This window comes from Phocoena sinus, chromosome 20 (assembly GCF_008692025.1).
Source record: "Phocoena sinus isolate mPhoSin1 chromosome 20, mPhoSin1.pri, whole genome shotgun sequence".
Lineage (NCBI taxonomy): Eukaryota > Metazoa > Chordata > Mammalia > Artiodactyla > Phocoenidae > Phocoena > Phocoena sinus.
The window spans coordinates 38,344,026-38,484,568 of NC_045782.1; the positions used below are offsets into that span (position 1 = coordinate 38,344,026).

The 140,543-nt window shown below is 49.0% G+C and overlaps 3 protein-coding genes, 1 long non-coding RNA gene and 2 pseudogenes across 8 annotated transcripts; 1 reads left to right on the forward strand and 5 right to left on the reverse strand.

Moving 5' to 3' along the window:
• Nucleotides 1–6,075: 6,075 nt before the first annotated feature.
• LOC116746184 lies at nt 6,076–7,807 on the reverse strand (annotated as a pseudogene).
• A 3,388-nt stretch (nt 7,808–11,195) lies between these two features.
• TOP2A (DNA topoisomerase II alpha) lies at nt 11,196–37,297 on the reverse strand. 2 transcript variants are annotated; one of them, XM_032617108.1, is made up of 36 exons: nt 37,144–37,297; nt 36,121–36,276; nt 35,814–35,904; nt 35,336–35,399; nt 33,708–33,853; nt 33,418–33,515; nt 32,950–33,162; nt 32,430–32,603; nt 32,139–32,240; nt 31,887–32,024; nt 30,375–30,513; nt 29,198–29,355; nt 28,772–28,897; nt 28,018–28,128; nt 27,768–27,873; nt 27,567–27,676; nt 27,221–27,313; nt 26,700–26,814; nt 26,488–26,609; nt 25,126–25,274; nt 23,135–23,366; nt 22,812–22,946; nt 22,487–22,687; nt 22,113–22,308; nt 19,882–19,973; nt 19,614–19,778; nt 19,406–19,489; nt 18,339–18,521; nt 17,929–18,019; nt 14,661–14,813; nt 14,322–14,445; nt 14,158–14,201; nt 13,597–13,737; nt 12,959–13,158; nt 12,176–12,307; nt 11,200–11,757 (listed from the first exon to the last, which is right to left on the reverse strand). In XM_032617108.1, the coding sequence occupies exons 1-35, from the start codon at nt 37,162–37,164 to the stop codon at nt 12,179–12,181; spliced, it is 4,602 nt and encodes a 1,533-aa protein (XP_032472999.1). In that variant the 5' UTR covers nt 37,165–37,297; the 3' UTR covers nt 11,200–11,757; nt 12,176–12,178. The 2 variants fall into 2 exon arrangements, with proteins under 2 accessions (XP_032472998.1, XP_032472999.1); XM_032617107.1 differs by having other exon boundaries at nt 11,196–12,307.
• Nucleotides 37,298–42,212: 4,915 nt separating this feature from the next.
• On the reverse strand, nt 42,213–56,920 carry LOC116745696. 3 transcript variants are annotated; one of them, XR_004347525.1, is made up of 8 exons: nt 56,669–56,920; nt 53,498–53,789; nt 52,303–53,354; nt 52,125–52,203; nt 50,566–50,632; nt 48,168–48,262; nt 42,822–43,150; nt 42,213–42,243 (listed from the first exon to the last, which is right to left on the reverse strand). It is a non-coding gene; the product is annotated as an uncharacterized LOC116745696 (long non-coding RNA). The 3 variants fall into 3 exon arrangements; XR_004347524.1 differs by lacking the exon at nt 50,566–50,632 and adding an exon at nt 55,155–55,317; XR_004347523.1 differs by lacking the exon at nt 50,566–50,632.
• IGFBP4 (insulin like growth factor binding protein 4) lies at nt 54,002–67,916 on the forward strand. Its single transcript, XM_032616659.1, has 4 exons — nt 54,002–54,589; nt 61,800–61,957; nt 62,723–62,857; nt 65,080–67,916. The coding sequence occupies exons 1-4, from the start codon at nt 54,241–54,243 to the stop codon at nt 65,212–65,214; spliced, it is 777 nt and encodes a 258-aa protein (XP_032472550.1). The 5' UTR covers nt 54,002–54,240; the 3' UTR covers nt 65,215–67,916.
• Nucleotides 67,917–76,306: 8,390 nt separating this feature from the next.
• On the reverse strand, nt 76,307–97,923 carry TNS4 (tensin 4). 2 transcript variants are annotated; one of them, XM_032617961.1, is made up of 13 exons: nt 97,842–97,923; nt 93,505–94,033; nt 87,050–87,452; nt 85,482–85,903; nt 83,881–83,967; nt 83,429–83,554; nt 82,248–82,340; nt 82,078–82,155; nt 80,659–80,730; nt 79,621–79,789; nt 78,752–78,820; nt 78,516–78,542; nt 76,307–78,048 (listed from the first exon to the last, which is right to left on the reverse strand). In XM_032617961.1, the coding sequence occupies exons 2-13, from the start codon at nt 93,941–93,943 to the stop codon at nt 77,925–77,927; spliced, it is 2,109 nt and encodes a 702-aa protein (XP_032473852.1). In that variant the 5' UTR covers nt 93,944–94,033; nt 97,842–97,923; the 3' UTR covers nt 76,307–77,924. The 2 variants fall into 2 exon arrangements, with proteins under 2 accessions (XP_032473852.1, XP_032473853.1); XM_032617962.1 differs by lacking the exons at nt 82,078–82,155; nt 82,248–82,340 and having other exon boundaries at nt 80,659–80,668; nt 83,466–83,554.
• Nucleotides 97,924–106,671: 8,748 nt separating this feature from the next.
• On the reverse strand, nt 106,672–107,499 carry LOC116746276 (annotated as a pseudogene).
• Between the last annotated feature and the right edge of the window lie 33,044 nt (nt 107,500–140,543).

Genomic DNA, 140,543 nt, shown 5'->3' on the forward strand with positions numbered 1-140,543 from the left:
CCCTCTGTTTCCAGCCTCCCATATCTCCCGAGAACCCCCCAACTCCCCCCACCCCTCACAGGTCCCACAGGCCCCTGATGCCCCCAGACTCTCACCCGTACGTAACCACTCGCCCTGTAGCTGACGCTGGGATGTTAAAGCCGAGTAAAGGACCTTGGGAGATGGCTGGGACCTGTTCCTCCTGGTCCCTCTTTCATTTTCCCTTTCGGATTTTGCTGGGATGGATGACAAGACAGGATGGCTGAGAGGGGCTAGCTCTCCCCTTCTCTTAAAGGGACAGGGTGACCCTGTTGGCTGGCTCCACCCCTGAGAACAGACCCAGGGCCACACCCCTTGCTGGGCTCTGCCAACCTCCCTTTCCATCCCCTCACCCGCCCCCACCCCACGGCTGTGTCCCCAACTGGAAATGAGGGAAGGGGTTAACCAGAGCTGCCTCTCTCTCTTTTTAAAATAAATTTATTTATTTTTGGCTGCGTTGGGTCTTTGTTGCTGTGCGCGGGCTTTCTTTAGTTGCAGCGAGCTGGGGCTACTCTTTGTTGTGGCATGCAGGCTTCTCATTGCGGTGGCTTCTCTTGTTGCCAAGCATGGGCTCTAGGCGCGCGGGCTTCAGGAGTTGTGGCTCACGGACTCTAGAGCACAGACTCAGTAGTTGTGGCTCATGGGTTTAGTTGTTCTGTGGCACGTGGGATCTTCCTGGACCAGGGCTCGAACCTGTGTCCCCTGCATTGGCAGGCGGATTCTTAACCACTGTGCCACCAGGGAAGCCCCAGAGCTCCCTCTATTGCCAATCACCAATAAATTCCCCCAAACTGGAAGGTCTAGGTCCACTATCAAGTGACTGTCCCGTCTTCAGGGCTGGAGCGAGGTTTGCTCCGGTGTTGGAGGCACTGGTATTTTTTAAAATTAATTAATTAATTAATTTATGGCTGTGTTGGGTCTTCATTTCTGTGCGAGGGCTTTCTCTAGTTGTGGCGAGCGGGGACCACTCTTCATCACGGTGTGCGGGCCTGTCACTATCGCGGCCTCTCTTGTTGCGGAGCACAGGCTCCAGACGCGCAGGTTCAGTAGTTGTGGCTCACGGGCCCAGTTGCTCCGCGGCATGTGGTATCCTCCCAGACCAGGGCCCGAACCCGTGTGCCCTGCACTGGCAGGCAGATTCTCAACCACTGCGCCACCAGGGAAGCCCGGAGGCACTGGTATTTTAAGAGGCAGCAGACACCTGGTAACTCTCCTTCTAGCTCTGTCACTGCTAACCTTGGACCAGTCGCTCAGCTCTTCTGGGCCAGAGTCTCCTGGCTTGTCAGCTGGGGAGCCTGGGCCGGCTGACCTCCAAGTTCCCTTCCGGCTCTGCGTCTTAATGCTAAGGTCCCAGCCATGTTACAGAGAACAAAACAGCCCAAGCCTGGAAGAAATTCCCTTTTGGAAAAACCTTGAAGTATCAAGAGTATCTGGCTTTGGGACTTAAATAAGAACTTTTGCTTCCTTCCTGCTTTTCTGTAATTTCCAGATTTACTGTAATGAGTGTGTCATTTCATAATGCAAAAAGTAAATAGAAAGCAAGGCTTCTTTTCCCCCATAAGGCTCTGGACTGAGCCACCTACTGCTCTAGGTGGCAGGAGAAGCTGTCCCACAGGGGAGGAGAGTTAGGATGACCAATGGTGACCTGAGCGGCCAGGGAGGGGACACTCCCAGGTTGAGCACTTGTTTGTTCTCTCTGCCTTTTCAGGAGTCTGCCCAACCCACACCGTTCCACTCGTCCACCTGTGCAGCTGCTCCGGGCCAGGCCCTGCGCCCCACTTATCGCGCAAGTCAGCTCGCTTAGCCCTCCTGGTGAGCCAGCAGCAGGGCAGCTGAGACTCAGAGCGCTAAGCCACGCGGTACACTCACGCGGCAAGAGCAGCTCCGGGCCACACGCCCAGCCTCACTGGTTCGGAGACCGTGTTCTTAAGCACATCGTGGAACTGTCCCCTTTCCAGCCTGGCTGCGCTTCCCAGGTGGTGTCCCAGGGCCTAACAGTCCCCAGGGCTTTGTGTGGGGCTGGTGGGGGCCGTGCCAGGACTCCTCTTCCGTGACACTTTCTCTCCTCTTCAGCTATGGGGGCCGATGGGGACCCCTGGCACGATTTCAAGAAGGGGTGGGAAAGGTATCCTTCACCCACGCTGGCTCAGGGGCCTGGCCCAGCCTGGAAAAACCCTAGGTTAATGCTTGGGAGTGCTGGGGTTCCCTTGGGACTGGGCCTGGGTGGGGAGACACTGGCCTGGACCAAGTCCAAAGGAAAGAACATGCTGGGGCCCATTCCAAAAACAGGATGTGATGTGAGGGCACTGCTGACCTCCCCATTCCCAGCCTCCACCTGCTTCTGGCTAAAGCTGCTCCCTGCCCCCTGCTCCCCGGCCACGGGGGCTCAGGGACATACCTCATCTCCCCTGGAATGGTCCCTGCCCTGGACGCATGGCCACTGCCGGGTCAGGCCACCAGCCCAGCCTGGAAAAATCCTCATCAGACCAGACCCATCTGCCTGTGGAGAGTGGAAAGTGGCAGAGGAGGTGGGCTGGGCTGGGGGGGTGGGGGACATGGAGCCCACGGTCACCCTGTGCTGTCCCCAGTCCCTGATACCACAGGGCCAGACACAGGACACTCTACAATCTCCGGGGCCCATCCTTCTTCCCAGATAGCGCCGTCCAGCGTGGGAGGAGGTGTCGCTGTTGTTGCCCAGAGCTGGCGGCACGTGGCCCTGTTCTTGGCCAAACGTGAGGTCTGGGGCTGGGCTCAGAGCCTGTCCTGCCCTGGTCCACGTTCAGTCTCTGTCCCAGACACCTCACCCTGACCCGTCAGGCTGTGGAGCCACTTCCCATGCATGTCCATCACACACGAACACACACATGCAGGCACACGCATGTTGGCACCTGGTAAATTAATACTCGTGACATCATCAACACACGGCTGTATTTCCTCTCCCGTGTCCCTCTAACATTTAAAAAAGTCTTTACATAAATACTGCCTTTTAGTGAGCCCTTTCCTTGCTGCCCTAACTGGAATTTAACCCCTGACCTCTATCCCCTTTCTTAGCTTTATTTCCTTTGCACTGACCACTTCATGACATACTTTATATTTTTCTTATTTATCCTGTGTAGCATCCATCTCCTCCGTTAGCGTGTAAGCTCCATGACGGCAGGGATTTTTGGTGCTTTATACACTGTCTTGCCCCCAACACCTAGAACAGTTCCTGGCACTTAGTAGAAGATCAGTTAATATGTGTGGGGCAACAGAATGAATGAAATGGGGTGAGAGGATTGCGGAAGGTGCAGAGCTCCTCTGCCCCAAGAAGATGAGGACGCTGCTGGTCCGTTGGACACTCTGGTCTCTTCCAGGGCTTTGATCACTTAAATGGCCAAGGGTCTTTGGAAATCTTGCTGTGCATCGGGCCAGTAAAAGTAATTGCAGATCTGAAGGCAGCTTGGAGTTGGCTTGTTTTTACTGATTCCTTTTTGTTTTTCAGAGCAACTTGACTGCCTGCTCTCGAGATGTCATTATCAGGAGATAACAAGTGTCCTCAGAAGATGCTTTAATGGAAATCGTCATCTCCTCTTTAGTCATTCCAAGAGCATCCACTTTGATGTGGTTGAGAAATATCGTGAAGGTGATTCTGTGTTCAACTCTAGCCACAGCTCAGCGGCTTGGCAAACTGTCTCCTCATTTTCCACAGGTAAATTGTCACTAATGAGAGTGCCTATCAGTAGGTCAGGTGGAGGCTGCATGGAGGCTTTTTTTTTTTTTTTTTTTTTTTTTTCCTTTCGGTATGCGGTCCTCTCACTGTTGTGGCCTCTCCCGTTGCGGAGCACAGGCTCGGGACGCGCAGGCTCAGTGGCCATGGCCCACGGGCCCAGCCGCTCCGCGGCATGTGGGATCCTCCCGGACCGGGGCACGAACCCGTGTCCCCTGCATCGGCAGGCGGACCCCCAACCACCGCGCCACCAGGGAAGCCCTGCATGGAGGCTTTTTGGTGGTACCCGAAGCGAACTTGTGCCCACCAATTTTTAGCATTTTAATTCCTTACAACTGAAGGGGTCGGCAAAACTCAACAATTCTCCTCATTCATTCTTTTTAAATTAAATACTCTTGACATTGTTGCAACACATATTCTACTTGGAGGAGACATGTTTTTGCATAAAACTGTTCTACAGTGTTGTCATTTATTGCCGCGTGACCATGCGTGCACACGTTACTCTTAAGTATAAGGCAGTGTAGTGACACCAATGTTCCCTAGGTGTGAGTGTGTCTACTATCACTAGTTCATTCATAAACAGGGCGGGGAATAAGAAATACACACTGCAAGAATCGACTTACCGCAAGGGAGTTCAGTGCCTTCCATGGCATGTAATAGGCCAGTGAGGAGCTGCTCTCTGTTAGTTTTAACTTCCAGCAGACACAGCACATTCAAGATTGATCTCTTCTCGCTGTGACGCACATGACTGTGTTCTATTACTGTCTTTAGGGCCAGACTGGAAAAGTCAGTCTTTCTAATGAAAGAAGATCAAGTGAATGATTCCTAAGTAAAGAAAGGAGGATCTTCATGTGATCTTTTTTTTTTTTTGCTTTTATTTAAAAAAAGTTTTAATTGATGTATAGTTGATTTACAATATTGTGTAAGTTTCCGGTGTACAGCAAAGTGATTCAGATATATATATATATATATTTCTTTCTAAAACTTCTCTTCCATTATGGGTTATTACAAGATATTGAATATAGTTCCTTGTGCTTACAGTAAATCCTTGTTGTTTATCTAGTTTATATATGGTAGTGTGTACCTGTTAATCCTATACTCCTAATTTATCCCTCCCCGCTCCCCTTTGGTAACCCTCCCCTTTGTTTTCTATGTCTGTGAGTCTGTTTCTGTTTTGCAAATAAGTTCATTTGTACTATTTTTTAGATTATACGTATAAGTGATATCATAATATTTGTCTTTCTCTTTCTGACTTACTTCACTTAGTATGATAATCTCTAGGTCCATCCATGTTGCTGCAAATGGCATTATTTCATTCTTTTTTATGGCTGAGTAGTATTCCATTGTGTATATATACCACATCTTCTTTACCCATTCATCTGTCGAAGGACACTTAGGTTGTTTCCATGTCTTGGCTATTGTAAATAGTCCTGCAATGAACATTGTGGTGCTTGGATCTTTTCTGGATATATGCCCAGGAGTGAGATTGCTGGATCATATGGTAACTCTATTTTTAGTTTTTTAAGGAACCTCCATACTGTTTTCCACAGTGGCTGCACCAATTTACATTCCCACCAACAGTGTAGGAGGATTTCCTTTTCGCCACACCCTCTCCAGCATTTATTATTTGTAGACTTTTATTTTTTAAGGTTCTTTTCCTATGGAGGTCATTACAGAGCACAGCAGGTTATTATTAGTTATCTATTTTATATAGTAGTGTGTATATGTCAGTCCCAATCTCCCAGTTTATCCCTCCCCCACCTCCTCCTTATCCCCTGGTAACCATAAGTTTGTTTTCTACATCTGAGACTCTACTTCTGTTTTGTAAAGTTCATTTGTTCCCTTTTTTTAGATTCCACATATAAGTGATATCATATGATATCTGTCTTTCTGTGTCTGACTCTACTCAGTATGACAATCTCTAGGTCCATCCATGTTGCTGCAAATGGCATTATTTTGTTCTTTTTTATGGCTGAGTAATATTCCATTGTATATATGTGCCACATCTTCTTTATCCATTCTTCTGTTGATGGACATTTAGGTTGTTTCCATGACCTGGCTATTGTAAATAGCACTGCTATGAACATTGGGGTGCATGTATATTTTTGAATTATGGTTTTCTCAGGGTATATGCCCAGGAGTGGGATTGCTGGATCATATGGTAGTTCTAGTTTTAGTTTTTTAAGGAACGTCCATAATGTTCTCCATAGTGGCTGCACCAATTTATATTCCCACCAACAGTGTAGGAGGGCTCCCTTTTCTCCACGCTCTCTCCAGCATTTATTATTTGTAGACTTTTCTTTTTTTTTTAAGCAGTTGTTAACATTTAATGAATCTTCTACCAGGTGGCTTCAAGCTACTAGGACACATGCCCCACCCACACCCTTAATCTTCTCAACTCTTCTGCTGAAGAATTTGACCTTTACGATGCAGGCTGCTTTGGGAGCTTTCCCTTCCTCAGAACTTTGTATTGATAGTAGCCTGATGGCACCACATCAATGACAGGAGCAGCTCGTCTTGTTCTTGACAACATTTACCTGTGTCTGCTCACCGACCAAGGTTCCACAATTTATCACGGTTGAGAGCTGGGCAGAAGCTCTGGTTCCTCTTTAAGTGGTAATGCCAGATAACAACTTTCCCAAAGTATCCTGGGTGATATTTGTGGAAGTTAATCCTGTGGTGATGCATGCCACCAGCATTACCGTGGCCTCCCGGGTGCTTCCGGTGTTTGCTGTTGCAGCTGTGGCTGTATCTCATGTGGCCCTAAGTTTCCAGGTCTCCCTCAGTCTGGATGGCTGTAGACTTTTTGATGATGGCTATTATGACCGGTGTGATACCTCATTGTAGTTTTTTTTTTTTTGTGGTACACAGGCCTCTCACTGTTGTGGCCTCTCCTGTTGCGGAGCACAGGCTCCGGACGTGCAGGCTCAGCGGCCATGGCTCACGGGCCCAGCCGCTCCGCGCCATGTGGGATCTTCCCAGACCGGGGCACGAACCCGTGTCCCCTGCATGGGCAGGCGGACTCTCACCACTGTGCCACCAGGGAAGCCCTTTTGTTTTCTTAAAAATAAATTTTATTTATTTATTTTTGGCTGTGTTGGGTCTTCGTTGCTGTGTGTGGGCTTTCTCTAGTTGCGGCGAGCGGGTCTACTCTTCGTTGCGGTGCGCGGGCTTCTTATTGTGGTGGCTCCTCTTGTTACGGAGCATGGCCTCTAGGAGAGTGGGCTTCAGTAGTTGTGGCACGCAGGCTCACTAGTTGTGGCTCATGGGCTCTAGAGTGCAGGCTCAGTAGTTGTGGTGCACGGGCTTAGTTGCTCTGCGGCATGTGGGATCTTCCCTCACCGGACCAGGAACTGAACCTGTGTCCCCTGCATTGACAGGTGGATTCTTAACCACTGTGCCACCAGGGAAGTCCCTCGTAGTTTTGATCTGGATTTCTTTACAGGTCCATGTGATCTTCTCTGCAGCATTCAGAACCAAGGCTGCCGCATGCACTATCCTAGGTCATCCTGGGTTCTTTAGGTACCAAAATGGACTTTGGAGAAAAACAGAACCAACAGGAGGTATATATATATATACATATATATATATATATATATAAATTTATTATAGGAATTAGCTCACAGTTATGGAGGCTGGGAAGTCCCACGATCTGCCATCCGCAAACTGGAGAATTGGGAAAGCTGGGGGTGTAATTCAGTTTGAGTCTGAAGGCCTGAGACCCAGGAGCACTGACGTCCAAGGGCAGAAGATAGACACCTCAGCTTAGAGCGAATTCACCCTCCCTCCACCTTTTTGTTCTATTCAGGTCCTCAGTGGATTGGATGATCCCACCCGCATTGGTGGGAATCATCTTAACTCAGTCTACTGAGTTACATGCTAATCTTTGTCAGAGACACCCTCACAGACACACTCAGAAGTAATATTTTAGCGGCTATCTGGGCATGCCTTAACCCAGTCAAGCTGACACATACAATTAACCATCACAGGGTTTTTCAATACAGCCTGCTCAGATTTGCAAGGAGGCAGCCCATGAGTGAAAAACACCTGAGGGCAACTCCTGGAGTGGTACCAGTTCAGCATCACGTTAGAACTGGAACCCATATATTACTTTTATAACCAGAAAAAAAATTAAAAGTTATTTTCATTTTGAAAGAACACATGTAACATCACTATTTTTGTAAGCTATAGGAAGATACGAAGAAGAAAACAAAAATCACCCAAATCTCATTATCCAAAGAAAAGCAACTGGCATTTTGCTGCAACTTGCAATAAGGCCTTTCAATGCATATTGCATTCTCGAACTTTAGTGTCCATCAGGATTAGCTGGAGTGCTTGTTAATACAAGTGCTTTTAAGTCAGTAGTTCTGGGGTGGGCCCGATAATAAGAGTTTCTAACCACCTCTCCGGTCTTGCTGCCACAGTCAGTCCAGAGGCCACACGCAGAGAAGCACTGGTCCAGAGTTTACACCTCTGCTGTTCCAAGCAGGGTCTCCAGCCAGTAGTATTGACATCACTTGGGAACTTGTTAGTAGTACAATTTCAGGCCCCACCCCAGACCTACTGAATCAGAATCTGCGGTTGAACAAGATCCCTAAGGGCTTTGAAACACAGGTTTGAGAAGCACTGGTTTATATTTGAGCCTCATACTGTCTGAAAGATAGCTTTTCCTCCCTACTTTATTGTGATCTAATTTACACACAGTAAAATGCACCATTTTATAATTGAGTTTTGACAAATTATATAAGAGTTTGGTATCTTTTCCGCCCTCTTCCTAACAGAATGAGAACTTTCCTGTGCTACCAAATATTTTGGGAAAACATTACTTTTAACTGATTCTATAATACATGGTAAGTAAGGATGTGCCAGCTTAATTAATTCTTCTATTGTGGGACATCTGTGCTGTTCCTGGTTTTTCACCAGTGTAAACAATGCTTCAATGAACTCTTTTGGACACAAACGTTTCATTTTTCAGACAATAATTTTCCAAAAGTGTTATTACTGAGGCAGGCAAGAACAAACATCCATTACTGTAGGAGAAAAAGTTAATTAAAAATTTTTCTATGTGGGAATTCCCTGGTGGTCCAGTGGTTAGGACTCTGCGCTCTTGCTGCCGAGGGCCTGGGTTCAATCCCTGGTCGGAGAACTAAGATCCCGTAAGCCGCGAGGCACAGCTAAAAAACAAACGCAGATTTGCTATGTGTTTGGGTTTCAGGAAAAATGGCCAGAAATCATTTTTAAAAATTCCACTGCAGGAGGAAGAGAGGGATGCAATGTAGCCTAAACAAAAAGGCTTAGAAAACTTATTGTATCACTTATCAATTAATTTTTGAATCCCTTATTTATTTTCTCAATAGCCATTCTTTTGTAATTTATAGTTGATGTAATAGGTATTTATCTAAGCAATGTTGCATATGTGTAAGGAATAACTACATTCTATAAAGGGTGTAAATGTGTATAACCACGAAGTTTATTAGCACTAAAATTTTTAACTCCTAGAATGTCAGTGGCTTAAGGAATGAAGAGTCAAGGACGGAATGCACTTATCTCAGTTAGCAAGTGCACTACTGACCAGGAGAGAACTTCTAGTTTCCAGAGGGAAACATTTCTGATTTTTTCCTTTCCGAAGAAGGTTTATATGCTTTTGTCCCACCATTTATTTTGTAAACAAATGCATACATACCAGACAGGGATTTCACCTTTGACTTGTAACCTGCTTTCTTCACTCAGCAATGTCCTAAATACCTTTTTATGTCAATAAATAATATGCCTGATCATTCTTAATGAGCACCTGGTATTCCTCATTGTACCATAATTTGTTTAAACTAATTGTTTTGCCAGATGTCTCTTGTTGGACATTTAGTTTACTTTCAATTTTATTATTACAGAAACTTTTTTTTTTTGCGGTACGCGAGCCTCTCACTGTTGTTGCCTCTCCCGTTGCAGAGCACAGGCTCCGGACGCGCAGGCTCAGCGGCCATGGCTCACGGGCCCAGCCTCTCCACAGCATGTGGGATCCTCCCGGACCGGGGCACGAACCCGCGTCCCCTGCATCGGCACGGGGACTCTTAACCACTGTGCCACCACGGAAGCCCTATTACAGAAACTTTAATAGGCATATTTGTATGTGGCTTTTTTTTGCAATAATTACAGATTTACATGTAGTTGTGAGAAATGATACAGAGATCCCTTGTACACTTTGCCTACTTTCCCCCAATGGTAACCAGGATACTGATATCTTTTGTTACTTGAACTTGCATTTGTGTGTATTTACATAGCTTTTTGCACATGTCCAATTCTCCTGAACTAAATTTCTTAAAGTGAGAATTGCCGGGACAAAGAGTTTGACCTTTTCGTCCAGGTTCTAGTGAAAGGGCTCATTTTCCATATCTTTGTCAACACCACCCTTGGGGATATGTTTAGGCTATCCCTCTGTAACTCGACTACTTTTCTTCTAGTACTTCTTTAGTTTTGTTTTTGATATTCAGTCTGTTTGAGGGACTTCCCTGGCAGAGTGAGTAAGACTCCAATGCTCCCAATGCAGGGGGCATGGGTTCTATCCCTGGTTGGGGAAATAAGATCTCACGTGCCACATGGTGTCACCAAAAAAAAAAAAAAGTCTATTTGAACTTAACTTTCTGGTAAGATGGGAGGAAGGGGTTAGATTTTTCTAAATTTTTTTTCCCCTAAATGATTAGCCAGTTGCCCCAATATAACTTATTGATATCATCAAGCAGTTGACTAGTTTATCAAAGTATTGTTAAAGTAGGGAATCATTAAAAAAAATAAGCTTATATTTAAAGTTATTTATTGATGTAGGACCAATGCCTTTTGAGTGTGGAAGAGGTGAATTTAGCACCCACGTTTAAGAATCTCAGGAATGGGGCTTCCCTGGTGGCGCAGTGGTTAAAAATCCGCCTGCCAATGCAGGGGACACGGGTTCAAGCCCTGGCCCAGGAAGATCCCACATGCCGCAGAGCAACTAAGCCCGTGTGCCACAACAACTGAGCCTGCGCTCTAGAGCCCGCGAGCTACAACTACTGAAGCCCAGGCACCTAGAGCCTGTGCTCTGCAACAAGAGAAGCCACGACAATGAGAAGCCTGCGCACCGCAACAAAGAGTAGCCCCCACTCACCACAACTAGAGAAAGCCCGTGCGCAGCAATGAAGACCCAATGCAGCCATAAATAAACAAACAAACAAACAAATAAATAAATAAAATGATATGGAGCAAGTTAACAATAGTTTAAAAAAAAAAAAAAAAAAAAAAAAAAAAGAATCTCAGGAATAAGCCTGGTTGGCCCCAGTTAGGTCATGGTGCCTCTCTCTCAGAACTACCACTATGGCCAGGAGCAGGCACATCAGAAAATGATCAGAATAGTTCTCAAAACCATTTTACGGTGAATAGTGAAGTAGGATATAGTTTAGACTAAGGAAAAGAGTGTGGTGCAGGGGGAAAAAATGGGCAACAATTATGGGTTGCAATATCTACAACATTTTATTGAAGCACAAAATTGTTGGAATTAAGCTAAATAGAAAAAACATAGTAAATATTTACGAAAAACATTGATAACACCACTCAACTCACACACATATAACGAATGCAGGAAGGTCTTAAAAAGTTTACAAGTTGAAAATTATGGAGATTTCCTCAAACTGGATGTAACAGCTCGCTGCTGAGTATGGCATCAATATAATATATAAGATCTTTGAGGGAATGCCGTCCCCGACTCTTCTGCAATCTAGTGCCTCCTAGAAATTTGTTCCCTGGGAGATTCAGACTCACAGGCAGCCAGAGGGGACAAGTCAAGAGTTGAGATAATCTCAACTTAGGGTCTAATTTTCTTCATCCAGTTGACTGTGTTGAGGTTATATAGACACAGCCATGGTGTTTTTCTTCAGCTTCTTCAAAAAGATATGAAGAATATGAACAATTTTTCACTGCTTAAAAATTCAGCACATAAAAGGCTGAGCGAGAAGTATTTGGTACTGGAACTACATAAAGTTCTATCTGACGGAAAATTATCTGTGAAACTAAGATAAAACAGAGAAATTCATCATGCTGTATCTCATATTTACAGGAAGTAGGCAGAGTAGAAACTTTTATGTCAAAGTGCTCCAATTTTAGCTTAATGAGTGGTCAAGCTACATTATGCTGAAGTGACCACACAACTGCCTCCAGAGCCCAGAAGAACCTAAAATCAGACTTAAAAGGCAAAAGAAAACAGACTCAATACATATACAAAGCAGAGAAAAAAACAATCCCATGAGATGGTCACTACTTAGACAGTGTTATATAAAGATAAGGGACACTTGGGCTCTACTTCACTTTGATGGTTCTGAATTAAAACTACCTTCCCCAAACTAAGTTCAGAGGGGAAGAAACTGAGATTCACAAATTTAAAACCAGTCTTGAGCTCAATAAGACAATTACTTAAAATAATCACCTCACATTTTAAAACAGATCATCTTCATCTGATTCTTCGAGGTACTTTATAGGTTTCTTTGTCCGTCCTGATTTTGCCCGAGAAGCCACAGCTGAGTCCAAGTCCAGATGGAAGTCATCGCTGTCCTCCTTGGGTTTCTAAAAGAGAAAAGCCCAAGTAGTTTGTACAATGTCAACCTGACAGCAGAATTTTGATGCAAAAAATATATCAACAGACTACAACTCAAGGAGTTTTCCACCTTCTAATGAGTAGTGAGAAATTGGGACTTCCCTGGTGGCACAGGGAATCCGCCTGCCAATGCAGGGGACACAGGTTCGAGCCCTGGTCCGGGAAGATCCCACATGCCTCAGAGCAACAAAGCCTGTGCACCGCAACTACTGAGCCTACGCTCTAGAGCCCGCGTGCCACAATTACTGAAGCCTGTGTGCCTAGAGCCCGTGCTCCAAAAGAGAACCACAGTGAGAAGCCCGCGTACTACAACGAAGAGTAGACCCTGCTCGCAGCAACTAGAGAAAGCCCACGTGCAGCAATGAAGACCCAACGCAGCCAAAAATAAATAAATAAATTAAAAAAAATAGAAAGAAGGAAAGAAATAGACCGAAGGCAACTCTCTCATTGACTAATTAGTGGCATATTTAACTTTTTTATAACTAAACTACATAGAGTAAAAGGCCAACGGACTATGGGATTTAAATTTATTTCCTTAAAAATGTGCCAAATTATTAGGAGCAAAGCTTGGTTATGTGCTTCAAAATACCTACAGCAAAAGGACTGACTAGGATAAATACCTTGCTTGTGACTGCTTTAGAAATCATTTTCTCAAAATTAGAGTCAGAATCATCAGAAGTGGACGGCTTCCTTTTGCGGTGACTCTTGGTTTTGGGGGGATTAGGCTTTTTAGAGACATCAGAATCCAAGTCTGGATCCTTTTTGGTTCCTTTTGGTGCAGCCCTTTTTTTGGCCCCTGTAGTAGAGGTGGAAGACTGACCTGCAAGTGAACACAGGAATTTGTCAGGGGCACTCTTAGCTGAATTGTTCCCACAGTGAACCTTCTTTAGCAACCTGTTGACTGCTTATATTCAACATAGGAAAAGACAACCTAACAGAGATGAAATGCATTAGAGAATCAAAGTATTCTTAAGCATATGATTTTTTTGTAGGTATATGCTTCATGTTAAACATTTGCAACTGTTTCTAACTCCCATCCCTGTCATAGAAATGAGCTAACACCTGGCATTTTGAGAAACATGCTATTTTTAAACCTTTTGACTAGCAGTTTTGATTATGAAGATCTAAAGATTTGTTTTCATTTGGTAAAGGCTTGATTTCAATATCTATAGTAAATTTGGGGAATAAAAATTGAAGCTGACTTGTGGCAGCCAGTAGTTAATCCCAATATTAACCCATCTCAAAGACTGAGGCTCACTTTTTGCTGCCGTCTTCTTCACTGTCACATTCTTTTTAGGAACAGGGCTTATGGTTTTAGTTACAGCTGGGAAATCAGTAGCAGGAGAGCTTGGAGGAGGTGGTACATTATCCTTGGCATCATCAGCGTTAAGGTCCGTTACTTCAAATGGAAAGGAAAATAATACATATGAGCAATACATGAAAATCTGTTTACTGCTTTTGTCCCTGCTCTGAATTTCTATTTAAACACAAAGTCTGTGACTTTCCTGGAATATTTCAAACACACTTTTATAACTCTGTTCTAATTACTGAGTTCTTCATGAGCAAACAGTTAAGTTTTTGTATCTCTAGCACCTAGCATAGTACCTGGCAAGCAAATGATTACTTTTAGTACATTTAGTTTAAATGTAGAACCTATTTATGTGCAAAACTAAACCTAATGAACAATATCAATGTAATGCTAACAAGAACCCACATTTATTTTCAAAGACAGGACTTGGATAATGTAGGCCAGGTTAGAAGCCGGGTGGACCTGAGTGCTCCAGTAAAGCAGACATCTCAGTATTTTTACTTAACATACCTGATGTGGCACTTTTCTGTGGCTTCAGTTCTTTGTTAGTATGTCTAGAATAATAATAATAAAAAAATCCTGATGACCAATTCTAAATGTGTCAAACAACAAAGAATATATCATCAGCTATTAAAAACAATCATGATAAAATCCCTCTTAGAGAGGATGCTTACTTTGGGGAGGTTGTGGTCCCAGGTGGACTAGCATCTGATGGGACACAATCTTCATCTTGAGTGTTTTCATCAAAATCTGAGAAATCTTCATCTGAATCCAAATCCATTGTGAATTTGGTTTTTGCTGTTAAAAATATACATATACAAAGAATCAGGATAATAGGAGAAATATTTAATCCACAGATTAATATAACATTTCCTGAAGATATAAGCTTCAGTTTAATCTTCTAAAAGATGTTTTAGTTTCTCAAAAATGTAATTACTGCTCTAAGATATAACAATTTCTGGGATTATGTGCCTTGAAATAGATTGCCCATTCAAATCTTCACTCTTCCTTACTTGCTGCTCTCCGTGGCTCTTTTTCTCGGGGAGGGACATCAAAATTACTTTCGTTACTGCCTATATCTGATTCCGAATCAGACCAGGGGTTTCTCTTTTTGGCTTTCTTGACTGGTTTAAATGGCAATGTAGTTTGTTTCTTTGTCTTGGTACCTGGAAGGGAGATAGGAATTAACCATGTTTACATATTCTTTGACTCACTTTTCTCCATCTATCATCCATCCATCCTTCAAATATTTATTGAACTCTGTGCTAGTACTGGGAATAGAATGGTGAACAGTAAAGGACATAGTCCCCCTTTCTGTGGTGCTTATAGTTTGGTTATCTAATCCCACATGGTATATATGTTTACATAGGGCATGTAGTATGTATGCATATGTATATAAATAAGAGGGTTTTCCAAGAAAGAGATGCTTAAGTTAACTAGCTGAAGGGAGCTGGATGACAAAACATTCCAGTTTAGGAAATAACATGTACAAAGCCCTGTGAGAAAACATAGTGCACTTAGGAAACTGAAAGAAATCCATTATGGCTGGAGAACAGAAGTCAGAGGGAGAGTGGCTGGTCTTTTTTAAAAAATCTTTGGCTGCACCCCGCGGCATGTGGGACCTTAGTTCCCTGACCGACCGGGGATCGAACCTGCGCCGCCGCCTGCATTGGAAGGCGGAGTCTAACTACTGGACCACCGGGGAAGTCCCAAGAGAGTGGCTGGTCTTGTTAAGGATTTTGTTTTAAACAGGGAACAAATATGACCAGATTTGCATTTTAGAGTTCTCTCAGACTGTAGTGTGGAGATGGGAAAGGCACAAGAACAGATGCAAGATCAACAGAAGGTTACTGCTGAAGTCAAGGCGAGGGGAACGGCTCGAAGGGAACAGAATGGCTGGGCCCGAACCTCGAGGAGCATTTAATGGCTGAGTTAAGGAGGTTTAAAGTCACTAAGTCTTGTTAATTCTTTTCCTCAAATGTCTCTCATACCAATCCTTTGCTATTTATTTCCCTCATCTAGGCCCAAAGATAAGGACAGACTCCTTATTGATCTGACTTAGTCCTTTCTTCATATTCTTCCTTCAAACACCTACCTATTTCATATCTCCTAGTTGAATCTAATCTTATCCACCCTCCTCCAACAACCTGGTTTTCTAACTCTCCATAATCTGGTTTAACTATTTTCTACTATTTTCCACTCTGTTAAGGGGCCTTCTCATTGTCCCATGCATATTATATGTCCATTTGCCCTCTCCCAGTCTAGGATACCTAAATCTTACCCAATCTTTAAGACTCTAAACCAAGTTTTACCTCTTTCACAAAGCCTCTGCAATCTACATGTACCCACACTGATCTCACCTTTCTCTATCCCTACAATGGCTAGTATGTACTGCTTTACCTTTCTTTCCTGATAAACCTCTTGAGGGTAAGTGCCATGCTTCCCCACTTCTTGTGTCCTCACAAGATTTGAGATAGTGATGGGAAACGTGAATGTTCAAAATACTTATCTGATTCACTGCTTTTATATGCTAATCGATTGCTAGGTAGGTTTAAAGTTAAATATGTGCTGTATTATAAGGCCAATATATAATTTTCCACAACACAGCACACACAACATACTTTTATTACTTCTTTTTAATACTAAGATGTTTCCATTTGTTTTATTCATCTTTGTATTCCCCACAGAACTGAACGTTATCTATCAAAAGTAGATACTCAAGGATAGACATATACATCAATCAATGGAATAGTTAAGAATCCATAAATAAACCTTAATATTTATGGTCAATAGATTTTTGGCAATGGTGAAGACAATTCAACAGGGAAGAAGGTTTTTCAATATATGGGGCTGGGTCAACTGGATATCCACATGCAAAAGAATGAAGTTGACCCCTTCCTTATTCCATATACAACTTAATTCAAAATTACCTAAATGTAAGAGCTAAAACTAAAAACTCTTAGAAGAAAATAAGGGGTAAATCTTTTCTTTTCTTCTTTTTCGCCATGCCGCACAGCTTGTGGGATCTTAGTTCCCCAACTAGGGACTGAACTCGGGCCCATAGCAATGAAAGCATGGAGTCCTAACCACTAGACTGCCAGGGAATACCCTAGGGGTAAATCTTAATGACCTTGGATTTGGCAAAAGATTAGATATGACACCAAAAACATGAGCAACAAAAGAAAAAAAAAAGATAAATTAGACTTCATCAAAATTAAAAACTTGTGCTTCAAAGGACACCATCAAGAAAATGAAAAGATAATCCACAGGCTGGCAGAAAATATTTGAGAATCATATATCTGATAAAGGTCTGGCATCTGGAATATAAAGAACTCTTACAACTAACTCAACAATAAAAAGATAAATAACCCAATTAAAAAATGGGCAAAGGATCTGAATAGACATTTCGCCAAAGAAATATAAAAGCCCCAAAGTGGAAACAATTCAAATATCTAGCAGCTGGTGAACAAATAAATATAATGTGGTATATTCATACAATGAAAAACTATTTGGCAACAAAATAGAATGAAGTATTGATACATGTTACTACATGAATGATCCTTGAAAACATGCTAAGTGAAGAAGCCAGCCACAGAAGAACGTATTATATGATTCCATTCATATGAAATGTCCAGAATAGGCAATCTAGACACAGAAAGTAAATTGGTGGTTGCCTAGAGGGAGGGGGAGTTGGGAGAAAATGGGGGGGTGACCAGTAATTGGGTACAGTGTTTCTTTCCAGGACAAGAAACTGTTCTAAAACTGAGTATACTAAAACCACTGAATGGTACACTTTAAATGAGTGAATTTGGTATGTGAATATCTCAATGAAGAAGTCAGAAAAAAGTAGATATTCAGTAAAGGCATAATCAAATGGTTAACAGAATTTTTACTTCTATTTAATTTACTGAGTGAGTGTTAAGTATATCCCAGGCATAGTGTTGAACTCTAGGGATAAAACAACATGACTAAGATATGGTGACTGTCCTCAAGAAGCTTTACATATGAATATATTACATATATTAAAACCTCATAACTGGCTAGAAAGTGAAATCTAATAAACTGAACACTTTCTTTAGATCCCAACAAAGTATTTCATTACAAAATGATCTCTTCTAAAATAAATCAAATCCCAAGGACAATGTTAGGGAAGTTCAAGTATACTTCAGATATAGCCCTTCTTCATGTACCTCAATAAGAACTTTTGAACATCTATATGGAACGTACTAGGTAACAAACATAATTTAGTCTCAACTAATTTTCCTTAAAATGTTTTAATACCTGGTTCTCTTTTCTGTTTCTTTTCTAATCTCTGTTTTAGGCCTTCTATTTCCATTCCATCCTCTCGAGGGCTTCCTTCAGTATTTTCATTCTAAAAGATAGCAAGACAAAAATGGTTAAGTTCTGCCCGTTTATTATTTGGAATAATATAAGGTCAAATATACAAATATATATCTGTCAAAGAGTGATTTTTTTTCCTTTGTATTTTGGCTAAGAGCTCTGAATAAAGAAGGGTATGGGTATGACTTTTTCAAGATACTTAAACATTAAAAAAATCAGGCTCATAAGAAAGGAAAGTTATGATTAGTTGATAAATTCCTGAGTATGGTATTAGAAGTTTTATGATTAGTTCAATTTTAAGTGGGAAAATATTTAAAGTGTTTTATGTATAATGCTTTCAAGAGTATTACCTTAATTTTTCTTTTAATTTTCTTTTCTGCCTCTGCTTTCATCTCTATGGTCACTTGGGGGATGACTCTTTTTCCACATGGAGAAGGCAAAACTTCTGCCCTTTGTGTTTTTTTCCCCTTTGCTTTCCCACCTTTCCCAGGAAGTCCTATTTGTTCATCTTGTTTCTCCTTTGCTTCAACAGCCTACAAAAGGTTGATATAAGAAAGCAAGTTTAGGGAAGAGATATGGGAACATATGTATAACTGATTCACTTTGTTATAAAGCAGAAACTAACACATCATTGCAAACCAATTATACTCCAATAAAGATGTAAGAAAAAAAAAAAGAAAGCAAGTTTATAAGCTAACAAAGACATTACAGCATCGATGCCACTTTATAGGGACAGAATAAAAGGCAACGGTTAAACTGATTTCAATTTGTTACATCTTAACATAAATTTGTGATAAGCTGTTCTATCAAGTATACCACCAACATTAAGGCACACTTTGTAAACTCAATTAAGAAATAAGAAAGGATGTGATTCCAGTAATGTACATTTATCCAATCAACCGATTACAAGCTGGACATCCAAACTGAAGTACAATAATATAAATCTACATGTTAGGCCTTTTATCTTAATTTATGAAATACTTTTTCTTATGTTAAGATAATACTGGAGAACAAACCACATTAGCAATTTTGGTAACAGAGGATCTCCTGGAACTACTGATTAGCTAGCCCCGAAGGAAACTGTTTTTGTCCTTTCAGGTTTACTTGAGGGACTGGGCTGGTTTTCTTCCGCGTTTGAATTCTCTGTATCTTCTCAGTCCCAATAGGTGAAAAATCAACTCCTGCCCTTTCCCCTCTTTGTCCAAAAACTTTTAGGTAATATGTTTCTTGGCACCATTTACTTTATTCTAACTAGTTTCTAACAATCTGTTATTTTATGTGTTATCTTGGAATGTATCTCCATGCCTCCTATATTCTTTCTATTGCCAATTGTGAAATTTCTTGACAAAGAGGTATATTGCTAGAATACATTATTTCATTAATAAAAATTCTAACACAGGCATTATAAACTACATACCTCCAGCTCTTCAATAAAAGCAGCCAAGTCTTCTTTCCACAAATCTGATGGACTCTTTCTCTTTAATGTTTCTAGCTCTTGCTCCTTCATAAGACAGTCAGAAAATTAAGTTAATTTATGTGCATAAACAGCATTTTCCCAAAGCACACAATTTACTTTCACCATTGGAATACAACCAAGCAACATGTACTATCCATCAACAACTCACTTTTTCATTTCTTAGTTTGCACAGTTCATCTTTCTTTTCCTTGGTTAGATACCAAAGAGGCATATCAAGAAGGTAGTTGAAGGTTGGTCCAGAATCTGTTACGGAGTCACTCTTTTCAGTTTCCTTTTCATTGTCACTCTCTTCATTTTCTTCTTCATCTGGAACCTAAAGGAGAAATTAAAATGTAGCTTTAGTAGGAAATGCGAAACATAGACATTAGACTATACGTAGTCTTTAATAATACAGAAAATGCTAACCAAGAAATTACCTTTTGCTGGGCTTCTTTCCAAGCCTTCACAGGATCCGAATCATAACCTCTTTGAATCAGAACTTTAATTAATTCTTTCTTAGGCTTGTTTTCTGTTTAAACAAATGTGAACAGAGATAGTAGTTTTGAGCAATATTTTAGGAAAGGGATAAGGTTTTACCATATTAAGTGAAAAGATTAAAACTGGAGATTAAACTGTCTTCTTCCATAAATTTGTACATCCTGGTGGATAGTCAAGTCTGCTCCTAAACCACTGACAAATGTAAATTACCACAAGGGGGCAGTCAAATCATATATGAGGTAGTGACTTAACCATAACTTGAATAACAAGACAATCAAAACCTTTATTTCTTTTTTTTTTTTTTTTTTGCGGTATGCGGGCCTCTCGCTGCTGTGGCCTCCCCCGCTGCGGAGCACAGGCTCCGGACATGCAGGCTCAGCGGCCATGGCTCACGGGCCCAGCCGCTCCGCGGCACGTGGGACCCTCCCGGACCGGGGCACGAACCCGTAACCCCTGCATCGGCAGGCGGACTCCAAACCTCCGCGCCACCAGGGAATCCCAAAACCTTTATTTCTGATAAATATTGACCTCAATTATATTCCCTGGTCTTCTATTTATTTATTTTTAAAATTTATTTATTTATTATTTATTTTTGGCTGTGTTGGGTCTTCACTGCTGCTCATGGGCTTTCTCTAGTTGTGGCGAGCCAGGGCTATTCTTCGTTGCGGTGCGCAGGCTTCTCATTGCGGTGGCTTCTCTTGTTGCGGAGCACAGGCTCTAGGCACGCGGGCTTCAGTAGTTGTGGCACGCAGGCTCAGTAGTTGTGGCTTGCGAGCTCTAGAGCGCAGGCTCAGTAGTTGTGGCACACGGGCTTAGTTGCTCCGTGGCATGTGGGATCTTCCCGGACCAGGGCTTGAAACCATGTCCCCTGCATTGGCAGGAGGAGCCTCTCCCGTTGCGGAGCACAGGCTCTGGACGCGCAGGCTCAGCGGCCATGGCTCACGGGCCCAGCCGCTCGGTGGCATGTGGGATCTACCAGGACCGGGGCACGAACCCGTGTCCCCTGCATCGGCAGGCGGACTGTCAACCACTGCGCCACCAGGGAAGCCCGGCAGGAGGATTCTTAACCACTGTGCAACCAGGGGAGTCTCCTCCCTGGTCTTTTAATTTCAACACCTGAGTGGGCAAGTTTTTAGTGCCACCCATTCAGACATTGATTTCTCTTGATTATAGTCCCCTATTATGCATTTGTTCCCTTTTTTCTATAGCACCCCTCTCCCAAAGTTTACTGCAGTCAATTTGTTAGACTTTGAGGGACACTGAGAGTTACTAGCTATAATAGAGTGAGGTTTTGAGTACAACCTTTCATCAATTAACTTGATATAGGTCACACTTTTAGGCCCTCTATATTTACTCCTCAAGAAGACTGGATAGTCACTAGTATTTCCTAAATTCCAGTCAACTAAATACTCTTTACTTTTTATTTTTCCTTGAGTCATATCCAATATTACTTATTTTAGCTTTGTCTTAAGCAATATCATCTGTGAAATTAGGGGACTGATATGCCATCATTATTGTATTTTAAAATATCCATGAAAATGAACATGTAACTACTAAGTTAAACATTTTCATGTACCATCAGAAAATGATCCTGTGATCACTGGTAACTTGTGTTGTCATGTTTTGGGACTTGCTACTACAACCCATAGTTACCTGGCTTTTCTAGTTTACTCTGGCCAGAGCTGAGCCATTTCTTTCAACCCTCCAGCTTTAGTCAAAACTGTTTTCTTCCTGGTTACTTAAACTCTGATTTAGTTGCTTCTAGAATGTCTTAAAAAAATTCCCTTAGACATAACTTTCAGTCTTGAGTATACCATTTACTTATAATATAAGCCATTTAAAATCCTCCTTCCTTTTTTTGTTTTTCTATCAGACTTATCTCTGCTCTTTATCAATCAGTTTACACTGGGACCTCTTCTAGCTCTCTGTTCTCTTCCTGTCTAAATGTTAACTAAATCTTGATTTCTCACGATGCTCAATCTAGGAAAAGCTATCTCTTTTAAACTATAAATGCTAATTTAGGTATTTGAAAGAAATACTTGTACGTGTAACCAGTGGAAATAAACGGATTTTGCCCGCCCTCTCCATCATCCCTCTCACCAAAAATGTTTAAAGGAAGTGAGGTACGATAGTAATTTTAGTACAGGAAGTTATTGTTCCAAAAACATACCAATGATTATTTTGCCATCTATTTTCTCTAAGATAAAGCGAGCCTGATTATTCAGTTTAGCAGATTCAGCGCCAAGCATTCCTAGAAGCCATTCTTTTCTTAATCCATAATATTTAAGCCTGAGTTCAAAGAAGTCTCTTAGAATATCCAACACTGTGTCGTATTTCTTTAAACAGCCTACGTGGTCAAAAAGCACCTAGAAAAGAAAAACAAGATTGGAGTCAACAACAGATAAATTGGCTAAACTTTAATCGTTTTAGAGAAATGACTTTATCCTTTGAAACTGTAAAAGTAGCCTAAGATATCCTTTAAAAATTGATATTAATCTTTAATATAAATGGAAACATACATATTTCTCATGAAACAAGACATACCATAGAGTTGCATGTGAGACTAGTTTGGAGTTTGAAGACTTTGTGTAGTCCAACTCTCTCTGCCTCTGCCAGTTTTTCTTCAGTCATCTTCACAACAAACTTCACAGTGGTGTCTGTGTGGTATTCCCTGTAATCTGTTATCAGAGGGGGTGTCTTCTCAGTGCCATTCAACATGGGTTCTAGAACCTGTTCTTTATATGTCTAAAGAAAGAAAGAATCCTTTTGTAAGTTTCTCAAACATAGGCTCCTGAATATTCAACAAACATCAGTATAAAAGGTGTTTCCCCTATCACAAAAATCAAAAGAGAAACCCATAATTACTTACCTGGGTCCATGTTCTGATGGGAAGCTCTGAGATTTCAATGGTTGTAGAATTAAGAATAGACATTTCACCACTAATCACATATTGATTTGGAGCCAGCTCTTCAATAGTACCCTTGAAGTTCTTGTAACTTGGAAGCTAAATTAGTATTTTAAAAAAGAATATTTTCTAAATGTGATACTAAAACAAATTCCAACAGCATTAAACAATAAATCTAACATTAAGCATGAAATAAATTTTCTATTTGTGTCTTCTTTAACCATATCAACTGCTGAATGGAAACCAGAGGAAAACTAATAAGGTTCCTAGTACCACAGAATAGTTACCATTGGCAAAGGTTCTTCTCCATCCATCAAACGTCTGATGTTATTCACAACTTCACGAACATCAAAGTTGGGAATTTTGCAGGACCACCCAGTACCAATTCCTTCAGCGCCATTTATCAGCACCGTGGGTATAATAGGAATGTACCATTCAGGCTCAACGCGCTGGTTGTCATCATATAAAAACTTTAACGTGTGATCATCTTTTGGTGGAAATAACAACCGAGCCAAAGGGCTAAAGAAAACAAAGAATGTTATTTTAGAAAAATATTGGCTTTGACAGAACTTTCACGGAAAGAACATATGTTATCTCAGATATATACATGAAAATTACTTTGGCTTTACTTGCTGACTAATATTCATTTACCAATATTATTTAGTGAGTACTTTCTACATGCCAGGCACTGCAGATATAAAGCCTCAGTCTTTAAGGAGCTCAGTATAGGGAGATATTCTAGTACAGGCATTTTGTCAGGCGGTACGGTAAATGCTAAATAGAAAAATAAAGTAGCTAAGATTGATTGAGGGGATGCTAAGGAATGGTAAGCACTTTCTGATAGGATAACATTTGAGCAGAGAAGAAACTGAGAGAAAGAGTACTGCAAGCAGAGGGACCAGTAAGTCAGAGGCCCTGAAGGCATGTTTGACTATAGGCAAAGAGGCCAGGTGTGTTTGAAGCAGAGATAGTAGGAGATGGAATCAAAAGACATGGGGAGTGGGAGCACATATCATATAGGGTCTGGTTTGCTAAAATAGGGCTTTAGTTTTTCTCTGAATGAAGAAGTTGGAAGGTTCTGAACCACAGTAACCTATTTTAAAAAATCAATTGGCTGTCAAAAGAAAGAAGAATGGTAGACTATAATAGTCTGTATGAATATAATGAATGGGGTGGCTTAGTATTTTTCCAATGTGGGGCCCACAGGGATGCAAGTGTGGAGAAAAGGAGTCAAAGGTAACTCCAAATTTTGAGCCTGAGAATTAGAAGGATGGCTTTCCATTTACTGAGAAAGGGACTAAGGATATGGTTTTGAATTTAACGTTTGAGATACTTATTAGACATCCAGGTGGTAAATGTTGAGAGGGGACATGAAATTTAGAGGGTAGGGCTGGAGCTATGAGACTGGATGTACGAGGTACCATCCATGGATGGGAAGGCAGTATAGTTAGTGGAAAGAGGTCTGATGAAGGAGCCCTAGGGCAGGCCAGTATTTGGAGGTTGGGAAGATGAGAATGACCCAGTGAAGACTAATAGGGAGGAGAACCAACAGTCTGGTGTCTTGGAGAACAAATAATGAAAGAAGACTTTCAAGGATGGAGTGATTACCGTACCCTATGCTGTTGAAAAGTTGAATAAGATGACAGGTGAAAACTGACCACTCATAATGTACTTTCCACAGACTTGTAAAGGAAGTAAAATTTCAACTTGTGGTATTTAAGAAGAATCAAGTTCTTCTTTACTCCGGCTCAAACTCTACAGGGTTTCCCAACCTTGGCACTACTGCCATCTTTGTTCTTTGCCGTGGGGGTGCCGCCCTGTGCATTACAGAGTGTTTAGCAATATCCCTGGCCTCTGCTCACTAGATGCCAGTGGCATAGCTCCCTAGTCATGACAATCAAAAATGTCTCCAGACATTGCCACATGTCCCCTGAAGGGTAAAATCTACCCTGGTTGAGAACCACAGCTCTATATGGAGAAAGAGAATAAAATAAAAGAAATGGGAGTAAAACCATTTATAGTTTGGCAAGGAAACAATACTTCTAAGGGATACAAAGGCTAAGCTATCAAACTGAAATAGAATTTTGACTTTCTACTCATTGCAAACAGTAGCATAGTTAAACTTTAAAGAGCTAGTTTTAAGCAATTAATAATCCAAGCATCTGCATCAAAAATCTATTTTCCGATTAACTGGATTTTTCTATTTTTGGTCAACTAAATCTCACAATACTTCAAAATTGGAAATGGCAATTCACAAAAAAATCGGAAGCATACCCACCTGAGCATTGTGAAGATGTATCGAGGACTAGCAGAATCCTTGCCACCATGCAGCCTGGTACCAAACTGACCAATGGGCTGCAAGAGGTTCAGATTATTGCTACCCACAAAGTTCTGAGCCAAATTGATAATGGTCATCATTAGTGACATCTGTGGGTGGGGGGAAAAGATTCATTAATCTAATCTGTAGTCTCTCGATAATAACGTGTTTGTTATCATGAGTGTGTTTCACTATAATCCTGTAAGGTTTTATGAAGTGTAGATATTTATTGGCTTTTCCCAGATAAATACATGGCAGGAGTAGTACCCTAAACCTAAGAATTCTGGCTCCAAGTTCAGGGATCTTGCCTTCCAGTAATTTCTATCAAGTCCTACTCAACCTTGAAGGTATAGCTCCTCTATTCACCCTCAGCAGAATGAAATACTTCCTCCTTTGTGTGAAACACTTTGCTCATTTCTATTCTAGCATGTATCACTATTCTATACGGGTGTGTGTGTGTGTGTGTGTGTGTGTGTGTGTGTGTGTGTGTGTGTGTGATATAATCCTCTGGTTAAACTGTGATTATACCTTAAAGGTAGAGAACATGTATGATTTATCTTTGTATACTTGGTACATGCTAAGCATTCAACAAATGTTTATTATGTGAACACGTATTGAGTACCTGCTATATTTTGACTGAAGCAACAAGCAAGACAATCATTACCTTTAAAGTTCTAGAAACTTATAGGCAATCTAATTCTTTAAAACTGTTTTACATAATAAATGCAAAAAAGCAATTTCAATTACAAAATAAAAAATGAACAGGTGTATGTTTGTATTGATATAAAGTCAAACAATTTAGACATATATGAAAAATTGGAAAGTTGCCCTTTCCAATTCCCAGAGATAACCAAAGTTAACGATTTGGAGTATATCCTTCAAGTATTATTCTGCCTCTTTTTTCTCTTCCCTCATCTGACAATAGAACATGGACATTCTTCAATGTTAGTACATATAGATTTACTTAAGTTATATCACTGATTCCATTCATAGATGTGTCATAATTTATAATAATTTTCCAATTGATGGACACTTTCCATGTCTAAATTTTGGCATAACAAAGTTATAGCAAACATCACTAAATCTCTTTGAACACAGATCCTTGCATATCTTTTGATCTATTATAGTATCCTTACAGGAACATTATTTTTATAAACAGATTTGTTAGGTCAAAAAATAAGCAATTTTATAGTTTGATATATTTCACCACATTGTTCTCTACTATGGATGTATAGCTTATACTTTCATCAACTGTTTGGAGAACGACTTTGCAGGTATTTCTGCTATAATGCTTTCTGGAAACATTATAGATTATGTATTTACCTCACCATGATGATAAGAGGACATCTCAGCTACTGACCCAGCTAACTGGGCAACCTTCACCTCTCGCTTGTCATTCCGTTTGAAACATGTAAACAAAACCTTTCTCTGACCTGGCTTCAAACCTTTAAAATGAAAGAAGTGCAAATATTAATATCCTCAAATGAACCATTTCGGGGCATTGATTCCCATCTTATGATAAAAATAGAACTCACCATCCACCATAGATGGGATAGACCTCTCATTATCAGAATTTGAGAACAGGATAAGTTCCTTATTTATGAAGTCATTATATGTCAGATATGTGGTAGTTTGCCCGTATAAGTAATCCTGAGGAACCAAGGAGAGTATTACATGATCTAGTTTAAAATAAAAAATATCACTGGTCTTAACAATGCTTAATACAAAAATAAAACAAAGACACATGTTAGCATTATCACTTCTATGATAATTGCTAACTCCCTCAGAAGCGAAGAATTATGAAGGATTTTATATGTTTTAAAGACAAAATGAATTTAATTGCTGCACAATCAGGAAACAAGTGCATTGACTGTAGTTTCTTTCAGGTCCAATACATTTATGCAGCAGTCTAAATAAGAGTAAGGATATTTATAAATAGTTATCCATTAACTTTTTAACTGAGGTACTTATTATTCAGTAACTTTAATTTGCTATAATGTCAACTCTAAAGGTAATAAATAGTACATTTTGTGAGATACATTTAACATTTTTTTACCTCAGGAAGGCCAAGTAACTTTCGTTGCCTTCTATCTTCCATGAAATGAGTTAACCATTCCTTTCGATCATCTATCTGTTTTTTGCTAAAGGCCTACAAATTAGAAGATGAAAAAGATGTCACTGGCACGAATAGGTTCCAAAATATTTCTTCTATAAAAAGTTAACAAATAAACAACAAAAACTCAGTTTCTAAAATATCTGGCTCCTTTCTTTGGGATATGCTTACTAAAAACAATCTATTTTATAAAACATTTTACTATATGAAAATTTAAATGTTTCAATTGAATAGTTGAAGCACTGATTTCTAAAACTAGAAGGTATGTATGAAATACACTCAAACTCACCAGGCTGATTGCAGCATCATCTTCAGGACCTGAATATTTGAATGGGATACGATGTCTTTTCATATCTGCAAAGTACTCTTTAGCTTCTTTTGATGTGCTGGTGCCCAAACCTACAAAACCAAGAACACCAAGTTACTCCATATAATATTGTACAATGGTATATAACAAAATGAGAAGTTCTATGTGAGTTTCATTTCAAACCTTTGTAATACTTGACTTTCCATTTTTTATGATTTGGCGTAGAACTCTTCCATTCTTCAAACTCAGGAAGGCTATAGAATGCCACTTCTTGCTTGTTTTTAGACACCTGAGGTAAAAAACACATTGCTGTGGCTTTCCACACTTCTGGGTCCCCTGCATACCATCATACATCACTGGGGTTATATGTGTATCCAGGGTTGAGGAGAAGGGCCTTAAAATATCCATTATGGTATCTTAGAAATTAGTATACCTTTACAATGGGAGTGATAAATTCCTCCAGAAAACGATGGTGCAGAAGAGAGGGCCAGTTATGATGGATAAAATTAATCAGCAAGCCTTTGATATGGGAACCGTCTTGGTCCTAGAAATATTTGGAAAGCCAAAACACAAAAGAATTGTTTAGAAACTAAAAAGATTATGATTGACTTACTGGTAATTTCTCAAAATATTTTCTATGGGGATTAAAAAAAAGGCTATTCAAATTCAGACTCACTTAACTTATATATGTAATATACATAAAATACAAACATAATATATCTTATTAGATGTGGATTAAAAATAATGAACAAAGCTCCAGTTAAGTAATTTCCTTTCATGGCAGAAAAGCAATGCAACAATAAGATGTGTTTAATTTAGGTTAACAATCTAAAATATTTGCTATCGGGCTTCCCTGGTGGTACAGTGGTTAAGAATCCGCCTGCCAATGCAGGGGACACGGGTTCGAACCCTGGTCCTGGAAGATCCCACATGCCGCGGAGCAATTAAGCCCGTGCACCACAACTACTGAGCCCGTGTGCCACAACTACTGAAGCCCGCATGCCTAGAGCCCGTGCTCCGCAACAAGAGAAGCCAACGCAATGAGAAGCCTGTGCACTGCAACGAAGAGTAGCCCCTGCTTGCTGCAACTAGAGAAAGCCAGCGCACAGCAATGAAGACCCAACACAGCCAAAAATAAATAAATAAATAAAATTTAAAAAATTAAAATATTTGATAACAAATCTGACCTGATCTGTCATAATCATTATCTTCCCATAACGCAGAGTCTTCAATGAATCTTCATCTTCATAGTTTTTCTTGTACTGAAGACCCACAATCTTGATTATATTGTTAATTTCAGCATTTTCCATTATCTGAAATGGATGTATAGCCAAAAAAGTACTATTTTGTTTATAAACTTTAAAAGAACAAAGAATTACAACAGTATATGTTGCTTGGGTTTTCTTGAACTCCAGTATTTTGAGTTACTAGCCTATATGTCCGTAAGCAGAAAGATCTGTTAAGATATGCTACAGTGTACCCAATTTCCTAAAATAACAAAAAAATATCCAAGATGTATTTCAAAATGCCCAATAAAGGAATGAAATACAAGCATGAAGTCCTGCATTATAAAATTAGATTTAGATTCTGAAGATAGTTTTTGTATATTCTACCTGTTTATGAGAAGCTTCTCGAACATTAAGCATTTTTCCTCTAAGAGGGAAAACCCCGTACTTGTCTCTCCCAACCACACCAAGGCCTGAAACAGCCAAAGTTTTAGCTGAGTCTCCCTCTGTCAGGATAAGTGTACACTCAGTGGAGTTTCGACCTCCTAAAATAAACAAATTAATATTAGCACATTTAGTTCAACCTCAAATATACTAACTCAGACATGTGATAAAACACAAATAATTTACAATTCATAACAAGTTGGCTGAGGAGTCAAATGGAGCTAAGTAATTAGATACATAGTTTAGCTTAAGTTTGTAAGTTAATAAAGTCTTAAGTTTCTTAGACTAATTTCTCATGACAATTATACTGTTGCTAAACATTCATATAATCATATTACATTTAATATATTTGTTGGTGATGAGGTTTAAGACATGCTACCCCAAAATATGGCACCTTGGCAGACTGAATATCTCAAGCTGAGGGAATTTTGAGAAAATGGTAGAAGCAGAAAGATCTCCTGACCTCCCCGTTAAACTTCGTCCCTGAAGCATGTCGTAAGACCCTCACGAGGAGATGCCCTCTTTATACCTGGTGGAAAGGAATATTCTAATCCAAGATTGAGGGTCACCAAGAAGAATCTGAATGAAAAGGCCTTGCTAAGTTTCCCCAAGTTTACTATACTTAGCTCATAATCATTATCCTATCATATCTTTCCACAACTTTCCATTCTTCATCAAAGCTAGCATAAAACCACTTAGGTTTAACCATTTCTTTGGGTCTGCATTTCCTTACAATTTTCTGGTGTCACAAAAAATCATATTAAATAAATTCACATGCTTTTTTCCTGTTAATCTGTCTTTGTCAGTTTAATTTTCAGAGATAGCCAGGGACCTAAGAAGGTTGAGAAGACTTTTTTCTCCTCTACATTAGGTAATAGATTACTGTATAAACATTCTTGTTTTATACCCCAAAATAATCATCTCAACACTACTTTTAACAGCTAAAAATTGAAACGACCCAAGTGTTCAATAACAGGGAACTGGTTGATTTTTAACAAAGTACAAATATTCCATTGAGTATTAAGTGTCAAGGGAAAAATACCCACAGTATGCTGTTAATGAATAAAACAAATAACTGAACTACGATATTTAAAGTTTGGAAACATTATTAAATGTGTACCTGCATCGTTGGCATCATCAAGTTTGGGAATTCCTTTGATTCTGTTATGTTTTACAGCTGAACACTTCTTGTTTAACTGGACTTGGGCCTTAAATTTCACCCAGTTTAGTATGCTTTCTACAATACCACAGCCAATTGCCTGAAAATGAGAGGATTCATGTTAGGGAAGAAGAGTTCTGTCAGAAATCTGGAGTACAAATGAGCTCACACAAAAATAAAAAGAATTCAAAGATGAAAAGAGGTAGAAAAGTAATGTCTGGTTAGAGGGTGGCACATCTTCCTGCCTCAGGTTACCACTACTGAGGGAGCTGCTTCCTTTGGGTTCATTCATTCAATAAATATTTACTGACTACATACTTATATTGTGCCAGGCACTGAGCTGCATGTGGAGATCTATTGGTTAAAACAAATTAGACATGGTCCTTGTCCTCAAGTTTAGTTTACTACGAGGAAGACAGAAATAAAATGAGAAATTACAAGTATGACAGGTGATACAGATAAGTGAAAAGCATGTTACATATAGTAATGCATGTCCAGTGTTATATGGGAACAAACTTAGGGAAAGAAGTAGAAAGTAAAAGCTTTCCTGAGGAAATGACATTTAAGACCTAAAGTAGTTGGGGACTTCCCTTTGGTCCACTGGGTAAGACTCTGTGCTCCCAATGCAGGGGCCTTGGGTTCGATCCCTGGTCAGGGAACTAGATCCTGCATATATGCTGCATCTAGAGTCTGCATGCCGCACCTAAGAAGTCCGCATGCTGCAACTAAAGATTCCGCATGCTGCAACTAAAGATCCCGCATACTGCAATGAAGATCCCACGTGCCACAACTAAGACCCGGCACAGCATGCATGCATGCATAAATAAATATTAAAAAAAAAAAAAAAAGACTTAAAATAGCCAAGTGTAAAGCATTTCAGGCAGAGTAATCCTCTGCCTGAAATGTGAAAAAGCTCTAAGGAGGGGAAGAGTACTCTGCTTTTGAGTAATTTAAAGCCAGTAGAAGTGAAGCTTAGATAATGTAGGAAAAGTGGTACTGAGATGAGGTTGGAAATGGCAGGGTCTTGCAGGCCAAATTAAGGAATTTGGATTTAGATTTATGCAACCTAGTGGTTAGTTGGGTCCTTTGACTAAAACAGGAAATAGTTTTGTTTTCTGGGGGTGGGGGAGTTCCTTGTATGGCAATCAGTTAGTACGGAGATAACTAATTCAGTTTTGGATGTGTCCACTGAGAGCAACTTTAGGCATTCAATGCTTGGTAAGCAGTTAGATGGGTTAAATTCAGAAGTGATCTAAACTGGTGACATGTAATGGGTAAATATAGATGGTGTATAGATGGTAATTAAGGGCTTGGTAAGACCTGGTAAGAGGTAAGAGTTGTTTTTTTATTTCCTTTTCAGAGTGAGAAGACGTGGGGAGGAAGCTTTATTTCTGCTGAGAAATAAAGGGGTGAGAAGGGCAATGGAAAATAAAGGAAGGTGCTTCTATTTTTTATTTTCCTCTAAGTACTCACAGCTTTGATGAATTTTTCACTCAACTGGCACGTTGATCCAAAGCTCTTGACTTGTAAAGTCATGTTCTCTTTTGTCTGGGAGTCGAAGGTTGGGTTTTCAATTAAGGCATTCACAAAAATCCACATGTGATTTTTTACCTGCAGTAAAAGTTGATAATAAATCACTAAAACCTTACTCATGCCTTGCTTTATTTATAGCCTTTCTCTTATTTCTTGACTTTAGAAAAAGAACACTGTGTTAAAGTATCATACCTGATGTGCTTTTACTGCAACACCACCCTTGTTCTTTTTCTTCACCACATCAACAAGTTTAGTCACAATCTGATCAGCTACATAATCAACATGTCTGCCACCCTAATGAGGAAAAATACCAAACTGTAAATTCATTACCCGCAAAATTATAATAATAAAACATAAAAAAAAAATCTAATTTAGCTTCCTTTATGCCAAGGTAGCCAAATATTCAAGTTCATTTTATAAATTTAAACAATAATTCTTATATGTAAAGGTAAATCATGATTAATAATTCAAAAATAAAATTACCTTGGAAGTAGCAATGCTGTTGACAAAGCTGATTTGCTGAAAGCCTTTTTCACTCATTGTTAAACACACTTCCCACCTGGGGTTTACTTGTTCATGGATAATTTTCAGTGGATTGCCAGTTTCATCTACCTTATCCTTCAGATACATATCTACATAGCTACGGAATCCTTTTATCTAAACAGGAATTAAAAATAATAGTATGAAAAATTTATTTAAAGTAAATTAAAAAGTAGATTGTAAAGATTTTTCAAAACTAATGAAATGGTGTTCACTGATGGGCATAAGAGGATGGTCATTAAAAGACACAAAAGGATTTATTTAGGAGATTCTTTGAGAAAGACTTTAGTGACCTTAAAATGAGCTAACTGATTTAAAAAAATGTAGCATAATGTTTTCTTTACAGGAACATATTTGAGAAGTGGTTAAGAAAAATATATGGGATGGAAAAAAAAAAAATCAGCATTGCCTTTGACAATGATCACAATAGTCCCTCATTGCCCACACCCAGGAAAGTACTTACTGGAAGCTTATTTCCATTGAGAAAGACCTTGACATCTTTAGTGGATCCAGCAATATCATATGCTCTTCTAACCATCAGTGCAACAATATCTTTGTCCAGGCTTTGCATTTTAAACTTAGACAAATCAGGGTGGAAGGTAATACATGTATAATCTTCTCCACTAAAGGGCTTGAGTTCCATCTCACCAGCTCTCCCCATGTTATCCCTCCATGTCTATGGAAATAAAGAATAGAGGAGAGAGAAGAAATTCAAGTAATCTCACAAACTAGAACTAAATAACACAAATTTACAAGTCCTAAAAAACCCTCCCAAACAAACAAAAACCAAAAAACCCCCCAACCCCCCCAATATATGTTTATGAATAATTTCCCATGATGTAATAGCTTATAATTATGTTAAACCATTAATACCAATATAAATTGCTATAGTACAATTTATAATCAAGGCACAAGATACCTATTTACTTGCCTGTTTGAACATTTTCTTGTATTCTCTACTGGCTGTTTCCACAGTAAATTTGGTACTGAATATGTTACACAATTTGGCTCCATAGCCATTTCGACCACCTGGGCAAATAAATGTAAAATACTATTTAATTGTTCTTATCTCATTAACAGCTTTATTTCTTAATCACTGGCAATGTTATTCAATTACAGAGATTTATTTCCATGCTTTTAACCTTTATGCCACAGACAGTCATTTAAAAGATGTTTTTTTTTCAGCAACAAATATGTTTTTTATTTTCCTCAATACTCTACCCGTTACTTTCTTTTCTTCATCATCATAGTTACTAGAAGTTAGGAGCTGTCCAAAGATGAGAGCTGGGACATACATCTTCTCAACTTTGTGTTCAACAACAGGAATACCTTTTCCATTATTCCATATACTAATTAAATTATTCTCCCTAAGAAAAGAAGAGTGAAAAAATTTTTTATAAAACAGATATTAAAGTAGTGCTTAATATTTTTTAATATTTAAATATTATTATCTCTAAAATACATGAGTTCACAAGTCTCAATTTCTTTATGATGCTTTTTCATATATACCTTTTGAGCGTCGGCATGCTTAGTTCCTAACACTCCTGAAATAGGAGCCCAGAGAAAAAAAAAAAATCAGTCCTTTTCCAACACCTGAGCAGACACTGATAATATTGAAAAAATAGGAAATTTTAAAATGTTAGGATAAACAAAGGGAAATGATTTATGCCCAATGGAAAGAAAAGGACAAAATTTGGAAACAATATTATTATATCACTTTTAAGGGGATCATCTGTACTGTCCCAGCACCCTTAGCTTTCCCACCCAACAAAGTACATTGCAAAACAAATATGAAAGGACATTATTAATTGTAAACTTCCCTGCTCGCTAATAAAATGCTAAAAATTTATTTGGACTTACTTATCTCTTAGTTATTTTAATTCTCAGAAGATAATATATTTTAGTTATAACCGGAAACAAACTATGGTTCTTATTACAAATAGTACTGAGTATTATCTACAAAAAAGACTAACTAAATCTAGCTTAACATTTTTAAAAGACTATGATATCGAGTCCTTAGGAGCATTTGAGTACATCATTAACACGTTTCCCAAAAAGAGTCTAAAGTATAGTTTATGTTATAACTCATCAGGCTAATAACAAGGGGAAGCAACACCCTGAGTACCCACAAAGGGGGACATTTATAAGCAGAAATGTTAGATCAAATTATTCTCTATCACCACCTGCTGGTTTACTATTTGAATAGCATCATGAGAAAAAGTTACGCCTATAGACTCCAGAATACTTAGAGCAGTTAGTGGAGATGCTTACTAAAATATTTAGGGATGAAGTGTCATAATGTCTGTAATTTATTTTGAAATGATTCAGAAAAAATATAGATGGAGCAAATATGGCAAAGTGTTGATAACTGTTGGATCTAGATTGTAGGTATCATAGATTGTTCATTTTAGCCTTCTACCTTTCTGCACTTTTGCAAACTCCCATTTAAAAAAAAGCCAGGGGGCTTCCCTGGTGGCGCGGTGGTTGAGAATCTGCCTGCTAATGCAGGGGACACGGGTTCGAGCCCTGGTCTGGGAAGATCCCACATGCCGTGGAGCAACTAGGCCCGTGAGCCACAACTACTGAGCCTGCGTGTCTGGAGCCTGTGCTCCGCAACAAGAGAGGCCGTGACAGTGAGAGGCCCGTGCACCGCGATGAAGAGTGGCCCCCGCTTGCCACAACTAGAGAAAGCCCTCGCACAGAAACGAAGACCGAGCACAGCAAAAATTAATTAATTAATAAACTCCTAAAAAAAAATAAAAAAAAGCCAACTTTACCATAAATCAAAGTAAATGCAACTAACAGTAACAATGAGCTATAAAAAACAAAAGACTAAGCAAGAGACTTACGGGTCAACCGTGACTCTAATACAAGACATTTTTGGGTCCCTTTGTTTGTTGTCTGCAGCATTGACTGAAAGAAGATAAAATACACATTGGTAAAAAGTTAAAGTATTTTAAAAAACATCCTTTAACTCTAAGACATAAAAAGAAAAAAATCGCAAGCAGTACAGGAATAACATTAATGAGGTTCATTTAGCAATTTTTATTCATGGGCCTGTTTCTAGGAAAGAAGTCAACTTCCTAGATTCCAGGAGACTGCCTCACCTTTGCCAACTGTTGTTTGAAAAGATAGGATTTCTGGCTACAGAAGGTTTGCTAGGAATGATACTTCTTAGAAAGGATCTGACCAGTGGACCTTTGTATTAAAGAATATACTCACCTGCACATAGCTGATTCACTTTGTTATACAGCAGAAACTAACACAACATTGTTAAGCAATTATATTCTAATAAAGATGTTTAAAAAAAAAAAAGAGTACACTCACCTAGAATCTCATCAAAGATTTTGTACAAACCAGGAACAAAAGTGACTTCCCTACAGTTAATGCCAATATCTTCATCGTAAACCCACATTTGCTGGAAATAAGGCAAAGAAATATGGTTACTTTGACCATATATTTATTCTATGTTACCATCATGATTACTGTAAAGTCTTCTGGATTAGCAGGATAATATACATGATAGATTAGGTCAGTTCCAGTGACACTCCAAGTAAATGAAGTACAGAAAATTAACCTGGAAAAGTACACATTTTAACTACTTGGTAACTGCATTTAATTAGCTTGGTTTTACCTGGGTCACTGATTCCACAGAGCCAATGTAGGTGTCTGGGCGGAGCAGAATATGTTCCAGTTGTGTTTTCTTTTGATAGATTCTTTCAATAGACAGTCTTTTCTTAGCATCTTCATTCTTCTTTGTTTTGTTGACTTGCATATTGTCACTTACAGGCTGACAAATTTTTAAAAATTGAAGAGAAGGTATTTTGAGTCACGGGTGTATCAGAAACCATAAGCAAAACACCTATCACAGTGATCTGCTTACACACACTATAACAAATCACAGCCTTTTAGTAGTTATCAGTGGAGCTGACATCGTTTTGTACAAACATGGCAGTTTAAGTTACTGCAGCCAGGTTCCCAGGCGTCCGTTTAAATTGACATATTATTTTGCCAAGAGTGTCCGACATGGAAATATTTTTACGTGTTACACGCCATCAATAGCATACACCCCCTTCTTTCACCGACTCCACACATATTTACGGAGTGCCTACTAGGTCCCAGGCAAATAATAGATTCTCATTCAGCAGCAGCAGCAGTTTGCGAGGCTATGGGTCCCATCCTTTGGGCACGTTAACGTTTTGAACACTGGAGGGATGTATTTTGAGCACCCCGGGGCTGCCGGCAGCACGGTGGGAACCCTGTGCCTGGCTCGGCCCCTTCCAAGGTCAGGGGCGTTCAATCCCATTTTCAGCCCCAGGTAGAAGAGGAGAGCATCTGTCTGTGCCGCTTAAAGCCCCACGCGGACCATGATCCCACCGATCTACTCCAGGACTAAGTGAATTCCTAGGCACAGTAAAAACACAACTGCACACCCTAGAAGCCAGGTTAGCCGATAATACTTCACTATTAGCACGAGAAAGGGGTTTCAGCCTCTTCGCGATCACGCCGAGCCCAGGGGACCCGGATCGACGCGGAACACCGGCTCCCAGTCAGCCTCTGCCGGACCACTGCCCAGGCGCCTCCCTCTCTCACAGGCAGCCGAAGGGATGCCGGACCGCGTTGAGGCCCCGCGACGCGACCCTTCCGCGAGTCGTACCTGCAGTGGCGACATCTCCATGGTGACGGTCGTGAAGGACGGCTCGAGAACCCTGCAAGCGACTAAGCCGGAGCAAATTGAGACAATCACGGAGCAAACCTCTTCTCCACAGACGTTCGTCGGTTAAGAGAGCGCTTCCACTCCGGTTTGAGCGTTCCGCTAGCCCGCCCAAACCAGGTAAGCCAATCCCTGAGGCGCTCTCACTGGCACCGATCAGAAAAGCCAATCAGAGCTGTCCTTTCATATTCACCAATGAATGACTGAGCTGGCCGGGGGCCCGTTCGAATGAACCAATTAGGCAAGGGAAGCGGGACTAGAGGACATTCAAAAGGCACCACTCGGAATCGTAGCCGAGAGACGGACAGGGAAGCTAGCCAATGACAGGGGCTGGCTTGTTCTCCGTGTGTAACTCTGAGGAGATCCGCTGTGGAAGTGGGAGGGGTTTTTCTGAGGTCCGAGCTGGGGTAAAAAGAGAGAAGTGGAGGGTATGTATACCTCAGGAGCTGCTAACGTCTTTCAGACCACTGAAATCCAAAAACCGTCCTCCATCCTGAGGGTTGTTTTTTTTTTTTAGCGAGAAGAACGGGAGTCCTAGCTCCGTTTCCTGAGGAAACAGCGCCGGCTTTCTGGACAGACACCCCGTGATTTGGTTCAGTTCAGCGAACAGGCTCTGGCGTCTGCCTCAAACTCCGTCCCCCCCACCCCCCAACTTTATTTATTTATTTAATAAATTTATTTATTTGTTTGCGTTGGGTCTTCATTGCTACGCATGGGCTTTCTCTAGTTGCAGCGAGCGGGGGCTACTCTTCGTTGCAGTGCGCACGCTCGGTGTTCTCTTGCTGCAGAGCACGGGCTCTAGCCGCGCGGGCTTCAGTAGTTGTGGCACCCGGGCTCAGTAGTTGTGGCTTGCGGTCTCTAGAGCGCAGGCTCAGTAGTTGTGGTACATGGGCTTAGTTGCTCCGCGGCATGTGGGATCGTCCCGGACCCGGGCTCGAACCCATGTCCCCTGCATTGGCAGGCAGATTCTTAACCACTGCGCCACTAGGGAAGTCCCCCAAATTTATTTTTAAAGAAACAAAAGCTGTATAGTTGGTGGGTTTTCGTATAATAGAAGGGCATAGAGAGGCCACACAGAAGAGAGAGCAGCATTCCAGGCCCCGGGGAAGAGCGGCGTGGGGCTGCAACTGGTCAGTCAAAGGGAATAATTTATAGTCACCACCTCAGGAGTTGAGGATGGTTTAGGAGCCATTCTAAGACCATAACTTTTCCCTCAGACGGCCAGCAGGATGCCCTCGTACTTGTTACTTTTGCTCTCCTCTGATTTAAATTCCCTGAGCCCTGCAGTCCAGATTTGACGAGGAAATGCCAAAGACCGAAGTGTTTACTCTGACGTCTAAATGTTTGAATGGGTTTCTTCTGTCCTCCTCAATCCACAAGGTTAAAATGACAAAAAAAAAAAAAAAAAAAAAAAAAAGTCGTTGCCCTTACAAGATGCTAGAAAAAATAACTGCACAATTAGAGTGACTACGAACCCATCAGGACCACCTCCTTCCAATCATTATTCCCCTAGTTTCAATCCCAACTCAGCAATTTGCCAGTTGTGTGGTCTTGATGGAGGCAGGCTTCTCGGTGTTTTCTTTTCCTCCTCTCAAAAAAGAGAAGAAAAATAACTGTTACCGCAGAGTGGTGAGAGGATTACAGGACATAAACATAAGGTGTTTAGAATAGTAAACTAACAGTATCAGAATCAGGAAGCAGGGATTTTCCTTAGGTTGGCATGACAATTTGTGGATTTAATCCTTCTTCTTTTTCCTTCGAAAAGAAATCAGGTCAACCAATTGTTAAATCACCGCAGAGTAGCCAATGCCCACTCTGCTGGCAAAGCCCCAGGGAGGGCCAGTGAGGAGGGGGTGTGTTGTGACAGGAAGTCAGGGATGGAAGTGGCCCACAGACTAGGGTAATTGGAAAAGCCAAAGGAATGGAGCTTTGGCATTGCTCTGGTCCCTGTCCTATTGGTCTCCTGGCCTCCAGTAGTTTCTGAGTGTTTTCAGCTCCACCCTGCTCAACACCTGCTCTGTACTGATACAGAAAGGCAGCCTCAGGCTTCCCTGGTGGTGCAGTGGTTGAGAGTTCGCCTGCCAATGCAGGGGACTCGGGTTCGTGCCCCGGTCCAGGAAGATCCCACATGCCGCAGAGGGGCTGGGCCCGTGAGCCATGGCCGCTGAGCCTGCACGTCCGGAGCCTGTGCTCCGCAACGGGAGAGGCCACAGCAGTGAGAGGCCCGCGTACCGTTAAAAAAAAAAAAAAAGAAAGAAAAAAGAAAGGCAGTCTCAATGCACAGGACCACCAGGGTCTCAGAGCAGTTGTAGGGAAGCCCATCCACATCCAGTAGCTTCTGCCCATCTGGAAGGCTGAGCAGGTCCTAGGCTCTGGGGCCAGCCTGTCATTCTCTGCAGCTTCCCCAAGACACAGGGTGACCCTGACAGAGACCAGCCATGCCTTCTACCGCTTGGAACACAGAGGCCCCAGGTAGTAAGGGTAGGTGGGCATCCTTCCCCAAGGATGGCAATCCAGCCTCTGCCTCTTGGCCTCCACCTTGTAGCTCATCCCAGGCTGCAATTCCCTGCAAGACCCATCTGGGGATGAGGCGATGGGAATTTAATAAGCAGCTCCAGCCCTATTTTCTGGTACCCAGCTTTAAATATCCCTGCAGTTTAGCCTGATCCTGACTGTGTGGGTCTTTGTTCCAAAGGCCCTGAAGCAGAACTGGGGAGTCAAAAGGAATTTGGAGTCACACATGCCTGAGTCAGAAATCTCCCTGAGCCTCAATTTCCCCATGTCATTATCCTTTATCAAAGGTACAGAGGGCTAAATGAGATATGGAAGCACCTAAGACAACCTTCCAGTCCTCCAGCCCCGGATGGTCTTGTGGTGGGGTGGGGCAGTGGGGGTGGGCTTCTCTTCGGGACACAAGCTATTTCTCTTTCAGCCCCTCCTCCTTTCCAGAGCCTATCACAGAGGGTCCTGCAGGACTTGAGGTAGGAGAGGGGGAAGAAGGGAGTCTGGGACAGGTGGCCTGGGAGGCATCGTCCACAAAGAGAGAGTTCTAGGTGCCTGCTAGCCTCTAGTCCTGGGAGGCAAGAAGGGATTGGGGGTCAGTTCCAAGGAGAGAGGGGGCTGCCATCACCCTCATCCTCCCCCGACCCCTCCTTCCCCCAATTCCGCAGGGGCCCAAACTAGATACTCTGGACCTTGCCCCCATGTTTACACCCACCTGTAGGGGCAAAGTTGAGTAACTGAGTCAGATTCCTGATTTGCTGGGTGTATGACCTTGGGCGAGTCACTCAGGCTCACTGTACCTCCACTTCTTCATCTAAAATGGGGATAATGAGAGTACCTCCCCACAGGGTGGGTAACACATGCAAAGCCCTTAGTGCATTGCTTGGCAAATTAGTAAGTGCTCAAAACATGTTAGCAGTTATTACCTCTACTCCTTTTCAAGACCTTCCTCCCAAATCCTGGTCCATTTTAACAAATCCATTCTTCCAAAACCAATTCAAGATTTCCCTCTTCCAAGGAGTCTCCAGAGAATCTTCTCAGGCCATCTTTTTTTACTGAGGCTCCCTCAAGACCTTTGGAGTACATTTGCATATGCGGATGAGTTCCTTTCATCAGTATTTCTTCTGGGTGTTGTGCGTTTCCTGTCTCTCCACTCAGTGGGGGAGGGGTCTCCATCCTCCCACTGGGAACTCCCCTTGGAAGGGCAGTGTTTCTTTCCTCTAGAATGAAGTTGATCTAGGTGTACTGATATGGAAATACCACTAAGATATATTGTTAAGTTTTAAAAAGTGAGGTAAAGAATAGTGTGTAGGGCATAATCCCATTTGGGTAAATGTTTATGTATGCATTGAAAAACATCTGGAAGGAATCGTAAACATATGGAGGCAAAGGAAAACTTTTCATGTTTTCCCTTCTATCCTATGTGAAAAATTTTAAATTCTAGACATATTATTTTTATAATGTGACAAGTTAGCTTAAATAAGCAAAATTTAAAAGATTTCCCTCAGTAATCATGGGTCTGGGTAATTCTCTGTTTCATTACCTTTTGCCACGTGGCTTTCTAAGTGTTTGTTTTCCTCCATGCCCTACAGCCTTCTCACTGCTGTCCCTTTCCCCCACCTCAGTGAAGACATGGCATACCTGCCTATACAAGTTTATGTGAGAATGTGAGCTTCGTAGATAGAGAGGTTTTCAATATACGGGGGGAACTTGCAGTTGATTGAACCCAGTGGTGAAGACTTCAGAAAAACTCAATCTTTGGACCAAATTGAGGGACAGTGTGTAGTGGTGGGAAGTCCTAGCTCAGCTGTGTCGTCACTAGTTGCATGACCTTGGGCACATCTCCTCTCTCTAGGTCTCAGTTTCCCCACCTGTAAACTGAAGCCTATACCTTCCTCAGTCTTAGAGAGGTGATGGTGAGAATGGGGAGGTTGGTTAGAGGAGGTGAGGCCCAGGTTCTCCAACCCAGAGAAGCTCCATTTTCATCTTCTATGTCCTGTGTAAGATTCTATGCAAGATTTCATTTGAAAATGATGATCCACTACTTACATTAAAAAAACAAACGAACAAAAATGAACAAACAAAAACCCTGGGCAAATGATTTTTAAGGGGGGGAGCCCTTCTTGTTTTAACACTGTGTGATTGCAAATATAACTTTTTGTGCATTGAGTTGGTCTAAATCAGGGTATGTCTGCATCTTTGTCTTCCCCTCCCCCGCCAGTGCCCAGCCTGGAGCTGCACCAGAGCTCAAGCCCACTGGAGTTTACATTTCTATGAATTGTGCTATAAATTATTTATCAGATTCAAGCCTAGTATTATTTAAACACTTACGTTTTACTCGTTTAACAGAGTGATTTTTCAAAAAGCCTAATCAGGGCTTCTCTGGTGGCGCAGTGGTTGAGAGTCCGCCTGCCGATGCAGGGGACACGGGTTCGCACATGCCGCAGAGCGGCTGGGCCCGTAAGCCATGGCTGCTGAGCCTGTGTGTCCGGAGCCTGTGCTCCACAACGGGAGAGGCCACAGCAGTGAGAGGCTTGCGTACTGCCAAAAAAAAAAAAAAAAAAGCCTAATCAAGTGGGGAAATGTAATATAGCCCCTGTCTGGAGTAGCCTCTGCTTGGAATGATGTCTGTGATGGTTAATTTTCTGTGTCAACTTGGCTAGGCTAGGGTATCCGGTGTTTGGTCAAACTCTAGTCTAGATATTGCTGTGAAGGTATTTTGTAGATGTAATTAGCATCATCTACAATCAGTTGACCTTAAGTAAAAGGATTAACCCTTTATAATTCCAGTGGGCCTCATCTGATCAGTTGAAGGCCTTAAGAGCAGAAAACAGGTTTCCCAGAAAGAATTCTGCCTCAAGACTGTAACACAGAAATCCTGCAAGAGTCTCCAGCCTGCCGGTCGGCCCTACAGATTGCAGACTTGTCAACTCCCATAATCGGAGCCAGTTCCTTAGAATAAATCGGATATATGTAAATTTCTGAGTGCCGGTTATGTACTAGATACCATAATAAGCACCTTACATAATTCCCCCACCCCGATCTTTACAAAAACCTTTTAAACTGAGAAAACTGAGGCTTGGAGGGTGATTTCCTCAAGATTGTGAATTTCTACTTACCTTTCAAGACTTAGATCCAAAGTCTCCTCCCCTGAAGCTCTTCCTAACCACTCTGGCTCCTCTGTTTTCTTGGCATCCGGGGCATTTCTCTCTATTATGCAGCACTGACCGTGGTGTGTTTACCTGCAGGGCTCCGTGTTCAGACCACAAGCACTTCTGAAGGCAGGGACTGCCTGCGTCTTTGGAATCCTCAGCACCTTGTACGATGCCCATTATTCCCCAGGAGGCTCTCCGCTAACGGTACTATCAGTACTCTCATTGTCCACATGGGGGCAGCATACCAGCAGCAAAACCTCTGTTTCAGGAGCGCAGGACTCTGGAGGGCTGGCCTGGCAAAGTCAAACACTAAAGTGAAGGGAAATGCCTCTGCTTGCGCCCCCAACTGGAAGCTAGGGCCCACTGTACCAACAGTTTGCTCCATCCTCCGCGGAGTCAGCGGAAAGCTCAGTATCTATTACTGATGTTGGCTGGGCTGCCGTTGGGGGCACTGGGACTGTCCTGGAGCATCTGGGCCTGGACTCTCTCCCCAGTGAGGGAGCTGCAGGAAAGAAAACCCAGAAGAGGCAGAAGGGGTCAGCTGCAAGTGTCCCAGGAGAGACTTTTCCTGAGTAAGTCTGCATCCCCATGAGGTGAAAAGGCGAGGAATTCTCCACTAGGGCGAATGAATCCTACTCCTAACTGGAAAGTGGATAAAGAGTCAGCAGGCCCAGCAATCTCATTCACAAGCCCTCCTCCTCCTACGGTTCTCTCAGCTACTCTGTTCTTCCCAGATTACTTTTTTTCTTGGTCTCGCCACTCAGCTTGCAGGATCTTAGTTCCCTGACTAGGGATCGAACCTGGGCACCTCTAAGGATGGGGTGAGGTGGGGGTGTGCTTAGGTGTGGTGCTCCTCTATCCATGTGCCTCACGTGCGCTCAGCAGAGAGGTGGGACTCAGGTTAGGTCTGTCCTCTGGAAGCAGAGCCAGGGCAGTCCCACGGGGTCTCTGTAGACACCCTCCTACCTCCTTTTCTTGGGGCTACCTGAATACAGAAGGTGTGTGTTGGGGGGTAGTGATGGGGGTACTGGCAGTAGGGAGGAGGGTGTCCACTGATGCCACTCAGAAAGAGGTGGAGCAGATGAAGGAATGAGGGGAACGGCAGGGTATTGCAAAGGACAAATTTTGAGCAAACAAATGAGAGAAGAGAGGATGAAGGGAGCATCTGGAATCATTTATTCTGAGGGGAAAAAATACTTTCACAGGCTTCACTGACATATGAGAAGTGAGATGTCTAAGATCACACAATTCCCAGACTATTGATGTTCTACTACATACACTGCCTCCTCAAAGCCAATTAATCTCTAACAGCGGATGGTGAGATCTGAAAGGCAGATTTGAGAACACTGCTTCAGGGAGGAAGAGGAAATAAGAGAGAAAGAGGGGACAGCAGCCATGAAGGAGGGGTCCTCTGTCCTGTCCTCTCAGGGAGATCCAACTGAGCATAGATGACATTTCCAGATGGACCTGGGGCTCCAGGAGGCCCCTCCAAGCCTATGGGACAAACCTAGGGCATCCATAGAGCCTCCCTCTGCTCTTTGGCCCTGTACTGGGAAGGGGGGTAGGACACAGGATGAGATGAGCTCTTCAGACCTGGGGTAAGATCCCCAAAGGGAGAGAGATAGGTGGGAGAGAGGGGAGGTAGGGTAGAGGGTCAGTGAACCAACAGTAGATATTCCTGAGCATCTATTACATGCCAGTCTAAGACTACACAGGGATGCGTCGGACACAGTGTCTTACATGTGAGCAGCATTTGTTATGGGAAAGGTTGTAGGGAAGGATGGAGGTGAGGTGCTAAAGAAAAGGACGGAGGGAGAAAGTAAAGAAACAGGGGGAAGAGGAGGAGAGAAAGGCCCAGTTGCCGATGTCCAGTAACTCACATTCTACTCATGGCAATAGGACAACTAGAAAAATGATGGCTAAAACTCAGCAATAAGTGAGCAGTCCCCAGAAAGAAGTTAAAAAGGGTGTTGAGGGAGTTGCAGGCGGGCTCAGGATAGAGGAGACTGGGAGCCAAGGTGAGTGGACCTGGCTGACTTGTCTGGCCTGGAGGAAACTCTTGCCCAGAGGGTCCCCCACCAGTCCCTGACCTCCATGGGAGCCCATGTGGGCTTGGCAGCCTTGGACAGCCAGGGCTACCCTGCGGTTCCTGGGAGCCCGCCAGTCCCAGTCCCTAGGTATCCAGGGTGGTCCTGGGAGTCTTCATGGCCAGGGTATCCCTGATGTCCTGGGGGTTCTGGAAACTACTGGCAGCCAGGGGGACCAGGAGGCCTAATTCCATCCTATATGTGGAAGGAGAGGCAGGAAGGCTGGAGGTGAACCACAGAAGGGGAGGGTATATATATTTGGGGTGAGGGACTTTTGTAGGGGAAGGCAATGGGGCTAAGCCAGGAGCCCCGATGGGAGTAGAAAGTTATCAGAGGTTTAGAAATTTTGGTCCCAACCCTGACCTTGGAGGAGAGAAGTACCGGAGATTGAGTTCAATCACCAATGATTTAATCAATCATGCCCATGTAATGAAGCCTCCATAAAAACCCAGAAGGATGGGATTTGGAGAGCTCCTGCATCAGCGAACACTCAGAGAGCTAAGAGAGTGGCTGGGTAGGAGAAGCTCCACCCACCTTTCCCCATACCTTGCCCTATGTCTGTCTTCCATATGGCTGTTCCTGAGTTATATCCTTTTATAATAAACCAGTAATCTAGTAAGTAAAATGTTTCTCTGAGTTTTGTGAGGTGCCCCAGCAAATTAATCGAACCCAAGGCGGGGCGTCATTGGAACTTCTTATATAAAGCTGGTCAGTCAGAAGCCCAGGTGACAACCTGAGCTTGTGATTGGCATCTGAAGGTAAGGGGGGGTGGTATTGTTGGACTGAGCCCTTAACCTGTGGGATCTGATGCCATCTCCAGGTAGACAGTGAGAATTGAGTTAAATTGTAGGACACCAAGCTAGTGTTGTAGAATGTCTTGATGGTGTTGGAAAACCCACACATCAGACTAGGTGTTAGAATTGCAGGGGGCATCAGGGTGGGACCCTGAAAGGGAGGAGTAGGCTGGGGTGTGGTGCTGTGTACCTCTACCCGCATCCATCTGTCTCTCTGGCCATCTCACCTCTTTGGGCTCCAGGCCCTTCCCTCCCTCTCCTAATGCATACTTGCTTGTTTGTTTGCTGGTGGGGGGAGCCTGAGTAGAGGCTGAATGTCAGTGTGATTTGACAAAACATCGAGCTACTAATTTGTAACCTGTGTTCTGGGATATATGTCCTTTCACTTATATGGATAGCCTCATTTGATACTCCTGATAGCCCTACAGAGTGAAGTAGGGACTGGCATCCTCATTTTACAGATGAGGAAACTGAGGACCATCATAGTGAAGAGACAAGCCCACAGTGCACGGTTAATCAGGGCACAGCTGGGATTCGAACCCCTAGCTCTGACTGCGAGAGCTCTCTGACCTATAGCTTGTGCACCCCAACCTGAGGGCAAAGCTCGTCTCCATTATGGGCTGTCTGGTTTTCCCCTGGCTTTGGGACCAGCTTCTGCTGCTCTTTAGATCATCGTGACTGGGTAGGGGTGAGGAATAGACTGCACAGGTATTGAGGATTACTGGCTCCAAATATCAAGCCTCTGGGAACAGTGAGGGCTGAGGGGTGAGAGTGGGAGGAATACAGGCTTTAGGAGAGAAGAGGATGGGAGTTATGTGAAAGAGGGGATGTGGCGGGGGTGCCAGGTGGAGCTCTATCATCCCCCAAAAGGATTTAAATCACGTTTAGTTCCATGAGACCTTAATCCAGTCTTTTGACTACCTGGAGCCCCATCTATAAAATGGGTTTATAGGGTTACCATGGTGATCAATCACCATCATGGCTAATATGTATCTGTGCCGGGCACTGCGCTGACTGCTTTACATAGATAGTCTCTGTAGGTTCTCGCACAGCTCTCTATCAGGCTGGGCTGGTGTTATTCCTCTTTTACAACAGAGAGCGTTTAAGGATAAAAGAGGGAGGATGTCATTTGGCTGAAGTCACAGGGCTAGGAAACGGCAAATCCAGAATTCAGTGCCGGCGCTTTGGTTTCAGGCTCTTCACCTCACTAGCCTGGCTGGTCATGGCTAATAACTAACACTCATTGGACACTTAATAAGGGGCAGGCATCATTGTAAGCATTTTACGCGGATTCATTCATGTAATCACTAGAGCCGCCCTATATAACACGACGGGTGATTAATATGAAAGATGAGGGCACCCAGGCACAGAGAGATGTGCTAACTTATTCTAAATCTACTGCCAGAAATCCAGTCCAGGCGGGATGACTTGAGAGCTAGGGCTCTTTAAAAAAATAAACAAAAAAGGTTTTTCTCAAAAACATTAAAGTGTAACATACAGGAAAGTGCAGAAACAAGAAACGTTTAGCTCAGTGAACATTTACACAGTTAATACACCATGTAACTAAATAACGAACATTACCTGTACCCCATAAGACCCCTTCCAGTGATTATTCCCACCCTTCTCCCCAAAAGTAACCTGATTTCTAAAACCACAGATTAGCTTTGCCTGCTTTTGAATAAGAGAATCATACAGTATTAATCTGTTTAATGTGTGATTCATCTATGTTGTTGGATGTAGCGATAGTTTATTCAATTATAGATTTACCTATTTTACTATTGATTCCAATGTTTGGCTGAATAATGCCGCTATGAATACTCTTATACGTGTGTTTTGGAATACACACAAATAAACACACACAGACTTTTATATTGGGTGTATTCTCGGGGTGGGATTGTTGGTTGCTTCCAAGTGGTTGTACAAGTTTGTTTTCTTGCCAGCATTGTACGAGAATCCCCTTACTCCACATTCTGGTACTGTCAATATTTAAAATCGTTACCAAGTCTGGTGGAGGATATGTAGTAGTATTCCATTATGTTTTTCCGTATGTATTTATTTATTTTATTTTTTTTTTGCGGTACGCGGGCCTCTTGCTATTGTAGCCTCTCCCGTTGCGGAGCACAGGCTCCGGACGCGCAGGCTCAGCGGCCATGGCTCACAGGCCTAGCCGCTTCACGCCATGTGGGATCTTCCCGGACAGGGTCACGAACCCGCGTCCCCTGCATCGGCAGGCGGACTCCCAACCACTGCGCTACCAGGGAAGCCCTCCATATGTATTTATTAAATGAGGTATAACCAGAAGGAAGCAGTCTGTACAGCGTCTTGTAACAACCTTACGAGGCTGGTATGGTTATCACCCCTATTTTGCAGATGAGGGAATGGAGGTCATAGTTACTCCTTTCCCCCTTCCTTTCTTGCAGTCTACTCACTTGTCCTGGGGGGTGTGTGTCTTCCTCACGTTTCCCCGGTGGTGTTGGGATGTTGGTTACCAAGCTTGGGAAGCTCCTCTGACCAGGATGTTCTCCTGGGTGGGGAGAAGAGGAAGGCTGGGGTGAAGTGGGCAGGGGTGGGGAGGAAAGAAAGGGTGAGACACCAAGCCTGATGTGAGGGACCAGAGCTCTTGGCTCTGGACGTGGGGTGATGGGGCCAGAAGAGAGGTCTGGGACTAAGCAGAAGGTGCGACTGGGGCTATTTGTGAACTCCTAGTGCTGGTGGGGAGAGGGCGACGCATGCAGCTGGGGAATAGGGCCCCTGTGTGTGTGAGTGTTGGGATCTCTCTGGAACCCAGGCCCTGTCTCTTGGGTTTTACTGAATCTGAGGACTCCTCTGTGGGGTCTCTAATCCTAGAGCTCTTTTGGGGGCGATTCTGTGGGGTCAGCAGTCCCTTGGTAGAGTCTCTTTGGGATTTTCTAAGGGGTAGGTAGCACTCTTTCTCCAGGGCCAGGGGAGTAAGAGGCAGGGCTTGGAGTCTTCCAGGGAGTGTGCGGAAAGGACTCGGGGTCTGCTCTGATTCTGAGCTTCTGAGCTATCAGGCCAAGAGGCACCTGGCAAGCAGACACCTTGCTCTTAACAGGTGTCAGGGGAAGCAGGGAGGATGATTTTCCCATCCTAACATCTGTCTCTCTTGGCCCGGAGTTGCCTCTGTGTCTCTACTTTTGCAAGTGTCTTCTGAATAGATTCGCCCAGGTAGCATCTGCTTTTTCTCCCCCACCCACTGCCCCCATCTCCACCTTCCCTGAGTCTTGAACCCATGGCTTGCTGGCGATGCTCTGGCAGCAGGGGTAGCATGGCACAGGTGGCTAAGTCTGCAGCAGGCAGTAACTGTATCTCGCTTAAGTCTTGGCTGGATTACTTACTCGCTGTGTGCCTTTGGGTGAGCCTTATCACCTCTCTGGGTGGTGACAGAGCTCTCAAAGAGCCCAGCATCATTCACTTGGCTCATCTGTGGTGCAGGCTTTGAGCAATGAGACAGAGATTTTGCCAGTGCCAGTAAGCCTGGAAACAGTGCAAATTCTGGAGGGTTGGAAGCCATGCCAACACTGGGCCTAGGACCATGTAAAAGAACTCCAGAGGTTCTAGATTCCTAGACTGCTCCAGCTGGAAAGGACTTCACAATTCAGTGAGTTCCCCTCCCCCCATTTTACAGATGGTAAAACTGAAGCCGAGGAAGGGCAAGTGGCCACGAAGCTTGCAAGCAGCAGAGCAGGATGGACTGGAGATATGAAACTGGATCCCGGCCAGCCCAACGGCAGATGGGCTCTCCTTTCCCCACTCTCTCCCCTGCCTGGGTGTTCACTTCTGGAGCTGCATGACCTGTGGGAAGGACTCAGGCTCTGTCCTCTGGACCAGACCTCCCTCTGTGCTGTGGAGTCTTTGTGGAGATCCTTGCTCTCCTGATCTGGTCTCGCCAAGTGTGGGGCACTGGTGGGCAAGGAGGCAGCCATACTGAGGTACCATTGCTCAGCCCACACCTGGGGCGACTACGAAGGATGTTGTATCGGGGGCTTGGACATCAGCCAACATGGAGGGAAGCTGAGCTCCCTATTTGGTGTGGGCACAGTGGACAGTCCAGGGCAGCCAGACAGGGGCTGGGAAGCCAAAGTTATGGGGAGGCCTGGGGCCCCGTCCCACGTCAGTGTCCCCTCTGCTCTGATCAGCTTGCACACTGCACCACAGTCTTTTGCTCTTGGCATTTGTTTACAATGCTTCCGACCAGCTGTTTTGGAAGGCAGTAAAGCCTAAGGGTTAATCATACAGACCCTGGAGCCAGGCTGCCTGGGTTCACATCCCTGATCTTCCACTTACTTGTTGTGTGACCTTGAGTGAGTTACATACCTCTCTGTGCCTCACTTTCCCTATCTGAAAAAGGGGATAATGATAGTGACTAACTACATGAGGTTGTTGTGAAGGGGACATAGTGAAGCACTTAGAACGTGTCCAGTGTAAGGTCCACGCTCATTAAATGTTAATCTTCGTTATTATGTACATTTTGCCTACTCCATCCTATGAGATGCTCCCTGGGGCAAGCCCATCAGATCGGGGGTTTCCCTGAGGACAGGACTGTGTCTTTCCCTTGGGAATAGAGCTCTTTTTCTTATTGATTATCTAAGAAGCCCAGCTGGAGCCCAGTAGACATTCGATACTGACCTAACAAGGGAGCTAGTGAGACTCTTTCTAAGCAACAAGCCAGTGAGGGTGTGGGGTGGAAGAGGCTGAAGGGAGCAAGGCTTTTCACCCCTCCATTAGGAGCGTCTTCCTGGCCCCCCTGGGTGTCCAGGAGGTGAGGGACAGACAGGGATGCTGAGGGGAAGGAAGAGTTTCTTTTACCCGTAGAGCCCTGGGCTGGGGAAGACCACGGAGAAGGAGAACCAGGTTTCTGCCTCTGGGGGGCTCCCTGTCGTCAAATAGACAGCAGTCAGGTGGAGAAAACCAATACGCAGCATCTGCTTCTCATTCCTCGGGTTCCAAAGCCCTTTCTCTTCCATTATCTCACTTTTTCTTGGAATCGTCCTGTGGGGCAAGCCCAATTATTCTCTCTCTCTCTCTCTTTTAACAGAGGATGAAAATGACCCTTCAAGACATTAAGTGTGTGTCCAAAACTCTTTTTTAAAAAAATTGAAGTAGTTAATTTACAATGTTATGTTAGTTTCTAGTGTAACAAAGCTCTTAAGTGGCTGTGCTGCTACTTGAACCCAGGTCCAGGGACTCCAAATCCCATGCCCTTTATATACAGCCTCTCGCAGGCACCAGCAGGCCAGAGGAGGAGGAGATACTAAACCCAGTCCACTGGGAACTTCTGGTCTGGTGGGGGACACACAGATCCTGCCACCGAGGGATCTCCAGCCACGTGGAGAAGTTAGTTTCCACCAGGGAGGGACAGGAGGGAGGAAACATTTGGTGCCTACTGTTTGCTGGGTACTGCACGGGCCACTGTTTCTTTCTCTCTCTTCCCTCCCAACCCGTTTTTCTTTCTTACCATTTTCCAGGTAAGGACAGGAATAAAGACGCAGACGTAGAGAATGGACTTGAGGACACAGGGAGGGGGAAGGGTAAGCTGGGACGAAGTGAGACAGTGACATGGACTTATATATACTACCAAATGTAAGATAGATAGCTAGTGGGAAGCAGCCGTGTAGCACGGGGAGATCAGCTCGGTGCTTTGTGACCACCTAGAGAGGTGGGATAGGGAGGGTGGGAGGGAGATGCCACAGGGAGGAGATATGGGGATATATGTATACGTATAGCTAGCTGATTCACTTTGTTATAAAGCAGAAACTAACACACCATTGTAAAGCAATTATACTCCAATAAAGATGTTAAAAAAAAAAAAAAGAAAAAAAAAGTGAAGCTCAGTGAAGCTCAGACAGTAACTTGTTTCAGGTTCCCCGGTGACCTTGGTGGCAAAACTGGGATAGAATCCAGGTTAGCCCGATACTACCTGTGTTTGTTCCTCTAGCATTGAAGACCGTTGTTGGCTCAAGGGTGACCTCCTCCATGAAGTCTTTCCACGCTCTGGATGTCGAACTGACCATTTGTGCCTCTGGCCCACCCTGCCCCCTATAAACACCCCCAGGGCACCTGCACTTATTTTATTCATATGTCTGTCTCCCCTCACTAGGCAGTAAGCTCCCTGAGGGCGGACAGCGGTCTCGGCTGTGTCTGGATCCCCTGGATGTAGCACAAAGCCTGCACACAACAGGTGCTCAGTAAAGGTGGGTTGCATGAATGGTGGGGAGGCCTCCTCGTGTTCATTTTCCTGCCTCCCAGGAATTACCCTAGATGGTGATGGGGGTGAGCCCGAGGATGGATTGGATTGGGGGGGCTGCTGGGGTAGGAGTGTGGGCATCTGTCTCACCTGGAAATCTGTCCAGATTGCCTACACTCACCTGCATTCATGCTTCTTCGCCAGTCCTGCCCTCCTTCCTCCATGTCCCAGTACCTTTATGCCTCCCAGGTCTGCGGTCTCTAGAAGACAAGTCTGGCATTGGGATCAGAACTATTCTTCCTGGTCCCATTTTATTCTCACAAGAGCTTCAAAAGCTAGGCTAGGTGGAGATGACCTACCTCCATTGCAGTTAGGGACATTCGAGCTCCAAGGGGTGGTGTCCAAGTTCACACAATAAGTTTGTGGCAGAACTGGGTCCATTGATGGTGAAGGACGGGGAGGGGGCTGGGGGCAGTTTTCTGAATCAGAGACAGGCCAGGCTTCCCCCAGGGACTTGAGGATCCTGGTTCTCTTTACCCTTCTCCAAGGCAGATGGGGCAGAAGAGACCCCAGTAGTCCATGAGACGGCGCGGAGAGAATCCCAGAATCTTGTCTTCGGCCATAACTCCCCAGCCCTCCTGCAGTCTTTATGGTTGCCAGTAGGTGCCGTCAGTTTGCAACTTTTGGTTCTGCCCCTGCAGGTCCAGCTTCTAGCCCCTCTTCCTCCTCTCACCTGGACAGTCTGTACTTGCAGAAAGTAGGAGAGGGCCCAATCCCTGTGAGATTGAAAAAACCCCTGCCCTGGGAGAGGAAGCATGAAGAGGGTCTCTGATCTGCACTTCAGCTTGGCCGCCCTGCAGCTTTCTAGGCCAAGCCAAACAAATCCACAGTAGGTCACCAGGTATGCCTGGACAGGCGCCGTTACCCTGAAATCAGCTCCAGGATAGCAGAAAGTTTTGTGGGGGAGGATGGGTAAACCCTGGGGGGACCTGGGAGACCACCTAGGAGAGGAGTCCCTTCTCCACATGCTACTCTAGAACCCCTCCTAATCCCAGCAAGACTGAGGCAAAGGGTAGGGGATACAGGCACCAACAGGATCTCACAGAGGGCCTAGCCACCCCTGACACTAGCCCAATAGCACTGCCGGGTGCATTAGAAAAAGGCATCCCTTTCTCAAAACGCTTGAGTGCCATCTGCTGGAAAGCAGTCACAACAGCTATACAAGTCTACGATGACTACCGGAGAAATGGTGCCCCCTGGAGTTGTGCAATGCTCAATGTGCACTTGAAAGTGGCAATCTCCTCAGCTGATGTCCCTCTGGGAGTGGGTCTGGGCAGTAGAAGCAAACATCCAGGAAGGAGCAAGCGTCTCGGCACCTCCCTCTCCCGGTGCGAGTTCTGTTGATGCCATCCTGTGTAAGGCAGAGGGGACAGGGGCCCAAATGAACCCTGGGGAGATTGGGGGCAGGGGCAGGTTGGAAGGGGCAAGTGGGGAGAGAGCCTATCAACCTCTTAGGGCCATTAGGCCCTTCTGGGACCCCTTTCCCCTCCTCACCAGACTTGGTCTCCAGCGGCTGGGACTGGAAGCACTGGAGTGGGGTGGGAAGGACTCTGGCCAGGGAGACTGAATCCCCGGAGCTGGGAGTCCGGGCTAGGAGGTCGCCGCGCTCTCAGTGCGGGGGGACTGCGGGGCCATCTCAGTGGAGTCCGGGGAGAATCCTCCCAGGTCGGGGGAGGGGGCCACGGAGCCGCCCCTTCGCTTTCGCTCGCCCTTCGCTGCCCTCCCGGGCTCCGGTTCAGAAGCGCTCTCGGCGCCTGCCGTGGCTTGCAAACTGCGCCGCCTTCTCCTGCGGCAGAAAAGCACTTTCAGATGTAGTAGCGGCGGCGGCGGCAGCAGCGACGTCTTAGGACAGCGCCCCCTCCCCCTAACCGCCGCCTCTCCTCCTCCTCTCTCCCTGGGCCCCCCTCCCCTCCCCCCTGCCCCCTCCCCCCTGCCCCCCCCCCCCGGGAAGGCGCTGGGGGTGTGGCCAGGGGCCGGTATAAAGTCCGGGGGAGCCGGTCCCGGGCAGCAGCTCAGCCCCCTGCCCCCCTACAGCCAGCCGCCTGGGCCGGGCCGAGGATGCGGCGCAGCGCCAGGCTCGCTCCCCTCCGGCCCGCTTGCTAACTTCCTCGGCTTCGTCCTTGTCCGCCAGCGGAGCCGCCCCGTGTCCCCGCGCCCTCCGGGTCGGGTCCTCCAGGCGCGCCGGGAGCTGCCTCTGTGTCCCCCGCTGTCCGCCCGTGCCCCGTCCTCGCCCGGTCATGCTGCCCCTGTGCCTCGTGGCCGCGCTGCTGCTGGCCGCCGGGCCCGGGCCGAGCCTGGGCGACGAAGCCATCCACTGCCCGCCCTGCTCCGAGGAGAAGCTGGCGCGCTGCCGCCCCCCCGTGGGCTGCGAGGAGCTGGTGCGAGAGCCGGGCTGCGGCTGTTGCGCCACTTGCGCCCTGGGCAAGGGGATGCCCTGCGGGGTGTACACCCCCCGCTGCGGCTCCGGCCTGCGCTGCTACCCGCCACGGGGCGTGGAGAAGCCCCTGCACACGCTGGTGCACGGGCAAGGCGTGTGTATGGAACTGGCAGAGATCGAGGCTATCCAGGAAAGCCTGCAGCCCTCTGGTAAGGTGCCCCAGCCCTTGCACGCCCTCCCTGGGGTCCTCCCCTCCCAGAAGCCCCTTCCCCATTCGGGTTGGCCTGAAAGGCTCTTGAAAATCCCCTGTGAGCTGAGCAGAAGGCAGGTATGTGGCAGGGCCCGACTGGCACGGGACAGGGTCAGCCAAGGAAACTGCTATCAAGTCCCTAGCAGCCTGTTGCCACCATCAAAGAGGACTCTGTCCCATCTCTCCATCTCAAGGGTGCCTATTTGGGAAGAGAGCTCTCAATGGTAGTCCTGGCTGCTGGGGCAAGAGTGGAAAATTAAGTGACCTGGCCCAGCCCACAGCCTGCAAGTGAGCAGTCTAGGGCCATATACCTGGAGGATGGGGTTGGTGGCAGTGGAGGCTTTCTGTTCCTGATCCAGGGACCTCCCCTCACCCTGGACACAAGTGGAGGCCCCAGGGGTCTGCGAAGCCAGGGCTCGAGCTTTTGACATTGAGGTGGGGTGGAGTGGGACATGTAAATTAGAGTGGCTTTGGTGGTGAGGGACATCAGAGTGGCCCTTCCTCAAAGCCCCAGGCCGGCTCACCTAGCTTTTCGAGAGGTATTGGGAAGACAGGGGTCTCTCTGCCAGGCCTGGGCACCTCCTCCTGCCCTGGTACACAGGCACCCTGCTCCTTTCTCCTGGCAGGTGCCATTTGAGGTGGCAGAAGAGAAGCAAGTCTTGGCTCCCAGCCCAGAGCTGCAGAAACCTAGCGGGACAGGCAGTAGAGAGCGGAGGGATGGGCGGGGGGCGGCGGGGAGAGAGAAAGGGAGAGAGAGGTTTAGAAGGTCTCTGGCCCTAAACCCATTCTTACACTTTCTCTATTTCTCAGGGAGACTTTCAGTTTCTCCCTTATAGTCTTTCTGTCTCTCTCCTTCTTTCTCTTTATTCTTTTGTTCTTTCCTGCTGCATCTCTCAGCTTCTAGTTTCACAAACAGCATTCTCAGCTTCTCCTTGCCTCAGGATCTCCTGCCCGTTATCAGTTTCTTTCTCTTTATTCTATTGCTTTTCCTGTTTTTGTTGCCCTGCTTTGCTCACTTTCATCTCAGTCTCTTTCCGTTGCTCATTCTCTTGACTCTGTCACCGTTTCTCTTTCTGTCTTTGTTCCTGTCTTTCTCTGTTGCTTTCAGAATCTCTCTGTCTGCCTTTCTCTACCTCTGCCTCTGTTTCTTGTTCCCTCTCCGACTCTGTTTTGCTCTCCCTGTGCCTCTGTCTGTTTCTGTCTCTTTTCCTGGTGCTTGAAGCTTCCATTGTTGCAGTCCGGATGCTGGGACTCCGGCCCCAAGCTTCCTGCCCTGGGTCCCAGACCGCTCCACTTCCTCAATGCTCTGCAGCTTGTTAGTCAGAGGAGAGCAGGATGCAGGGAAAACAGGAAGGAGGTGGACCCCAGGGGTCTGGGCCTCGGGCCTCTCTGCCCTTCCTGCCCCTGGGCAGCGAGAGATAGGTCAGCAGAAAACATTCTAGGAGAAATGCCAGCCTGACACCCAGCACATCTGGGAAGCCGGGGTAGGGGGTTTCTGAGGGTGTAAGTCACTGATCCTGGGGCAGAGATGCCAGTGCTAGTGGGAGAGGAGGGGTACTGGTACAGGACCAGACTGGGAGTGAGGGCTGAGCCCTTGGGCTCCCCGGGTATAACGGGTTCCGTTTGCTTCGTATCTCCACCCTCCACCGGCCAGCGGGTATCTGGCACCAGATTGGGATGGCTGGTGAGCTCTTCCTCTCTCACCAACTTGAACGTGGGACAGAAGAGCCCTCAGTGGGTCTTGGGAACCCCTTCTTCCCTGGCTGGGTAGGAACACCCCGTCCTGAAGTGGAAGGAACTGTTCCCCTAGGAGCTGGGGAGGCATGGTGTGAACAGTTTGTGCGTGTCCTGTGAACATCGTGTACACCAGCCTCGAAAGGCAGCTTTAGGCCCCTTTTGGATTACAGGGCCCAAGGTCTCCTTGCCTTGGCCTCCACCCTTGCAGTGCAGGCAGATATGGGGAGAGGGGAAGGGGAGGTCTGGGGGGCCCTGGGGAAACTAGGTACCTACTCAGCAAGCTGTGTCCATGCCCTCTTACCTCCCAGTCATCTCAGAAGTACCCCTGCCACGGCCCGGGCCACACTGCACCGCGTGAAAGGCGCCTCCTAGAGTTGTGCAGTAGCCCTGCAGGGTGTCTGGTGAGACCAGGCGGCCAGGGCTCGGCCCCTCTCCCGGCTGTCCTCCTGAGCCTTCCACTGTCGATAGGCTACTGTCCCTCCTGCGTCCCAAAGCTTGGGCCTTCTTTTTTTTTTTTGCTGTACGCGGGCCTCTCACCGCCACAGCCTCTCCTGTTGTGGAGCACAGGCTCTGGACGCGCAGGCTCAGCGGCCGTGGCTCACGGGCCAAGCCGCTCCGCGGCATGTGGGATCCTCCCGGACCGGGGCACGAACCCGTGTTCCCTGCATCGGCAGGTGGACTCTCAACCAATGCGCCACAAGGGAAGCCCAAGGACCTTCTTGCCTGGGGAATAGTTGGGCAGAGAGGTCAATCACGCTCTTCTTCATGCCTTTTCCTCTTGGGGCTGAGCTTCAGCAGGAGACTGGGGAGAGCAGTTACTCAGCGTGCCCCCTCCCTTGGCCTGCTATGGTCCAGAGGCCCACTCTTTGCTCCTGGGGCAGGTCTCCCCCATCCCTCTCCTGGCTAACACCCTCCCCTGTGCCCTCTGCCGTGACCCCCTGTCCCAGCTTTCCAAGCCAGAAAAGGTTGTGGATTAACACAGCTCAGGCCGCCAGAGGTGGGGGCGGGGTGGGACTCGTGTGTCAGAAGTCCACAATCCTGATTCAGTGTACTGACCCTCGACTTGTGGAATCTGGGGGAGTGGACAGTGGGAAGATTAGCGTTTGGACTGGGGAGATCCTAAACTGTGCTCTGGGTCCCTCTGGGACAGGGTTAGGGAACATGCAGCCTGGGTTAATTTTTAGTCAACACAGCAAATATTGTCCCCCCTACTTCAGTACTGGGAATCCAGTCATGTCATGGGAACAGGGCCTTCCCAGAAATTCTGTGCCTTGGGGGAGGCGGGGGAAGGGGGAGCATGGCTGCTTAACATTTTTTCTTTAGTTTTGGCAAAGCCCGAATTATTGGTGCCTCGGGTATCAGGAGTCTTTCCATTTAAAGACATAGGAGCTGCAGAGATAAGTTCTTCTCCTTTCCTCTAGCCAGACTGCTGCTTTTCCTCATCTCTAAAAAGGGGGGACAGTGGGACCTATCTTGCAGGGCTGGGGCATCTGGCGTGGAGGAAGAGTTCAATACTGGAGCAGTGATGATGATGGTGATGAAGAGGAAGCCGAATGGATTTAAGTTGAAGCTTAACTTCTCCCCTGATGCTGGGGCTTTGGGGGACAGTAGGGCAAGTGAGCAAAGCTGGGGGGACATGCAGAGGAGTGGAGGGGGTAGGGTGGAAGGGCCAGCTGTCCCTCTCTGACTCTTTAGTCTGAGGCCAGCAGCATGGCACAAGGGTGAGGGGGACACCCCTTGAGCCAGACCTCAAAGAGAAGCCTGGTACCCAGCATGGGTGGTCTTGGCTTCTCCAGCCAGAGTGCAGGGGAAGGAGGAAAAGGCCTTTGTTGTAGGGCAGGTGGGTGACCCTCCAGATCGTGTCTGGTTGGCTGGGCCCACCTACCTCACAGCCTCACCCTGGGCGTCTTGAGGGGAGTGGGGGCTGGAGTTGAAGGGAAATCATGCGGATGAAATCAGGCAGCAAGGAAGAGAAAATATTCTAGCTTTGACCATGAACTTTGCAGCCGTTGGTGGCAAAGCTGTGAAACGTCTTCTTTCTCTGGGTCCCTGCCCTTCCTCTGTGGCTGGAGCAAAGACCAAGGTTTCCCCTGTGGCTGGATGTCGTTGGCCTAGCTCCAGCGGGGCAAGGGGAGGTGACCTGGCCTACCTTGGAAGCCCCGCCTCCCAAACAAGCCTTTCAGATGTCGGGAGGTCCGACCTTTGGTGGGGGGCGGGCAGGTTTGACTCGGCTCCCGCGCAGAGGGGAACCCACCAGGATTGCGATTTTTCCAGAGGGCGCCACCTGGGTGAGCAGCACGGGAAGGATGGACCCCCTGCATGAGCAGGGAAGTAGCAAGAATTTAACCAGTTTTAGAGATGGGGAGGTGAACGTTTTTTTTAGAGACTCAGGGCTATGACCCTCACCCTCCCAAGCCTAGTGCCTAGGGTGGATCCTGGGGTGGGGTCTCAGCCTGCCAGTTAAACAAGACTGGGCAAAAAGAAGTTACAGATTAAGTGGAAAGTCAACAGCCGGGGTACAGTCACTGTGCTGTGGCCAGGGCAGGGTCAGGGCGCCTGGGTGCATGTGGGTGTGCACGCGTGGACCAGTGTGTGTCTGGACACGTGATTGTTTGTGTATGGTTGTGATCCTTGAGTCCCAGCCTGTCTGTGTCTGAGCTGGCAGATGGGGACATAGTCTGCGTACCCCTGCCCCTGAGAGAGGCAGTACGGAGCCACTCTCCCTGCCTGCCGTGTTCTACTCTAAGCTGAGACACAAGCTGGTGGGGAAACCAAGGTGGGGGAGGCCGGGCAGGCTGCCTGCTGATAATGTCCCATGTGACGGGAGCCCTCCTGATACAAGAACATGAGCTATGTTTCCAAGCTCGCCCTATGCCCTACGCGTCCCCGGGGTTCAGTGAGTGGACCCGGTTGTCTTCCTTCATGGCACTTCCTAAATTAAGGGATGATCATTCCAAATATCCTTTAATAATCCCCCGTGTAGCACAGGGAGATCAGCTCGGTGCTTTGTGTCCACCTAGAGGGGTGGGATAGGGAGGGTGAGAGGGAGAGGCAAGAGGGAGGAGATATGGGGATATATGTTTATGTATAGCTGATTCACTTTGTTATAGAGCAGAAACTAACACACCATTGTAAAGCAGTTATACTCCAATAAAGATGTTAAAAAAAAAAAATCCCTCCCCCGAGTGTTTTTGTGAACTTGACTCATAGAAACACAATGTTGGAAAGTAGTCGAATTTCTACGGCATATCTCTCCGGGTCCTTGAGACCTCTGCCACCCTGACGTGCCACACCTCCAGGGCAGAACTCTATCTCCTGAGGCAGCCCCGTGCATTAGAAAACTCTTCCTAGGGAACCTAAGAACATCTGGCCACTTACCAAGAGGGACAAGTGTCACTGTGCACAGCCGTGCTTTCCTTTATGATCATGAAAAGAAAGCAAACTCGAAGGAAGAACAACAAAACCTTTCCGGTTGAAGGGGGCCCTCAAGGTAGTGTCGTGGGTTTTGTCAAATGAGCCCCTGGGATCCTTAGAGCCTTTCCAGGTAGAATGGTGGCCCCTTTGTTCTAAGCTCACTCCGCTTCTGTGGTTCCAAGACAAATCTATCAATTCTTTTAGGTCTTCTATTTCCTTTCTCTCCAATCCCCAGCTCCAGCCTACACACCTGCAGTGCTGTGACCCCATCCACTAGTCTTGTGGCTTTGGGCAAGGCGGATGCGGTGATGGCGGGGGGTGGTCACTGGCCAGCCTGGGCCTTCTTAGCCAGAAGCTTCCTTGGGAAGGTCTTCAGGGAAGAGCTTGGATCTCAGGTCTTCTCTCTGGTTCCTGCCTGGGGGCTTGGGATCTATCTTCCTATGGCCCCCTTTGCACAATCCTGGTCTTCTGAAATTGATCTGCCCCTTCTTTTGCTGCCCACACCAGCCGGGAAATCTTGCTGTAGTGGCTTCTCCTTGGTTGACCTTCGGGAACTTGATCTTTTGGGACAGAAGTCCCCTCCAGACTGTCCTTCTTGGGATGTTAAATAGGCAGAAGGAGGGATTATATCTATCTGCTTCATTTATTCCTTCCCTCTGTTGCTTTTTTCTAAGCCAGCCCTGCATCAGTGACAAAACCTCTTCCCATCCTCGGTGACTGAATTTTATACATAACCTTTGGTGTGGAATCTTGACAAAGACTTTCTGGGGGTCTAGATTCCTCCTTGCCTGGTTTCCCTTTATCCACGTGCTTCCCCCTGGACCCCCAGAACTAGGAGAATAAAAAGAGAACTAACCCCCCAACTAACCTTGGCTCTGCAGAAAAATACCATTTAACCCAGAGGCAGCTCTGGGACTGCTGCCATGCATGGAGGAACCTGCTAACTCCTCAGGAAAAAAAAATCCTGATGCAAACCAGATGTAACCTTCTGTCCTGCTGCCAACATCTGGAATGCTGGCAGGGGCTCTGCACTCAGGCCGGCAGCAAGTTGCCAAACCCAAGCATTTCAGAGGTGGCTCTGATCTGCAGAGGGACCTTGCGATCTCTTTGTCCAGCTCAGCCCTGTGTTCTGGTTTTGGCCGCCCGGCGGGAGGAGCAGCGGTTACAATTCTGGGACTTCTGGATGGGGTCTTTCTGGAGTTCGGATAGAGCCTTTAGGAGAGCCCAGGGAAAGCGTGGCGGTTCAGCCTCACCACCCCCATCTCCGCGTCCCCAGTCCCCTGGCTCTGGGCAACAGATACGCACTTTGGATGGGGTCTGAAATGTAAGGATGGGAGACTTTGGGGTGGGGGTGGGGGCTGAAGGGATGTGTGAGGGTGTTCTCTTGGTCCTGGAGCCACACAGCGTCTCAGACACACGCACACACACACACACACACACGTGCAGGCATACACACCGACTCCCACTTCTCCTGTGCAGCCAATGGAGAGAGTTTTTGGGCCAGATTTCTCATCACTCATGGAAACTTTGATTCTGGCCGTTTGGAAGAGGGTCAGCAGAGCCGACAGCCCTGGGGATCCCCTGGCTGGCTCAGCGAGATGCTGAAAAGAGTAGGAAAGGAGAGAGGAAGAAAGAGCAGACCGAGAGGGGGATGGTAGGAAGAGCTGAATGCAAGGGGGATGAGATTCGGTGTGGGGCCCCCTGCCTGCCTGAGACCTCCCTGCAGGGCCCAGGGGACCCTCCTGCTGTCTGGGCAGCTGCAGCTGGTGACTCATCTGAGGGCTGGACTGGGTGGAGTGAGGGACGAATCAAGGACTTCAAGAGGAATATTCTCCTGGGGAGTGTGGAAGAAACCGGGGTGCTGCTTTCATTTCTTCGCACCCCCCCCAGAGCCCCTGCTCTTCCCCAGCGCCAGGCTGGAGAATCCCTAAGAAGGAGAAAGCAGGTGGGAGGCTGGGTTGCTGTGCCGCCTTGTCCTTTCCCATCGCTGACCTTTCCCCATCTTGGCCTGATTGCAGACAAGGACGAGGGTGATCACCCCAATAACAGCTTCAGCCCCTGCAGCGCCCATGACCGCAGGTGCCTGCAGAAGCACTTCGCCAAAATTCGAGACCGGAGCACCAGTGGGGGCAAGATGAAGGTCATCGGGGTCCCTCGGGAGGAAGCCCGGCCTGTGGTGAGGATCTCTGACCAAATGCGCACGTCATAGGCACACACACCACCACCATCACCAGATCTGGACAGTGTCCATTCAGCAAACATTCTTTAGATGTCTGCTGTGTGCAAGGTGCACCTAGTATGCATCATCAGGACCCAGAAAGTCCTCACTCGTCTTCTTGAAATTCCTTTCCTGCTCACCAGTTCTAGACACTGGGATAGCTGAAGCTATTGTTAAACACTGAGACACTTCCGTACTGGTTGGTGAACAGCAGTGGCCCCAAGCCTCCTGATGTTTCTCGGCCCTTCCCAGGGATTCCCCACCCCAGAGCTTCTCAGGAGTTAAAGGGTTCATGCTGGCCATAGCAGGGAGCCTTGGGACCCTGCTCCAGGGTCTGGCTAATGTCCTTTCTGATGGGTGTTTCTGACGGATCCATGCCTGGGTCTTACAAGTTGTTAATTATATGATTTCATCCGTCACTCCTGTTTAGAAATCATCCCCTTCCTGTCCTTCACCATAGATTTCCTTTCCCCACAAGTTCCCTTCACATCATAGCCCTCCTTTTTAGAAGCCCTTTGGCTCAAGGTCCTCTCTTCAATGTCCCTCTGTTCCGCCCGCCAGCGTCCCCTGAGCCCGAGCTCCTCCTTTTACCTCGTTGGGCCCTGCTCAGCTTCCAGGCCTTAACCCTCCTTTCAGAGCCCTCAGTCCTGATTTGACCCCCAGCCCCGGTCCTCCTGCCTCTCTCCCTTCTGCTGAGCAGTTTCATCCTCCCCCCTCCTCCAGCCCCAGGGCTCCTGCCAGAGTGAGCTGCACCGGGCCCTGGAGCGGCTGGCCGCCTCGCAGAGCCGCACCCACGAGGACCTCTACATCATCCCCATTCCCAACTGCGACCGCAACGGCAACTTCCACCCCAAGCAGGTGGGTCTCCATCTCCGCCGACTTGGCCCGGCCTCAGCTCCAGGATGTCCAGGATGGAGGTCTCAGGAAGGGGGGAGCTCCTCAACCCAAACCTAACCCCTTGGACCCTCCCCAAACCCTCCCCCAGCCTCTGGACCCCAGCTCATTTTGCAGACGAGGAGACTGAGGCCCAGGGAGGGGTAGAGGCCGGCCCAGAGTCACGGAGCGAGTTAAAGGTAGACCAGTTACCCTGCCTCCCCGTCCAGGCTTATTTCTATGACCTCTGTAGTCACCATCTGTGATGCAGACCTGGCACTCCTGCCAACCTCTGCCTCCAACCCTCTCTCACTCTCCTTCCTCCATTCCTGTGAGTTCTCCTTTGTCCCTGGATGTCTGAGGTTTCCACGTGTGGCCTGTGGGATCTTAGTTCCCTGGCCAGGGATCGAGCCCAGGCCCTCGCAGTGAAAACGTGAAGTCCTAACCACCGGACTGCCAGGGAACTCCTGATGGCTGAGGTTTCATCTGGGAATGGAGGGGCTAGGTCTTGCAGAGTTGAGGAGGAAACTCAGCCTGCCCCTTCCCCCAAGCTGAGCCGCCAAACCACCTGGGGTTCAGCCAGGCTGGAGGTGAAGCCAGACCTGACAGCTGGAGACGGGAACTTTGGGTGCAGCAGAGGAAGGACGAGGCAGGAGACAAGACAGGAATGCAGAAACCTCTGTACCTCCTTACGCCCTTAGAACATGGGCTCTTCTGACAAGCCCCCAGGACGCTGGGATGGTCAACGAGGTTGGCCTGCTCCAGCCCCATCTCTGGCCTGTCTCAGTCGGGCTCACTCGGAAGGGTGGCATATCTGGGCAGGACACTGGGTGGGGTGCCTCGTGCTGGGTGTGGCCTGGATCTCCTCCAGCCCTTGTGGGTGTAGGCACACACGTCCTCCCACTCGGTGCTCTACAGATGAATCCACAAGGTGGACCACCACTCAGCCAGAAGGGGCCTAGCTAGGAGGAGAAAGGCTGCCCCCGAGTCTGCACACCCCAGGATGGCATGAGGAGGTTATGAAGAGGTGTGCGATGGAGGAGGGCCACAAAGGTCTCCCCGCCAAACCAACGCCAAACCTCCCTCCAGCCTTTATCCCAATACCAATTTTATCCTTGTCCCAATTTTTCTTTTTCCTTTTTTTTGACCACGCCGTGTGGCTTGTGGGATCTCAGTTCCCCAACCTGGGCCCTCCGGCAGTGAAAGCAGAGTCCTAACCACTGGACCTCCAGGGAATTCCCCCTTGTTCCAATTTTTAAAAACTGTCCCCCCGCCCCCGTTAAAAAAATCAATAGACTTTATTTTTTAGAGCAGTTTTAAGTTTACAGAAAAACCGAGCAGGAAGTACGGAGTTCCCATCTACTTTCCCACCCCCAGCCTCTCCTATTAACATGAGTGTGGTACATTTGTTACAGCTGGGGAACTAAAATTGATCATTAGTTATTAACTAAAGTCCATAGCTTACGTTAGGGTTCACTCTTTGTATTATACACGTTTATGTGTTTCCTTCCCCCCGGTTTTTATCCCACTGAAAATTCTGACACTTGACCCTTTATCTTCAGGCCAATTCTGACCCTTGAGACAACCTTCACTCCAACTCTAACCCTGACTCTGAAATACACCTTTACCCCCTACTTTTCCTCTTCCCCCGTCTAACCCCGACCCAAACTTAGCCCAGCTGCTTTCATTGTTCTGACCTTGACCTCTGTCTCTATCCCAATTCCATTTCTGACCTGGGCTCTAAGCCTCACCCCACTCAAGTCTGAGTCATAATTCCCAGTTCAACTGCAACCCTCACGCTGATCCTACGCTAACTTCAATGTGGTCTTAACCATAATCCTATTCTTAGAGTCCCGACACAATCAGAACCCAAACTAAAACACGATCAGAACACAAATTAAAGACTTCTCCAACCTGAACCCTAGCCTTTCAAATCCAGCTGCACCTTTCAGCTCCATGGATCCAGTCTCCCCTCCAGGTAGAGGCTACAGAACTTCCTCAGGACCCTGGCTTTGGGAACTTCTGCACCAAAACTGTCTGGACCTTTCCTTCTTGGCCAACTTTACTCCAGTGAGCTCAGAGGACCCATGTTCAAGAAAGCCTGTGCCCTCAAGAGTCCATCTTGGAGCCACTGTCTGACTTGGGGGCTGGGCTGGGACCGGGGCCAGCTGCCTGAGATCTGACCTCTCGCACCCTTGTCTTGGCAGTGCCACCCGGCCCTGGATGGGCAGCGCGGCAAGTGCTGGTGTGTGGACCGGAAGACGGGAGTGAAGCTTCCGGGGGGCCTGGAGCCGAAGGGGGAGCTGGACTGCCATCAGTTGGCTGACAGCTTCCGCGAGTGAGGCCTGTCAGCGGGCGGGGGGCTCACTGCCCCCTGCTGCCCCCTCCCCTGGAGGCTGCAGAGCTGACCTGGAGCCTGGGTCTGAGTCCTGGCCCTGCTTCTGGCCCAGAAGTTTCCCTTGGGGTGTGTTTGTGTGTGTGCGTGTGTGCTTATGAGCATGGGTGTGCCCTTGGGGTGAGCCGAAGCCTAGGGGTGTCCTTTGGGCTTAGATAGCCTGAGAGAGCCCTGGTATGTTTCCAAATTGATCCTGGATTCATTCAGCCCTTCAGCCATCTATAAACACTTCTTGACCACATACTACATGTCAGCTCTAGTGTTCAGCCCTGCGGGCTCTTATTTTGACTCCCTCTGATTTAGACGTGTGAGGCCACCTCCTGTAAGGTGAGCACAGGTCTGTAGGAGAAGGAAAGTCCCAGTCCCATAATGAGGGGAGGAAAATAGACATGTACCTTGACGGTTGTCCCTCCCCTCAAACTAGTCAGAGGGTGGAGGCCATAGGGAAAGTGTGGGGTAGCAGATGACTCAGTGGTTAGGAGACCGACTGAGACCCAATTCCAAAGCTAAAGGCTGCCAGGCTCCCCTTTACTTCCTCCCCAGGTCCCTCCAGGGGGAAGGACCTGCAGGGACAAGCCCACCTTAGCTTTGTTGCCTGGCAACTGAGACCCTGCTTTGGGGGAGGGAAGAGGTCAGCGGAAGGCCTGCAGGACAGAGGGCTGGGGAGGTGGGGCCCATCTCTGAGCAGTGACTGGGGAGGAGGAAAGAATGCACAGCTGGACTGCATGTGCCTGATGGAGAAAGGAAACCACATGCTGGGAGGTGAGGGACTTACCTGGGGTCCTGCTTCCTCCCCCATTTGTGGTCACAGCCAGGAAGTCACCAGGATGACTCCATCCTTCAGTGGCTCACTGTGGCTCTGCCTCCCTCCCCACACCTCCTTCCCTGGACCTTCCTCCCCGATATTTCCCTACCCACTGGGCATTTTCTGGCTTGACTGGATGGAAAGAGACTTAGGAACCTACCAGTTGGCCATGATGTCTTGTCTTTTTTTTTTTTTTTTTTTTTTTTTTTTTTTTTTAACAAAACAGAACAAAACCAAAAAAACCGTAGACAATGGTGTTTGGTTGATTTATTTACAATTAAGAGACAGGGATGCACCAGGGGTGGGGAGAACTGTCTTACATGGTAAAAGGACTGCAAAGGGTCAGCCAATTCACCCTCCTCTTCCTTGCAGCTTCTTCTTGGGGAGCCTCTCTGTCCCCAGAGTCTGTGCTGTCTGTGTTCAGACTCCTGGTGGGCCAGTAATGGCTTCTGAAGGGAGGGAGCAAGCTGGGCCAGCCCTGCTGGGCCAGAGCCATTTCTGGGATCAGCTGGTGTGTGAAGCGGGGGCATTTCCTAGGGCATCAGGCAGACTGGGTTTGTGTCTGGATTTGATTTATCGATCTAGTGAGGGGAGGTACTGCCCTGAAGCTAGGGAAAGGGGGTAAGCTCTCCAACACATTCCACAGCTCTGACTGCCTAGATTCCTGACTGGGGGTTGGGGCTGAGATTTCATTCTGAGGGGTTGGGAGTGGGGGTATCTTTGATCTTGCTGTCCTGGACTCGCCAGGCTGTGGGCTCTCAGTGCCAGACCCAGAATGTGTGCCCACGTGGTACCACTGGATTCCTGGTCATCTCCCAATGCTCCTTACCTCCCACCTTTGTGCTGTGTGCGCGCGCGTGCGTGTGTGTGTGCGCGTGTGCGTGTGTGCGTGTGTGTGTGTGATCTCTTGAGGCACTCCCAGGCTTCTCGATTGCACTGGCCCCTGACGCACTGGCACCTGTGCCGTCTGAATCTTGAGCCTGGGGCCGCAATCCTCATCTCTCTAACTCTGCCTCTGTGGCGGCATCCCACAGCCATCTAGTCTTCCTGAGGCACCACAGGCTGCTGCCAGCAGCAGGAGATAAAGAACAAAGTGACGCTCCTTCAGCTAGGGGGCCTGCTCTTCATAGAGCCCCCTCCTTCTGGGGCCGAGGCCAAGGCATGCTGGGAGAGGAGGTTGAGTGTAGGCTGAAGATGAAGTTTTAGGTCCCTAAGCCAAATGTAGGGAGAGTATCTCTTTCCCTAAGGCATCTCTTTAAATTCCCCTTTGTCTCCAGCCTCCCTTCCTAATGCTTTATTCTTGTATCCTTGGAATGGGTGGTAAGAGGTCCTTTACTTTTCATGCGCCTCCAAAAAAAACCTGGGTCTGCTTGGGAAGTAGCTGCATGTGTGGCCTGGGATGTGCCTTTGTGATAGGTGTGTATTTATAATGCGTGTGTGCGCGCATGTGTGTACATATAGTGAAGTGACACCTGAAATGTGAGTGAGAGTGTGGGCTTTTACAGGGCGTGTGTACCTCGGCTGGGTGTGTGTAGATGTGACGCACATTTGTGTGGTGTGTCTGGGTGGGCTGTATGAATCTGAGTATGAATGGGTGTGATGTGAAGAGAGAGGGAGTGAAATTCACAGTGTATGTATGTACTTCCCTCCTCCACTCATTAGGTGTCCTCAGTGCAGGGCTTGTAGGGAGCTGTCTAGCACAAGAGAACAGAGGATGTGCACTTTGGGAGTGGGAATCCCACATCCCACAGAACGCCCCCCACCCCTGGTGCTTGCCCGCACCATCTGGGAGCCAGGTCCTAGTTGTCAAAAAAGAAGGAAATAAAAGCAACTCTGGGGACTTCCCTGGTGGTCCAGTGGTTAAGGCTCTGCGCTTCCGTGGCAGGGGTTGCGGGTTCGATCCCTGGTCGGGGAACTAAGATGCCACATTTTTATTTTGGCCATGTGACAGGGCCAAAATAAAAGCAACTCCGTGTCAATGTGGACACCCTCTACCACTGCCAGGCCAGAGGAAGTGAACTGCCCTGGGTAGTGTCACAGTGGGGAGAACCGGGCTCCAGAGAGGAATTGCTGGTCTAGTTTGTACCTAAGCCCTCCCGTGGCTTCCAGATACGCTTGAACGGTCACTCTAGTTGCCACAGGGGCATCAGCCTCTTGGCAGAGGTGGAAGGGAGGAGGAGGCAAGGACCAAACTCTTGTGTCCTGGTGGGGCCACCATACCTAGAATAACTTTAATTTATTAGATTTTTACAGTTTTTTTTGATGTGGACCATTATTTAAAGTCTTTATTGAGTTTGTTACAATATTGCTTCTGTTTTATGCTTTGGTTTTTTGGCCCTGAGGCATGCGGGATTCTAGCTCCCCAAGCAGGGATTAAACCCGCCCCCCCCCCCCGCCCCCCCGCATTGGAAGGCGAAGTCTTAATCACTGGACCACCAGGGAAGTCCCCTAGAATAACTTTAAACCAAAGTCCTTGAGTGGTCTGTCCTGCCTCCCTAAGAAATGTCATTCCTCCCACTGTGGTTTGGAGCAGGGGGATGGGGACCCCCTAGCCCGTTGGTGCTCACTGGCATCAGGCATTCATTCGGTTTCCATCTCCTGGCTCCCCAGTGGAGATCAAGACCTGATGTCTGGCTGAGGGGTGGGGGCTGGGTTTTCCATTGTCAAGAAGGCCAGGTGGGAGTAGAGAGAAAAAAATGGAGACTTGGATTGATTCCAGTACTGGATTCAGGTGAGGGAGTCTCTGGAGAGCTGGCCAAGCCTCCTGGCCCCTTCTCCTATCGGGGACCTGAGGTTGCAGACACAGCCATTCCTTCAACCCCTTCCAGGAAAAGGCTGCTTGTTCTAACCCCTCTGCCCTCTGGGCCAGATTCCACCACTAAGTTACTCCAGGAATGTTATGAGGCATGCAGGACTTGGGGCTCCTGCTCAGGGGTCCCCCTTTCTGGGGGGATCTGGCTGTGTGGTAAATGACCCTGAAATATTCCCAGTCAGAGAAACTCCCCCTGCATTCCAGACCCCTATGGCAATATCACCTCTGACCTCGAAAGAGAAAGTCAAGATGATGTGGTTGGATGAAGCTGGGAGGCACTGGCAGCTGAGATGCTGGGCTGTCCTAGGGAAGAGGGGAGGAAGGGGGCGCTTTGTGAGTCTGGGGAGAGGGTCAATGAGGAGGAAGTATATTCAAGGGGGAGGAGGGAGTTAACGGGAGCAATGAGTGGAGGAGGGGCAATGGAACGGACCTCGGGGCACACACACGCGCATGCGCAGGGGAGCAGACACCGCGCCAGCCAGCGTGGTGCCTAATTAGATCCTAACTGTAGAGTAACCTGTCCCCTCTATGTCTGAGGCCCCAGAGGTTGGGGAGGCTTGGGTTCAGGGAGTAGAAGTGGGGGTGCTGTAGATAATTAGAAACATACCCTAATGAGTGAGCAGGCACCACCAGGACCACCTCTCCCCTCTGTCCCCTTCCCTTCCCCAGGTCCCCAACCCCCTTCTCCGTGACCTGGACAATTCCAGCCAGGCAAGGGGAGGGGCTGGTGGAGCCTGGGAGTGGAAACCCGGTGGGATTGGCTTCCTGGACCCTTACACAGTCTCTAAAGTGCAAACAACATATTTTTGCCATGCAGTGGTATTTAATTACACATAAAAACAGAGCCATTAAACTGAAATTAAACCCTTGTTGGAATCACTTAATTCAGGGCATGACAAATTGCTTTCAGTGGAGGCAGCAGTGAAGTCCCCTCAGGGAGAGATGGAGATTAGCGGCTTCCATAGCTGGCTGGGTCCCCTCTTTGTCTTGGCCCCCTTGCTGGCTCTAAATTCTGAAATTGGGGTCAGAACCTTCTAAAGACCACCCAAGCCAAAGGGAAGCCTCTAGGTTTGTTCAGGATGACAGGAATGGAGGGTTGGAGAATCACAGAATCATTGTTCAACCCAGTTTCAGACAACTCGGTCCATTTTATCCATGGGTAAGTTGAGGCCCAGGGGCCAGTGTCATCCAGAGCCAGGAGAGAACCCTGGTGCCAAGCCATGACCGGGGAGGCTGTTTTATCCTTTCACCCTAGGCCTGGAGACAGAGGTTGGGGCTGGATGGGTGAGGGAAACCAGAGCAGGCCCTCGTCTAAGTCTGGAGGCAGCAGGGAAAGCAAAATGGGTTCCTGGGGCTTGGGCTGCTGAGGCAAACTTGACTTTGTGGAGGGCAGCCTAGCGCCCAGACTTCGGCTCAGACAGACCTGGTCACTTAACTACTTGGGTGAGGTTGGGCAGGTATGACCTTCCAATCCGGCGAGCCTCAGTTTTCCTATCTGTCAAATGGGGATGGTGATTCCTATCTATAGAGTTCCTGTGAGGGCCAGTGGGCAGAATGCCTGAATAGGGCTTGGGGCCAAGTCCAGTAAGTGGTTCTCCTGGACTTCCTTCTCAGGACCTGTGGTCCCCATCTGTAATAAAATCCAGCTGGGACCTGGTGGTTTCTAGGGCTCCCTTGCTCTGTGTTTGCAGCCCTTTCTCCTCCCTCCAGGCCCCTTCTTTCCTGCAGTTTCCCTTCTCTCCTCTGTGGTCTAGTTGTCTAACTAAGGGCAGAGGTCTGGGGTGTATGGTTAGACCACTGGGTAGGAAAAGGCAGGCCCAGGCCCCCTAAAGTTTCCCTGCCTCACCTAGTCTTCCAGTGGCTGTGTGTGAGGCCCCTCTGGGAGGTGAAAGGGGGCCACACTGTGGGGAGGGGTGCTGGGGGTGCACAGTGAGGTGGTGAGGTTGTGGTCTCCCTCCCCCGTGTGCCCTCCACAATCTGGGAACCAGCTCTCCTGATTGGAACCAGATGGGTCCGCTGTGGCTGGAGGCCTGTCTCGGCAGTCCACTTACTCAATGCTTCCCTGGGAGGGGAGAGGGGGCGTGGGCTAAGGGGAAGTGGAGGTGAGGAGGGTCCTTTTCATCAGGGCTGGGAGAGAGACTACTTTCCTTCTCTCTCCTCTCCAGGCTAGCGGCCTGGGAACTTTTCTATTACCCACAGAGGATTATGGTGGGACGGTGGCCAGCTGAGGACAAGTCTCTCACTGAGGCTTAGGGGGGCAGTCTTAGAATTTATGACGCCTCCTCTGGGAGCCTGAGCCCCATTCCTGAAGCTCAGCTTAGCTGCAGGTTGCCAAATAGGGGCTAACTATGCCTGTCCCCCGACTCCAGGAGTGCCCCGAGGCCATTCCTCTCACCCTTGGACTCCTTGGCCTTGGTAGACTGCCAAGTTCCTGCGCTGGGGGTTGGGGTGGAAGGGCTGGGGCTGGGCAGAGGCCCAGGGTTCCCGTCATCGCAGGCCTGGCAGCTACCCGGCTGCAGATGGCCCTCCCGCCAGCCTGGCGGCCAGCACAAATGCTTTACAGCTGTACCTCTATCGGCTTGCCCCGAGAGCCTAGAGACAGAGGTAGGGAGCTGGGGGGCACAGAGCTACGGTGGGTGGGGGACAGGCTAAGATGGTGACCCAGCAAACCCAGGTTGCTAAGATAGAGAGGACAAGGAAACTTGAGGATCCAGAAAAAGCTTCCCGAGCAAGGACCGCGGGGAGGATCCTGGGTGCTACGGCCTGGCAGGTCCAGGGATCAGGGTCCCTGCCTCCCTTCTGGGTCCTGGTCTCTGAGTAGAGTCAGAAGCTTCCAAATTGAAGCAGCAGGAAGGGGAGCCCAGGCTCGTCCCCACCCAGGGGAAATTGGACCAGACTGCTCAGGAAACAAATTCAATTTTCCAGCATCATGGAAGGTTAGTCAGACAATAGAGGGCTTTTTTCCCCCAGAAAACATAAGAAAAAAAACATCATAAGAAACAAAAGTCCAGTTGCCTTCGGCTGAGCTGTTTCCCAACTTCATTTCTCAGCTTCAGGTCAAGGCTTCTCATTCAAAGTGACATGTGACTGCTCAGTGACCCTGGCCTGATCGCAGGCCTTGTGAGGGACCATGCTCCCAGGGTCTGTGACCACCCCGACTTCCAAAAGCCCTGGGTGGGCCCAGCCCCATGCACCAAGGGAGGGGCAGTGGTAAAAATAAAAACCTTCCCCCAAAGAGATTTTGGATTTAGGGGCTGGTGAGTCCTAAATCCCAGGCAACAGGCCCAGATGGGTTTATATTAAAATGTAAACGGACCTGAAAAGTTTTGAAAAGTTTTCTTTTTCGGGGGTGGGGTGGACCACAGGAAGTTGCCTTTAAAATGCAAACAGACCTTGTAAACCCCTGCTTGGGGAATTTCTTGGGGCTGGTTTGAGGGGAGCTGGCCTTGCAGGCTAGGGAAGGGCCAGCCTCCAGTTGGGTCCTCTGCAGATGGTGGCCTTGTAGGGGACTCTGGGCCCTGGCAGGGGAGGAGAGGGTCAGCACAATCTAAAGTAGAGGGCAGGCCCAGAGTGGGGGAGAGCAGAGGTTGCCAGGAGACAGATCCCAAAGTTCTAGGGTGGGAGGTGGGCGGTGGGGAAGACCACACAGGAAGCCTCGGGAGAGAGCTGGGCGGCATCTCCTGGGCTGGAGCTGGGGGGGCGGGGCGTGTAGGGCGGCGCGTGGGTTAGGGGGGGTTGTCAGGGAGAGGGATGGCTCCAGCCTAATGGCTGAGAAAGGTCCTTCCTAAGAAGACCGGGGCTGGGAGCAGCTTTCAAGTTCTTCTCCAGTTCACCCATTACACAGATGGGATACAAAGGCCTAGATGGGGTCTGTGATTTGCTTGCCTGAAGGCATAAATGAGCTGGTGGCATACAGATTAGAACTCAGGGCAGTGGTCTTTTGGCACTGTCTCCCAGTGGGGGCAGGGGAGACTCTTCAGGCTCCAGAAAGGGGAAGCTAGGAAGGGCTATAATATTTGGGAGGAAGGAAGGAGGTCCTGATGGAAGATTCTGGGTGGAAGATTACAGGGAAATATGCCACCTTTCAGGCAGACAGAGGGACAGGTGACTTTTGTAACAGTCTGGGCAGCCTGGTGTAGCGGCTGGAGTGGGATGGGGACCTAATCGCTGGTGGGAGAAGAGGGGCTTGTCAGAGACACCAGAAGGAGGGGCAGACAACTCTATCCTGGTGTAGATGGAGGCAGGGGATTGGACTTGATGACCTCTGGTTCAATAAGTTCCAAATGTCATCATTATCATAATCACCATGGGTTTGGGTCCAAATCGCTTGGGTTCAAATCACACTTTACCATTATTATGGTTGGACCCTGGGAAATGGACTTAATCTCCTAATCCACAGTTCCATATCCATCATATGAGGGTAAATAATGATACCTACATAGTGTTGCTATCAAGATTAAATGAGATAATACACGGCAAAGCTTCTAACAAATACTGTAGGCCTGATGTGTGCCAGGCACTGTTTTAGGTGCTGGGGACCCAGCAGTGAACATGCGGGTCTTTTTCTTCGTCGAGCTCCTGTTCCAGCAGCCTGGTACGTGGTATTATATTAGGTGCCCAGTGAGAGGTCGATAGGAGTGCTAGCCTTCTCAGAATGAACACTGGTACTCCACAGGCTACAAAGTGTGTTCACGCCCAGTGTGTCTCTAATTTTTTGAGGCGGATATTACAGTCGAGGAAACTGAGGCTTAATGCCCAGGGAAGTGGCTTGCCCTAAATCATGCAACTAATCAATGGCAGAGGGGACCTGCCACCCAGATCTGTCTGACCCCCAGGCTTCTAATTCTTGATGCAGAAGAGAGAATTTGCGTGTGTGCGTGTGCAGGGGAGTGGGGTGAACTAAGGAGAGGATACATCCCATCTCGGTGTTCACGGGGTGTCCAACCCGAATGCTGTGGAGGAGAGAAGCTCTCTCCTGGGTCATGTGCAGGCCTCTCCCGACCTCCTAGCCAACCGGGGGTCACCTAATTCTGCATTGCTCACGTGGGCACTCAGCGTGGTATTTGGTGACGCAGGTGAATGAGTGAGCGAGACTCATTGTCCCTTTCCTCCCTCTCCTTATTCTCTCTTTCTGGTTCCCTCTTCCTGGCTTGTCTTCCTGACCGCCTAGGCCTGCTCCAAGCCAAGCTCCACTTGCTCCCCGGCAAGATTTTTTTTTTTTTTTGCGGTACGTGGGCCTCTCACTGCTGTGGCCTCTCCCGTTGCGGAGCACAGGCTCCGGACGCGCAGGCCCAGCGGCCATGGCTCACGGGCCCAGCCGCTCCGCAGCATGTGGGATCTTCCCGGACCGGGGCACGAACCCGTGTCCCCTGCATCAGCAGGCGGACTCTCAACCACTGCGCCACTAGGGAAGCCCCCCCACCCCGGCAAGATTTGACTGGGAAGGGGTGAAGGCTGAGACACCTTCCAGGAAGCAGAGAGTTACAAAACGAGTCCCTGGCTGGCTCCAAGGGCACAGACTCAAGAAGAAGAGGGTCTGCTTTGCTGGGGCTGAGAGCCCCAGCCTGGCCGGGACTGGGGGGATTATGGGGGTGGGGAACATGGCTGGGGCAGGGTCCTGTATGGAGGGGCGCTATGGATTGATTTGACACTTACAAACCTCCATTATAACACTGTTACAGTCATCCATTTTCCTGGATCACATGAACAAAGCATGCAGCCAGAAAACACTGCTGCATTAATCAAGGTACTGCCTTCTGGGTTGGGGGCCTTTAGCCCCCCAGCCCTGCCCTCTTGTTCCAAGTTCTCAGCCTATTGGATAGCATGAGAGTTAGGACCAGGGGTAGGGGGTGGGGGTAGGGTGTTAGGGGCTGAGGATGAAAGCAGAGGTGAGCCACCTGCGGGAGATGAGTATGGGGGCTGGCTGGTCAGATGGGGTAGGGGTGAGGGTGCCTCAGCTCTCTGGGGAGTCCACTCTGTAGCCAGAGAGGAGGCAGGGGTTAGAGGACACGGGAATCTGGGTTTTGAGAAATGGTTGGTGGCACAGCGGGCTGCTGTCCTCCATTCCCATCAACTCCAGCAGCAGCTGGGCTTTGCTGTGGGTCCAGCCACCGGGGGCAGAGGGGTGAGGGGATTAAATGGGACAAGAGTAAGAAGGTTTTTCTGTAAAGGGGGAGAGGATGGGTTTGGGGGTGGGTGGGTGGAGAAGGTATGATGAGAAGAAGGGTGAGGAAGGAGAGAGACCCTGGGAGGGGGAGAGGAGGGAGGGATGGTGTACCTATGTGTAGAGAGAAGGATGAGAAAGGGATGTGGCAGGGTGGAAAGTCGGGAGACATGACATTGTGGGTACGGGGGAGAGAGGCTTAAGACCCAGGACTGCAAAGCCTGGAGAGGAAACCCCTGGGTGTCCCTGCATGGGTGCAAAGACCCCTCCCTTCCCAGCTCCTGCCTTGGTGGAGGTCCTTCTTCCCTTGCTGGGCTGGCAGCTCCGCCCATCAGCAAAAGTCAAGTCAAGTTCCTATGAAATCTTCCTAGAGGAAAGATGAGCTATGTAAATGCAGTAGAGGTCATTACCTCCCGTGGACTCTGTCCAGGGCCAGGGAGGGGGCTGGGCGGGGGGCTGAGAGGGGCCCCCTCTGGAACTGCAGTTGGGCAGTGGGAGGGGCGGCAGGGGCTTCTCAGTGGTGGTTCAAGGTCTCCTGGGAAGGTCTCTTCACTTCCTCCAGAGCAGCCCTTGCCACTGGGTCACACAGCTCAGTCTGCTCAGAAGCAGTACCTCTCCCCTTCCCAAGGCTCTGTAGGAAAGGGACATCGGTGCAGCCCCTTCTGAACCACTTGGCGAGGCTTTCCCTGGCCTGTCCACCTTGAATCCCTAATCGCAACGGGTCTGGAGAGGTCTGGGGGGGGGCATTACCCCAAGACTGGAGGCAGAACCAGGATGAATGACGGGGCCATTGCCCAGGTCTTCAGGACTGGGCTGGTAGCTCGGGGTTCATCTGGGTTCAAGGATTCTTCTGGACTTTTCTTGAGCTGCCTATGTTTCACCAGCCTCTCCTCTCCCTCAGGGAGCCCGAGTGAGACTCTGGAAGCTGGCAGGGCTGCCACACGTGCTCACCTCAGCCCTGGCACGCACAGGAGAGCCCGGGCCTCCTCTCTTCCTGGCTCAGTGGCAGGAAAGGGGTCGTGAAGAAGGAAAATGGGTGTGTCGGACACGTGGGGTACCCAGAATGATTTAAGCAACGGCTATGAAGTGGAGGTCAGTGGAGACTGTCCTGCCGTGCCAGGGGTGTGGGAGGGGTGTGGCACACGTGGTCTTCTCTCAGACACAGCTGCCACCTGCCCAGCCAGGTCCCCTTTTCTGTTCAGGTTTCCATCTCTGACGGGATAGCCCTGAATACCATAGGACCAACTCTTGTGCAAAAACAGACACTTTATTTTCCATGATGGGAGCTACAAGGCCCCCGTAGATATATGGGGGGGGTGCTCTCTGCCAGCTCCCAGGCTGTCACCTTGAGAACGTGGGCACTGTGACCCTGAGAACCTTGTCTGGATTCCATAGTCTCCAGGGTGGGGCAGTGCCTGACCACAGGCCGGGGGAGGGGGGGGGGGCTGGTCTCAGCCAGTCCCGCCAGCCCAGGGCCGCTTCAGTCCGGTTTGGTTTTCTGGGTTGAAATAATAACCCTTCAGGCCCAACTTTGGCCAAAGATAATGATTCTCTGGCAGGGCCCCCAGCTGGGCGGGGGCAGGCACTGGTCCCTCATGGAGCAAAAATGGGCTTCTTTTCTGAGTCTTATCTTCTACTCTCATAGTTTGGTTTCCTTAGGACCCCAGGTCTGCTAGACAAACAATTCCAGATTCTTGGGGGTCTTAATGGGTTAGGGTTGAGGGGGGTGTGGGTGGGGCAGGAAAAGACCACCCAGCTTCTCCAAGCCTCTTGGGGTGGCTGCCTGTTTGCATTCTTGACTCTCTGCTGCCCCCATGTGGTTACGAGGTCAGTTGCCGCCACAGTACTGTAGAGGGCTCTGTGTGTGTGTGTGTGTGTGTGTGTGTGTGTGTGTGTGTGTGTGTGTGTGTGTGTGTTGTTGGAGCACAGAGGACTCAGCAAGACTGGGGCTGAGGCAGAACCAGAGAGAGCCAGCTCCTGTGTCTGCTTCAGTGAGCAGAGGTCTCGCTGCCGCCACCCCCGGGTGTGAGTGCCACAAGTAACACCAGGGCAGTTGTGGGACAGTCGCTTATGAGAAATTGAAAGAAAAGATGGAGCTGATGCTCATTTGCAATGGAAGGGATTAGACATCAAGATCGTGAGGACAATGGAAGGGATTAGACATCAAGATCGTGAGGACAGCTGGGTCATCTCTGACCATGGGGGCAATTTACACTTGTTAACCTGCCTAGCAACCAGGGCCATGTTGGCTGAAGAATCCAGGGCAGGCGGATCTAGCTTTGCCTTGAGAATAGCAGCTCAATAAGCTGTCAGGGAAATGGGGTAAGGAACAGATATGGAGGGAAAGAGAGTCAGTCCATCCCTCCTTTGGTCCTCAGTGCTGGCAACCCATCTGCTCTCAGGCCAGCCTTGGACCAGGGCCCAGGAGTCCCGACCCCGTACCTGCATTTGGCCTGAAGCAGGGGTCTCTAGCTCAGGCTACTGTGTCCGGAGTGTCCAGGAGGATGGAGTCAGGGGTCTTCAGAGGTTATTTTCGTGTGGGGGTCCTCAGATGTGGGTGTGCTTCAGAATCACAGGGAGCTTGTTAAGATGCCCACAGGCGTCTGAGAAGAACAGCTGATCCTGCTGTGGGCCTCCTTTAAGGTTAAAGAAACTGAGGCCCGGGTTGGGGGGGGTGGTCTGGATGAAGGTCACCGCTGAAGGTCATACTGAGTTCAAGGGTTTCAACTTGGTACCGTTCTCCTCCAGTCCAGGGGATTGGTCCATCAGGGTGGTAAGAGGCCTCTTGTTCAGGGTGGAGGGGGCGCCCTGAGCAAGCCCACTGGGATGCCTGGGAAGACACACAGGAAGCTCCCTCCCCTACAGCCTTTCTGGGTCCTACAGCAGAGCGCCCACCAGGCTGATGACCTGCGAGGCTGGCTGGACAGTGTCATACTCCGCAAAGAGGTGGCACACATTCTCCTGTGACTCGGTCTGGCTCTTGGCCACAAACCCAAAGATCCTGATGGGAGAGGAGAGCCTGAGTGAGGGGTGGGACGCAGGGAGGTACCACGCTGGGAGCAGCTTTCCTCCCTGCCCTTCCCCAGCCCAGCACCTCATTAGGACGGGAGCCTCCCCTGTCAGACCGAGAGATCCCTGAGTTTAAGATCTGGGTTTCCCTCCTTTGGAATGGGGGCGCCTGAGGACACAACCTGTGTATTCCCCATCAGAGTCGAAGCTTCCTGAGGGCGAAGGTGTGTCTTGACCATCAGCCTGAGGCATCCTTACAGACTAAAGCCTGCGCCTCCCACATAAGATATCAAACTGGTGGCTCCCTGAGGGCCGGGGCCTGTGCTGTCCGCCATCAAACCCATGGGCTTTTAAGATCAGGGCGGGGCCTCCTTCCTTCCCTCACTCCCTCCCCATGTTGGGTCCAGACCTCCCCGAGGGAGACCTCTCATGGCGACTGAGTGGACAGGAAGGCCTTACCGGGAGGGCTTGCAGTATTTCTGCCACCTGTGGGAAAGGAACACGACAGTCCTGAGTACCAATTCTTTGCTCCATCTCACAGGAGTCTGGCTGAGCTTCGGGAGATAATGGCCAGTTTTGTCCCCACTCCCACCATGTCCCCCTCATTCTGTTGCTCCTGACCCCTTGAGGTTCACAGGCCCTGTCTGGGATCCGAATCCCAGGGTCTTTTTAGTGTGGCTCAGATTTGAACTTACTTCCGTTGCTTGGGGTCCATGCCACAGAAGCGGAGGGTGGCGAAGGGGTAATGGCGCCGGAAAAACACCCTGGGAAGAGGCCGGGAGAGAAGGGGAGCTGGTGAGAGCCCGTCCCAGTGTCCTGCCCAGCCTCCACCATCTCCAGCTCCCTGTCTTCCAAGAAGCTCTCAGTTTGACGACCCCTGACAGGCTGCCGTGACCTTTCCCACTGCTGGGCCCGGGGCACGTGTTTGCACTTCTCTCCTTTCATGAAGTGCGTCTCCCTTCTGTCCTATATGTTGGGGTTTTCTACCACCTGCACCACCCCCACTGCCTGTCATGTCATTTAATGAAGATAGGAATTACATCTGGTCATCTCTCTTTTTTTTTTTTGGCTGTGCCGCGCGGCTTGTGGGATCTTAGTTCCCCCACCAGGGATTGAACCGGGGCCCTTGGCAGTGTAAGTGCGGAGTCCCAACCAATGGACCACCAGGGAATTCCCAGCATCTGGTCATCTCTTATTCCTCCAGCCCAGGACCAGGATCATGCTAGACTGAATCCCTGAGCCTGGGAAGGAGTGACCTCATTGGTCAGCCAGAGTCTGGCCTACAGGAGATGTTCCATCAGTGGCTACAGATTTAATCAGTGCCCAATGACTATTGGTTAATTCCAAATCCATCAGTCATGATGAAGCGGGACTTTGGCAGGAGGTCATTGGACTCAGGCTCAGAGTAGGCAGAGAACTTGCCTAGAGCCACTCAGCACGTCACTGACCCTGCTGGGTCCAGGAGCCTGAACTCCATCTCCATTACTGCTCCACAGCAGTCTCAGCCATTCCCTCCAGCTTACCCTACCCAGCCCTCAGCCCCAGGGCAAGGGAAGCCCCTTACTTCCTCTGGATGTCAGTCAGGGTAATGCCCTGCTTGGTGACTTTGAAGTGGACCACGGTGGGTGTGGGGAGGACATCCCTCTCCAATGTGGTTGAGATGGCCTTTTGCACAGCCAGGGCTCCGCTCAGGGTCTCCACGCTCACGGAGCTCAGGTACAGGGCATGGCAACCTGGGTGGGTACAGATACTGCATTGGAGCCCTGCCAGAATCCACTGGGGGGTGGAGGTCACCCAGGCCCTGGTTGGCCCTCTGCCCAGAGCCAGGGGATAGGAGTAACCTTCCTTTTTTGGAAATCTAGCAGGGCTCCTCTTTGAGCCACCGGACAGGTGAGCAGGGAGTGTATGGGCCACTGAAATTTGGGACCAACCCCAGGGGACTTTGGGGTCATCTGTTGTTTGCATTGCTCTGGCCCCTGGCCCTCCAGCAGGGGGCAAGGGAGGGGATGTTGCCCTGTATGTAGGGGCGTCCAGGCAAGCCTTCCTCTGTCCCATGGCTGGTGCTGCCTCCATCCCTCCCCATCCTCCCCCTGGGGCCCTGGTTCCTTGCTGAGAGAAGGAAGAGGAGACAGGAATGGGGAGGGGGCCATCGTGCTCAGGGCACAGAGTAGAAGCTGTCACTCAGACAAGTGCTGACCCGTGCCTGGCCCTTGGGCGCGAGGAGGAACGACCCTTCCCCTGTAGAAGACCCCAGGACCCGGACCTGACACTCCACAGAGGATCCCACCCCCAGGGCAGGTCCTTCAGACCCAGCGAGACCCCAGCACATCTGTGTGCCCCCCTCAACCCGCGTGTGCAGGAGGAGGTGTAAGCCTCACTGTACCCCTCCTCTCCTGCCCCTCTTCCTCCTGGCCTGCAGCCTCTCATCTCCTGGCTCACAGGGAGGGGTAGGAATGTGGCACCTTGTTAAAGACGAAGAAATAAAGCTGCAACGGGAAACACGTGTGGACCTGCGTGTGCGAGTGTGCACAGGGCTGGGAGGTGCCCTGCGGGGGGTGGGTACAGCCAAGCCTGGAGCCTCCCCCTGCCCCATACCACTTACCCGCAGATTTCTTCAGGCAGGAGGCCCGGCCGTCTGCAGAGAGGTCTGAGGCCCCGTCTCCACCTCCCAATTCTGAGCCAAAGCAATGGAACAGGCCCCCAGGGGGCGGGGGTGCAGTCAGTGGACCCCCCTCCTAGGAACAGGCCTCCTTCAGCCCTTTGAACCTCTTCTACCTCCGCCCACACCTTCAGGAAGTGACTTGGCTGAGAAACCAGGTGTGATTCCTGTAATGAGGCAAACAGCCGCCTCAGGCTCCCCAAACGCCTCGCTGGCAAGCCTTTTGATCCCTCCCTCCTCCAGCCCTTGGACTGCGGCAGCGACCTGGCCTCAGAGGCCCCCGACTTCCTCATTCTTTGGGACCCCACCGGAAACCCAGGCGAAATGCAGAAAGCAGGGGGACTCTCGTCATCACCACACCAGGGGCTCCCCTGGCCCTGACTCCTCTCCCAGAACCCCCCTGGTGGCTCTCCTGCACACCCTGAGGTGTGGGCACGTCTGGGGGTGCGTTGGGCTGTAAGCTTCAGATGGGGCTTCCTGATCTGGGTGGAGGTCTGACTCTGTGCCTTTGGGCAAGTTACTTAATGCCTTGAACCTTCCTTTCCTCCCTTCCCTCCTTCCCTCCCTCCCTCCCTCTCTCTCTCTCTCTCTTTCTTTCTTTCTTTCCCAAATTTCACCCATTGATCATTTATTTGTTCTCATAATTCTCTTCCTTGATTTTCATGATACAGCCGTGTCCTTTGCTCTCTGTTAGTTCCCTGAACACTTTGGAACAAGACAGCAAGAGAGACTTCGGTTCAAATTCGAACCTTCCTTTTCTTAGCAGTGAAATGGGGATAACAGCAATGCCTACTTCACAGGGTTGGAGTGAGCTGTGAATGAAGGAGAGGGTGCCCAGTAAGCGTTGGACCCAGAAGTAAAAACCAAACCTCACGGAACGGGCAGATTTATGCTCGTTTCATCCTCTTGAGGAAGGAGCTGCTATTTCTTAAGATCTGCTCTGCGCCAGGCACTGTGCCAAGAGCCTTGCCTGAGCTCTCTCGCTGCATCCCCACACCAATCCTAGGAGATGTGATGGTGACTGTGCTCCTTTCATAGATGAGGAAATGGAGGCTCAGAGAGGTTGACCTTCTCAACACAGCCAGGAAGTGGAGATGTGGACGGACTCCAGAGCACGCACTTTTTTTCCTTTTCTCTTTTTTTGGTTGCGTGGGCCAGCTTGCAGGGTCTTCGTTCCCCGACCAGGGATTGAACCCGAGCCCTCAGCAGTGAAGGCGCCGAGTCCTAACCACTGGACCGCCAGGGAATTCCCCCAGAGTGTGCATTTTTAACTATGACACTAAAATGATCCCTAAATAAGGTGAGAAGTGACCCGCAGGAACCTTTCTACTGAGAACAAACAGGTCTGGGGACCCAGCCCACCTTTCTTCGGGATGACGAGCTTGCAGGGCAGGGCCAGGGCCATGATGGAATGCTGGCACACGAAGGCAGAGAGGCTCCCTGAAAGGAAACAGGAGCCCAGCATAAGGACGCCTTCCCCAGGCCACCCGCCCACACCCCAGGGGCCTGGGGGCTGCAGGTCCTCAGCTCACCGAAGTAGGGCTCTTCATCGGCTCCTTTGAGATGCACCCCTTTGGCAGAAGACTCGATGAGGAAGTGGCGGATGAGGTCGCTGCTATCCTCGCCTGGACAGAGAAAGCACATGGATGGGAGTGCAACTCATTTCCTGACCCGCCTCCTCGGGGCCCATCCGGAGGTTAACTTGTCCATCCCTCTGCCTCTGGGTGGGACAGCGGGTAGGAATCTTATCCTCAAGGCCTCCCACGAAGGAGGTGCCCACACCTTTGCTCAAAGGCTTCTGTGTCCAGTAATTCTTTTTTCAGGAGACCTTTCTTTTGGTTTCAACAGCCATCAGGGATGGCTGCCGGCGCTGTTTAGATCAAATCACAGCTCTCTGGCCTGGTTCCCCTCTCTCCCTACCCACCCCCTCCCAGGTACTATTATTCTCCACCAGATGGTCCCTGCTGGCGCCAGGCTGGCCCTGGGAGGGGGGACCACGCCCCTGCCTCCTCACCAGCCTGCAGCTTCTGGCTTTCTTTGGGCTCATTGGCAAGGCTTCCTTGATAACTAACACTGCCCAGAGGTCACTTTCTTATTTAAACAGAGAGGCGTGGTGTAGAGAATGTGGATACGGGGTTTTTAATCCTCTCGCTCTATCACTTGCTTGCTCTGGGGGGTCATTAACTCCCTCTGGGAGTGTCTGTTACCTCACCCATTTGTTGTGGGAGAGCTACAGTCCTGGGCCTTAGGTGAGGGGCTGTGACCCAGGTACCTTGTAATGTAATGATCTGTTTCTATCTCTCTCCCCAGTGAGGTCTCCCTGGTGCCTTGCACAGTGCCTGGGGCAGGGTGGATGCCCCATCGATGTGTGTTGTATGCGGGGTTAAGCTAGCACACATGTTATTACTACATTAGGTTCCCTCACAAGAAATCCGGTCTGGACAGAGGTGGGCACCTAGAAGAGAGCAGCCTGGAGTGGGGCTGGGACCATCCTCCTCTTCCCACCATGAGGGTAGAGCAGGGAATCTGGGGACTCGGGGAGCCTCAGTGCTGGGGGGCAGTGGGGAGGGGGCTGAGGTAGGCCCTCCTCCCAGGAGTCATTATGGGACTGGCCCAAGGTCACCCCACAAGCCCCGGGCAGAGCCGGGACCGGAACCCACCACACCCAGTTGCCTCCTAGAGGTCTTGAGTGAGGACAGAGACAGGTGCCTACCTGTTCGGTTCTGGGCAGGCGCAGGGGCCTCCTGCACCTTCAGGGCAAGACCGAAGGAGCCTCGGTATGAAGAACTGTCCCTCACGATGAAAGCCCCCGGCTCTTCCTTCCTCAGCAGCTCGATGGCTGAAACAATCCTTGGGTCAGAGACAGTCACCACCGAACCCGGACACCCTCTGTGCCTCAGCCCCATTGGGTCTTCACAGAGCAGATGGTACAGAATCGCCTTTGGTTCCCAGGAAGTCCTTTCTATTGTCTAACCTCCACCATTCCTGCTGCAGTCATTATTTCCTCAGGTCATGGGGTTCACAGGACACCCCCCTTCCCTGGACCTGCCATTTGCCGTTCCCTCCTCTACATGGACCCAGGGCCCCATCCGCCCCATGTGGGGTGCCAGGACCTGGACCTGATTCCTGGGTCACTCATCCCCTAAAACAGGGCTTCCCTCTTACCTTGCTCTCGGGTGATGCTTGGCTTAAACCAGTATTTAGATGTGTCCATCACAAACTTCATGGTGGGCTGCATGTCCCTGGCAGGACCTGGAGACAGACAGAGGAGGGGGACCCTGTAGACTGGAGAGAGGGGAGCTGAGAGACCCGACCCCCTCCTCCACCCAGCAGTGCCATTCAACCCACCCTCCCCTACCCCTACTCCATTGGATCTCCAGATGCCTAAAGGGGCAAAATCCCTTTAGGCTAAGTAAATGTGCTCTTTGAGATGCTAAAATGCCCATTTTCCTGGGTCCCTAAGGTAGAGAGCAGTGGTTCTCAGTTTCGGCATCTTGAAAAGGTGTGTCACGGCCAGCTGAGAGTAACTCATTATAAAAAATGTACTGGAATCTGCAAATGATTTGTCCTAGGAACAGATCAGAGCAGCTTCAAAGGCATACTTGTCACCTGATTTTCTCTTGCATGCACTGACACGGCTTCCTGGGTGGGAGCGATCAGCGGGGTACAGTGAACATTTCACACCCCCCAGGAGTACCTTGACGTCTGTGGCCCAGCGAGGACTGAGAGGCCTGGGAGCCTCGTGGCTCAGCCACGAGGGAGCCGTGGGCTCTGCTCCTGGGAGAGAAACACCCTGGGGGAGCTGAGGCTTAGCCTCTGTGTTTACTGCTTTGGGCCTTTTGTTCTTTTTGGACGCCTGAAGTCACAGACTACGGGAAGGAGGGTGTTTGCTGTTTTGTGGTTTTTAGCTGTCTGAACTGGAATGCATTGTCTCCGTTACCCTGTCCACCCCCTGGCTGTGTTCGTCATCCACCAATGTCAGAGTTAGGACTGACTCTCCCTCTCCCTCTCTTGGGTTAGTCATCGAGCCTGCTGCTTCCATATCCTGAGGGTCTCCTGGCGCTGTCTTCTCTCCTCCACCCTCTGCCCTGCCCTGGACCACTTTGTGATGAAAACCCAAACAGAACCAAAGAAAAACTGCTCTCCCTGCCGAGCCAGGCCCTGCAATCCATCTGCCACGCAGCTGCCAGAGTGATCGGTTGAACGTGTGTCTCTGACCCCATCGCTCTCCTGTCTGAGAGTCTCTGATGGTCCCCTATTGCCTAAAGGGTAAAGTGCACTCTTTTGCTTGGCGTTCAAGATCTTTCCCAATCTGGGCCCAAGTTACTCCCGATGACCTCATCCCGCACCCAACATTCCAGTCATTTCCTAAAACATGCCACGTGCTTCCATACCTTCGTGACCATGGCCTGGATGTTCCCTCTGCTGGGACTGCCCTTCCTCTCCTGCTCTGGGCATCGACTTCTGATCCACTTTCCAGCCTTTTCAGTTCCCAGATGAAAAGTCTCACTCCTTCCTCTGTAGCCCCGTAAGACTTAGAACATCTCTTTACCTCTGTGTTTATCCTACCCTACAGTGATCCTTTGTTTTTTTTCTCTCTTTCTAGACTGTGTCCCTACTATGTGGCACAGTGCTAGGCACACAGTAGGTACTTAATCAGTGTGTTGGTTGACCTGCTCTTGCAGAAGCAAATGCATTGGTGCTTTGTCTATTCCCCATTAGCCAAACCTCATAAAGTGTGAGGTACTGATCGGTTTACAACTTACCCTCTGGGGATGTGGTGAGAGGGGCATCTGGCAGGGTCTGGCTGTGGCTCCTGGTGGCTGGACAGGGGTTGCTGGAAGAAGTAGCCCCAGGGCAGACAAAGTCCTGGCGTCCTGGGGTCCTCTGGGATGGGGGAGATCCTGGTTCTGGGCAGCTGTTGATCAGCACGATGGGTATGTCCACCATGGAGTTGGTGATGGATGGGGGACAGCTGCTGGCATGTTCCTTGGCCAGTGGTGAGGAATGGGTTGCTCTGGGCTGGCCAGTGCTTGGGGTGGGGTTGCTGGGGACCTGGAGGTCACTGGCTCTCGTATACAAGGACACTGGGCCAAGGCTGTGGAGGCTGGAGGAAGAGCTGGTTGGGCTTTCCAAGGATCTCGAAGATGACTGATGGCTGGAGATGCTGGAGCGGAAGAGGGACTGGCTGTGCCATGGGGAGAGCACCAGACAGGCAGAGTTTTAGCGGGTAGGGCTGGACACTTAGGGGCCAGAGCTAGACTCTGGAATTTAGTGATCTAGGTACCCATGGCTTTGGTCAGAGTAGTGCATACTCCAACCGCCCACCCCATAGCCCTGAGCAAAGGGTATGCCCACTTGATCCCCAAGGGATGCTGAAGGATACAGGAGTGTACCTGCATTGCAGGGTCTGTGGTCAATTAAAGTAGCCAGTGGGCTGGCCCCCTGCAGGTCACATGGGCTTAGGCTGGACTCTCTTCCCTCCGCCTTCCCAGCTAGGCAGGTCCAACTGAGTTGTCACACCAGCCCCCCCAGCACTCCCAAGAGTCCTGCACACAGGCTGGACCGGAGCTGGACCATGTCCATGGCCCATGCAGACGGAATTCCCCAGCTGGAGGAAGAGAAGGAGGCCAGCTCTGCATCCAGCCAGGCTTATCCCTGAGCTCAGAGGCCTGTGCCAGCGGGCATGACTGTGGAATCCCAGTCTCCTTGCCAGGGACTGCCTTGGCACAGTGGCTTTGGAGTTGGTATGGGGGACAGAGGTCCTGGGGTTTGCTCTTCCTGGGCAGGATGGGTATGCGTGTGGCTCTGCTCTGAGGCCTGCAGAGAACTGGGCTGTGGGGCGATTGTAAATAATGCCCAGGCAGCTTTGTCTCCTTCCTGCTAGATTTTGCCAGGAACAAAGACGAAGGAGGTTTTTCTTTCCTGGATGGTTCATTCCAGACCCCCTGATTCTGTTTATATCCTGTGTTTGGGGTTTTTTAAATTAAAAAAAAAAAAAATCCTTCCTACAGATGGGCTGTAGGAAGGCTGGAAAGGATACAGGTGGGCCTCATTAATGCAGTGTGGTTCTTTCCCTGAGAGGTAGGTAGAAGTCAAGATTTTTGTACATTGAATCATATTCTAAATGCTTGAGGAAAGCTTGAGAACCAAATGGCTGTGATGGCATAAAAGAGAACATTCACTTTTATTTTTGGTACATGCCCAGATTTTGCTCAGAAAGAGTAGGGTGTCCCTCTGTGATTTTAGGATGCGTGTGTGTGTGTGTGTGTGTGTGTGTGTGTGTGTGTGAGTTGTGGAGGCAACGTCAGAAGCTGCAGTGGGAGTGACCTACCTTCCAAACACGTAACTGACATCAGATGCTGGGCTGGCTGACAGCATGGAGACCCTGCCCCCCAGCCCCTTCTCCAAGGCTGGGGAAGCCACCAGTGGGGAGCCCAAGCCATGGCAGCCTGAGGCCTTGTTTCCCATTCCAGGGATGGAGATGCTGGGAGAGGGTGGGGGATGAGAGGAGGGGGCCACCGCGGGGGGAGAGGGGCGCTGGTGCCCCCTGCCCTGGCTCCCGGAGAAGATGAGACTCTCACTGTTGCTCCGAGTCTCTCGGGGGATGTCTCTGGAAAGGGGAAGGCCGCCATGGCCAGGGGAGCCGAAGGGTGGGGTGACAGATGGGCTGGAGCAGCTCTGGGGGCCGTTGTGGCACCTTGATCTGGTCGAGGTCACCTCGATGTACTTTATATCTTTGGGGAGAGAAACAGAGCATTGGTGAAACCAGGGAGACTGGACTCGCAGAACAAGGATGCTGGAAGTGTCCTCAAGACCATCTGGTCTCCCCTTTCTTTATACATACATACATATATACATACATATATATATATATATACACACACACACACACACACATATATACACACATATATATACGTATGCGTGTGTGTATATATATATATATATATATATATATATATATATATATATTTTTTTTTTTTTTTTAAATTTTTGGCCAAGCTGCGCGGCATGCGGGATCTTAGTTCCCCGACCAGGGATAGAACCTGTGCCCCCTGTAGTGGAAGCATGGAGTTTTAACTACTGGACCGCCAGGGAAGTCCCTCCCCTTTCTTATACAGATGAGGAAGTTGAAGCCCAGAGAGACGTTTGTTGGAATCAGGATCAGCATTCAGCTCCACCTTCAGGGCCCAGTTTCAAAGTCACCCTCTCTGTGACATCTTCCCTTGGGTGGGGAGAGGCAGTGCCACGAACACGGGTCCTGGAGGTAGACAGACCTGGGTTTCAGATCTGGCTCTGCCACTTACTCTCTGAGAGAGCTTGGCCAAATGACTTCACCACCTAGAGCCTCAGTTTCCACGCCCGTAGGATGGGGCAGCTGTACGCAGCCTCTTAGTGTCACAGTAAGGATGAACTGAGATGAATGTAGGCAGCAGGGCACGGCATCTGGCACATAGTAAGTCCTTTAAAACTGGGAGATCCTCTCGTTCATGTGGGTTCCACTCCCCAGGCTGAAATGACTGCACCAGTCACATCTTCGGATGCCTCTATCACTCAGGCCTGCGAAAGCTATTTCTATGTCTGTGCCTGCAATGCAGGCAGGGGTTCTCAAGCTTGGTTGCATGCTAGAATCACCCGATGAGCTTTTAAAGGTCCTAAAGCCCAGGCTCCATCCGGTGCCAATTAGACCAGAACCTCTGGGGGTGGTCCCAGGCCTCAGGGTGGCTTAGCTCCTCAGCTGATTCCAGTGTGCATTGGACCGCACCACTGTGGTCCCCAGCCCAGCAGCACCGCTTCACCCGGGAGCTGAGAAGTTGTGCAGAATCTCTGGCTTCACCCCAGGCCTGCTCAATCAGGATGTGCATTTTTTTTTTTTTTTTTTTTTTTTTCGGTATGCGGGCCTCTCACTGTTATGGCCTCTCCCATTGCGGAGCACAGGCTCCGGACTCGCAGGCTCAGCGGCCATGGCTCACAGGCCCAGCCGCTCCGCGGCATGTGGGATCCTCCCAGACCGGGGCACGAACCCGCGTCTCCTGCATCGGCAGGCGGACTCTCAACCACTGCGCCACCAGGGAAGCCCCCCAGGATGTGCATTTTAGCGAGGTTCCTGGCTACCTGGGTGCACCTTGGAGGTTGAGGAGTTCGCTTTAGGGTTAGCTTTAGAGCGAGAACTCTCTGGGGGCAGGGCATGCCGCCTTACTGAGCTGTGGGCCTCTTAGCACCCCAGGCTGCTGACTCACTCTGATGTTCTTTCCATTCCCCAGTGGGGGCATCTAGGACTCTTGTTCTGAGACCTTGTTTCTTCCTAGAGTGGGGTACCCTGTGGTTCTCCCATGGTGAGGATGGGCACCTCTCCTCCTGACTTGGGGGAGGGGAGCTGTCCTCGGTGCTGTTCTAGGAAAGGTGATGGAAGATGGGGGTTACCCAGCTTCTCCCTCTGGAGGGCTGTGAGTCCTGCCTCTGGCTTCCCCAGATGGAATCTGGGGCAGAGTCGGTGGGAAATTGCACCCTCGGCTCCTGTCTACCAGCCTCCCACCCCCCTGGGCTTTGGCACACGCACCATCCCCCCACCCAGCGTGACTGTGGAGTCCCTGCCTGCCCCAGCCCGCTCCTGGGGAGGACCTCCTGGCCCTGCTCAGGGCTACTGCTTCTGTCTGAGCCTGCGTGGGCCAGGTGGGGGTGGAGGATTGCATCAGATGAGGGGCGCTGGCATGCTGTCCCAGCAGGTGGAGGAACAGGCCTGGCTTTGTCGACAAACCTGGGTGTGAGTCTTGGCTTCGCCACTTTCCCGCCAAGAAACATCATGTAATTTTCCTAACTGCTCTGAGCCTCAGTTTCCTCATCTGTAAAGTGGGGATCTAAAACCACCCTTCCAAGGTTGCGGTGAGGATGAAATACACTGATGAATGGAGCCTGGAGCATGGTCCATGGTGGGCTTCAAGGAGCATCTCCTGCCTGCCTGCTTCTGGGGGGCAGTATTGGCCAGATGGCTAATACTCTCTGGCTAAGGTGGGGGTCCCACTGCTGAGGGCAAGAGTAGAATATCTGGCACAATGTATTGTGGGCTCTGAAAGAGAAGAAGTCTTGGAATGGGGTGGATTCTTCTGCGAGGTTGGCAAGCACAACTTTTTTTTTTTTTAATAGGATTTTATAGTGTTTATACCCATAATCCTCTCAAGCGCCTTTATGCCCAGTGCCAGCAGGCATTGCTTTTACAGAGGAGGAAACTGAGGCTTGGAGAAATGTGGCAGTGGAGCTCACATTTATTGCACCGTTTTTTTTTTGTTTTTTTTTTGCGGTACGCGGGCCTCCCACTGCTGTGGCCTCTCCCACCGCGGAGCACAGGCTCCGGACGCGCAGCCTCAGCGGCCATGGCTCACGGGCCCAGCCGCTCCGCGGCATGTGGGATCTTCCCGGACCGGGGCACGAACCCGCGTCCCCTGCATCGGCAGGCGGACCCTCAACCACCGCGCCACCAGGGAAGCCCTATTGCACGTTTTTAATAAAGGCCGGTATTTACTGAGTGCCGTGCACCAGCGCTGCTACAGATACTTTACCCGTGTTAGTTCTTTTAATACTCATGACTTGATCGAAGTAGGAAACATTCTTAATTCCATGTAACAGACGAGAAAGCAAGGCTCAGAAAGGTTGAAGAAACTGAGCCCTGCTCCTGTGCTCTGTTTGGGGGCGGGGTGGGCTCTTCCACGGGGAGGGACTCCTCAGGACCCTTTCCCAAGACCTTGACCGTGAGAAGGTGCCTGACTGCTTTGGAGGGAGGGCGTCTCTCGGCCTGGTGAAGCTCTGGGTCCTACTCACAGGGTCATCCGAACACCTACCAAAGAAAGGCCTTGCTTGGGGGCCAGGCAAGTGGAGGCGGGCCGGAAGGGAGGGCGGTGTCCTAGAGCTGTGAGTCACTCCCGCTGCTGCCCCAGGGTGGATGTGGCTGGGTAGGTGGAGGGCCGCCACCCTATCACCTGGGAGCAGCCGGCTGTTTACAGGCCTGTGGGGCAAGTCTGAGCAGCACTGGGTGGATGCAGGCGCCTGGCACCAGGCCAGGTGGGTGGAGGGTTGGAGAGACGGTTGTTAAACACCCTTCACTTGGGATTGGCAAACCGCCTTGCCTGGCAGAAATTCTGGGACATAAAACGCGGGGGCCTGTTCCAAAGATGGGGAGGGGTGGCGGAGAGGATAAAGGAAGGGATTTGGTATTTGCTTCCAGAAACCATGTTCCCTGTGGGACTGGTACCCCCTCCCCCTCCCCCCCAGGGTAAATCTGAAGGAAGGTAAGCAAGAGGCAGAGGCAGGGAGCTGGATGAAGGTTTGAGAGCACTAGGGCGGTGGAGCCTCACTGAAGCCCTGGAGGGCAGGAAACTATCTCCACGGAAGAGAGAAAGGCAAGAACGTGGACTCTGGAGCTCAGAGGGCTGGGCTTTGGGCCGACCTACCACTCACTAGCTGTGTGACTGTGGCCATCGCTTCCTTTCCTTGAGCCTCAGTCTTCTCATCTGTAAATGAGGTTTCCAGTATTTCCTTCACAGGGTGGGATTATGTGTTACAAAAATCTATCTGGACATTTTTAGGGGAGGGATTGACACAAGATTGCCGACGTTTAATTTTAGCTTTTGCCAAGTTAGGACAAAGAGAAGCAGTGAACCTCTGCTAGCATCACAATTATAGAACGTCTTCCACTCAACACCCCGAAAGTAGGATGGATGAGAGTGCAAACAGAGGAGTTCTACACACTGGATACGTTTGGCTGGATGAAAACTCACTGCGGTGCCATGGGCTGGGAGAGCTTTGTCACCAGTAGCAGTGGTCTGAGGGGAGGGTTTGGGGAGCAAGGTGCAGCCACCACAGTGACCTGCAGGCTCTCGCTCTTCTTAGTGATGGAAGAGAACTTTCTAACGGGGAGCTGACCCGCTGGTTGTCCGAGGACGTAGTGAGCTCCCAGGCATCACAGGTGTCCAGGCAGAGGTTGGAGGAGAGGATTTTTAAAAATTCCATCAGAAGGAGCGAGGGCAGAGCTAGGTGGCTTCATCAGGACCATCTGACCACTGCTGTTCTCTGGCACCCCCTGCTGCCCAGAGTCTGGTGGACACATCCTCAAGATGGCAGGTTGTGCCCAGGGCATCTGAGGACGCAGACAACTGCCCATCGGTCCCTTGGAGGAAGGACCCTGTTATCAACACCCTTACCCTGTACAAGTGCACGCCCCACAGAGGTTGGTCTTGCCCCAGCTGGCCTTGAGTGTATGGAAGCCCTATCCTGGGGCGTAAGCATTAAAGTCCTAGGCTGGCTCCTGCCAGCGATAATTAGGCCCAAGTCACCTTTCCTGCAGAGACATGCCCACGACTGGCCTTAAGAAGCAGGAAGACTCTTGAGGGTTGGAGGTGGTTCTTTTACCAGGCTTGTCAGGCAATGCTCCATGGGAGGAGCAGAAGGCTGGCTGGAGACCAGGAGCCTGGCTGCCAGAGGGACCTGTGTGCCGGGCTGACCTCCACCCCAGAGCCTGAACCTGTCCTGGGGCTGGTCTTAGTCGCAACCCCAATGTTGACTACAAACAGCCACCATTTATCATGACCTATGGTGTCCCAGGATTTGTGATAAACACCCATCAAATGTTATTTTTTCAATCCCTGCAACACCCTTTGAAGTGCAAACTCATCTCTATTTTACAGATGAAGAATCTGAGACGCAAAGAAGTGAAGTAAACAGCTTGTGTAAGGTTTGCCTGATTCCAGTGATTAGGCTAGACTGGCTCCTTCCTCAACTCCATCAACCTCAGTCTTTTTGTTTGTAAAATGGGGATAAAATATTCGTCTCATGGAGGTGGATTGGGAAGATCAAAGGTTCAATTATTAAGTGCTCAGCACAGTGCCTGGATAGAATGATAAATGCTCAATAAGTAGAAATTCTCCTGGATCCCATCTCTAATCCTCACCACACCCTCTAACCCACGCTGATTAACCCACTGGAGGCCTCAGTCTTCCAGCCTGTCTAATGGGGCTGCTGCTCCACGACCCTCATCCTCAAAGTGTACTTGAAACTTTGGGAAACTGAAGCCAGAGGCAGAGATTTCTGGATATGCTTGGACGTGGTGGTATCCTGGAGTTGGCTTGAACCAGCTCATGAAAGCTGCTTGTTAACTTTTCAAGATTTTTTCCAGCTGGTTGCTAAATTATATAATATAAACATTGTAAGTTTGTGTAGTTTAATCTTTAGTAGTGGCTAAACCATTACTAAAGATTAAACCACACAAACTTACAATGAAATAACATATTAAAAACAAAAGTAATAAACACTCAAAAATTCATCACATCCCAATTATTTACTATATTTACTATTACCTATACTCGAAGTTATTTACATTTATTGTTATGGGTAAGGTGAAAATAATCATTCCTATAAAAATTTCAGGGTGCCCAGGCTAGGACCTAAGAGAGACACCATAGAACAGTGAGATTCAGGGACACCACATTTATCAAGTTCTTATTTATATACATGGCATTGTATAATATGCTTATCTATATTAGCTTATTTAAATTCTCTGAAAAATTACATAAAACAGGTATCCATCACTTTCCAAACTCAAGAACCAAAGAGAATTGGACAGTGAGGGCTACTTATATTTATCTCTGTTATAGAGCAGAGAAAACAGGGAGGTTAAGTAACTTGTTTAGAGCTGCACAGCACTCCTCCCCTGCTCCTCTGATTTGATAGAAAACTCCTTCCTCATGAGGTCTGGTCCCCAAGCCCTCCTCCTGGCACTGTGCCCCAGTTCCTTACCCAAAGCTTCAGGCTCTTCTTTCTTTCTCCTCGAGGTAGTGCTCTGGGTGGGCTCAGCCCAGGGGCCACCAGGCCCTGGAGGGAGCAGCTGGAAGGTGGGGTCCAGTTCCAGAATCATCTGGTTGAGACTCTCCAGCGAGAAGTCGATGTAGGAGTCAAGGTCCTCCAAGGCTCCCGAGGCCTGCTCCCCAGGGGACTGCGGGAGGCAGCCGGCTTGGGCTCCAGCCTGTGGGGCCTGCTGGAGCCTGCTGGGGGGCTCCTTGCAGGGCATGGGGGCCATCAGGGCCTGAGCTCCCCAGCCTTCTGTGGTGTAGTAAGGACACTGGGGCGGCAGGCCGGGGCTGGGTGCTGGGTGCAGCGCACTCCTGGGTTCCTCACAGGAAGCCAAGCCGACTGCGGGGCCTCCTGCCAGCAGGGGGCTGGACATCACCTGTGACATAGTGGGGGTAGTGACCTGGCAGTTTACCTCTGGCTTCCAACCAGCCTCACATCCCACAGATGTCACTTGCCAATCAGGAGCTCTTGGGACCTGAAAGAAGCGAGAGCGAGGGTGGGAACTGAGTAAATTCTGTAGATGAAGCCCCGGGCTCCCTTGCCCCCAAACAAAGGCATATTTATTCACTCATTTAAAGGCATGGCTGCTGGAGTCAGTCTGCCCCAGGTTTGCATCCTGGCTCCACCACTTACTAGCTGTGCAACGTTGGGAAAGTTAACTTCTCTGTGCCTCGGTTTCCTTATCTATAAAATGAGCTGATATTTGTAATATGTTTAGAATATGCCTAGCACATAATAAACATTATACAAGTGATGATTAAATAAAATAACTTCAATAGACGTTTGTTGGCTACTTACTATGTCCCAGCCTTATTTATTAAATACATACTAGCTAATATTTACTGAGTAATTACTATGCACCTATGCCCTAGTATTTCCACATAAAACCTTTATTTTTAAATAAATAACATAACAACCCTGTCAGTAGATGCTATTATTATTCCATTTTATAATGGGAGAACTGAGATACAGAGAGGTAAGTAACTTGCCCAAGGGTCATCAGGCCAACAGGTGTCAGAGCAGGACTGGACCCCAGACTGTGTGATGTCAGGGCCCCTGCACTTAGCTGCTACTCCATGTGGGCCAGCTGGTGAAACAGACAGGTAAGCAGATGGGCAATCATAAACAGTGCCATCGGGGAGGAGGGGAGGCGGGGAGGCAGAGGGGACTCTGTAGGCACTAGTTGGGGAGGTCAGGGAGGACTTCCTGGAGGAAGGGGTACATAAAGGGAGACCAGAAGGAAAAGCAGGAGCTGGCTGGGCGAGCCAGGTAGGGGTGAGGAGGCAAGTGTATTCAGAGGCCTGATGGACAGGGGAGATATTGAGCATCTGGGAAACAGAAAGAACCTAGGGTGGATGGAGGGGAAGTTGGGGTGGGGAAGGCAGGCTGGCCAGACCCTGCAGAGCCTTGCAGGCTGGGCTCAGTAGTGCTGACTCAACCCCGAGGGCAATGGTGAGCCACAGAACAGTTTTTTTTTTTTTGCGGTATGCGGGCCTCTCACTGTTGTGGCCTCTCCCATTGCGGAGCACAGGCTCCGGACGCGTAGGCTCAGCGGCCATGGCTCACGGGCCCAGCCGCTCCGCGGCATGTGGGATCTTCCCGGACCGGGGCACGAACCCGCGTCCCCTGCATCGGCAGGCGGACTCTCAACCACTGCGCCACCAGGGAAGCCCCCACAGAACAGTTTTGATCTGAAGAGTGACATCATCAGATGATATTCACTCCCTGGGGGCTCATCTGGGAAAAAGATGTCCCAACTTCCTCCTTTCCCTTCTGTGGGAAGTTCTTCCCCTTGTCTAGCCTTAATGCCACGTTAGTGGTTTCTTACAGGAAGTAAGAGGCTCTGGAACAGAGGCTGCCAAGAAACCTGTAAGGAGCTGGGATAGGCTGGTTGTGCTACCACTGCCTGCTCTGAGCCTCACCGCCCCCCACCCCCACCCCGACCAAGGTACCCTCCAACGCCTCTTCTCTCTTCTTCTAAGATGCCTCCACCACACCCTGCTTTAGAGTCAGACCCTAGTGTTGGAAAAGGCATTGCGACCAGCCTGGGGCAAATGAAATGAATGTGAACTCTCGAGTCTGAAGATTCAGATTCGAATCCCAGCTCAAACAGTTCCTTAAGGTGTAACTCTGACCCTCAGTTTCCTCATTTGTGAGATGGGAATAAGAATTCCTGCCTTGTGCCCTCCTGGAGGGTGGCGTGGAACCAGCGAGGTGTTGCTTGTGAAACCAGTTGGACAATTCTAAATATTACTTGGAAATAAGGGCTTATATATCAATAGAATATAATACCATCATAATAATAAATAATAATAGCTCCCGGTTTTTTTGAGTACTCACCATGTGCCAGGCACTGATTTTCCCTATGGTAACTCTTTTTAATCCTCTCATAACCCTAGGAAGTACTGCATCCCTATTACCAGCCCATTTTACAGATGAAGATACTCAGATTCAGAAAGGTTAAGAAGTCTGTATCTGCCACACATCCAGAAAAGTGGTAGAGCTGGGATTCAAACGCAGGCTGTGGACTTTAGACTCTTAGCTCCTTATACCACACAGAGTTCAAATGCCGAGGAACACCCGAGGTCCAGAGAGGGGGTGTGAGTTGCCCCAAGTTCGCACAGTAAGTTAATGAGAAAAGCCAGAACCCTCTTCTCCCCCATGGCTCCTGCCAGCCCTGCTGCCAGACTTCTCCTTGGCCAGGTCCTGGAGCGGGCGGGCGCATCCCAGGCTCGGGAAGCGTGTCTATAAATGGCAGTGGAAGGGAACGGGCCTCCGAGCTCCTTTCTGGGGGCAGCTGAGGACGTGGAGCTTTGGCTCCAAGTGGCCTGGGTTTGTCAGGGCAGGATCTCAGCACATCCTGCAGGGTTTTTGGCTGGGCCTCAAAGAGGAGCCTGGGGTTACGGTCCTTGGGGAGCACACTGGGGACCTGGGTCCTCCCCCAGAACCAGGACCCGGACCCAGGATGTCTGCCTACTGATTTGGAAAGTGCTTTTGTGCCACGCTGGGCAAGTATCCGTTCCTCTCTGGGCCTCAGTTTTCCCATCTGTATAATGGGAATGTGATCATAACAGACACTTAAAACATACTCATTTCATTTTCTCAATGGTTCTTTGAGAAAGGTACTCTTCCTGTGGGGCTGGAGAGGTTAAGGGATTTGCCTGGGGTCATACAACCCACAGAACCCAGTAGTGGAACTGGGATTTGAACCCAGGTGGTCTTGGCTCCAAGTCCCACACTCTATGCCACTGCTTCGTAGATTTAGGATCCCTTTCACCTCTCTCTGCCCGTTCTGGGGTTCCGGAACCCAGCGGGACAGGCCTGGGATTGAGCGAAGGGCAGCAGCCCCTTGGGATCTTCTTCAAACTCTTCTCACTTTTAACACTCCCTGAAGCACCACTGGACCTCCCAGGGCTGGTCTCACTCCTTTATTCCTGGACATCTTCCCTCTCCTGTCCCCACCAGCACACTTCTCTAGCTCTTTCCTTCCTGCTCTAAAGGTGAAGGGAAGGTCCCTGGGCTCAGTGCTCTGTGTATGTATGTAGGCGGGCTGTAGTGGGTAGGGAGGGCCCCTTTTTATAGGACCCGCCCACTCACTGGACCGGAATCTCTTTCTTTGTTCCCAAGGGCTCTGGAGGCAGGGGGATCCTGATTCCTGGGCAAATCCCCTCATCCATTTCTTTGCCAGCTTCTTCTCCTGACTTACTCTTTCCCTTCTACAAGCCCAGGTCAATGGAGGGAGAGGGTGGCAGAGGGGGAAGGCTGAATCTCCCCCAAAGCACCTTGCCCCAATAGCTCAATTCCCCACTCCACCCCCTTGCTCGAAGAGTGACTTTGATTGTCCCATGCTCTCCACCCAGACCCAGTGAAGCAGACCCTGGGACAGCAGGCAGGGACCCGCAGGACCAGTGCAGGCCATGCCACCACCCCCTGGATTCCTGGTGGCCTCTGAAAGGCCCAGCACGGGGGCTCAGCTCACGACCAGGCCCCAGGGACTCTGGGCTGGGAGGCAGGAGGCTGGGTTCTGGGTCCATTCCCTTCCCAAGCCTCGGGGGCCCCCCGGGCAAGCCTCTTCCGCTCCCTGGACCACAGTTCTCTCATCTGTACACCGAGGGCTGCAGATTAAGTTCTCCCAAAGGGCAGAATTCAGGTCTGTGGCCCCGAGACCATCTTCCGCTCATGCCCAGCCTCTCCCCCATTCCTCTCCACCTTCACTCCGAGCCCCAGAAGAGGTGGAGAAGCTGAGCCTCTCTCTCTTCTCCTTAAAGAATAATGGCACCTACCTGGTGTCCCGGGCAGGCAAGACACTCCTGCGTTCACTACTGGCTCCTGGGACGGAGAGAGGCTGTCAGAGCCCAGGTGAGGAGTAGGGGGAGGTGCAGTTCACCTCCAGCTCCGCCTTAAGAGCGGCCGGCCAGCCCCGCCCTCTTTCCTCCCTCCCAGGCCCTACACGTGGCCTGACAGCCGGCAGGCCCCACCCACAGGTCTGGACGGCTCAGGTGGGGCTGGCATGGGCGGGGGAAGGGAAGCACTGGGGGCGGCCTGGCCCTGGTGGGCACTGGGGCAGGGGGGGTGGGGGGGTCCCAAGCTTCCTGCTGCCCCTCCCCGGGAACCACGTCCTCAGGGGAACCCCTGCTTGGACAGGGCTTGTTAGGACCGAGGTGTACTGCAGGCATTCCCTTCACCCAGTGCCAGCCAGGGGAGGAACCCGGGGCTTGGCAGGGCTAGCAGAGAGTGAAGCCTTGGCCTTGGGGGAGCAGCATGCCAGGGGACAGGAGACCCTTCCCAAAGGCCCCTCCTGTGCTCTCTGGGCTGGGTCACTGGCAGGCACCCTGTAGGGGCCCCGTTGGAACGCAGGCGGGGCACAGATACTGTCTTTTCTTCTGAGCCTGGGAATAGGCTTCTAACTCAAGGGGAGGAGGCTCTGAGTGTCTAGAGGGCTTTGAGAAGGGGCTCAAAGCCTTGCTGGACTTCATTCATTCACTCATGGACTATCCCTCTGCACGGTATTGTGGAAGTTCCACGTGGGAGTGACGGCAGGAAGTTCCAAAGTCCAGGCATTCCCTCTCCCTGGCTCCAATCCCTCCGTGTTCTGTGCCAGGGGTCCCAGAGTATTGTGAGGGGGCATCCAGCCATTGTGGGGGAGGGTCGCTGCTGGAAGAGCTGAGCCCCATCTGGGCAGGTTGGTCTGAAGCTAGGAAGCCAGCAAAGTCTCCAGCCCAGGGACTCATGGTGACCTTGGAAGTGGCTGATCTCAGGGGTGGGTGGGCTGCCCAGTGCCCCCATAATGCTCAGGGGAAGGGCTTCTGACCTGAAAGTGTTTGATGCTCTGTGGCTTCATGGGGGCGTGATGAGCTTGCGTCATGGGAGGCGAGGGAGCACAACTGTGCCAAGTTGTGAAAGGTGATCCCTCTTGATGGTGGCATTGAAAGGGGTCTCTGGGTGTTCACGCAGCCCAGCTGGCCCATAGCCTGGTGAGCAGTTGTGTCTTTTATATTTTTTATTTTTGCAGTACGCGGGCCTCTCAGTGTCGTGGCCTCTCCCGTTGCGGAGCACAGGCTCCGGACGCGCAGGCCCAGCGGCCATGGCTCACGGGCCCAGCCGCTCTGCGGCACGTGGGATCCTCCCGGACCGGGGCACGAACCCGCGTCCCCTGCATCGGCAGGCGGACTCTCAACCACTGCGCCACCAGGGAAACCCAGCAGTTGTGTCTTTGAATGAAGAAAATGGTGCCCCTCCCTTGGGGTGGATGCAGCTGCAAAACAGGGTGCGCCGCCCACAGCAGCCTTATTCACGGGCAGCCAGCTACTGAGATGCTCAGGTGGAAGCAGCAGGTTACAGGGGGTCAAAGTGTCGGGCCAGGATTGGAGCGGTGTTGGCCCTGGCTGCCTTCCTGGGGGCTGACACCGAGGCCAGTTTTTGCAGTTCTTCAGGTCCGGGAGCCCCAGGCTTATCACCCTGCGCCTGAGGGTTACAGTCTTTCTTGGCAGGTTTGACTCTTTTGGTTCACATTTGGTTGCTTCCTTCACCTTAAGCCAGTCCCAGGAACACTGATTCCAGCCTCAGTCACCTCACAGACCCCGCCCACTCACCCCCCCTGCCTCTGCCTCATCCCCCACCTCCCTCTGCTCCCCCTACCTTCCCCTCACCTCCTCTCTACATGGTCAGCCTCCCAAGGGGTGGGACAGAGTTTCTTCTGCATCTATGGATATGAGTGTGTGATTTTTTTCCCCTCTTTTGCTTGTCGATGTGATGGAGTACATCAGTTGATTTTTGAATATTGAACCAAGCTTGCATACCTGGGATACATCCCACTTGGTTGTGTTGTATAATTTTTTATACATTGTTGGGCTCAAGTTGCTAGTATTTTGTTGAGGATGTTTGCATCGATGCTTATGAGAGATACTGATCTGTGGTTTTCTTGTAATGTCTTTGTCTGGTTGTGGTATTCGAGTGATGTTGGCCTCATAGAATGAGTTAGAGTATTCTCTCTGTTTCTAGCTTCTGAAGGAGATTGTAGAGAATTGGGATAATTTCTTCCTTAAATGATTGGTAGAATTCACCAGTAAGCTCATTGGGGCCTTATGCTTTCAGTTTTGGAAGATTATTAATTACAGATTCAACTTCTTTAATAGACGCAGGCCTATTCACAGCGTTTCTTTCCAACTTCAACATATAGCATTTTCCTGGCTGCTGGGGGCAACCTGGTTTACATCTACCCTTCCAAGCAAAGGGATTCCAAGCCTATATTTTGAGGGATCCTGAACTCCTCTCACTAAGGAAGAGGGAAAATCAAACAAACAAACAAAAAATGTAGTTTCTGAAAGGGCTTTTTTTTCTTGTAGAGAATCTGTTACACATTCATTCAAAATACATTCATTGGGGGCTTCCCTGGTGGCGCAGTGGTTGAGAGTCCGCCTGCCGAGGCAGGGGACACAGGTTCATGCCCCGGTCCGGGAAGATCCCACGTGCCGCGGAGCGGCTGGGCCCGTGAGCCATGGCTGCTGAGCCGGCGCTTCCGGAGCCTGTGCTCCGCAATGGGAGAAGCCACAACAGTGAGAGGCCCGCGTACCGCAAAAAACAAACAAACAAACAAAATTCATTGAATATTCTTGTGTTTAGGCACTGGGATACCAAGGTTCTTGCTCCCAAGGAGCACGCTGTCTATGGGAGAGGATGACTCATAGGCAAATAAGTCCCCAGATCCCAGGCTGGCGCTCCCCAAATCCTACAAAGGAGGGGAAATGCTTGGTCCTCTCTGGTAGCCATTAGTCACATGTGGCTATTCAGCCCTTTTGATGTGGCTGGTCCAAACTGAAACGTGTCATAGGCGAGAAACACGATTCAGATTTCAAAGACTTAGTATGAAAAAAAGAATGTAAATATCTCGTTGATGCTTTTTATATTGATAACATGTTGATAATATTTTATAGATATTGGGTTAAATAAAAGATACTATTAAAATTAATTTCACCTGCTTCTTTTCACTATTTGACATGTGTTTTATTAGTTTCCTGAGGCTGCTCTGACAAATTGCCACAAACCTGGTGGTTTAAAACATCAAAAATATATTCATTTGCAGGCTGGAGCCTAGAAACCTGAAATTGGGTTGTTGGAGAGAATCTGTCCCTTGCCTCTCCCACCTTCTGGTGGCTGCCCTGGAATTCCTGGGCTTGTGGCCACGTTGCTCCAATCTCTGCCTCGTCTTTACTTTGCTTTCTCCCCTGTCTGTGTTATCTTTTACCTCCGTCTTATGAAGACCATATGATGACATTTAGGGCTCCCCTAGATAACCCAGGGTAATCTTACCATAAAATCCTTAACTTAATTACATCTGCAAAGATCCTTTCTCCAAATAAGGTAACATTAGAAAGTTTCAGGAGTTAAGACTTGATACTTTGTGGGTGGCCATTATTCAACATGTGGCTACTAGAAAGTTTAAAATTACATGTTGATTATATTTCTGTTGGACAGCTTTGGGCTATAGTAACCCCTGTCTCCTGGCACCAGAGAAAGCGTCTCAGACTCAGAGCACATTCAAAGTGGAGGGGTATGGTGACCCGCCTGGGCAAAGTCAGAGAGGTGAGAAGGAGCCTGGGGTGCTCCCAGGACCATTGGAGTGTTCCCTGTAGCTGGAACTCAGGGTGAGGGTGGGAAGAATGCTGGGAGAAGAATCTGGAGAGACAGTGTGTATATAGCATCGACCTCCACCCACTCTTCTCCTTGTGAACCTTCCTTAGCTGGAGAAGCTGGACCCTGACCACTGTGTTCCTCAGACTCTGTTGCTGCTAGAGTTCTGATTGGGCAACAGGTTCTGTCAGTTGAACGGACTTGGGAACGTGGCTTGTTGCTCAGCCTGGTTGTGGAGACACTGATTTTGGGGGGGCGGCTGCCTTCTAGCATCCAGTATCCAGTTTTGTGGGTATGGAGAAGCTGTTGCTGAAATGGTCTCCTGACCCCTGGATCAGTTAGGTGATGCTTCTTGAAGCCAACAGACCCTGGGCGGCTCCTGATTTTTTACCTTCCTGACGGTGTCAGAGGAGGTGTTTCGCAAGGTGCGTCCCGTGTTTCTCTGGGAGCCATTCCTGCCGGTGCAGCCTGTTCCTTTAGCCTTTCTGGTGATTTTGTCAGCATAGAATTCCTTGCATGAAATTCCTTTCTGCTTAAATTAGCTAGTGTGGTTTCTGTTTCTTGCTGGTGGGCTGACCTAGGGGGTCAAGGGCATGGAGGTCAGCCTAAGCAGCCTGGCTTTTCTGCTGTGGGCGATGGAGATACAGGGATGCTTTTAAGCAGAGCAGGAGCAGGGAGGGAGCGATGTGAACATCTTTGTGCCAGAGAAAAGATCATCTTGCTTCAGGGAGTTGCTGAAACCCTTGAGAGGGTAGCAGAGGTGCAGACCTTACTTTTCTCTGGGACTCTCTTCTCTGGAGTTAAGACAGATGTCAAAGATTGGAGAGGGATACTCTTTGCTACAATGGGGCAGAAGACTGAACTGGTGAACCTCCTAAACATTCTAGGCTTTATTTGCAGCATGCAAGACTGAAATGAATAGCAGGAAGGGCTTCCCAACAGAGACAAGAGTGAGAACTTTGGTAACTAAACACCAGGCTCTGCATCAAGGCCCAGAGAGAGCAGAGCAGGTAGAAGGCCATACCTAGCACTCTGGATGGCTGCATTTACACTTAGTTTCCATTGCCAATTTGCTGTGATGCTCCGGGAAAGACAGTTACCCTCTCAGAGCCCCTGAGCAGAAGGAAAGTCTTGTTTTCCTTCTGCTGCAGTGGGAGGGGTGAGAAGGGGAAGACTGTGGTCCTTCTTATCCCTGGGGAGGGGATTTTGGTCTTTATGATGGGGCTGCCCTTGCGAGGTGAAGCCTTCCTCATGTCTTACTCTTTTGTACTTGTGACTCCCTAGCTATAAAATGTGCATGCCTGAACCTCCACCTGTATGCCAGGTGAGGCCCAATCTAGGGCCATCTCTGTTATGAATGTCGCCACTCAGAGCAGGGTGTTCTCCACGTGGCCTCCAATGCCAGAGCTGGAGGGGCCCCCTGGGCATTGCCATCACCCCGAACTCAAACTGTATTGTTCATACATCATCAGTAAACAATGTTGAACAGGCATCCCTGATACCTATTTGTTTATAAATTATATACATAGAACCTAATAAATCATAAGCATGAACTATATACGTAAATATACAATAGCATGTACATTACAAAAGTATATGTATTATAAAATATTAGGTACACTATAATATATGAATAAACTAGACATTATGTATATTATTATTTTGCATACATTATAAAACTATATAACTAGAAACGAAAGAGGTAATAAAAACCGTTTTAAAGAAATTTTTATGGCATTTCATTTTATAATGGCCTAAAATCCCTTTTTGCTCTCATAACGAGAGCGACACCATTGAATATCCTTCTTTACTTTTGAAGATCCTGGTTTCACACAGTGACTTGAATGTCTGGTACTAAGTGCGGTTTATTTCAATATTCAGTTTTAAAGGCTGTCACAGCTGAAAAGGAGGCCTCGTGAAAATATCTAGATCCAGACGGATGAGGTGCATTGTGGGCTCTGCTCATTAAACCATGACATTCATTTTTCAGTTTTCAATGCCATCCACCAATTATGCAAAGGTTCTGTTCAAAATTGACTTTCAAATTTCCATCTTCTCTCATGTCAATCAGTTCCTCCTGCAAAGAAATTGGAATATGTTGCATTTTAATACTTTCACCAAATGGATTTTACACTCACTCAAACTCTTCATTTGGAAGGTTTTTAAGCAAGTTAAAAATTGCTTTTTGTTTTCTTTGAAGGGTGGATATGAAAGATCTTGGGAACACACAAGGTTTTCAGCAATAAGATCATATAAACAATAGGAACACTTTTCAACGTTATCTCTAAATTCTCTCTCATACTGTAGTCCTTCCAAAAAAAATTACTTCCTTAACGACTGTTTAAACTTCACCCTTATCCTCATGAAAAAAGATTTTACTTTTGGAAATCTCCGCTGGAGCACTCAACACGCAGCCCTTGCTTCTCCTTCCTGAAATGTCAGATGAAATCGTGGCCTAGGATCAGGGGAAGTGTGTCTATTTTCTTGCCGTTTCTTGGCAGAAATCTTTTTAGGTCACTTGTCCTTTTCTAAGGCAGGTTAATTTAGTTTGAATCAGACATTGCAATCTGTGAATTCCACTGAACTGGGCATATGTAAATGGCAACATGTTCCCATAGGTTGGAAGTTGAGCGATAGAGTGAGGGTGCCATCCTCAAGTTCTCTGCCTGATGGAGCGGCTGTACCTCCTTCCATACATTGACTAATGTGGAGGACACGACTGACCAGAACAGACTGAGTTGGGGTGCCTGGGTCAATTTTTTTTTTTTTTTTTTGTTGTGGTACGCGGGCCTCTCACTGCTGTGGCCCCTCCCGTCGCGGAGCACAGGCTCCAGACGCGCAGGCTCAGCGGCCATGGCTCACGGGCCCAGCTGCTCCGCGGCATGTGGGATCTTCCTGGACCGGGGCACGAACCCGTGTCCCCTGCCTCGGCAGGCGGACTCCCAACCAGTGCGCCAGCAGGGAGGCCCTGGGTCTATTTTAAGTTAATTATTAGTAGAGCTAAATTCCTTTCTTACTTTTAGATAGAAAAACACGTGGATACATATATGTTGAATTCTAAAATTTTCTTCCCCCTGGAAGAAAATGGATCATTCTGGGTTACCTGTAGGGTATGTGGTCAGACCTCCCTGGACTGATGGGTCCGCTGAGGTTCGGGCCGGGAGGGGTGGGATGTTGCTTAAGGACCCATTGCAAGTGGTGAGAGAATCAGACTGAGACTCAGGTCCTTGCCTTCCGGGGCTCTCCCCCAACCCGCACAGAGACACGTGGAGGCAATGCGGGGTGGTTACTGCAGCCCCATTCCCACCGCACCGGGTCCTGTGGCCTCAGGGATACCTATTCTCCTGGGACCCAGAGCTGGGACCTTGGCATCTCCTCTCCTCTGCTCTCCGGGGAGTACACTGGGTGGGCCCCAGTGCAGGTGTGCACATGCTTCCTATTAGAACACCCTTTTCCTTTCCCACCCCTTCTTCCCTCGTGACAGACAGAGTCTGCATCACTCTGACCGGGGCTACGTCATGTGACTCCTCTGGACCAAATAATTTGTCCTTGGCTTTGGGACATAATTTGGTGATTTTTATTTTATTTTATTTTATTTATTTTTTTTTTTGCGGTACGTGGGCCTCTCACTGTTGTGGCCTCTCCCGTTGCGGAGTACAGGCTTCGGACGCGCAGGCTCAGCGGCCATGGCTCACGGGCCCAGCCGCTCCACGGCATGTGGGATCCTCCCGGACCGGGGCACGAACCCGTGTCCCCTGCATCGGCAGGCGGACTCTCAACCACTGCGCCACCAGGGAAGCCCTGGTGATTTTTATACCTCAGGGTTAAATCTGAAAAGAAAATCAGCCACCTGTATCCAGTCACAGACAGGCTGCGGGCTCAGCACTGCGACCCTTGAGCCTGCCCAGCTGCGGGGAGGGGAGGAGTGTGGCTACTCCTAGGGACATCAGCGCCTGTGCCTTACCCCTGGCCAGAGCAGCCATGGCCAAAGCTGCTGGATCATCTGTCCAGGGCCTGGCGGCCTGGAGAAGGGGGCCCTGGCCAGCTCGGGGGAGGACGGGGGTGCTGCTGGTAATCCTGCATAGCCCTAGGCCCAAGGTGAGCTCATCGGATGAGCAAGGCCTCCTGCTAAGCCTAGTGGGTGACTAAGAGGACACTCTGTGCTCTCACAAATCCCCGGCCCCTGCCGGTATGCCCGCCCTGTCTTCATTTCTTTTTTTCAAACAAAATCCCGTTTATTTCAATAGCTCTAAGTGCAAATACAGCAAGTCAGTACACAGAGTTTCAAGATACAGCTTTAAGTATAATGAAAACTTGATATACAAGAAAGAAAGGGTAAATAGTAGAAATAAAGCTCAGTGTTGAAAAAATTCAAGTAAACTGAAAACCTTTAGACCAAAATAATCTTTCATCAATTCAGAAATGCCTTAATTTATAGACAAGCGTAGTACATTGCAATCAAAACGGACTTCTCAAAGAAAGAGAGTCACCGCAAACTGGTCAGCTCCAGATAAGAGCAGAAATTCCCGGTGCTGGCTGTTTCAGAGTCAGCATTCACTCACACTATACATATTGCTGTGGCTCAACCCATGGCATTTGATCTTTAAGCAAATTCCAAAAAAGTGTTTAAAGTTCAATGCCACTAAGAGTTCTTGAAATGGCCACTATATATTTAAAAGGTTTGAAGACCAATTTCAGCTTCAGGCCTATGGTACAACTTGGGGAAAAGACATACATTAATATTCCTTCCATCACTAAAATCCTTTTTGTAAGGTTAGCAACACGGCCTTTAAAGCTTCCTCAGGGAAACTGTACCTAAACATATAAAAGTTCCCACTAGGGAGATAATTAAAAGTTGTTAATGTTCTTTTTATCACTTAGCAACCAAGACACATGTTTATTTCCACTCCCCAGAAGAAGCAATGTTAGCTACTAGCTTCAATTCAGGAAAAGTGTAACTTGAGGAAGGTTTATGTGAGGTGTTTATTCAGTCTTTTTCTCAACCTTCTTCATCTTCTCATTGTAGGCAATAAATTGAGAGTCTGTTCCAAAAAGTCTATCCCACCATGTAAATGTCGAAGCATAGTTTCCAATGAAGTTCACGTGGTGGAAATTGTGATGCTGGGATAGAAAGGAATGAGATTTAAAGGGTCGAGAGGAATGCCATGAGCACTATGGACATCAACAGTTTCTGTAAAATAAACGGTCACCCGGGCCCAAAGAAGAATAACAGGATCACATAAAAGCATGATTCCAGGGTTTCCCTGGTGGCGCAGTGGTTGAGAGTCCGCCTGCCGGTGCAGGGGACACGGGTTCGTGTCCCGGTCCGGGAAGATCCCACATGCCGCGGAGCGGCTGGGCCCGTGAGCCATGGCCGCTGAGCCTGCGCGTCCGGAGCCTGTGCTCCGCAGCAGGAGAGGTCACAACAGTGAGAGGCCCACGTACTGCAAAACAAAACAAAAAAAAGCATGATTCCGATGAAATATCCAGTTCCAAGAATTAGGGTTTCCAGAGGATGTGCATATTCAGCTTCCATTCCAAATGGCGCCTGAAGCTCATGACAAATTTTATGAATATACCTATGTATTCTTTTGTGGTATAAGAGCCTATGCAGGAAGTAGTGCCCTGTATCCTCAATCACTGCACAGCCAAAGCATCTTGCCAAAAGCATGTACCATCTTGGCATTGTTTCCCAGTCATAAGGAATATTGAACTACTCCGTAAAATAATAGGTTCCACAAATCAAAGAAGCTGGATACAAAAATGATTAAAGAGAAGTACTTTAAAATATTTCCATTGATTTTCCCCACGTTTCTGGTTTATCCTTTTGAATTTTGTACTTTTTCATGTAAGGTATAAATTGAAACAAAAATCCAGGTAAACAGAACAAGAAATAAAGGACCTCATGAACTGTGAGGGATCCCCATGTTGCAATCTGGAACTTTGTATAATTATTCAACATATGGTTCCAAGCATTTAAAAATGGTTCCTGCAGAGGATTCTCAGGTAAAAGTGAATCTCCATATCCCACAGCCAGGGATGCTGAACTAAAGATGTTGATACTTTCATTTGTTGTCATTTTTCAAATCTCAGCAGACAGCCTTAAAATTCTGCACACCACTGGGTCTGCGGCCGCCGCCTCCGGAGCTTCGCTAGGCACCCCTGTCTTCACTTCTTGAGCTTAGTTCTGTTGTCACTGACGGTACCAGGCAGCCCTTTGCATACAGCACCCCTGGAGCCACATGTGGCCAAAGCGTGTGGCCTTCATGGCAACACCCATGTGTCTGTTCTTCAAATTCAATTCCTTTCCCTCCTGGGCACATAGTAAGACTACATTTCCCAGTCTCCCCTGCAGTCAGACAGAATCATGGGCTGAGTTCTGGCCGGTGGAATGTGGCTGAAGAAATGTAAACCATGCCATGTCCTGGTCTGACCTCTGAAAACTTCACCGTGGCTCACTCTCTTCCCCTGTCCGGTGGCCGGATGTGGAGGACCCAGGGGAGGATGGCAAGGCCCTTACTACAGCGGGCTGTAAGGGGCTTGAGTTCCTGAAGAGCTATGAGTAACAGAGCCTATGCCCATTGCACCTGTCTGAGAAAGACATCTTTATAAGTGAAGCCATGGAAACACTGGAGTGGGTACAGCAGGTGACAGCCCGAGTAACAGTGTCTGACCCCAGATGAGAAGTCAGGGGGTTTGAATTCTTTAAGATTTTTTTTTTGGCCATGCCATGTGGCTTGTGGGATCTTAGTTCCCCCACCAGGGATTGAACCCGGGCCCTCGGCAGTGAAAGCACTGAGTCCTGACCACTGGACCGCCAGGGAATTCCCAAATTCTTTAAGATTTTTTAGTGTGGGAGTTACAGGTTTAGTCTCTGGAGCTGGACACCCAGTTTCTCCCATAGATGGACCACGTGACTCTGGGAAAATTGATTAATGTTTCTGAGCCTCAGTTTCCTCACTTGTAAATGTATGCGCATCACAGGGTGTTTGGAAGGGATGTACAGTGATGGGTACACTAGGTTCGTTGGCCCTGCTAGACTGTGAGGGGTCCTCCAAGGCAGAGATGGCTTTTGATTCATCTCTCTGGGTCCCTGCTGGGCCTGGCACAGTGTCCAATGCCCAGTGGCCCCTGCCCAGGTGGCTCCTTGTCTGGAGAGGACTCAGAGCTCTCAGCTGTACCCTAAGGCAGGCTGGGATGTGCCATAGAGGAGAGGTACCAGTAAAGTGCTGTCCGGGGGAGATTAATTCGGCCTGGGTTTCAGACTGAGGACTTCATGGAGGAGGTGGCATTTCATCAAGTCCTTGAAGGAGAAAGGGTGGCATTTGTATCACAGATGTCGACAACGCTTGCTCTAGGTTAAGCAAAGTTCCCATGAGTTAAATCCTGAGGTAGAAAGAGGTGGACATGCTGGGCTGGAACAGGATCCCACTAACAGTTTCAAGGCCTGGGGGGAAGATTTCAAAAGGAGGCAGTGGTAGGCAGAATTCTGAAGATGACCCCATCCTAAGACCCCATCCCCTGGTTACTCAATCAAAAACAAATCTAGGGGGACTTCCCTGGTGGCGCAGTGGTTAAGAATCCGCCTGTCAATGCAGGGGACACGGGTTCTAGCCCTGGTCCGGGAAGATCCCACATGCCCTGGAGCAACTAAACCCGTGTGCCACTGAGCCTGTGCTCTAGAGCCCGCAAGCCCCAACTGCTGAGCCCGCGTGCCACAACCATTACAGCCCGTGTGCCTAGAGCCCATGCTCTGCAACAAAGAGAAGCCACCGCAATGAGAAGCCCGCACACAGCAACAAAGAGTAGCCCCTGCTTGTCGCAGCTAGAGGAAGCCCGCGCACAGCAGCAAAGACCCAAAGCAGCCAATAAATAAATAAATAAGTAAATTTAAAAAACAGAAAACAAATCTAGGTACTCTATGAAGGAATTTTGCAGATATCGTTAAAGTCCCAAGTCAGTTGGCTTTAAAATATGGAGATTAATTAGATGGGTCTGACCTAATCAGATGAGCCCTTTATAAGAAGAAGAGCATTTTCTCCTCTCTGCTAGCAGAATAGGACGTTAGAGAGATTGAAAGCACGAGAAGGATTTCAGTCAAGAGCATCTCTCAGCTGACAGCCAGCAGGGAAATGGGAACCTCAGTCCTGCAACCACACGGAACTGGATTCTGCCAACCATCTGAACGAGTCTGGGAGAGGATTCTTCCCCAGAACCACCCGATAAGAGCCCACCTTGATTTTGGCCTTGTGGGAGCAGAGAACCCAGTTGAACTCACCCCGACTTCTCACCGCAGAGCTGTGAGTTAATAAATGGGTGTTTTTGCCACTCAGTCTGTGGTCATTTGTTATGCAGTGGCAGAAGACAAATACAGACGAATACCACAAGTCTAAATATTCCAAAGCCGAAAGTCAAGCTTACAAACTGTTCATCAAATATGGTCTACCCCTCTATCTTGACACATATACCTTCATAATGACCTTGAAGGCCAGGGCCAAATTCGTAGTTCTGATGATTTAGAATTCTGTGCCAGCAGGTAGCTGCCCAGGGAGGGCTTGCCCTTGGGTCCCAGTCCCTGGCCTGTGGTCTGACCCCTCTTCTCTTGTCATTCCTGCTTCCATCCGGCACCAGGAGGGGTGGAGAGCCCAGGCCAGATGACCTAAATACCATTCACTCCCCCTGCAAATAGCTGTCCCTTGCCTGGCCCTGGGGCCCAGGGTGTGGTTTGCCTTTAGGAAAAGGAACCTGGAGAATCTGAGGACTGTTCAGGCTGGGACATGACCGTCCTTGGTGTGCCATGTATGGTCTGGAAGGGAGGCCACGGCTCCGGTGGGAGCATCCACTAGGACCTTCTGACTCCTCCTTCCCTTGGGGTGGCCGGAACGGGACTGCTCTACAGCTGGGGACACAGGGCAAGGGTCTTGCCTGTCTCTCTTTAGTGTGTTAAAATACATATAAAGTTTACCCTCAATGACATTTGATACATTCACCGTGTTGTGCGACCACCTCCTCTATCTAGTTTCAGAATATTTTCATCACCCCAAAAGGAAACTTCCAGACCCATTAAGCAGCCACTCCCTATTCCCCCCTCCCCCAGGCCCTGACAGCCACTAACCTGTGCTCTGTCTCTGTGGATTTACCTAGTCTGGGTATTTGATATAAATGGAATCATACACTCTGTGGTCTTTTGGATGGACAGACCACATGTGCAGTGGCCTTTCTTGCCAGGGTCTAAGATGGTATTGGGCTGGGGATTGGGGAAAGTCAGCCGGTGGTTCTGCACCTTTATTCTTTTCTCCTCTGTGACTTTTGGGGTCTGACCATTTAGAATACGCTGCTGGGGCCTGGGGATGCAGGGAGACAGCCAGTCTCAACTCCTCCCCTAGTCTTTGCAACCTGATCCCGAAATCCCGTCCAGTGGTGGCGGGGGCATCAGACACAGCTGATGTGGACCCATCCCAGGAGGATGCCCCTGTTTTGGGGCTTCCAGCTGTCTCCGGGTCGGGGGGGGACCCAGCTGAATCCATTAAAAGCTGGAGCCCTTCTCTGGCGACAATTCTGAGGCCACACGGGGTAGAGAGGCTGCTGGTGGGGGAAGGGGTGCATTGCATGGCCTCTGGAGCTGGGATTGCTCAACCACTGGGGCTGGAAGGCAGTGGGAGTGCAGCCTGGCACCGGGCGAAGTCGGCTCCACGCCCAAAGAGATGCTTAGATCTTCACTTGCGGGGCCTGTTTAATTCCACAGAGAAATTTAATTCCACATTGTTTGTTTTCTGCTCCGCAGACGCCTCAACCACGGAAATCTCATTTGAAAAAGAATTTGGCCCCTGGAGACCCCTCCCCATTTGCTGGTGGGAGGGGACCAAGACTTCATTTGCCCTCACACCAGCAAACTCCAAACCACAGGAATGCGGTGGGGTCACCTGGGGACAGAGGGAGGGTGGCTGGACAGTGGGTGGGCAGTGAGCCAGTGGGCCTGTGTCACACGGGGGTCTGCTGTTTTGTGACAGGAGTTCTGGGCTCGGAGACCCCAGACCTCAGTGTGGATCCAGGCCCTGCCACTCTGGTCTGGGATCTTGGGTGGTCACGTCTGTGGTTGACCACGCTCACCTGGCCACTTGGGGACTCTGCCAGCCTCCGGCGAGGAGCTGAGCTTAGCGGTGAGGGAAGCCACAGATGGGATTGGGGGTGAGGCAGGGAGGGGAGGAGGTGAGCTGGTCTCGGGCTGTGCACCCACAGGCGCCTTCTAGTACCAGGGGACAGAAACCGCATTGATTATGGCATCAACCAGGGGTCAAGCAGTGCAGCAGGCACGTTAACGTTGTTCAGGGCACTTCTCTTTACAGCAGCCTCACAGAGTGGCCGCTGTTATTCTCTTTTACAGATGAGGGAACTGCGGAAGGTAAAGGGACTCACCTAGGGCAACAGGTACCGAGGGCAGAGGCTGGGCAGTGGGCAGTCGTCCCCGAACACTGTGTTCTTCCACATCATGTCACTAGTCCCTGGTTTGGCCCTCAGTCTTGTTTCTTGGGGGGATTACAGCCAAAATCATTGTGTATTTTTTTTTTTTGACTGTTTTTTTTTTTTGGCCGCACCACGTGGCTTGTGGGATCCTAGTTTCCTGACCAGAGGTTGAACCCACGCCCTCGGCAGTAAACGCGCAGCGTCCTAACCACTGGACTGCCAGGGAATTCCCCAAATCATAGTATTTTTGAGCTGGAATGGACCTGGTTCAAGTTGCCATTTTACAGGTGGGGAAATTGATGCCCACGAAGGGGAAGCGACTTGTCCAGAGTCACCCACCAGACAGCTGATCGCTGGCCCCGATGCTCACTGGCCATTTGGTCCATGTGGGTAGAGCCCAGTAGCCCTGAAGTCAAGACTGTCTGTAGTGCCCAGTGAGATAGAAACTCCTCGCTCTGCCCAGGTTCAAAGCCTGTCTATTGGTCTGACCCTGCCTCTGGTCCTGAGAGAGTGTGGATGGCTCAGTGCAAACTGTCCCCACTGTCCTGACGACTCCGAGTCCCGTGGACAAGGTTCAGCGCCGTGCAGGGAGATGAAGGGCCGCTATGCGCTTTCTCATCTTAACAGGTCAGTGTCACCTGTGTTGACGTGAGGGTGGGAAAGAGTCCAGCTTCCCATCTCAGCTTGGCCACTGTCCAGCAGTGTCACCTGAGCCTGGTCACTTCATTGGTTGGCCAATATTTATGGAGGGTTTTCTGGGAGCAGTTTGTGTGCTAGTTTCTGAGGAAAACAAAGATGAAATAATGCCTTGCCCTCAAAGAGCTCTCACAGGGAGGCAGATCTGCGGTTAAACAACAATTTCACAATTCCATGACGCCCTTGCTCTGAAGGAGGATGTTTAAGATACGGTGGGAGCGTGGGGGGAATCAGGGTGGGCTTTCCGGAGGAGGCAGAGTTGAGCTGAGACTGAAAGGATTGTTTGCCAGATGGACAAGGCAGAGGATGTTGAGTTTAGGAGTGGATTTAGCAAAGGAATGGATTTGTGTCGGGGGAATTAGGAATAATTTAGAATAGTTGGAGCGTATGTGGTGGGATGGTAGTCATGATGGCGTGGGATGTTAGGTTGGCTAGGAGGGGATGGGAAAGCCTTTCTGCCACACAGAAGTGTTTGACTCCATCCTCAGGGCAGCTGGGGAGGCATCAAGGATTTCGATCAGGGGACAAATCCAGCCAGATCTCTGTTTTGGAAGGTTCGACTGGGCTGCATCAGGGATGGCCTGATGGGGGGTGGGAAAGGCAGCCAGGGCGCCAATGTGTGGATCTGGGTTAAAGCAGTGGGGTACCCTCAGGCTGGGAGTGATGGAGAAGACCAAGGGGTGATGGGATTGAGGGGCTGTGATCAACTGGTTGTAGGCAGTGGGAAGAGGGAGTTGGTTTCTGGCTCGGGTGACTGGGTAACTGGGATTCCATTCATACCAATAGGGAAACTGGAGGTGGAGGTTTGCTGGTGGGGGTGGAGATTCACATGAATTAAGTTTAGGATCTGATGACTTGAGGTGCTCATGGGACATCCAAAGGGAGAGGTCTGGCTGATGGTTGGTTGACTTAAGGATTTGGAGGCCAGGGGAAAAGTGAAAACTGGAGTTAGAGATTTCGAGGTCATCACCCTAAATCAAATGCAGATGAGTTAAGGGACCACAGAATGCTCTGGACACGGTACAGGTTGATTTTGGCAGAAACGGTCAGTGCCCTGTCCATATCCCCTTGGCATTGCAACCCTGCAGCTCTTCCAGATGGCTTTCTCTGCAGTGGAAGCAGGCCTGGCCTGTGCAAGAGACAGGCCAGGAGTGTCCCCAGGAGCAGGCTCAGCCAGTGAAAGATGAGACCTAGATGATGGAAACCAGAGCTCTTCTCCCTTAGGAAGCTCTGTTCCTTGCGGTCTCCTGGAGGTCCCCGGTGGGAGGCGCTCATCAACCCCCCTTTACTGGCTCCTACCCTTCTCTGTGTCACTTTTCCATTTTCCTACCAGTGTTTCCTGGGATCACCCCCCAAGTAAGTGACTGGCACGCTCATTCTTTTTTTTTTTTTTTTTTTAGCGGTACGCGGGTCTCTCACTGTTGTGGCCTCTCCGACGCGCAGGCTCAGCGGCCATGGCTCACGGGCACAGCCGCTCCGCGGCATGTGGGATCTTCCCGGACCAGGGCACGAACCCGTGTCCCCTGCATCGTCAGGCGAACTCTCAACCACTGCGCCACCAGGGAAGCCACCCCCCCTTTTTTTTTTTAATTGGAGTACAGATGATTTACAATTTTGTGTTAGTTTCAGGTGTGCAGCAAAGTGATTCAGTTATACATATATACGTATTCATTCTTTTTCAGATTCTTTTCCCATATAAGTTATTACAGAATATTGAGTAGAGTTCCCTGTGCTATACAGTAGGTCCTTTTTGGTTATCTATTTTATATCAGTAGTGTGTGTATGTTAATCCCAAGCTCCTAATTTATCCCCTCCCCACCCCATGTTTCCCCTTTGGTCACCATAAGTCTGTTTTCAAAATCTGTGAGTCTGTTTCTGTTTTACAAATAAGTCCATTTGTATCATTTAAAAAAAATTAGATTCCACATGAGTGATATAATATTTGTCTTTCTCTGTCTGACTTACTTCACTTAGTATGATAATCTCTAAATCCATCCATGTTGCTGCAAATGGCATTATTTTGTTCTTTCTTATGGCTGAGTAATATTTCACTGTATATATGTACACATCACCACATCTTCTTTAACCATTCCTCTGTCATTGGACATTTAAGTTGCTTCCATGTCTTGGCTATTGGAAATAGTGCTGCAGTGAACATTGGGGTGCATGGCATACACATTCTTTTTTTTTTTTTTTGGCCGCACTGAGCGGCATGTGGGATCTTAGTTCCCCAACCAGGGATCGAACCTGCGCCCCCTGCAGTGGAAGCGCTAAGTCTTAACCATTGGACCTCTGGGGAAGTCCCTGGCATGCACATTCTTGCTGTAGAGTCTGCCACGGGGAAACCCAGCCCAAGATACCAGTTTGCTCAACTGGGATGAGAGTCTGCTTTGACCATTTCCTACCTGTCTTGACCCCCAGCTGGCCTGGAAGCGGCTTGCAGGTGCTTCTACCTTTGTGTCTCCAGAGCCAAGACAGCCAGGTCAAGGGATGACCTGGCAAGCTGCTGTTGAATACAGGAATGACTAAACCCATCGGTGGCTTCTTGTTGCCTTTCAGAGGCCAAACTCTCCAAAAAGCCCCACAAGACTCCTTCCTGCCTCTCCATCCTCAAGTCATTCCATCCTCCTGTCTGCTCTCCAAACTGCAGGCCTCTTCTCTCCTTCCCTTAAAGTTTCCATGCTCCTTCCTCCCAGATGGCCCACATAGTTCTCTCTGCCTGTCTCTGCCCCACGCTGGGCCTCTCAAGATAGGCCTATTTAACAGCTTCTCCCCCTCCCCCTCCTTCACCCCTTCCCTCCCCTCCTCCCTCAAGCATCTTCTCCCCAGGGAAGACTTCCCTGACCACCCTTCCCCAGCCCAGACCAGATGGGGCTTGTACCATTCCGTTCTCCATAGCACTCTGTCCCTGCATGCTCCCTATCACAGACTTTTGTTATGGGTTTATGGAATTAGTTAAATAATATTTATTTTAGACTGGTATTTCTCAAACCTTTTTTTTTTTTTTCTGCGGTACGCGGGCCTCTCACTGTTGTGGCCTCTCCCATTGCGGAGCACAGGCTCCGGAAGCGCAGGCTCAGCGGCCATGGCTCACGGGCACAGCCGCTCCGCGGCATGTGGGATCTTCCCGGACCGGGGCACGAACCCGTGTCCCCTGCATCGGCAGGCGGACTCTCAACCTCTGCGCCACCGGGGAAGCCCTCTCAAACCTTTTTGATCATGACCAACGGTAAGAAATACATTTTATGCTGGTATCCAGTTCACATAATACATATACAACTGAAACAGTGCTTTTCCTTTTCCTTATACTATGTGGGATACAGTGATATTTTCCATTCCATCCCATCCCATTCCATTCCATTCTGTATTTCATTTCTAAAACTACTGGCAATGACTCACTAAATGGACTGCAACCTTGCCGCTTAAAAACTGGTCAGGACACTAAGCAAGGCGCTTGTAAATTCAGGAGAATAGGGGTCCAGTTCACTTTCACTCATCACTGTAGCCTCAGGGCATAGCAAGGAGCCGGGCACAGAGAGAGGTGCTCCATCAATATTTGCTGAATGACCTATGATAATGTATGAATCCGGATGAATAAGTGAATGAATTGCCTGCCCCACCCAGACAGGAAGGTGTGGCTTTGATCTGATTCTTCCATTACTGAAAAAACCAGCCCACTTCCTGTGGCTTTGATCTGCAACCTTCATTCTAAACTGCCCTGCCTCAAGCCAACAGCTCCCAGCAGCTCATTTCCTGCTTTTTGGTCACCTTATCTCCCTCTCTAAATATTCCTCAGCTTTCCCTTTCCCTTTTGGTGAGAAAGCACGCCTCTCCCCATCCCTGTTCCTCCTCCCTACACCTTTGGCACAGGGTGGGGCTCACCTCTTGGGTCAGGTACTTCCCAAGTTTCAGCCCACTGGGGTGCAGAACATTTCTAGGTCAGGTGTGTCCCTCAGCTGGGGCTGGGCAGTGGTCCATATCCTGCTGACAGACTTTGGGGCAGGAGGGGAATAGACATTGATGAAAGAACCATGCATATGTATAATTACAAATGGTGAAAGATGCTATGAAGGAAAAGCTGTGGTTGCTTTGAGAATATGTAACGGGGAACCTGTTTCTGGGAAGTCAGGGAGGGCTTCTCCAAGAAGGAGACAATTAATCTGACGTCCAAAGACAATAGTAATTAGGCAGGCAAAGAGTGTGAAGGCAGAGAGAAAGAGCTGGCAGGTGGAGGAAACTGTAAGTGCAAAGGTCCTGAGGTAGAAGTGATAGTAGTCCACTTGAAGAGCCAGAGACAATCAGTGCAGCTGGTACACAAAGAATGGGGCTTACAATGACAAGGCTGGAGAAGTAGCCAGGGCCCAGCCCTTGCAGACCGGGTTAGATATTTTAGATCTATCCCAAGAGCAGTGGGAACAGCAGTATTTGAAGAAGCATGATGACGCTGTTTTGAAAGATCCTTTGGCTGTGGTATGCCTGAAGGATGGGACTGGTGGTCAAGAGAGGAAGCTGGAAGACTAGTTCCAAGATGGTGGCAGGTCCGAGAGGGTGCAAGCTTTAGGGTGGTGGTGGTGTTGATGAGGGCACGTAACTGGCTTTAAGAAATACTGTACCTAGTAGGTTTCTCAACACTTGTAAACACCCATCGTGAGTCTGCTCTGAGCAAAGTGCCCTGGGGAGCCGGAGCCAGGCTGGGCTCTGCCTTCAGGCAGCTCATTGCCCGTCTTGGAGGACAGGCTGGAGGCAGATCAGCCAGGGTGAAGTGCCAAGAGCTCAGGAGAGTCAGCTGGCACGTGTCCAAGGCGCATGCCCGGGGGAGACCAGGCACCTGCAGTGGGTGCTTTCCTGCAAACGCTGTTTGAGCTCGTTTGAGCTCCGGGCAGAAAGAAGTCAGGGCTCTGGGAGAGGAGTTCATTAAGGTCTCCTCCTGACCCTACCAGCATTTACTGAACTCTTGGCCCCGGGCATCTTCCCTGAGCCACACAAGGGGCTGTCTCCAAAGGCCCTTTTCTGGGAGTAGTGGCACCTGGGGGTGTGCCGGGGCAGCTGAGCCCACTAGGCCAGGTGAGGGCTTCTCCTCTCTCCCTGCCTCTGAGTCACTGTCCTTGGAAGCGCAGCCCTCGGGAACACTGCTTATTCACGGAGCCTCCACCCTCCACCCTCAGCCGCGCCCTGCCCTGGGGGAGGGAGTTGTGGTGGAGTCCTGAGGTATCTCAGTGAGCAAGCCTGACCCAACCCCTGCTACACCCCAAGGAAGGCCTGGGTCTCCCCCTTGGAGCGGAGCTCCCTAAGGGCAGGGCTGTTTCTTTGTCTTGAAACTGGGGCCTTGAGGAACGTTACCTCCCAGAGTCCTGGTTGCCAGGTAACTCCCTGCCATCCGCAGGCCCCCCAAGAGGCTCTGAGGAACCCTCCTGATGTACGATGTTGTGAGTGGCGGGGGTGGGTTTGTGGGGCCGCAGCTCTGTCTCCCCGTCTGTCCGTCCTCCTGGTGCCGAGGACTGTCTGTGGTTCTGGCAGGGCTCAGGCCTCAGGCTGTGGGGCGCATTCGCTGGCTTCGAGGTGCTTCTCCACTCATTTCATTCATAAAGCCCCAGGGCCCACTCCCTTCTGTGGCTGGCGCTGGGGTCTGGATTTATGGTGATGCTGGGGACACATGGAGTTCAGGCCTCTGATCTCGGGCTGGTTTTCCCACTGCCTTCCTTGCCTCTGGCTCCCTCCTTTGCCTCATGGGTTTGCTTCACAGACCAGTCAACAGACCTGCACAAGGAGGGGAAGAACGTCTTCCTGGAAGGTCGGAGGGAAAAGAGACTCTGCTGACCAGCACCTGGGGCTCTGGGAGCAGCCCCACCACTGATCTTCAGCACCGAGGCCCCAAGGTCATCCAATCCAGCCCCCTGCTTTCCTTCCAGGGTAGGATTCTCCAATGTGAGCTGTGAACTGAACAGCCTCAAATCCTTGCTCTGGTCTCACTACCTTCGGGCGTCCGCCCAAAGTGCTCAGGTCACAGGGCAGGGTGCATGAGGGACTAGAACACCTGCTTCCCTTAGTACTCTCGGTCTTTGGATGAAGTGTCCTGGTGGGGTAGGAGACAGATAGGTCCCAGACTGAGCGGTTGCAACTGGTATGCTGACACAAGATACCAGCAGGAGCACCGGGTCCTGATTAGGTGAAAGCCCAGCCCGACACTTGCACAGAAGGGGTCCTCAGTCTAGGGGAGGGACAAAAGGAGGAAGGAGTCACCAGCCCATAATATGTCCTGTCAACCTCCCAGAAACCTTTGTGCTGGAATATGCACGTGGCTGAGAGATGCACGCGCACACCAGGAAGGACTCTGAGTCAGAACAAATATGGGCACAAGCAAGATGATTAGCCAGAGACAACCCAGAAAACCCATATGGGCAACTTGAGCCACCCCTACTGTGAGCAGCTCACTCCAGGTTCACCCGTACAAGCTCTTTCTCATGTACTTTTCTACTAATAAACACTGTCTCAATTTCACAATCTTGATCTCTTTGCTGAATTCTTTCTCCAAAGAAGACCAGGACCAAGCATTCTTCCAGGCATTCCACCGCCAGAATCAGTGGAGCTAGAGGGCTTTAAAAGAGGCGGTGGAGTTTAACAGCTGTGCAGAGGTGACAAGAGAAGAGAAAAGGCAGTTAATTGCCAACAAGCATCATTCAGTGGCATCCTCTATGTTCAACATGGAACAGACGTGCAGGTGAAGCAAAATCCCTCCTGGAACCCAGGGATGCTCAAGCTCTTGTGAGAAGGTCCGAGGGCACGGGGGCAGCCGATGTCTTTGAGGACCTCCGAGATACCTCACACAAACTCCCTTCTGGAAGAACTAGGGAAATAACTCTTGGTAGTAGCATCTGAATCGGGCAGGGTCGAACCACGGCAGGTAAAAGACAGAGGAGATTCAGAAAGTTCAGATACTGAGCAGGGAGAGGTGTCCAGTGGTGGAGGCCTCAAGGAGAAGCCAGATTTTCAATACTTCTGGGGTCAAGAGCTGCGGAATCCAGGAGCAGTGAAGGTGAGACAACTCCCCTGGCCCATCTTCATCCGCCACCTGAATGGAGAGGGAAATCCCGATTTAAACACACACAACAGAAAATGCTTGCCAACAAACCCTGTACAAAGATATTCCTAAGAAAGAAGGGGGGATGCCGGACCCTTTCTTCAGATGGAAGCTTGCCAGTCAGTGTAGACCAATAAGACAAAGGTAATCCAGTTAAAGGGGGCTGGGCATGGAGGAGAGGGGTGAGTGCCCCAACTGTTCAGGGCCCTCTGTCCTCCTGTCCTGTCCCCTTCCCCCAACTGGGGTTCTATACCCTGTGATATGTTCCCACCTCCTCCTGGGCAGTGGAGGAAGACCGCCCTGGGTGTGGGCCTGTGGCAGAGCAGGAAGAGGTCCCCAGCGGTCCCCTGCCCAGCGTTCAAATCCCCACCCCACAGTGTGGTCATTGCCTGCATCCCTCCGTTCGCGGAGCCCAGGAAAGAGTCAGCTGGACGAGCTCCCTGGGTCTACCCCGAGGAGCCCATGTCCAGAGTCACTTGGGGGCTCCAGAAAGAAAAGAGGGAGGTGTCAAAGGCCATCTGAGGCACCATTTTCGGGTGGGTTGGGGGCGTGGGGTACAGGTGTGTCTACCCCTCCCCAGCAGCCGGGGTGGCTGCAGGTTATGGAAGGAGTCAGAAGGTCTGGGTGTCAGCCTGGCGGTGAAACTTCTTTGGGTCTCAGTTTTCTCAATTGTAAAATTGGCAAAATTCTCTGCTACACCAGCTCGGTGTTGCTGAAGACAGAACCTTCACGTTCTGTAACACGACTCCCGTGAGTGAATTATGCTTTCAGGCTGGCCCCCAGGAGCCCCCGGGCCCACTCTGACCCTGTGTATCTTCCTTAGCGTTGGAGGCATCCTCACAGTCCTCCCTGAACCTCCCCGGGATGAGCAGCTCCTTGTGGAATGTCCTCCCACACTGGGAAGTGTGAGCAGTGGACCACGGCGGAGGGGAACTCCCCGTGGTCACTTCACCGACTCCCCAGATGCACAGACACAAACACATACGTATCCTGAGGTACTGAAGAAAAATTTGCCTCACCCTGGAGATGTTTTCCACAGAGCCATGAGTCACCCGACTCCTTCACTCTGGGCACCCTGCTAATTGATATTTGTCCTTTCAGGGACCACATCTCCCCTTGCACAGAAGCCAGAAGGCGTGGGTTCAAGTCCCTCTTGCCTCATGGATCAGTGGCATGCCACTGGTCACGTGTTACTTGCTAAACTCAGTTTTTTTCATCTACAGAATAAGGACAATGTGTCAACCAATATATATATATGACAGGATGGAAATTATTAGTATATGGGTGCTCTTTCCCAGGCATTCCCTTCTCCCTGCCCGTTGGAGAAAATTCTGGCTTGGCTGACTCGGTTTCTTTGCCTCCTTTGGCCTCTAAGGAAGGGGCTGATTTGTCAGAAAGATCGTTGGGCAAATGTGGCATAGAGTTGGCAGGATAGAGAGAAGAAGAAAGAGCAGGGGCAAGACGAAGAGAGCAGGGGGCTTTGGGAGCAGCTGCTGTGTATGAGGGAGAAGAGCGGATGGGCAAGAAGACTGAAGAAGCATCGCTGGGATCTATGAAGCCCTTTTGTTCGGGTTCAGGCGTTTCAAGCCAACAAACCGAGTTACTTTGAAATTGTTATTTTTTGGTTGCCACCTTTGATGATAGCACAGCTTTGAGACCGCACCCCTGGGGTATGACCATGTACATGATACATATGTCAGGTGCTTGGTACACAGTAGGTGCCATGACTGGGGCTGTATCTACTCAACTTTGGGTGATGCTTGTGTGCACCTGTGCAGCCCCCCACTCTGGACTGGGTATTCCCTAGTGTGGGTGTGACCGCATCAGCTGGGACTATACTGTATCTCCCTATCCCATCCCTCATTAGACCAGGGGTTCCTGGAGGACAGGGACTTTGCATTCTTCATGACACCAGTGACCCCCAATATGGGTAGTGTGTGTGTGGCCCCAGAACAGGGTCCCGCTTACAGATAGTGTCATGAGAGATATGACACAAAACAGAGGTTTTGCTTGATGCATGGCCTGACCCTGCCTGTGTCAGAGGTGAAGGCAGAGGGAGGAAGAGGGGAGAGGCCAGAGCCCCAAATGTTTTCCTCTGTCATGTGCTTCCCAAGAAGGCAAAGGAGAATAACGGAGAAGGCATCCTGCCCCAGCCCAGACCCAGAGCTAAAACATGTCATTCTGGAGGATGAAAAATCCTATCCGCACCCAGTGGGTTCCCATAAATCCAGGTGAGCTCTGTCTGGTCCTCCTGACTCTTGTCTCATGGGGTGGGGAAAGGGACGAGCCAAACCAAAGTTCTGTCTCCCGGAGTTGAACGCGTTGTGTTTGGCACATGGGCAGGACTGGGGGCGGAGGTCGTGATGACAACAGCTCAGAAACTCCTACAGGAAAGGAACAAGGTGTCTGCGTCATGGACAAGTTAGAATCTGTCTTTCTGGGTCATGGCTTGGTTTTTGTGTCTCAGCCTGGCCGTTGTTTCAGGCTGTCCCTAATTCAGGTTAGTTTGTTGCAATTCAATTAGATTCCAACATTTATTGAGTGCCTACTATGTGTCAGCTACCACAGTGGGTGCTGGGGGGAAACTTAGGAACAAGATCAGGATGCTGCCTTTGGGGAATTCTTCTCCAGCAGAGGGACAGATGTGCACACAGCTCTCTCTGTCGCAGAGAGATTAGAACTACAGTGGAGGTGTGAACAAGTGCTAGGGTTGGGTGGGGGCACAGAAGAAAGAACTGTGAACCTTCTGGAGGGTGGGAGAAGACTTTGTAAATGTGGGAATGTGTGATCTGAACATTAAAGACTGAGCAGGCTCTCAACGAGTTAGAGAAGGAGGGAGGTGCAAATAGTGTAGAATAAAGTGGAGCGTGGTGAGAAGCTCAGTATGAAGTGGGGAGGAAGAATAGTCATCAGCATTTACTGAGCACCTACTAGTCACCAGGTTCTGTGCCAGGTACTTTGCATGTATACTGTCTCATTCAATTCTCCCAGAAATGTAAGGAGGTAGGTACCGATGAGTGAAGTAACATTTGGAGAGAACAGATGGTTGAGCCAGGATCTGAATCAGGTTTATTTGACTCCCAATTCCATGCTCTTTTTACTAGGCCAGTGGTTTCTTGAGTATATTCTATGAAATGTTTAAGATTCTGAGGAGATGCTTTAGGGACATGTCTGATTTTAGTTTCATATTTAAAATATATTTTAATCAACACACTCAAATGTGTTATGTAATTAAAAAAAAGTTTTCCTTGCATCTCTGTGCATATTTTTGAATTTCTTGTAAATGTGTCATCTCTTAGAAAGACTTCACACTCTGCTCAGTAAAACTGTAAAAATGTAAAATTGTAAAAGAGAACCCAATCCCATGCCCACCCCCCACCACCCCTCATTACAAGGCAGGTGGGACTTCCAGTTTGTGATGGCCAACCAAATGCACATGGGTTTATCTCCTCCTCCTCAGAAATGTCTCAGAAATAAATAATAAACATATAAGTCTTTCCAAAGAAAAGAGTTGGGGGGAGGGCTTTTGTGGACAAGAGAAGTCTCAACAAATTTCTGGATGAGTAGTTTGATGGAAGAGTTATGACTGAGGAAGAAGGATGGAGATGCTGCAGGCTGGATGCACATGGCATGATCTGCAGCCAAGATGGGAGCTGAGCCATCCATGGAAGCCTGAAGAAGTTTGAGATGTGGATATACTCGGTGCAGTGAAGGGTGGGAAGTGGGTATGTGGCTGAAAATGGGGATCTAATTGAAAGTCTATAAATGGGACAAAAAATTTCTCTGCCCCTCGTACACAGAATACTCAGCCAGGTATGCAGAGTGCTCAGCTCTGCCACTCCCTTCCCCATATTCCTCCTCCCCACTAAAAGGGAGGGTCTTCTTTAAAGAAATGAAACTGTCTGAGGAAGACTAGGAGAGCTGGTTTTAAGGTGGTATCCTAGAGTAAAGCACATTGCAGGCTGACATTTAGAAGTCCCCAAACACAAAGACCAGCTCACTCTGAAATAAAGCCTGCCATTCAGTTCCTCTTATCTGTGTACACAAAGCTTTCAGGAAACTTTTCTACTGCTTCATTCTTAACTATGAATGGGCAACCATAAGCCAGAAGCTATTTGAGGAAACCTGAAATACAAAGTAGAAAGAACTAAGATAAACAAACTGAAAGAGAGACCTCCAAGGAAACAGAAACAATTTATAGGTAGAAGAGAACTTAAAAAGAGAATTCAAGAAGACACTATATCTATGAAACATGAGTAGTGCTATGAAAAAGGGACAATTAAGAGAACAAAAAAAGTCTCTGGACATAAAAAATATAACTAAAATTCAGTGGAAAGATGGAAAGTTAAGGTCAAGGTAATCTGTCAGAAAATAAAGCAGAAAGGGAAAGAAACAGAATTTCATTAGAGAAAACATAAGACACAAAAAAGTGCTGGAGGTCTAGGATTGATTAATAGGTATTTTAGGTAGAAGAGAGAAAGCAGGAGAGAATATTCAAATAAATAATTGAACAGAATTTCCCAGACCAAAAAAACTCAAGTCGTCAGATTAATAGATCTCCTCTAGTCCCCAGCATAAAGAACAAACAAGATTTTGAAATTTCAGAATACCTAGGAACATGAGAAGATGTTCACTAAAAGTTCCCAGAGAGAGAAAAAATTCACCTACAAAGGAATGAAAACCAGAAAGGCACCAGATTTCTCAACAGCAGAGCTGGATGCCAAAAGACAATGGAACAATATCTTCAAAATTCTGAGGGAAAATGACTTTCAGTTTAGAATTCAATACCCAGCTAAACTGTCCATTAGGTACCAGGGCAGATCAAAGACATTTGTAGACACAGAAGGACTAAGAGAGTTTACTTCCCACATACTCTTTCTTAGGAAGTAATTTGAGGATGTGCTTCAATAAAGCAAAGGAGAAACCAAGAGAGGGGGGAAACATGGGATTTTTGTCAGCTTGCAAGTTAGCTTGGTATGTAGTTTTAATTAATTAGTTAATTAATTTGTTTATTTAGTGTGTGTTTTCTCTTTGTTAGGTATCAGGGTTATGCCAGCTCTGTAAAATGAACTAAATTTTCTCTTTTTGTGCTCTGAAAGTATCTGCACAGGGAATAATTTCTTTCTTGAACGTTTGCCAAAAAATAAAAATGAAATATACACACACACACGCGCACACACACACACACACACACATATATACACAAACCCAATCCATTTAGATCTTTTTAAAAAAGCAATTCTTTGACAATATTTTCTATGTTTTCTTTCAGCATTGTTTTGTGACCTTTCTGGCAGGTCATTCTGCTATCTAATATTCATTCTTATTCTTCCTTTATTTGAAAGAATGCAATTTTGCCAAGTTAGAAATTAAATCAAAGGCCCTTGCAGAGAAGTGGGGCAAGTGACACAGTTCTAGCCAATGAGATGAAAACACACATGTTCTGAATGGAGCTTCTAGAAAAGTTATTATTTTCCTGATAAAAGGGACAGACTTAGCTGTCCCTTTGCCCTTAACGTTTCCTCTCACCTGGGATGTAGATAGAATGATGGAGATGGAGAAGAAATCCTGTGAGCGTGAGGGCAAATGCCACTTGGTAAAGATGGTGCGACAGAAAGACAGAAGGAGCCCTGGTCCTGGAGCTTCTTACACAGATCCAAGACTGCCTGCCTCTGCATTTCCTGTTATTAAGAAAAACAGATCCCTATTAGTTTAAGTCACCAATTGTTTAATTTCCTGTTTTGTTTGATTATTTGTGTTTTTTTTTTCAGCAATTCACCTTCAATTGACATAACCTTTAACCTTAAGGATGCTTCCTGGAACACAGAGGATTTTAGATTCTATGAAAAGGTATTGAGTGAATTGAAGGCTGTCATTAAGGGGGACAATTTTCTCCTCTCTGCGTTCTCCTATCAGCCCATAACACAGGAACTGACATTCTCTTGGAAGTTCTGGGATGAAACTTGTTTGACTTTCTTGGCACCCACTTCCTGTTCCTCACTGGGAGGGGAGGAGTGACCTTCTGGGTTGGCAGCTTTGGGAAGAGGTATCAAGTGTGCCTTGCTCAGCCCATTCCTGGCTCTCTGTCTAGAACTGATTGAACTACAAGCAGCGTGTGTTCTCTGCTCCTACCTCCTCCAGGCAATGAACACCAGGGCAGGCCCAGCCCCTTCTCAGGAGGACTTCAATGGTCCAGCTGCTCTGCTGTGAGTGGGTGGGTAAGGTCAAATCAGGAGAGAACGAAAGGAAGCCCATTTGGGCCTTGGGTCTAAGCCACCTCCTCCAACCCATCTGGACCAGCAATAAAGCTGACATTTTTAATCCCTACTTGTCTCCTGTGACAATTTCTTAATTGGATCAGAACTTGGAAAAGTGAGGGGTGTGATTAACTAGCACCCACAAACCCCAACATCTGTTGAATACTTAGCCCCAGTGCGAAAAGGTACAGTTGGATGAAAAGAATGGTTTACAATTTTGATTATTATTAGACAGTATTTCTCTGTGCTTAATTGGCTATATGTCTTTTCATCTCACTATAAAACGTGTATCACGTTATTATTGTTTTTTTAAGGTGAGAGTCTGGATTGGGAACGATAAGGGTCTTCTGAGGTTGGCTACCGCTAACTTGCTCTTCGGCTTGACTTTTCTGGGTTTCAATTTTATCAGTTATAAAATAAGTGGATTAGACTAGACAATGGTGGGAGCCAACCCAAGGCTTGACATTCTTTCATTCATTTGGCACACTTTTACTGAGAAGCTAATAGGTGTTGAATGCTGTGCTGGAGGCTGGTTATACACTGTTGGACCAAACCAACATGGCCCCACTATCTCAAAGTTCAGAATCTAGCAGGAGAGACAGACATCAAATAAACACATATGTAAATGTATAATTACAAGTTCAATAAAATTTTAATAAGTGAGAGATTGGATTGTGTACAACGTTCCTACTAATTGGCACTTAGGGTAAGCCTGGCTGGTTGGTCCAACAGCCTCTGGCACATGGTGGTCTCACGACTTACACAGCTGTGTCAGGGCCACTGTGCTCAGGAAGACATACAAAGAAGCTTCCAAAGGGCTGGACTTCAGGATTAAAAAGAAGTTTAAACATTTTTAAAAAGTTGCAAATTAATAACATGCTTTTTACAAAACTTCAAGTAATACAGAAAAAATAAATTTAAAAATATTTCCCTTTCTCCTTACAAGGTCAGTTGGAAATAGAAACAATGGGCATCCTTCCAGCGAGCTGCATACTTAATTGTAGGCTCTAGGCGGGCAGGGATGGGACCTGCTCTAGTCCCTAGCAGGGATACCTGCTATATCCCTGGTGAGAGCCAGTAAATATTTGTTGACTGAATAAATGAAAAGTAAAAATCACTCATAAAGGCTCATATATAAATTCTGTTTTTAAGATCAAAAAAGGGAGGGAACTGCCTGGCAGTCCAGTGGTTAGGACTCTGTGCTTCCACTGCAGGGGGCATGGGTTTGATCCCTGGTCAGGGAACTAAGGTCCCGCAAGCCATGCAGTGTGGCCAAAAAAAAAAAAAAAAAAAAAAGATCAAAAAGGGGATCATGCTATGTATGTTTTTTTCCTTGCACCTTGCTTTTTTTTTTTTTTTTAAATCAAAGATCCATAATGGACATTCTTCCATAATTTATTCCTAACTCATCCATTTCCCCAGTTATGGGTTGAATTGTGTCCCCCCAAAAGATATGTGTAAACACTGATTCCTGGTAACCATGGATGTGGAAATAGGATCTTTGCAACTGATGAGTTCAGATGAGATCATACTTCATTAGGGCAGGTCCTCATCCAACAAGACTGCTGTTCTTACAAGAAGATGAGAGACAGAGAGACAGGGAGAATGTCACATGATGAAAGAGGCAGAGACTGGCGTGATGCAGCCACAAGCCAAGGAACACCAAGGACTGATGGCCACCACTGGAAGCAAGGAAGAGGCAAGGAAGGATCCTACCCAGAGTCTCAGAGGAAGCCTGGCTTTGCTGACACCCTGACTTTGGATTTCTAGCTTCCAGAATTGTGAGACAATGAATTTCTGTTATTTAAACCACCCAGTTGGTGGTATTTGTTACAGCAGCCCTGCGAAACTAATACACTCCTCTTGAAGGATATTTACGTTGATTCCAATGTGGAACTGTTATAGTAGTGACTGCTGCCATTTTCTGAGCCGTATGGTTGGGGCCTGGCCTGTTTAGAGCCCTAGGATTTGTTCTATTCTCCAGAAATCCCTTGGAACAATCATGGACCCCAGACTCGGTGCCTTAGACTCAATTCATACCTTGGCAGCGCTGCCAGATGAAACGCAAGATGCCCGTGTCCTATTTGGGACATACCTATTCTAACAAATTATTTGTTGCTTATCTGAAATTCAAATTTAATAGGCATTTACATGTTTATTTGCTAAATCGGGCAACTTTAAATCTCGGGCTCCCGGTTTTAATCCCAAAGGGTGGGTCTGTGGGCAACTCACACTGTACCCGAAGGAGTTCAAAGATCCTGGTTTTCTGCAGGACCTCTGGAAGATCTCTCCCGCTCCCGGATCCTGCCTCTCCCCTAGCCCCCTGATGTTCCTAGCGGAAACTTAGATGTCCTGCAGTGCCTGCCTCTCTCAGAACCAGGCTGAGCCCCTCTCCTGCCCATATCAGAAGCAACGTACTCATTCACTCCACGCCCCCTTTACACTAGCAGTTCAAGTTCACCTCCTTCCAATCTGCCTCTCCCTTCAGTACTCACCCCCACTGAGCTCCAACAAGACAGATGTGTACCTGGCCCTAAGGAACTAACTAACCCGTCCCAGGTGTGCCGAGTGAGACTGGAAGAGGAAGAGTGCAGCGAGAGCCTGTGACAGGGGTGGGCAGGGTCTCCCAAAGTGCGCTATTTAAAAAATTGCCCCGGGGCTGGTAAATACTGTCCCTTGTCTGAATCAGAAATCTCCAGGGAGGGGAAGTGGCCTAGTCTGGAGACTCCGGCAAGGCCTCTGAGAGGAGGTATGTCCAGCTGAGGCTGAAGGTTCAGTAGGAGTTAAGCAGGTGAGGTTTGGGGACAGGATGGGGAGCCTGGAGAGGAAAGAGCACAGGAAAAGGCAGGGAGGAGGGGGAGAGTCTGGCCCGAGACCAGAGAAGAGGCCGGTGTGCTTGGAGCGTTGACAGCTGGGAAGAAAGAGGTGAGTTGAGCCTGGAGAGAGTAGATGAGGCCACTTCTGGCCAAGCCTTGTTGGGCTGGTTAAGAAAAAAAGCAATGAGAATGAAAAAAAAAAAAGTAGTGAGAATGAAAAATAAAAGCACTGAGAATGCGCTCGGGGCAGGGACCATCTGAGCCTTTTTCGAAGGTGGAGCCCCGGGTTGCTGCCCTCCTCTGACTCCTCTGGCTTCTGGAAGTGCCTAGTTGCCCCTGTCCTCCCACAGCTGCCCCCTTCCCTCCAAGGTCACTCTGCGGGCGTGGCGGGGGCTTTCTGCTAAGTCTGATGCTGTGGATATTCCTTCCATGGAGGCAGGGGGCAGGGGGACTGTGGCTGGCGAGAAACGGGAGTTCACAGACAGATTTAGAAAATCTCCATATTAGACAAGTAATGTCTGAAAATACTCTTTTTGTTATTGAGAAAATGCTGCAAATGTTGAAGTATGTGGTAGGCATACCACATGTCCTGTATGGTCCCTTCCTTCTGAGGGTGGGCTGGACCCAGGGATTTGTTATCAATGAATAGAATACGGCAAAAGTGAGAGGATGACAGTCTTGAGATGGGGCCACCGAAGACGGTGCCTTCCACGTTGCTCACACTCACTCTCCACGACTCTCTCCTTTGCTCTGACGAAGCCGGCTGCCACGATGGTGCTGCTTAACGGAGAGACCCACGTGCCAAGGAACTGAGGGCGGCTTCCAGCCAACAGGCTGCAAGGAAATCGAGGCCTTCAGTCCAGCAACCCACCAGGAACTGGATCCTGCCAACAACCACGTGGATGAGTTTGGAAGTGGACCCCTCCCCAGTGGAGCCTTGAGATGACTACAGCCCCGGACAACACCTTGATTGCCACCTGCGAGGGACCGTGAAATAGAGGACTCAGCTAAGCTGCACCTGGATTCCTGACCTTCAGCACTTAAGCTTTAGGATAGGTTGCAGCAGTACGTAACAAATACTTAGTTTAATTTGGAAAAGGCCAGCCATACCCGTCAACATCCTAGTACGTATATTCACGTAGTTTGACATCATGGTGGGCACTCTAATTTTGAAGTTCTCTTTTTTCCTTATCAATGTGGGAGAGATATCATCCTTCAGGGTCCATGGACTGTGTATGTGTCCATCAGGGTCCAGTCGGAAAACGAAAACCACATCAGTTCTCTTTACAGAATTTAATGTGAAGAATTGCATCACGGTACAGTGTGAAAGGTGAAAGTCACCAATAACCAATCTCAGCAAATCCTGTAGATTGTCAGGAGCTGGGGCCTTGGAAACTCCAAAGCCAAGGATTGTTTAATTTTGATGTTGGTGTTGTCTTTCAGCTCCTCTTCCATTGCTTTGGACGCAGTGGAGGCTAAGAATCTATTTTGAACAGGAACAGAGATTTCTCCCTCTCTCTCCCTCTCCGATAAACATGATTTGTTGAATTAGCTAGTTCGGGGGTAGCACGATGGTGACGCATTGTATAGTAAAAGCCTTTTCCCTGTTCCCGTCACAGTCATACAGCTGCGGTTTTCCAGGCCTGATTGCCCATTGTGTGGACGTCCCAGTTTACTAAACCACTTCCCCAGTCTGGTTCCCAGTTTTTGACCTTTAAAGAAAGACTCCAGTGCATGTATTTATGCAGATAACGCTTGGCTTCCGTTTGAATTATTTCCTTGGAATAAATTCCCAGGAATGAGATGATTGGGTCCAAGGGGGAGGAACGGCTTTATGAGTGTTGCTAGGAATTGCTTTATTGCTTTCAAAGGAGCTATGCCAACTCAACATCGACAGTTTAGAGCGTATGAGGGGGTAGCTTCAGGGCAACAAGTTATTCATGCCTATGAAATCAGCTTTCAGGCCCTTCGAAAACTACCAGAAAGAGCTCAGAGAGAGGAGTCCAGTGAGGAGTACTGGGTTAGAAGTAGGAAGTCTGAAGTCCCGCCAGGGCCAAGGGAGCAGAGTGAGCCGTTATCAGAGTCCGTGTTGGCCAACAGGTCCTGAGTTCGAATTCTGACCTTGTTACTTAATCTTTCTGACTCATTTGTTTTTATCATCTATAAAACAGGAGCTATAGTAATACTGCATCTTGTGAGGCGAGATACAGATGAAATGAGTTATTACACGTTAAGTGATTACAGCACGTGGGACAGCGCAAACACTGATCAGGCAAACCTTGAATAAGTATTAAGAGCAACCATTATCAGCGTTTCTATTATTTAGTGACCGAGGCTCTGTTTCCATCTCTCTGTCCTGTTACTCCAGTGGTTGACCATCTCTTCTGGGCTCCTGCACGAGACCCCAGTCAGGCTCCTCAGTTTTTCCTGTGGATCTTCTCCTCTCTGAGGCCAAGTAAGTAGTACACGGAGTCGATGGTCTCTGGATGCCCCCTTGTGGACAGCTGGCTTTCTTTTGCTAACCCCCAGCTAAAAAGGAAAACTGGCCCTACACTTGCGAAGGACCACGTCTGTGTGTGTGTGTGTCGGGGGCGGGGGGGCGGGTTGGGGTCCAGGAGGCCTCTGTCTCTGTAGATAAAACAGGAAATGGCATGTCATGGCATCCTCCTTGCTGGCTAGGAAGGGGATGTGTCTGTGAGTCTCTATACACTCACACACATACACAGGTTGGAGCTACACGTGCTGGTTTGTGTGTGTGTGTACGTGCACATGTGTGCGTATACTTGATGCTACTCTCCCTGTCACAGGGGTCTTATGGGGTTCCACTGAGACTATATGGCTTGATAAATGAAAGCACTGTGAGGGTGTGAGGCCATTATTGTGTATAATCGTGTGGTTTATCCATGCACTCATTTGGACATTGAGTTCCACAGATATATATCGAGTGCCTACCGTGTGCCAGGTCTCCTGAGGTCGGGGAAGGCACCAGTGACAAAGGCAGAATCGTCTCTGCCCTCTCCCAGTCTAGTGGGTGAGTAAACCACTGAGGTGCAGGGGAGTTGTAGAGATGCCAAGGAATGCCGCCTGGAGGAGGTGACCCCTGAGCTGAGCCATGTAACAGTGGGTGCTCTGGCTCTTCCCTGCTTTGGGGCAGAGGGGTTGGTGCAAAGAGCACTGGTGGGGGCTTTAGAAGTGCAGGTTTTAACCCCAACTCACCGAGTAACTTTGTTTCTTTGGGTCCCTTTCCTCCTGGGTGAAGCCAGTAGGTTGGCTATGACACCTATAGTTCCTATGGACTATGTTTTCTGATCTTTTATTCTCTCAGCCTGAGGAATTCTCTTTCCTGCCACTCTTCTGTCATACTCCACCCCCTTCCCTGAAGAAGTGAAAACCAGACTGAGCGATGGAAAGAGGAGGAACATTGATACACGCAGGACATGTGCGTGCACGCACTGCACGCATGCGCTTCTCCACCCTCACGGCCGTCCTGCTGGAAGCCCCCAACCCCACGCTGCCGCTGCCTCTCTGGTCAGAAAGGACTCGACAAGGCGGAGGCTTGGATGGAGGACGGAGGTGAGGGCTCAACAGACCTCGCTCCTTCTTCACTGGGCTACTTGGGTAGGTCCCTTAGCTTCCCAGAGTCTGTTTCCAGATCAGCAAAATACCCACCTGGCAGGGCTTCTGGGATGACCCGAGTGACATCTGTGACATGCCCTCCATTCTCTGTAGGACCTAACAGTTTCAGAAGATGGGAGCTAAAAAGCAATCACATTAAAAAATAATATCTGGTGTGGGTCAGACCCTTGTCTCTGCAGGGGGGAAAGGTGTGACCATAACACCACTTGGACCTTCCCAGTGACAGTAATCTAGGGCAGGATATCAGACGTGTACCAAACTCACCATCGGTGGCTCTGCACTCCGGTTCCAGTGACAATACAGCTTATTGACTGGAGAACTTTGGCCAAGTTCCTTAACCTATCTAAGCCTCAGTTTTCTCATCTATAAAATGGGGACTTAACAGTAGCTCCCTCCTAGAAGTGCTGTGAGTATTAACTGAGACAATGGATGTAAAAGCACTTAATATTTTTCCCGGCATGTTGTAAGTGCTCGGTAAATTGGCAGCTACTTGTATCGGTCAGGATACGCTACCTGGTGTAACAAAGAGCCCAGAATGTATAACGGATTAGAGATGATAGAGATTTGTTTCTTGTTCTTGTAATGGTCTTAGGAAATGCCAGATTGGCAGTGGTGCTCATCCAGAGACCAGGTTGCTGACAGCTTTGCCCTTTGTAATATGTGGCTTCCAGGATCGTTTTGGCCATTGGCATCCGAGCAGTGGATGGGGAAGAGAGAAGGGAGAAGGCACACCAGCTTCTTAAGTGCCTCTTCTGCTCACATTCTATTGGTGAGAACTCATCGCATGGCCCCATCTTAGTGCCATGGGGGCTGGGAAAGAAATTCCCCCAGTGGGGAGCCACTTCCCAGGGTCAACTCTATACTATGGAAGGGGAAGAGACTTGGTAAACAAAGACTTTTATTACTTTCATTGTAATAATACTATTTCTATCCAGGGCAGAGCATAGTAAGTGCTGGCTGGGACGTGAAAGCATGGTGGGAGCCTAGGAAAGGGAGGGATGTATTCTGACCGGGGGGTCGGGCAGTGCCTTGGAAGAGAGGCAGGACTTGTACAGGGTGAGATGGAGAGAGCAGGGCAGGAAGGTCATCGTGGGCAGAAGGAATCACGGGAACAGAGTCAAGAAGCGGGGAAGCTCAGGGAGGGGGAGCGTCGGCGGCAGGAAGGGGTGGAGAGGCATTGGCACCCACTAGGAAGGCCTGGAATGGCAAGATAAGGGGCAGAAATTCAGAGCCATGCGTGGTCTTTCTGCAGTGGAGTCCAGAGGAGTGGTGCTCATGGTGGTAAAGCAGTGAGAGATGGGGGAGGAGGAGAGGAAGGAGAGAGAAAAGGGGTGGATGACAAAAGTCTGGGGCTCACAGAGGAGAGGCTGGAAGGAGCAGAGAAGGGGAGAAGGGGTCCCCCTGGGCCCCTGATTGTCACCAGGCAGCCTCCTTTCCCGCAGGTCTGCCCACCTAGAGCCCAGCTTTCCACACCCTCCCTGCAGGCGGAGGTTGGGTCTCCCCTTTCTCCTTTCTTCTCCTTCCGGGAAGGAAGTGGCTCCAGATGCCATGGGTGGGACGTTCCTTGGCTTTGCTCACTGTTCCCAGATTTCTCCTGATTCCTGGTGACAGAGCTGGTAAGACATCATAGAACATTGCTTAAGAAAACCCCACACCCCAGGAAAGCTGAGTCTCTTTTGAGCCACCCCAGCGCTCTAGGTGCAAGACCTGCCTCAGAGAGATGCTCTAGTGATTCCGTTCCACCAGGTCTGCTAGGCACCTGCCCCGAGCCGGCGCCATGAGAGATACACGGAGGAACAAGACAGGACTCTGCCCTCAGGAGCTCATAGTTGACTGGGGGAATGAGATGTTCTTTAGAGAACTATAAACCCTGTGAAGGGGTCAAGTTCAAATGAAAAGGGTACTTGGAGGAAGCGGCATCTGTAATGGGTCACAAAGGAGACATGGGATTCTAACAGGTGACAATGGCTGGGAGGGGGCTTCAGGGGGAAGAAAGGGCACGTGCAAAGGTGGAGGGAGAGGGAAACACAGGTCTCATTGGGGGAACACAGAACTGTCCAGTTTAGTTGAAACAAGAGGAGTGGTAGGAAGCCGCGGGGGCGCTGAGACTGGGTAGGTGATTGGCGGCGGGGGTCAATGGATGGAGGAGGGCTTGTATGGGAAGTGTGCATCAGCGAGCAGGCGATGGGCAGCCTTGAGAGGTTTTTGAGCAGAGGAAGGATAATAAGGTAGCTGGCAGCCTGCTTTTTATGTGGGATACAACTTCCCAGCTGCCCTTACCCTGCGCTGAGATCCTCCAGCCTTCAGGGTGACACTGACCACAGTCAAGGGTCCGGAGGACTTGGGAGCACGAAGACTCTGCTTCTGATCTCTGGAATCAAGTCAGGCTCACTTTTCAAGGACTGTGGTCCTGGTATCAGGCCAGAGGGAGGGGGGAGCAGAGAGGCCTGGGCTTGCCCCTTAGCTTCAGTAAACGCCCCACAACCCTGCTGCGGGACTTTGAGTGCGTGGGTAAACCTCTCTGGGCCTCAGTTTCCTCGAGGTGATGTGGAATAACAGCACATACCACTCATGGTAAACCGTGATAACCACACATTCAGTAAATATTAGTTTCTTAAATATTGGGATTGGCACAGGTCAGGGGAGGAGGAGAGGATCAGCTATTCGGTGGTGCTGACAGCTCAGTCTGGAGAGGCCGCCCCTGTTCCCTCTTGTCCTGTGCCCTACCTTGTTGCGAGGAGCCCTGGCCCCTTCCCAGGCCCAGCTGGCTCCTCCACCTGACCCGGGGTCTGTGCCATGCTGGCCAGTGTCACATCAGGCCCGAGGGAGCGCCAGAGGCACGTGGGCCCCAGGGAGTGACCATCCTAGAGGGAGTGACAGGCCAAGAATGAGAATGCAAGGGGCTCAGGCAGCCTTGGGCCCCAGGCCGATGCTGGCATAGCCACTGGGTCTAGAAAAGGGCCAGGAATCCAGGTCACCAGACCGTGCTACACAGTCTGGCTTGCCATCTCCCTTTCCCTTTGTTAACTTTCTCCAGGAGGAGAGACGGTAGGAGGGAGCCTTCAGGATGAAGGCTCATTTTGCCAGTGTTCGTCCAGAGTCCACGAGGACGGAGGCGTTAGAGCCCCCACCTCCTTCCTCTGGTCTCAGAGGAAGAGCAGACAGACTCACGGCCTCGCCTCTCTGGACCTGGCAGCTGGTGGGAGAGATGGACAGATCTTGGTTCTAATTCTGGCTCAGCCGCTTATTAGCTGGGTGACCTTGGGCACATTATTAACCTCTTCTGGTCTCAGTTTCATTGACTGTAAAATGGGAATAATAACAGTAGCAACTCGCAGCGTTGTGAGTTGACCTAATGAACAGAATGACCTAATGGTTACACAGTTAGCATATGACTGACACATATTGAGCCGCTTAAATATAATTTTCCTCCTCCCTCCCTCCTTTCCTCCCTTCCTTCCCTTCTCCCTTCCTCCCTCCTTCATGGGGAATATGATGGCCGCCTTAAAAGCAGAGCTCTGAGACGGGTGACCCATAGGTAGATGGAGGCAACCCCCCTTTCCACAGAACCCTCAGAATCCCAGGCCAGGAGACTGGAGAAAACAGGAAACTGGTAATTTCACCCACAGGTGCAGACCTCTGGGGTGGAGACTCTTCCTGCATCATTGCCCTAGGACGGAGTGGGGCTGAGACAAGCCAAGGGGCCAGCTGGATTAGGGTGGGAGGGGTGGAAACGAGCTGGACCTGTACTTTCTCCTTCCTGAGGCCAGCTTCCTCTATCAAAACTTGACAGTCCAGATGTCCCATCCCACTCTCTGCCAGCCGATTGAAAAAGGGCCAGCAGTTAATTTGCACCAGGATGTTATAGCAATAAATGAATCAAAGATATTCACACCCTAGGGGTGTTGATAGCTGTTAATGGCTTTCTGGTTCAGCCAAACTGCCTTCTTACCAGCACGGCTCTCCTCCCTGAAGCCGGCTAGGGCTCAGCTGGAGTGCTGATTGCCTGCGGGGAGCGGAGGCCCAAGTCTGGGCTCTAATCTGGGGTCTGGAATAGGGCTAACCAAGGGACACAAGCCAAGGGTCAGGGGCAGGCAGAACTGGAACCTTTGTGACCATCAGCTGCTAGAGAGTAGGTGAGCCAGAAGGCCTTAAGAGTTTAGGTCAGACCAGATGAGACCTTGTATGTGGCCCCCTGCCCACCACTGCCCTTTGATTTAAGAAGGGCAAAGTCTAGAAGGTGGAAGGAGGTGGGGTGAGAGGCAGGAGAGGGCCTGCAGCTTCTCCACGCCCAGGAGGGGGCTGTTGTATCCTGCTCACCTTCCACATGGGCAGCTAGGACCCTCTGAGGTTATAACCGCGCCAACCTCACCTGACTGTCTTGGCTGGGAGAGGAAAGCAGTGGTGCCTCAGGTGGGCTGGCTGCAGCCTCTCTTGGCCACGGCCCTGCAGCAGAGCGTAGCTCCTAGGAGGCCTAGGCCTGAGCTGAGGAATCAGCTAGGGATCTTGTCAAAAGGCAGGTCCTGAGTCTGAAGGTCTGGGGCCTGAGCGTCTGCATGTCTTATAAGCTCTCGGCTGCTGCTGGCGCTGCTGGCGCTGCTGGCGCTGCTGGATCAGGACCAGCAGCTTGAGTGGTGAGGGTGGGTAACTGGGAGTGGGGGTGAAGGACTCTCCAGGCCTTAGGCATGTCCCTAGGGAGCTGGCCTGTGACCTCCGGTGTCCCTTCTGTCCTGATGCTGTGCATCTCTAACACCACGTGTTGGTGGGTGGCCAGTGCTGAGTTCATCCCCTCAGCTGCTCCTCTGGGTGCTGTCCCAGGCCCAGAGGAAGGTGGCTGCCTTTGTGGGTGATTGATAATAAGACAGTTACCCATCCGCGAGAACTTACTGTGAGGAGATCTCAGCCCTTACAGATGGCAGAATCTGGCCCCAAGGTATGTTTGAGGCCCGTGGGACCCCGGGGGTTTAGAGCAAGTGCAGGAATGAGAGACATTTGTTGATTTAGCAAACATTGCCACCCAGGACCTCTCTGGTCCTTTGGGGAGGGGGGTTGAAGTTCTTATGAATCCCTCTGTGGGTGCCCAGCTCAGTGCCGGAGCTGGAGGGGTCTGCAGGGGTCTGGTCCACGGCCCTACCCTGTGGGAGCTTATCACCCTTGTGGGAAAGCAGATGCCTCACAGAGACTCAGATCGCTTTAGAGGCACTGTCCCCTGGCAGGAGGGCTTCGGAAACTCAGGCCTCCTACCGCAGGTAAACACCTAACTTTGTACCCCAGGAAGCTCCCGGCACAGATGCCTCAGCCTCTCCCTCTCTCTCTCAGGGCTGGGTTCCTGTCAAGGAGACAGAGAAAGTTTCCATTGTGTGTGTTTGTGTGTGTTGTGTGTGTGTGTGTGTGCCGCCCACGTGGAAGTGCCCTATTATCTTTTCCCTTTTGCAGAAAATCAGGTCAGTGGTTTGCTGTTGCTAACCGCTCGGTGCAGTGGGGAGGTGACCTGAGCTGGCATGGCCTCAGCAAGCGCTGATGGCTGAGGGCAGGAGGGTGAAGGCTGGGGTCGGGCTCCCCAGCCACGGGGTCCCCCGAAAGCAGCCGCCAATCTGAGGACAGGACATCGCCAGCTGCGTCGTGTTTCCCTTCCAGCATTCCTCTCCCGCGCCTGCTGGCCGGGTCTGAAGCCTCCCTGTTGGACCCTGTTGCGTAACTGGGGAACAGGGCCTGAGCGCCCTGGCTTGTGGCTGGGGGCTCCGCAGGAAGGGGTGGGCAGTGTGGAGCCTGGCGTTAAGCTGGCTGGGGTAGAACTCTCCTCACAGGTAATAATAACAACAACAACAAGGGCTCCAGGCCCCGAGCACTTTCACACCGGTTTCCTCACCTCGCCCACAACACAGCCTTGGAAGGGGAGTGAGTGAGAGTTATCTGCATGCCCCATTTGCTGAGTGAAGTGAGGTCAAGAGCCTAGTTCAAAGGCATCTAGACTCCAGCCCCGGCTCACACTCCCCTCCTGGGGCCCGCGAGGGCCTGGGCCCTTCTACCCCAGGGGGGCCCGAAGAGAGAACTTTCCCTGTTGCCCTTGCAGATGTAAGGAGACAGGGCCACGGCCGCCAGGGGAGTCCGAGCGGGCTCAGCTGGGTCCTTCGGCTCTGGGTCTCCCGCATGCTGTGGCCAAGGCTGTGCTCTCAGGGCTCGACTGGGGAAGGACCTGCCTCCCCAGGCCCTGAGCCTGAATGGGATAAGGGACAGAGAGCAGAGGATCTTCCGGGAAGGGCAGCCCCTTCACCCTCTTCTCATCCTGCCCTTTAAGTTCACCGCTCCTTCGTCCACCGATCACTGCCACCCTCCCAGCACCCCAAGTCCCCCTCTCCACTCTGCTTTTGCTTCTGTGCTGTTTCCTCAGAGGCTCAGACAATAGAAGCTGATGATCCAACCGCTGAGAGCACAACCTCCCCTCCCCCTGCAGCCAGAAATCATCTGTTACCCATTGCTGGGGCCCAGTCTGGCAGCCTGGGCCCTTTTGCTTCCCTCCCACTTTTTACTGGAAATGAGCCCCCATCAGCGCTCCCCCCGCCACGGCCAGGCCTCCCTCGGGAAGCTTCAAGGACTCATCTCTGGCTTTGCCTGCTCTGTGAGCCTCTTGGGGAGGTGAGCGGAGGGCGGGGGGGCGGCTGGGGACCACGACCACTGAAGGCCCTTCTTGTGTGGTGGAGGCGGGAGCCTCGTGGTGACCTCTCCGGGTCAACTCAGCTGCTCTGTTCAGGATACACATTCGGAAGAGCAGCTCGCCACGAGGTTCCGATCCTGACGTTACACAGACCAAGCTGGAAATTACAGAGTGTCTTAGAGGGAAAAAACCCCCCAGGGGTTTCAGTTCCCATGGAAACAGCATCTATTTGCAAAGAAGCCGGCGTCAGAGCTCGACTGCTCTGACCAGGTGCTTGTGTGGGACGGGGATGGACGTTGGAGGTCAAGGTCGTCTATTTACTGCCCGGGACTCTCCCAGGACAGCAAGTCTGAAAGCGCGCCCTTACCTTTGCCCTTGACCAGCACTTTTCGCATAGCGGACCCGTTGGCCCCAGGCATATCTCTGCAATGCAGGGGCTTTTGGGTAGATAGAAAACGTATGAGTCAAAGGTGTGGGAAGACCCCAAATTCGCTGTTCTTACATTGACTCCACAAACGGTTTCGACTTATTCTGTGTCAGGCACTGGGCTAGGCCAGCCAATCAGGAGTTGATATGTATCTGCGAAGTTTGGTAGTTGAAACCTCCTTTCCTGGAAGGAACTGTGGTCGAAAAGGGGCACAGCGGGGACTTGTCGGAGACCACATGCTATTGGGGCACATGGGTGCAGCAGTGCGGCTCCCCTCCCCCTGCAGCCAAAGGAAGTGACTTCTGTTCTCACGTGTCAGGGGAGCTAACTCCTACATCTCGGGGGAAAAAATTACCCTTAAGAGGTCAAAACTGGCACCCACGCCTTGAGAGGGGATTATTCCAGTGATTGATTGTTGTGGGAAGAGTGTCTATCTTTACCATCCCCAAAGACCGATGTCTAGGCTCGAGGCTTTCATGTCTGGTCACCACCAAGATGAGGCCCTTGTTGTGTGTTAATTTCCCAGTTAGAATCATTAAGTGAGCCAATACAAAAAAGAGGGGTTTTTGTTTCCTGTCACTTTGCGGCCACAGAGAGCTCCTCCATCCACGATCTCATTGAATGGAATTCTCCCAACAGCTTTAGGAAAGTTGTTAGGACCACATTGCGCCCGTTTTCAGATGAGGAAACTGAGGCTGGGGAGGAGAGGGTACTATTGAGGTGACACGGAAGGTAAATGGTGAAGCTGGTATGGGAATCGGATGCCAGAGGCTTGGCTTTGCTCCCTCCTCCCTGTCAAGGGGCCTCTGATGACCAGACCCCTGCC

Bases quoted from the DNA above. Each gene is read 5' to 3' on its own strand.
- TOP2A (XM_032617107.1), bottom strand. From the start codon at position 37,164: ATGGAGATGTCGCCACTGCAG. The intron at 32,025-32,138 runs GTATGATACTTT...CTTTTACTGCAG, and splicing joins TTGCAGTAAAAGCACATCAG to GTAAAAAATCACATGTGGAT. The intron at 18,522-19,405 runs GTATGTAGTTTA...AACCTTTTGTAG, and splicing joins CTTTTATTGAAGAGCTGGAG to GCTGTTGAAGCAAAGGAGAA.
- IGFBP4 (XM_032616659.1), top strand. From the start codon at position 54,241: ATGCTGCCCCTGTGCCTCGTGGCCGCGCTGCTGCTGGCCGCCGGGCCC. The intron at 54,590-61,799 runs GTAAGGTGCCCC...GCCTGATTGCAG, and splicing joins GGAAAGCCTGCAGCCCTCTG to ACAAGGACGAGGGTGATCAC. The intron at 61,958-62,722 runs GTGAGGATCTCT...CCCCTCCTCCAG, and splicing joins GGGAGGAAGCCCGGCCTGTG to CCCCAGGGCTCCTGCCAGAG.
- TNS4 (XM_032617961.1), bottom strand. From the start codon at position 93,943: ATGTCACAGGTGATGTCCAGCCCCCTGCTGGCAGGAGGCCCCGCAGTC. The intron at 79,790-80,658 runs GTAAGTGGTATG...GTACCCACCCAG, and splicing joins CTGCCTGAAGAAATCTGCGG to GTTGCCATGCCCTGTACCTG. The intron at 78,049-78,515 runs GTAAGGCCTTCC...CTCTCCCATCAG, and splicing joins AAATACTGCAAGCCCTCCCG to GATCTTTGGGTTTGTGGCCA.